The sequence below is a fragment of the Amblyomma maculatum genome, chromosome 1 (assembly GCF_055883805.1).
Source record: "Amblyomma maculatum isolate TAMU_Amacu chromosome 1, ASM5588380v1, whole genome shotgun sequence".
Taxonomy (NCBI): Eukaryota; Metazoa; Arthropoda; class Arachnida; order Ixodida; family Ixodidae; genus Amblyomma; species Amblyomma maculatum.
This window is the reverse complement of record NC_139344.1, coordinates 53754681-53898859: the sequence shown is the minus strand read 5'-3', so window position 1 is coordinate 53898859 and position 144179 is coordinate 53754681. Positions and strand designations below refer to the sequence as shown.

Here is a 144179-nt window from a genome sequence, read left to right as displayed (position 1 = left end):
ACCCACTACAATCGTGTGAGCAAATACAACTGCTGGCATGCAAAGACCAAGTTGGTGAACGTAGTATTATTTCTTGAAGAAACGGCGCTAACATGGTTTGATAATCATGAAGCATCCCTTATCACCTGGGATCGCTTCATGGAAGAAATGACAGCGGGATTTGGCAATGCCGATTCTCGAAAAAAGAGCGCCGAACAGACTCTGGCTCAGCGAGCGCAATTACCGGGGGAGACCTGCACAGCTTACATAGAAGTCCTCAAGCTGTGTAGAATAGTTGATGGTCGCATGACTGAGGAAGATAAAGTGGGCCACCGCCTCAAAGGAATAGCGGTATGCGTATACAGGTTTCTCATCTGCAAGGATTATTTGAATACCACTGCTGATGTTACCCGACACTGCCGCACGTTTGAAGGTTTGAAGCGATGCCGTATAATCCCGAAGTTTGGTCGGCTGCCAAATGTCACAGCTGTCGCCAGTGTGGATGCGCCTAAAGCGACTAGCATGGCAGAGGCAATTCAACAGATTGTCCGCGAAGAGCTTCGGAGGCATCACGATAGTGGGGGTCATGGCAGACCCGTCTTCAGTTAAATCTCTTCGGCAGACAATCGTCCACCTTCTGCCTGTTATGCTCCCTCTGATACATCTCCTTGGGACATCCGATGCTCTGCTGCTCATGGCCCGAACATCCAACCACCTGCTACCATCAACGCCTACAACAGCCAGCACGCTCGTTCTCCTCGTCGACATCCAGACCATGAAACGTTCGACCCAAGCCACGATGAGCCTTACTCATCGCGTGAATGTGAGCCGCCGGTGTGCTATACCTGTGGATTGATAGGCCACATTTCGCGTTTTTGCCGCAATCGCCGTCCATACCGGCAGTATCGCCGACAGTGGGTGAACTCCCGTACAAGGTTTCCCGCTGACAATGCTGATCCATATGAAGGAACACCTGGTCGTAATGAGTACAGAGCAACACCTAGCCGACAACAGAACAGAACGGCGCTGAAACGAAATGAATCACCGGCCTCTGACCGCAGCCTGACACCACCATCTCGGCGCTTACGACGCTCACCTTCTCCCCGACGATGGTCCCCACCTCCGGAAAACTAGTCATGCGACCGATGGAGGTGAGGTCGCAAATTATTCTAGCTTATCTATGCCTCTACCCGTTTCAATGTTAAAGAACAGAATTGAAGTTTTTGTGGACGGTGTACGTGCTATGGCGTTGGTGAACACAGGTGCAACCATTTCTATTATAAGCCTCGCTTTTAAAAACTGCCTTGGTCGTAAAGTTATGTTTGGTTGGGATAGAGCGACGACACTGTGTGGTGTTGGTGGCGAACCGCTTAACCCACTTGGAGTCTGTTCCGTGAACCTCGTAATCGCCGGCCGCACATTCCGAACCGAATTTGCAGTACTTGGTCGATCAACGCATAGTGTCATTCTTGGTCTCGATTTTCTGGAACAATGTGGGGCCACCCTCGACTTTGGCAATGGGGACATTTCTGTGAATACTCGCTTTGAATCTGCTTTGTGTGAAAATTCGCCGACCAGTCCTAGCACGCTTTCGGTTTCAGACGACATAGTCATTCCTGCAATGTCAGCAGAGTTTATACAAGTTGTTTGTTCAAGCTGTACCAGTGATGCCTTCGACGCTGTAGTTGAACCACTCACACTCAACTGCGCGAAGACAAATGTTCTGATTCCCCGTTGCATCATTTCAGTAAGGAATTGCCATTGTTCTTTGTGGACGACTAACTGCTCTAATGAACCTGTTTTATTACCACATGGCCTAAAGCTTGCCAACTTTGACGAAGACGCTGTTGAATAAGTGGCAGTGCTCAGCACAGACAATTCTCAGCCTACCGCATGCTCAGAAGTAGATAAAACAAAATTTCTTGCCATGATTAACAAATCCCTGCCAACAAGTGACCGTTACAGTTTAGTGGAAGTTCTGTCGAAATATGCTGCGGCTTTTGATTTCTCCCGAGACTCGCCACCACGGATTTCCATTTCCCGTACTCTGCACAGAATACTGGGACTGCTGATCCAATCCGTCAAAAGCATTATCGTGTATCCCCATCAGAGCGTCAGACGATCAAAACAAGTTCGTGATATGCTGCATAAGGGCATCATTCAAGAATCATCTAGTCCGTGGGCTTCCCCTGTGATATTAGTAAAAAAGAAAGATGGCACATGGCGATTTTGTCTCGATTATCGAAGGCTGAATGCTGTTACCAAGAAGGACGTGTATCCTCTGCCACGCATTGATGACGCCATTGATTGTTTGCATTCTGCCTCCTATTTTTCCTCAGTTTATCTGCGATCAGGCTATCGACAAATTCCCATGCACCCGGAAGACAAAAAAAAAGTCTGCAATCATTACCCCAGACGGACTATATGAATTTAATGTGATGCCGTTTGGATTATGCAACACTCCAGCCACCTTCGAAAGATTCATGGATACAGTTTTGCGCAGACTGAAGTGGAACATTTGTATGTGCTATTTAGACGATGTAGTAATATTCGGAACTACCTTTCGTGAACACAACAGTCGATTAGAGGTTGTCTTGGAGTGTATTGAGAAAGCTGGTCTGGTACTCAATTCCAAGAAATGTCGTTTTGGAGAACGCCAGACAGGAGTACTTGGACATCTCGTAGACGAGGATGGGGTCAGGCCTGATCCGAAAAAAAAATTGAAGCTGTCGCTTGTTTTAAACCACCGAAATCGTTAAAACAGCTCAGGAGTTTTTTGGGGCTTTGCTCCTACTTCCGGCGTTTTGTTCCGACGTTTGCTGATCTAGCACATCCACTTACTTGTCTTCTGCAAAAAGATGTGCCTTTCAAGTGGACTACTGATTGTGACTCCGCCTTTCGTCAGTTAAACTTTATTTTGACATCAGGGCCTGTACTACGCCACTTCTGCCCATCAGTTCCAACAGAACTTCACACTGACGCCAGTGCAGTCGGAGTTGGTGCGGTCCTCATACAGCGCCACAATGACAATGAACATATCGTTGCATATGCAAGCCGTTCTTTAAGCAAGGCTGAGCGCAATTACACAGTAACTGAACAGGAATGCTTAGCTGTTGTTTTCGGTGTGCAACGGTTTCGGTCATATCTTTATGAATGTGCATATAAAATTGTGACGGACCATCATTCCTTATGTTGGCTTGTAAACCTCCATGACCCCTGTGGACGCCTTGAGCTGTGGGCTTTCCGCCTCCGAGAATTCAATTCTACTGTGTCTTTTAAGAGTGGTCGTAAGCACGGTGATGCTGACTGCCTGTCACGGTTGCCTCTTGAAAGTACTAATTGCGAGAGTGAGATCTTGGATGAATATATAGCTGCTACCGCTACAAGCTTCCCCGATGTTGGTGAATTCAAGATTGCACAGCGGAACGACAGCGAGTTGGCACCGCTTTTTGATACGGCAAGTTCCCCGAACCGTGCGACCTGATCCTGCATTCGTGATGGTCTGCTATACAGGACGAACTACTCGTCAGTAGGTGTACGGTTTCTTCTGGTAGTTCCTACAAATCTTCGGTGTCAGGTTCTTCGGGTAATGCACGACGATCCCACGGCTGGACACTTCGGTTTTGTCAGGACATTGCACAGGACTAAGGAACGTTTTTATTGACCGAAGTTAAGTCAAGCTACTCAACATTATGTAGCCAGCTGCCTCCAGTGCCAGCATTTCAAACATCCAACCTTCTCTCCGCCGGGTCATCTTCAGCCTATAACGCCGCCACGAACTCTATTCGAACAGGCGGGAATTGACCTTCTAGGACCATTTCCCCGTTCCACCAACGGGAACCGCTGGATCATCGTGTGCGTAGATTACCTTACGCGGTACGGTGAAACTGCTGCCATACCGTCAGCCACTGCTTCTGATGTCTCGGCCTTCCTCCTACGGTCCATCATTCTTCGACATGGGCCTCCTCGCGTGCTAATAAGTGATCGGGGGCGACAATTTACGGCAGAAGTTGTAGAAGAACTTCTTAGTCTCTGCTCATGCCATTTTCGCTATTCAACTCCTTACCACCCACAAACAAATGGCCTTGCCGAACGCACCAATCGTACGCTTAGCAATGTGCTCGCAATGTATGTCAATTCCCGCCACAAAAACTGGGATGAAGTCCTTCCGTTTATTACATACGCATTTAACACTGCTAAGCACGAAACGACAGGCTACAGTCCTTTTTTTCTTCTTTACGCTCGACTTCCACGAAATACTCCGGATACAATTTTACCTTTCTCGCTCCCAGCCTAAACTTCATTAGTGTATACTCTCTCTTTGGCTGAAGAAGCTCGCCGACTCGCTAGACTTCGCACTTTAGCCTCCCAAGAACGCTACAAGCAACGCTACGACAAGCGTCACCAAGATGCTAATTATGCCTCTGGTGACTTGGTGTGGCTTTGGACGCCGTTGCGTAAGCGCGGCTTGTCCCAGAAACTGTTGCTTCAGTATAGTGGTCCTTTCGTTGTGCTGGAACGCAGCAGCGCAGTCAACTTTGTAGTCTCTCGCCTGACCATCCATGGTCGTCGTTCTCGAAAGACTCAAATAGTTCATGTGGCCCGCATGAAGTACTGCTATCAGCGTGACGAACCTTGTCTCGCCCGGCGGGCTTCATCTGCGAAGGGGGCAGTATCACGCACGTCCCGCGGTGGTGCTGTATTGGAGGAAGATGAGGGGTTGCAGGAGAAGCTGAAGAGGAAGAGGAAGCTGATTTTGGTTCGATTTGGGTGTGCTAACGACCAGCGCATCTAACACCCGCCGTGTAAATAAACAACGTAACAATATATTGGTCGTTTCGTAGTCGTTTTATGATCATTTTATTAGTCATTATCATTCATTAACTCTCTCAATATCGTACAACTTTTATTCATTACCAACCACCATCAATCGTTTTCATTCCCAATTTTCATCTGCATACATCCTGCATATACAGAGAAGCGGGGTCATGACAGCGGCGTTGCAGCACTGTAACTCGTGTCGCGTCGCGCGCGCTTTTCAAAGTGCTCTATCTGCGAGTGACGACGCCTCATTAGATGGGCCCCGGACATTGCCTTTCCTTCAAACTTTGTTTACAGAGTAATTCTCGGAAGCTGAGAAAAGATGTATGCATGGGAAAGCGAAAGTTTGCCAGTTTTCAGGAGTAGAGGAGAATCTTCTGATATCTCCATAGTGGAAAGTGTACTGCTTGCGCAGTGTTCTTTCAGATGACATCTTCTCTTATTCTTCATTGGCATTGTTTTTCGTTCCCCAATTTTTGATTGGTTACGTTTTCCTCTCCCTAATGATTTATTGGGCGGCTATTTGTGAATTCATTCTATTGGTTGTTGTTCCCACCGAGGGCGAGGACAAAGGGCCTAAAATTATGGTGTTATGGTCTTTCTTTAAGGACCTGGTTCTGAAATGCATTAAGAACTACGTTCCTTGTAAACACAAAAAACAGCGAAGCAACAATCCCTGGATGGCAAAGGAAATCATACGCTTAAAGAGGAAACTAAAGAAAACTAGAAAACAACACAAGCAGCCCCCCTGTCTATCTACCGCAGAGAAACTTAGTAATGTGAGGGTAATACTGAGCGACAAAATTAAGGCAGCGAAGCACTATTGCCAAAGCATCACACTAAAAAACTTTCTTCTCTCGTCCCCAGCTAAATTTTGGCGTCACATTGCGCCAGCAAAGAAAACTTGTCGTGGCATTTGCATTAATGAGGTCAATGTGACAGACAAAACGGAAATCGCCGAAGCACTCAACAACTACTTCTGTTCCGTATTCACCCAAGATGATTGTGCAGCGTCCGGCGTTGCTTGTTTCGAGGAAATGCTGGCCATCGCAGACTTGAATGTAAGTGAGGAAGGCGTTTTATCTTTACTACTTAACTTAGACGTTAAGAAATCGCCAGGAATCGACATGATACCAAGCGCCTTTCTCATACGCTATGCGGAATGGTGTGCGAAATACCAACTTTTCTCTACAGTATACACAGCTGCCACAAGACTGCAAATACAGCACAATCATACCCGTGCCGAAAACAGGAAGTAACGCACTTCTTGCGTCATATAAGCTCATTTCACTGCTTTGTACATGCGCTAAAATGCTCGAGCACATCATATCCAAGCACGTATCAGTTTTCGTCGAAGAAAATCAGATTATTAATGATGCGCAACACGGTTTCCGCAAAGGACTATCAACTGTAACACAACTGATAGAAACAGTTCATGACCTTGCATCTGCTCTAGATAGACAAGTTCAAATTGATATAATTTTTCTCGACTTCGAAAAAGCCTTTGATCGCGTATCCCATAAAAAGTTTAAGTTAAAACCAATCCTTAAAACTGACAAGTTACTTGCTTGGATTGAAGCATATCTTTCTTATAGATACCAGGCATGTCAGCATCGAAGATGTGCTTTCCAATTTTTCAACAGTTGAGTCGGGTGTCCCGCAAGGCTCAGTTTTTGGGCCACTCCTGTTTTTGATCTTCATTAAGGATATCACTGCAGACATACCCGTAAAAGTAAAGCTTTTTGCAGATGACTGCATAATCTACAACGAAATATCCACCTCTCATGACCAGGAGACCCTAAACTCATCGCTCGCTAAATTACAGACCTGGTATTCTACATGGCAAATGACTATTAACACTAAAAAACTGTTGCAACGACTGTAACACGAAAGAAAGATCCACTAACCTTTGAATACCAAATCGGAAACCATCACCTAGCAACAGTGACAAGTTTTAAGTACCTGGGAATCATAATCCCACCTGACCATAGTTGGAACCAACATATAGAATATATTAAAAATAAAGCAATACAGCGACTAGGATATCTAAGAAGAACCCTCGGAAAATCCCCACCGGAAATAAAACTACTAGCATACAAAACTTATATCAGACCGATTTTGGAATACGCAGCCACTGTATGGGACCCCTTCACAAAAACAAACATAGCGAAACTAGAAAACGTTCAGCGCAAATCCGCGAGGTTTATCTACAACTACTATAGTTGGCACATGTCCCCCACCTGTCTCTTGCAGGCTGCTAACTTAGAAACCCTGGAATCACGCCGATACCGTGAAAGACTAAAGTTTTATTACTTACTGCACAATGACAAAACACGAATAGACAAAAACCGATACATTCAACCCGCAAATGCGCGCACTACTTGATCATACCATAGCAAAAAGGTCAAGGATTTCACCTGTAAAACCAACGTGTTCAAGAACTCTTCTTTTTTTTTCCCAGAACGACACGCAACTGGAATGCACTGGATGCCCAAACTGTTGAATGCTCCACTCTTGATGCGTTCACAGACGCACTCCTGAGTAAACACTGAGGTGTATTATAATCTGCTGTGAACCTGTTTTTGTACCCCATATCCACCAGTTACACTCATGACACATTTTGTTTTTCTTTCCGGTCACAGTGAGCATTGTGAAAAGAACCATGCGATTTTTGTCTTTGTGACCATCTATTGTTTTGATGTTCACTTGCTTGTTATATATACACATTTTGTACTGTCATGACCACCCACTCCTGCCTAAGACCTTGCATAAGGTTGGCAGTACTTGTGAAATAAATAAATAAAACAAGATGTCCTGGTGGGACCAAGGGCTGATTTCATCGGGTCAAACTACGAGTCAGTCAAATGTAAATACGTTTTCTCCTTGCTTGTATCTTCCTCTCTGATTTACTAAGTGTCAATAAATAAACTTTTCCGGAAGTGTCCTCGAGTAACGGGAATGAGCAACATCGAACCTGCAAAGCGTCAAGCATCCTACAACCGTCATCATCTACATATTTCTCTCCATAAAATTCAGAGGGAGAGAGAGAGAGAGAAAACTTTTAATGAGCATATAATCAGTAAAAATTCGCAGGAGCTGGGTGGTCGGTGCCCCTAGTCCAGGGCTCCGCTGGCAGCAGCTGACTTGCGGACTAGCTGGATAATCCAGGCTTGCTGGTCCAGGTTGTCGCTGGTCAGGGCCGCCTCCCACTGCTCGTGTGTCGGGCATGGAACTATTAACGTTGGGTCAGGTTTGTCCTGGCATTCCCAAGAGATGTGATAGAGTGTGGGGCTTGCACCGCACCAAGGACAGTAACTCGTGTATTTTGTTGGGCTTATCTTATTTAAAATTCGAAGATTAGGGAATGTGTTTGTTTGTATTTTTCTCCAGTCTATAGCGTCCGAGGAAGGAATTTGTGTGGTGGTGAGAAAATTCTTCTTTCTAACCGTAGGTGTTCCAGCCTGTCGCCGTAGGGTCCTAGGAGAGGGGTGAGGTAGGGATGGGGATCCGCCCGGTTTGTGAGAGCTCGGGCTAGATCATTCGCTACCTCATTTCCTTCTAGGCCTTCGTGTCCAGGTGTCCATGTAATTGTGTGCGTCTGGGAGATGGAACGTAATATTGCACACGCTCTTTTGTGAGGTTTTCCGGCCAGGTAGTCCCTGCAGGCTGGTTGGGAGTCCGTCACTACGTGTGATGACTTCTTTTGGTTGTCTTGTGTTTTTATGGTGATGGCTATTGCCAGTGATTCCGCTTCCGCAGGATCCTTGGCATAGATCGAAGCCTGAATAATTGGCCTCTTCTTGTGGTCAACTGCAGCTATTGTGAATTGAAAATTCACAATTGTGAATTGTGAATTGAAAATTAAGGGGGAAAATCAACTGGCGTAGTCCGACAGGATTACAACGTCTTTCTGCTCGATGCTTCTGACGGAAGATTGTGAATTGAAAATTCAGGAGGAAAATCAACTGGCGTAGTCCGACAGGATTACAACGTCTTTCTGCTCGATGCTTCTGACGGAAGAGGGGAAGATCAAGTCAGTGGACAGGCTGCACAGCGGTATATCCTAAAGGAGGAAACGTGAATCAGCGTCAAAATATTGACGTCGGAAGCTTCTGCGGAGACTGCTGGTCGAGATCAACGGGACGTGAAGGTTCAAGCCAGCGAGGCTGAAGGAGCCAGGCGACCAACGAGTCGGGGAGGGTACAAGTCCGTGAGCTTCAGAAGGCACCAGGCGTCCGTGTTGAGGTTCAACAGAGGAACGAGATGACCAGCAAGTCAAAGAAGGCCGAAGTGAGCAAGCTTCGGAAGTAACTGAGCCGTTGCACGAGAAAGTTCAAGCCCAGGAACTGCTGCAAGAACAAGGCGGCATCATCGGGAGGTTCAAGTGAGCGAGTTGCTGAGAGAACCAAGGCTCAGCTCGTCCGCATCTAGCAGCGTGGAGTTTGCTGTCTCACTCAAGATGCGAGATCGTCGTGGCAGAGGGGAGCAACCCCAGTGAGGAGGTAGGAGACCTTTCTGTTTTCTCCGAATTCACCATGGTTGTGCAGTTATATGCTATAGAGTAGCTTCTATAATTGACACTGAAATGGCTGCCGCAGGAGGTGATCTGTAGTAGCGCGCCGCAGTCTGCATCGGCAGATCAGGTGCATGATAGCATGCAAACTTCGCTGGAGGAGAAGGAGCAGAGGGCAGAAAATCTTGAGCTTGAGAATTTGAAGCTCTCAGTTTAGCTAGAGAGGATAAAACTTATGAAGATGCAACTGCAACCTCTAGACGATGCGTGTACAGATGGGCCTGAGGATGAGCGAGTATGCAAACGGGCTGAAGGTGGTTCTGGCCCGTATGCCAGAAGATCATGTGGTGTCCGCATGGTTTAAAAGCATTGACACACTAATGAAGGCTCTCAAGGTCCCGGATGCATTGTCATTTCTAAATGAGTGAACGAGGGCATTTGTTGCTAGTGAGTCCGAGGGAACGGTGATGCCGTACTCGGAGTTGAAAGAGAGAGTTTTGAAAGAACTCAAGATGACTCCTAACAAATAAAAACGGTTGTTCTTAGCAGTACGTAAGGAGCAAGAGGACTCATGGCATCAGGTGGCGACCAAGCTCGAGACGATGTTCAGGTACTATACTGAAAGTCGAGAAATTGAAAGCTTGGAGGATCTGAGAGATGTGGTAATTGCAGATCGCTTCAAACAAATTTTGCCTGACCAGGTCCGAACCTATGTCCTGCAGAATAACAACCAAAATTGTCTGACAGCGGATGAAATTGCCGGATTAGCTGAAGCTTTAGAGGAAAGCCGTCGGGTAGACAAAGCTCGGGAGCGCCATGAGGGCACTAAGAATGTGCAACAAGCTAGAGAGAAAGGGGAAGAACAGCCGCCATTACAGGCCCCTAGCGATAGAAAGGAAAGCTGACTGGCAGGAGTCAAGTGTTACAGCTGTAAAACGTTTGGGCACATCTCCAGTCAATGTCCAAATGCGCAGCAGCGACAAGGTACGACAGCTGTCAATAAGGATGCGAGTAAAATAATATCTCGAGCCGAAATGCTAGGTTCCGATAAACTTGACGTCGATCCTGAGGGGAGCATGAAGCAAAGTCAGCCTGTTATGTATGATTCTCTGATGTGGGTGGACCTGCAAATCGGAGATAAACGTGTGAGAGCGTGTGTGGATTCAGGGGTCGAAAAAACGCTGCAGAGAGCTGAGACAATTCATGTAGCTTGTTGGCGCGAATGCTTCAATAAGATAAAACTGAAAGGTGCTTTCGTCCAGACAGTAGATGCTGACCTGATGTGCGTACCGATGTCCCTAAATGAGAAAGGAGAAACGGTTAGTCAGCACGTACCGACGCTGTGCGCAGTCACAGAAGCTCTAGCTGAATAAGTAGGAGCATTGCTAACACCTGAGACGCATATGCTATTAAAACAAACCGAAAAGAAGCAGGCAGAAGAGGCATATGAAAGGACTGCTCGTGAACTGGAATTAAACAGCAAACACTCGTTGGAAAGTGAATCTAAGGCCATATTAGAGTTTGAGGAAGATGATAATGTGGAGCCGAGAGTTACTACAGCCTTCGCCAAATGTCACGAACGTATACATTTTCAGAAGGTGTATCCTGCACTGCCGATCTCAAAGCGGAAAAGCGAGATGATGTATTCTCGCGAGAAGCATGGAGGCAGGCAGAGGAAAGTAGTCACGGGATGAAGGTACATGAGAGCCTACTTTTTCGTGAACAGCAGGATGGGAAACTGTACGAGCAGTTAGTGCTACCCGAATCTCGAAGAAAATAGGTGATAGAATTGGCACATGGTAGACCAAGCGGTGGACATTTCTCCGAGAAGAGAATTAAGCAGACTTAAAAGTGCCTTCTTTTGGCCGTCGATGGTAGCAGATTTAAAGAGGCACTGTCGTAACTGTCACACCTGCCAGCTAATCTCCCATGCAACAGTCAGAGATCGAGTACCAATAACACCGTTGGCCAGGCCGGAGAAACGTTTTGAGATAGTATACTTGGACTTTATAGGATCACTTGAGCCGGTTTCGGCACGCGGACATCGCCACGCGTTAAGCGTCGTTGATTTGTGCGAGAGATGGGTGGAAGTGGTGCCGCTAATGAATTTTACAGCCTAGGCTACGTGTCAGGCGCTAATAGAGGTCTTCAGTCAATACAGAACACTTAAGCTAATATGTTGTGATCATGGGACCAACTTCATTGCAAATAATTGGCTCAAGAACGGATGGAACGGCTAAGAATCAAGATGTGCTTTTCCATACTAGAGCACCCTCAGAACAGTGGGATCGTAGAAAAGTGGAATGGCATATTCAAAGCGATGCTTCGGCATGTTGAAAGTGACTACCAGCATGAGTGGGACCATCATGTTCCATGCATGCTTTGGGCGTACAAAGAAGTTCCCCGTGACGTAACTGGGAGGTCGCCTTTTGAATTGATGTTCAGTCGTACTCCGCATCAAAACGTGGACATGTGAATGGACACCACCAACGGGTTTGAACAAACCGCGGGCTCTGTATTTGAGCGAGCTCAGGGAAGGAGTAGATGAGGCAGTGAACAAAGTCAGGGAACGAGCGGAAGCCATTCAGAGAACTTATGCGGCCAATCCTGAGATAGTTACCGAAGGTGTTTAAACCTGGAGATAAAGTTATCATCCTTGAGAGGGGGCAAGTAGGTAAATTAAAACCAAAGTTGAGGGGAACGGCCGTGATAAAGGAGAAGAGAGACGATAGCTACATAGCTGAGACAGATGAAGGAAGCAGGTGGGTACATGCTAATATAGACTGCGGCCGTGGGTTGCAAGGACCCAGAACGTGGATGTAGGGTTCGATTCAGATGCCGAGTTGGTGAGGTGCAGGAGATATGTGTCGGAATGGAGCACCGGCCGCTAGAGTTTGTTATATCCAGGGAAGGTGTAACGAGCAAAAAACGGGGCTCGGGTTTTTGCATGCTGCCTTTGTGGTTTTTTCCGACCTCCCAGGTCGATGTGCAAATGGCTCGCACAAGATAACCCTGATTCGTGATGCCAAACAAGAATAGCCCCCCCCCCCCCCCTTTACAAAGTACCTTTCGCGTTTAGGAAAGAGAGCGTCAGGTGGAACATCTTTTAGAATGAAATTTTGTGGCTCCAGTAAACAGCGCATATGCACACCCAGTTGTGTGCGTAGCCAAAACGGATGGTTCAGTGCGAATGTGCATATATTTTCAGAAGCTGAATGCTATCACAGAACCCGACAGCTTTCCAATGGCAAACATAACGGAGATATTTTATGAAGTCGCAGGCGCCAGGTAAGTACATATCGGTTTACATATGACTCGCGGGTACTTGCAGATTGCATTAGACGAACAATCACAGCGACTTACCACGTTTTCTACCCTACAGGGTATTTATGCTTGGAAAGTAATGCCGTACGGGCTGCGAAACGCGACAGCGACTTTTCAGATAACCATGAATGAGGTTTTGAAGCAGCATACTTTGTATGCGATGGCGTACATCGATGATGTCGCGAGTTTTTCAGCGACTTGGGAGGACCATGTGAAACATCTTCGGGCTATGCTCCAGACGCTGAAGAATCTAGGATTAACAGTAAAATTCAAGTTTGCACAGGCAAAAGTCAAGTACTTAGGCCACATTGTTGGGTCCGGCCCTCCCGACAGGGTGAATGCAATCACAAGACTGAACGCACCAAAAACAAAGAACTGTGCAGCGTACTTGGTCTCTTTAAGTATTACCTATTACCGAGAATATGTGCCAGAGTACTCGAAGGTGTCCGTCCACTCACGGGTCTTACCAATAAGCGGATCCCGAACATTATTCCATGGAACGAGCAAGCAGAGGAGGCGTTTTTAAAGGCGAAGATGGTTCTGGCAGCATTGCCCGAGCTGGTCGCACCTGATCACCACCGAGAATGACGCATCAGAAATTGCGATGGTGGCATGCCTGTCACAATCAGTTAATGATGAGCACAGACCTATTGAATTTTTGAGTGAGAAGCTGACAACAGCTCAAACGAAATCCTCAATTGAAAGGAAAGCTTTTGCAGTCGTGTGGGCCCTCGGAAAGCTGGATACATGGTTATTCGGGGTAAAAGTGAGGGTCGCAACTGACAACAATCCGCTCACCAATGTGACCCGCTCAGCGTCCACTAGTGCGCGCTTGATACGCTGGTCACTCTGCAAAAGTACGACTTGGAGACTGTACACCTCAAGGGTTCACTAAACAAATGCGCCGATGCACTATCTCGCCTAGATTGCGAGGAAGAGCTGTAATTAAAGCTCTTCTAGTGACCACAGCAAAGAGTAGCCCATAGTGGCTGGTGTATCAGACGACAAATACTTGATGACTTGTGTAGGCGATACTTTAATCATAACCCTGCGACAGCAAACATTTCAGGGGTGCAGGAGGTTGGTATCCAACTGGCCAGTTTTGCCATCCAGAACTGACATGGTGGATTATGGAATGTGCAGACTGGTTTCTGACCTCGTGTGTGTGGATTGCCATGAAAGCTATGTGTGCGCATGTGTACGTGTTTGTGAACTGATTGACATGTCCGCGCGTGTTTCGTTTTTTTTTCAGACATCACGGCTGAACTTTAACGTCACACTGACAGCAAGTGTCTGTGTGCCATTCTAGGTTGGCAGGAGTGAAGTTCCAACATATTGCCTGTTTTTATCCGGAACAGCGGCTTGGGCTTGTTGGTTATTCATCCTCAGGAAATAGAGCAAAAAAAAAAAAAACACAGCCGAGACACAAAAGCAAGAACACGCAGCGAGCGCTGACTTTCAACCTGAAAGCCAGCGCTCGTTGTGTGTTCTTGCTCTTGAGTCTTGTCTGTGTTTTTTTCGCCGTTGCCTGAAGATTGCCTGTTTGTCATGCCTATGCTCCCGGAAGTATAAAAAAGAAAATATTCAGTGCTTTCCTTGTCCTCTGAATATTGTCCCACAACAATATTAACTGCATTCGATTTAGCCGTAGTTCTTTGCACCGCCGGATCCGGTTCGATCACCAAAGCGCTCAATTCACAGCGTTCCCTGCACCACCGTCAGCGATTGATTTTGGTGCAGTTGTGGTGCCGCTTTGGTGCAAAGAACCGCGGCATCCTACGAGGAGGAGGTGCAAAAAAGTTATGAACGTGTTGACGGCGCCAGAAGACGACGCGCACTGCCTATGAGATGCTTATAAACATTGATGATTCACATAAGGACATTTTCCCCGTCGTCGACGTATCCGGTGTCATTCTCCGTGAAAATGGCTAGTTTCTCTGAAGTCTCTCGAGACCTGAATAGCCTCCTGAGTTCCTAGGAGCAGCACTTCAGCTTTACGGGAATTTGGTTAATTGCGGTCTGTGCAAACCAGTCGGTCTCGGTCTGAACCCCGAAGGAAAGCACGTCGTCAGGTTCCTCATCCTCACTGTCGGACTCCAGAAATTTAATGATGACTTCGTTGGTGTTGTCCATGACCTCACGAGGCATGAACATAGACGCAAAGCGAGAACTTGCAGCTCGCGGTCAACGGGAACTGGCGAGCATACGACAAGGCTCGATTAAAAAATATGCCACAGCAGTGATTCTCACCGTCACCTGAATGGCACCAGTGGAACTTTTTCAGAATTGGTGCCGAGAACCAGTTTTGAAACAAGCAGACCTAGTAGCAGAGAAGCGGGGCGGAGTCACAGTGGCTACTGTTGTTACCGGAGTTGCGGCTGAGGTATGCGCAGATTCCAGCAACTCACAATGGAGGTGTACTGTTGTGACCGGAGTTCCGGCCGAGGTATGCCACAGCAGTGATTCTCACCGTCACCTGAATGGTACCAGCGTAACTTTTTCAGAATTGGGGCCGAGAACCAGTTTTGAAGCGAGCAGATCTAGTAGCAGAGAAGCGGGACGGAGTCAGAGTGGCTACTGTTGTTACCGGAGTTCCGGCCGAGGTATGCGCAGACTCCCGCAGCTGACAATGGAGGCGTACTTAGCGGACGCCGGCAAGCGACCGCCGCCAAAAGCAGCGAAGCGGCGGCGACGGCAGGTGTTTCCGGCTGCAACGACCAACCCTTCCCCTCCCCCCCCCCCCCCCTGCTGCCCTTCGAGCCTTAATCTCCGTGGCGCCACGACGGCGACAACAGGGCACCTATTCTTGTGCTTAATGGGCACTAGGCGCGTCGCCGAGCAGCATTGACCCCGCTCGCCGAATTCTTGAGGCAAGCAGGTGACCCCCTTGGAATTTCGCGGGGTGGATGACCACCGTCAAACGGCAACTTCTCGGACCATTTTGCCCTGGTACCGAAACTCCATCGCCCGCACAAAATCGTCATCGACATCAGACGATTTGCTCTCGCCACCGGAAGATGTGCAAGGAGCTTTACCCTCGGCAGTGGGCGGCACCTCGAGTGATCCCTTGCCCCCACTGATTGGATAGTATCGACGAACTTTATTTCCCCAGCTAGGGAACTAGGGATAACAAACCATATTTAACTGACGGATTTTGTTTGGACAGATAGCTCCGTTTTCCTCTCATGACTTGTACCTTCTTCAGTATGTAGAAAGTGTATATAAAAGTTACTTTTTGCCTCTCCTCCCTGACTGTCTTCCGCCTCGATGCATCGTCGCCTCCTGAACCCGCTGCGGTGAAGCTCGCCTCCAGAACCCGACTCACTTCAACTGGTTGGCTGCATTGGAATCATCCACGCTTGGTCCTGGCATCGGAAATAGTGAGCGCTTGACTTTCTCTGAGAATTTGCCAGGTTTGATAACTCAGGGACTTTATCAAAACTAGTAGATTTTATTTTGCTTTTTTTGAAGCAGCAGTGTTTTACAAAAGTCATCGTTCAAAAGTGGCCATGGACATCAGCAAGTTAAAGAAACAGGAGTTGATTTTGCTTTGCGAAGAGCTTGGTATTGAGGTGGGGAAAAGCCACAGAAGGCCACAGCTATTGAGGCTATTCAGGAGTGTTGGGCGGATGGCAATGAAATTTCGGAGACTTGGGATTTCATTCAGGAGAAATCCAGGGAGGCTAAAGAAGAGGCCATCAGACTTGAGAAAGCAGAGGAGAGGAAAATTGCTGAGGCAACGCACGCCGTAAATAATTCTAACAATCAGGCTATTCCGACGGGCGGAACAATAAAAATGAAAGATCCCCTGCTGCCTTACAAGACAAACGAGGAGATTGAGCTGTTCATCGTAAATTTTGAAAGGATCTGTGAAAAGGGGGGAATTCAGCGAGACATCTGGCCCCAGAAAATATTAAACGTACTTCCTTGTGAAGCGGCTGAAGCAATTGCCAGATTGTAGAAAGAGGATGCCGAAAGGTACGATAAAGGCAGCTCTCCTTAAAAAGTACCGGCTATCAGCTGATTCATTCCGGCGCCGCTTTGGAGAGGCAGCACGGAAGCAAGGCGAGACGTTTCAGGACTTTTCGTACAAATTGAAAACAGATCTGATCGAACGGCTGAAAGGTGAAGAGGCTTATGAGAGTCGTGATAGAGTCATTGAAGTAATCTGCCTTGAACAGTTTTACGGTAGCCTGGGAGATTAAATGCGCCAATGGGTGCAGGACAGGCCCTGCAAAAAGAGCTTGGAACGCACGGCAGAATTAGCTGACGAGTTCGCGACCCGTCGAGAATCGGAGAAAGCACGCATCAGATCCAGTGCGAAAGTCGGTAGGGATAATCGGGCGCACTCTCACACACAGGGAAATGTGGGAATTGCGTCGTCTAATATCCCTGTTGCACAACAAAAAGGTGCAGTAAGCAGCTCGAAGGAAGGCGCGAGGAAAGAAAAGGTTTTCGAATCTAAGAAGCCGGTCGTCTGCTTCCGCTGCCAGCAGCCTGGGCACGTAGCGGCCGGCTGCCGTAATCCAAAAGTGGTGTTTTCGTTTCTGGATAACGAGGACGATAACTTGCGATTGTTGCAGCCTTATCTTAGGGATCTGACCGTAAATGGCAAACCATGCAAAGTTCTCCGCGACTCCGCTGCTACAATGGACGTCATCCACCCTGAATATGTTAGGGCTGGAGAATTCACGGATGAATGCGCCTGGATCGGACAGGTGGTTGAGGAGAGTAGCGTATGTCTGCCGATTGCCCGTGTCGAGATCGAGTTCGGGGTGCTTCACACTGAGGCAGCCGTCTCTCAAAACCTACCCAAGCAGTATCCCTACATATTTTCCAATCGCTCGGACATGCTGCTCAGGGAAAAGGGGCCGAGTTTTGGAGGCCATGCTGTCCAGGCTCTCACATGTGCGAAGGCGCAAGAAATCGCAGCGCAGACGAAGCTAGAGGAAAAGGGTAAGCATGAAACTGTAAGCCAAGTGCAGGATCACGGTGGCAAGCAGCAGCATGATTTACTCACTAATAGCGCTGATCTAGAAAGCACCGATAGCGGTGCTGGCTGCACTGACTGTCCTAAATTATGTGCAACTGCTCAATCTGAGCCAGGAGAGGAAGTCAGTACGAATCTGGTGCTGCCGCATTCAGAGGGTTTTCTCGACCTCCGTCGTGTGGACCGAGAAATGTTTGCCGCTGAGCAAGAGAGAGATCAGTCTCTGCAAAACTTGAGCGACCAAAGAGAAACGGGTGTGTCACGCAAAAACATCGCTTTCCAGCGCCGGTCTGGCCTATGGTATCGCCAGTATAAGGACAGGAAAGGAGTAGAATACGACCAGCTTGTTGTCCTGTCTAAGTATAGGGCTCAAGTTCTCGCCCTCTCGCATGGAAAAGGTTGTGCCTGTCACTTGGGTATAAAAAAAAAAACTAAAGACAGGCTGCTGAGAGAATTTTACTGGCCCGGATGTTTTAAAGACGTCGAAAAATTCGTTTAGACATGCGACACTTGCCAGAGAATTGGCAAACCACACGAGACCAGAAAGGTGCACCTATGAAATTAGTGCCCATAATCACAGAGCCCTTTCGGCGTGTTGTTGTAGATGTAGTGGGACCGTTGTCTGTAACTACGTCAGGTTACAGATATATTTGGACTATAATATGTCCGGCCACCAAATTCCCGGAAGCCGTCCCACTTAAGAAAGTAAGCTCGGTAGAGGAAGTCGAAGCGCTGCTTTCTGTGTTTTCTCGAGTGGGTTTTCCGGCCGAGGTGCAGAGTGATCAGGGCAGCGTCTTTACCAGCGCTCTGACAACTACCTTCCTTGAGAGATGCGGTATTCGCATTATACACAGTTGCGTGCGGCACCCGCAGAGCAACAGTGTAGAGGCCTGGCACTCCGTGTTGAAAAGAGTGCTAAGGGCTTTGTGCCATGAAAACAAAACCGATTCGGAGGCTTCCTTGCCAGCTACCATGTTTGCGTTGAGGTCCGTGCCACATGAGGCCACCGGCTTCAGCCCAGCAGAACTAGTGTACGGCCGTTCTATGAGGTCATCGCTTCAGATGCTCCGCGAGGCATGGGAAGGGCGCAGAGAGGACTCCACAGTGGTTGAGTATGTGTTGCAGCTACTAGAACGTCTTCAGTCATGTCGCGAGCTAGTGGAGGCTAACATGAAATCAGATCAGGGCAAGGCGAAACTATATTACGCCCGGAACGCCTGAAAACGAACTTTTGCTGTTGGAGGCAAAGGGCTCTTACTGACTGCGTCGCAGAAGAACAAACTCGATGTTTTATGGGAGGGTCCCGCAGAGGTTATGCAGCAGATGTCGGACACTAACTATGTTATTAGAATGACGGGAAGACTCAAAGAGATGAGGATCTACCACACCAATTTAATGAAACCGTACAGACAGAGGGAAGCCGTTGTGCAGCTCGCTCTAAATGTTCCTGAAGAGATGGAAAATTATTTTTTTTTTCCGAGAAGTACAACTATATTCTGCACTCGAAAAACTTTGCCTGAAAATTGAATGCGACGCCAAACTGGAAGATAAACAGAAAGAAGAGCTAGAAACGCTTCTGCGAGAGTTCAGAGATTGCTTCGTTGACCGGCCCGGCAGGACTAACTTGATCGAACATGATATAGAGCTAATTTGCGACAAGCCCATCCGGTGCAGGCCTTACCGGGTTCCACCCCAGGACAAGAAAATATTGGCAACTGAGATTCAGCGGATGTTAGACATGGGGCTGATTGTACCATCCGAGAGTGAATACACGTCCCCCATCATATTAGTTGAGGCGCCAGGTAAAGACCCTCGTCCATGTGTCGACTACCGCTGTCTGAATGAGATCACACGTGATCGGAGCTACCCGATTCCGAATCTTGAGGAAAGGGTTGAGGCCATAAGTGGTGCTCACTATATATCCACGCTGGACCTCACTAGGGGGTATTGGCAGGTGCCTCTGACCGAGAAAGCGAGTCGAATCGCCACTTTTATTTCCCCTCTAGGAACGTTTCGTCCTCTCGTCCTTACATTTGGCCTCAAAAACGCGCCCTTTTGTTTTTCCCGTCTCATGGACCGTGTGCTGCAGGGTCTGGAGGACTATACTCTTCCATATTTAGATGACATAGCTGTCTTTTCTAAGAGCTGGCAGGAACACCTCTGTCATTTGAGGGATGTACTGACACGGTTACGTGAGGCAGGGTTGACTGTTAGAGCGGAGAAATGTCAGTTGGGAAAAGCTCAAGTGACTTACTTGGGTCACATTGTCGGACACGGTTATCGGCACCCCCTAGAACTAAAAGTAGCGGCAATATCAGAATTCCCCAGGCCAGTCACCAAGACAGATATTCGGTCATTCCTCAGACTAACTGGATACTATTAACATTAATCCGCAATTTTTCCGATATCGCCAGCCCCCTTACCGACAGTTTGCAAAAGAATGCACCTGTCAAAGTAGAATGGAATTCGGACAAAGAACGCTCTTTTCTGGCCCTGAAAGCGGCCCTGGCCAGTCAGCCTGTTTTGAGAACTCCAGACTACACGCGTCTGTTTGTGCTACAATGCGACGCGAGTGACCGCGGTATGGGGGCCGTCCTCAGCCAGCAAGATGACAATGGGAAGGAGCATCCTGTTATATTTGTAAGTAGGAAGCTCACCCTACGCGAGCAGGCCTATAGTTCACCAGAAAAGGAATGCGTCTGTCTCGTGTGGGCGATTCAGAAGCTGCAGTGTTATTTGGCAGGGTCTCCGTTTCTTGTAGAGACTGACCATTGTCCTTTGACTTGGCTTCGTAATATGTCGGCCAAAATGGCAGGCTGCTTCGTTGGAATCTAGCCTCGCAGGAGCACGCATTTGACGTGCGTTGTAGTAAGGGGCGCGATAATGCTGACACTGATGGCCTCAGCCGAAGTTTCCCTGGGTAGCGCTCTCTGGTTGGGCTCTCAGACATTAACTGACTATGCATATTGTCACGGACAACAGGGCTAGATGTGACTAAGACGACGGGACGAAGCTCAACCAGCAGGCAAAGTTCCGCGCACAGCACGCGAGACAACTTCGGCGTCCTTTTCTTCCAGGTGCCACCTAAAAACATCTGGGACACCAGGTGGCATTACTCCCCCTCCTAAAAAAAAACGAAAGCACAGACTGGGCGCGAGCGATGGGCGATGCAAGTCAGTACAGAAAACGAATATAAAACAGAGGCGGTGCCCTACACAACTAAACGAGTGCATAGTACACCGCACATTACTGCGTGAAATACGGTTTCATGCGGACAACGTGCACCACCTCGGAGCGTGGTTGCCGACGCGAGGTCTGCACAGTACCCGCTGGAAGGACTTCGTATGTCACATCTGTGACACGGCGCAGAACCTTGTAAGGTCCAAAGTATCGCGACATCAGTTTTTCAGACAAGCCGGGCCGGCGCACCGGTGTCCACACCCAAACTTGCTCTCCTGGTTGGTATGTGACGTGTCGATGACGGAGGTTGTAGCGACGCGTATCCTTTCCCTGCTGTTGCTGAATGTGGATGCGGGCAAGTTGACGTGCTTCCTCGGCGCGCTGAGCAAACTGCTCAGCGTCTGGGATGAGAGGATTATCCGTGCAGCACGGAAGCATGGCATCTAACATCGTCTGAACGTCGCGTCCATAGAGCAGGCGAAATGGCGTAAAACGCGTAGTCTCTTGGATGGCAGTGTTGTAGGCATATGTGACGTACGGGAGAATCTCGTCCCAGGTCTTGTGCTGGGAGTCTATGTACATGGCAATCATGTCGGCGATCGTTTTATTGAGTCTCTCCGTGAGGCCATTCGTCTGTGGGTGATAAGCAGTGGTTTTGCGATGGCTCGTGTGACTCAGCTCAAATACGTCGTGCATAAGTTGTGCCGTAAACGTCGTGCCTCGATCGGTGATTACTTGGGACGGTGCGCCATGGCGCAACACGATCTGCTGCATAAAAAACTGGGCGATCTCAGATGACGTGCCACGCTTCACCGCCTTGGTTTCCGCATACCGTGTGAGATAGTCGGTCGCGACTATAATCCATTTGTTACCGACCGATGTCAGCGGAAATGGGCCCAGAAGGTCGATGCCGATTTGGTCAAACGGTGTTCGGGGAGGCGCAATAGGTTGGAGCAAACCCGCTGGCTTGAGAGGTGGCGCCTTTCGACGTTGGCACTCACGACAGCCTCTGACGTAGCGATGAACGGCGTCAGCGAGTTTAGGCCAATAATAGGCTTGACGAACTCGGGCGAGTGTGCGTGTAAAGCCCAAGTGGCCGGAGGTGGGCTCATCATGGCAGGCAAAAAGGATATCGGCACGGAGGTCGGCTGGCACTACGAGGAGGAACGCTCGGTCGACAGTGCTGGAGTTCTGTTTGTATAGAACGCCATTCCGGACACAGAAAGCGGACAGGTTTCGAGCAAATTGCCGAGGGATATCAGCAGCGCGACCCTGCAGGTGGTCAATGACAGGTCGAATGTCCGGGTCAGCTCGCTGTCGGGTCATTATGTCTGAAGCACTCACGAGTCCAAGAAAACCGCTCTCATCGTCCGTGCTCTCATCGACTAAACCGACGGGTGCGCGCGACAGCGCGTCAGCATCTTCGTGCTTCTGGCCAGATTTATACACAATGGTGTACTCAAATTCTTGGAGGCGAAGACTCCATCGTGCTAGGCGCCCCGATGGGTCGCGGAGGTTAGCCAGCCAGCACAAGGAATGATGATCGGTGACAACTTTAAACTGGCGGCCGTAGAGGTAAGGCCTAAATTTCATGGTTGCCCACACAACCGCAAGGCATTCCTTTTCCGTAGTGGAGTAGTTTGTCTCGGCGCGGGAGAGCGTGCGGCTGGCATACGCTATTACCTTTTCGACGCCAGCTTGGTGTTGAACGAGTACAGCGCCAAGGCCGATATTGCTGGCGTCGGTGTGGACTTCGGTGTCAGCGTCTTCATGAAAGTGCGCAAGAACTGGGCTTGTTTGCAGTCGGCTGCGCAGCTCCGCAAAAGCCTCTTGTTGCTCGGCGTCCCATACGAACTGTGTATCATCGCGCGTGAGGCGGGTCAGGGGGGCGGCAACTTTGGAAAAATCTGCGATGAAGCGGCGGTAGTACGTGCAGAGACCCAGGAAGCGTTTCAAACTTCTCTTGTTTGCAGGAACGGGAAATTTGGCGACAGCAGCAATCTTGTCGGGGTCTGGCCTAACGCCTGCGGCACTCACAAGGTGACCAAGAAACTTCAACTCTTTGTAGCCAAAGTGGCACTTCTCGGGCTTGAGCGTCAAGTCAGCTGACCGGAGGGCATCTAATACTGCGCGCAGGCGTTCGAGGTGGTCTTCCAAGGTTTCAGAGAATACGACAACGTCGTCGAGATAGACTAAGCAGATTTGCCATTTGAGGCCGGCGAGGACGGTGTCCATCATGCGCTGAAAAGTTGCCGGCGCTGAACATAGGCCAAAAGGCAGCACTTTGAACTCGTACAGTCCATCTGGGGTGACAAAAGCTGTTTTTTCGCGGTCCCGCTCATCAACCTCAATCTGCCAGTACCCACTCTTCAAGTCAATGGAGGAGAAGTACTGGGCGCGACGAAGCTTGTCGAGCGAATCGTCGATACGGGGCAGCGGGTAGACGTCTTTTTTAGTGATGGCATTCAGCTTTCGATAATCGACACAGAAGCGAAGGGTCCCATCTTTTTTCTTTACCAGCACGACAGGGGATGACCACGGGCTGTTGGATGGTTGTATGACACCATCACAAAGCATCTCCTGAACTTGTGTCTGAATCGCTTCACGTTCTGTCGTTGAGATACGGTACGGCTGCTGGCGGATAGGGCGGGCGTCGTCAGGAGTAATGATGCGGTGCTTCACGAGAGGCGTTTGCCGTACTTTCGATGAGGACGCAAAGCAAGAGCTGAACTCTAGTAGGAGGGCACGTAGCTCACGATTCTGTGTGTCCGAGAGATCCGGACTAATATCAAGACGGTCAAGTGGGGGCTGCACAGTGCTAACAGCCCCAAACGTAAAACATTCAGAAACATCCGCTAAGGAGTCAGCAAACGCGATGGCAGTAGCACGAAAAAGATTCCGGGGTTCGTTGGTGAAGTTAGTCACCAGGAGATCAGACCGGCCGTCGCGGAGGTGGATGAGGCTGCGCGCTGTACAGATGCCGTGGGTGAGCAAAAGTGACTGGTTGCCTTCCGCGACCGCATGCCCGTCACGCAGTTCGTCGCAAGTAACAGCCACAAAAACACTGGCGCGTGGCGGAATCGAAACGCTCTGCTGACATTCGAAGGGCGGCGCGGCGTTGGCGATTCTTGACGTCAGTATCAGCAGCTTTCTCGGTTGAAAATGTCACTGTGCGCTTTCGGAGGTCGATAATAGCTCCATACTCCCGGAGAAAATCCACCCCAAGGATAACGTCACGGGAGCAGTCAGGTATAACGAGGCAGCTTACAATAAACGTGGAGCTGCGAATTTGAACTCGTGCCGTGCACAGGCCACTAGGAGTTACGACATGTCCGCCAGCGGTGCGAATCTGCGTGCCCGACCATGGTGTCATGACTTTTTTTAGAAGCGCTGCTAGCTTCCCGCTTATAATCGAAAAATCCGCGCCAGTGTCCACCAATGCGCTAACCTTATGGCCGTCGAGAAGCACGGGTATGTCCAGCGAGAGTCGATGTTCATGCGTAGGAACTGTCGTCGGTGCCGTAAAATCCAGATCGCTCACAGGTCTCCTTGTCAGGGGGTCTTCGTCACGTCGATTGCAAGCGGCCTCGCCCCCGGAGGTCGCTGTCTTTAGTTTTCCCGGTGGGGACTTGGCGAGCGTCGCTGCGCCGTCCAGGATGGCCCGCGCTGCGGCGATGGTCGGCGTGGGGACGTGGATCGTGACTGCCGCTGAGAAGTTGGCGCCATGCGCTGCTGCGCTAAGTAGTCTTCAATCTCCCGGGGTCTTTGGCCTATTGGAGGGCGACGCATGTCGATGGGAAATCCGTGAAGTCCAAGGTGTCGATAGGGGCACTGGCGATAGAGATGACCTGGCTCCCCGCAATGGAAGCACAGGCGCTGGCGATTTGGGGCGCGCCACAGGTCCGCCTTCCGCTGGGGTTGTCGTCGGTTGTCGACGAACGGCTCAGTGTGTGCGGAATACAGTGAGCCTTGATCGGGTGGCGGTAATGGCGCCGAAGCAGTGGCAGGGCGTCGCGCCATATCTGCATAAGTTGGACGCAGGTACTCCGTGGGGAAAGGTTGTGGATCAGCGGACGCTACCGAGGGCTTCAACGCTTGAAGCTCTTCGCGGACAATGTTAGCTACAGAGCCGACCAGCGGCTGTGGAGCACCGAAAAGCTTCTGGAGCTCTTCGCGTACAACTGAGCGGATCATGTCGCGTAGGTTCGGGGTAGCCCCGAAGGCCGAAAACGGCTCCACAACCGAAGCGGCGACCACCGGCCTGTCGTAAGTGGTAGACCGCTGCTGGAGCATCCTCTCTATTGTGACAGCTTCCGAAAGAAACTCAGCAACAGTCCTTAGTGGATTACGCACGAGGCCAGCGAACAGTTGCTCTTTAATACCGTGCATAAGGTGGCGCACCTTTTTATCTTCGGTCATTGCCGGGTCAGAACGTCGGAAGAGCCGGGTCATGTCCTCCACATACATGGTCACAGTCTCATTTGGCATCTGTATACGAGACTGTAGAGCCCTTTCTGCGCGTTCTCGCCGATCCGCGCTGGTATAGGTCTCACGAATTCGTCGGCAGAACTCACGCCATGATGTTAGGGCGTCTTCTCGGTTCTCGTACCAAGTACGAGCGCCATCTTCCAGGCTGAAGAAGACATTTCGAAGCTTGGCGGCGTCGTCCCACTGATTAAACGAGGCGACCCGTTCAAATTGGACAAGCCAGTCTTCGACGTCTTCGCTCTGACTGCCGTGGAAGGGCTGAGGCAGTCGTGGATTTTGCAGGGTGTAGTAAGTTGGAGCTCCTTGCATAGCCGGTCGAGGGGCGCCTGCGGTGTTGAACTCCAACGGCCCGTGCTCAGGTGGTAGGCCTAGGTTCCTCCGGCTAGCGCGGTGAACAGGAGTGTCGATTGGCACAGGACCTGAATCCTGGGTATGCGGAGGAGTTCGGGACATATACTGGGATCGATACCCAGCACCTCCACCAAAATATGTCACGGACAACAGGGCTAGATGTGACTAAGACGACGGGACGAAGCTCAACCAGCAGGCAAAGTTCCGCGCACAGCACGCGAGACAACTTCGGCGTCCTTTTCTTCCAGGTGCCACCTAAAAACATCTGGGACACCAGGTGGCAATATCATATATTTTTCGTCTTTTTGCTTGCGTAGTTGTTTTTTTCTGTTGCTGCTGCTGTTCTTACTATCGCTTACCTACCGCTCTACCTTGGGATATGTTCCCACAGCAAGTGGCCTTCTATGGCATCTTTCATGCTATGGCATGGATCAAAATTTTAGCTAGCATATTTGCTAAAAACAATCTTGTTCTCTTTCCTTGTTTTTTCGGACATGGTCTCTTTTGGAAGAAAATTTAAAATTCTCTGGACGAAATTTATTTTGTTTTCTTCCTTCACATTGAAATGGCAATCATTGTTATGAAGGCAGCCTGGCACTTCTCAGAGTTTGTTTTGAGCTCGCTGCTTGCTGTGTTTTGGGCTTTGTGTGGCTGAGTCTGCTAGCGCTGTTCAACAAGGAAGCAGGAACTAGATTGCCAGGTTTGACGTGGCCAGACTGACCAGGCTGAACCGACTCCAGGTCTCTACGGGTTGCAGCGTTGGCTACTAACACTACGAGACCTCTTCGGGCGGCGGACGGGCTGTTGTGACCGGAGTTCCGGCCGAGGTATGCGCAGACTCCCGCAGCTGACAATGGAGGCGTACCGTTGTGACCGGAGTTCCGGCCGAGGTATGCGCAGACTCCCGCAGCTGACAATAGAGAGATTTAGCTTACCGGAGACGTATTACGTCTCCCGGAGACGTACAGACGTAGACGTATCGGACGCCTACTGCGCATGCGTGAAAATTGATGTAGACGTATTCGGCTGACACCGGGCAAAACACGTTTTAGCTGTACGTATCGCCCATACGTAAGACGTATCGCTAGACGTACATGCAGATGATGATGATGGCTATCCAATAAAAAAAAAAGATAGAAGTTATTTGTAATAAATACTTCAAATAATGTCACAAAAATGTCACATGCAGATCCCCCGAAGTCATCATGTTGACGTGTTAGCTGTGTTTTGAATAATTATTAATTTGAGCTCACTTTTAACCACTTTGCCACCTGCAGCAAGCCTGAACAATCCAAGCCTAGTTGCATTAAATCCGTTTGTTTTGGTGCTCACATGGAGGAAGGAAACAAGTGCTCGTGTTTGCTGGTGTTCGGTCGTGTGCTAGAATTTGCTCCTGCTATCGGTGCAACCTGCCCACGTTACGTTACATCATGCCGACAGCATCCTTCACCCTTCACGACAGGCAGCTTTTAAGCACCCTATCATGGGATGAAATTGAAGACATGCATAGATTTCAACGGGAGCGCGATATTCCAAAGCCTCGAAGGAACTTACGTGAGCGTGGTACCCTTCAACATCGGCGCCAACAACAACACAGTGTTCAACGGGATTTTTAGATTCTAGAAAGAGAGTCTCTGGCTCCGAGGCACCTTGGCACAGCTCGACTTTTACTTCGGTCATCTACTCTACGGTATGACAAGTGGCTTGATCTGCAAGCTCTTCAGCGATTCTCCGAGGTAAGTAGCGCATGGTGTGGTGGCTGTGGTGGCTTGACGGTTACAAGCCAAATTATTGATAGCAGTGCTTTCTGTGTCAAATAAATATGCCCGCGGAAACATGTAAAGCAAAGCTGACTGGCTGTGGCGTTTCAGTAGTCATCTTTGAATGCGAATTAGCGCTAATCCTGAGGTTCAGAGCTTATCAAAACAGTCTAACACTTGTGCGACCGCTTTCAAGCGGAATTAAAGAGATAAATTCCTTGTGAGAAGCGGGGCGGGATGTCGTATCATCCCGCGTGCACACTGCTACGCACTCTCGCGCTACTCATTGCACATCATCCCCATCAGCTTCCATGTGTGCATGAACGCTACCGAGCCTTCTACTCGATATAACTACGTCAAAACCCTATCATTTTGTAGTCGAAAGGCACCAGCGCTCATGCTCCTAGGGATGATTGCATGGGGCCAGTGCTCTCTGGCGCGTAACGGCGTTGTGTCGTTTCTAGCAGGCGAGCAGTTTTGGCTACTGTAAAACATCAGTCACCGAACGTCTGCTGTAATCATTCATTTTTTTTTTTTTTTACGTCAATTAACTTAGGCACACTTGTGCAAAGGCATATATATATATATATACCCCTGCTCTCCAACTCGGTTGTAGAGCTTCGGGAAGGTGCTCTCTTGTCGACATCAAATTTAGTGAAACTGTTTAACGTCCCGAATGCAACCAGTGCTATGCTGCTTTTCTATCTTGCCTACTAGCACAGCATAAGGTCATCAACATAAACACTAGCACACTTACAAGTCAATATTTTTTTTTGATTAAATTAGGGAAGTCCACGGAAACAAAAACTGAGAAATACGCAAAAGGTTGTTACCAGCACAAGTTATTTTTTAATTTGCTTCATGTATTAGAAATACTCAACATAGAAATTTCATAAAATTTTATGCAATAATTTAAACAATGTAAGCAATTTTGGATTTGGCCCTTATCGATATGAAAATCTATATTTGACCCTACTTTGAATGAAATTTGTTTCAGAGTCGTTTCTAGTCTCTTTGTGAAAATAATACCTGTAAATGATCATATTGTGAATACAGCTGATGAAGAGTTGTAATATTCATTGTCACACAATCAGCAGCACTGATTTGCTCTAAAGTGAGCAAATAACTGCTTAGTGGGCTTCTGCTTCAAGCAAAGATGTGAGGCTATTTTCTATTGGTAGAAATTAGTTGGAATGTGTTTAATGAAGAGCTATTTTAATTCGGTGCACCATTGTATTGCCGGGGAATGGTAGATGCACATAGGATGCAAAGCGACAAGACAGCGGCAAATATTGTCGTTTCTTGCCAGTTTCGGCTATTTGCTTATGTTGCTAAATGCAGAAAGCCGCTGCCAACAGGCTAAACTAAATGTAGTCTTTTATAAGTTATTTTGCGAGCTTTATGCACAAACTGCTTCGTCTGCTGCAGGCCTATGTTCCCAGTGTTTTTATCTTCTGGCTTCAGATTTTCCTGTGATCTCTTCATATCCTAGACAGTGATAAGGAAGTAGCTATGGAGAAGCAATAATTGAATTTACACTTGCAGTAGTCCACCCTATCATGCTAAAGCTGAGAAAGAAAGCTGTCAAGAATAAAATAGAATTGGCTCATTTCCATCTGCACATCAGTAGAATCTGGCTCATTTTTGATTTGGCACATGATTTCTGTGAAATTCCTGGTCTTTATTTATATCCTTACTGTGTCAAACCGTTTGCAAAAGTGAGATGTATATATGGTCTTTCAATTACAAAAAAAAAAAAAAAAAAAAAAAAGAAGAAAATAACTAGTGTAGGTTTCTGAATTTCGCTTGCTTTGAAAAAAAAAAAAAAATCAAGTGTCGATGATAGTGTTGAAAAAATCCGGGAGCACTGCGGAATCTACACTGCAGAAATGTGAAAATCTAAGCGTTGCTGGTGCACACAATGCATCACGTTTGCTCGCATCATTATGAATTAAATGCACAGTCATTATCATTGCTAATGTCATCACTGCTAATTCCAATTTCATTGTCATCGCTACTGTAGACAAGGAGAATTTTGATGTGTGTTTCACGATCCCGAGCGTTGCACAGTTGGCTAAAGCGCTCGGATGGGGATGCGAGGGATAGAGGTTCGGCTCCCAGCGGAAACAGGATTTAAATTTTTTCTGATGGCATCATCATGACGTCATTTGATTGACAGCTATAGTGTGACCAAACAAACCAATGCCGACAGTATGAGCCATTAAAGATTTTCACCTTAAAATTGATGGGCCTGTACGAGGTAACGCTAGTGAACTCTTCCAAAAGCAATGCAATAAGTATTATGCTACGGCACAGTAAAGAAGGTGCACACTGAAAGATTATTTTCTCATGACCACTTTATAGGGACTCTATAAGCGATCGTTGCTTGCAGCCGCTTCAATTTTTCCTCTTCAGGCGGTGCATGCAAAGGAAGGCCCCCGTGCTCAACTGCTGGGGTTTCATCATGGCACAGCAAGGCAAATTTGTCGACCCTCTGTGGCTCAGAAGGAGGACTTCTCTGGGCACAAGTGGAGCCTGTGCAGAAATATCAGGCACTAATGTGTACCAATGCCATAGTCTGCCAGTGGGCCATTTAAAGGCAGGCGTCACGATGCAGGTAAGCCTGTTCAGTCATGTCTTCATTGCAGTAACTAGCTGTAATATGTTTTCCATATTCAGGGGAGTCCATTTCCAAATTAAAGCCTAACATCTCTGCTGCGAAAATTCCACAAGTACTTTTATATTTTTTGAGTTGGTTTTTGGGAAAGGGTACTCAATGACCCACCTCATGAAAAACAGCTTTTCATCTGTAAAGAAACGTGGCACTTAAGTATGTGATGCAAGATTGTGTTAGCATGTGGCATTTTATAAATTTGTAGGAAAAAATTGTATCTAAAAACTGGCAACTGTAATTACATCTCATTATACAAAAAGAACAGAGGCACCTGTGTAGACCCGCATTGGTTATATTTTTAATTCTTGCTATCTTTTAGGGATCCTCAAGGAGACGGTGCACTTTGAGAACCTGCAGAAGATCACCATGGGTCATAAATATGTGATCTATAGTGATGCAGCCTACCCCCGATGGCCTCTACTCTACAAGCTGTTTGGAGGTGCCGTACTGCAGCCTCATCATGTTGCCTTCAACAAGGCAATGAGCAGTGTTAGGAAAGCTGTAGAGGAGGGGTTTGGCAGCATAGCACGGGATTTTGCTTTTATTGACTATTTCAAGAACCAAACTTTGAGATGGTAAAAGGTAGGGCGCATGTATAAAGTTGCGCAATGAACTGCCGAACATCTTTGTACAGTTGTCATGTGCCTATGTACTTTGTCTTGTGTCTGCCTCAGTTAGTCAGTACCTTGTGCCTTTTCAGACATAAGTGTCGGCCTACGTCCTACGGTCAAAAAATTTGGAACATTTTTTTTTTTTTTTAGGCTTACTTTCTCAGTAAAATATAGACAAGCATGGCAAGCAGTGACCTTCATAGTTGAGGCATTTGTCAACAGTCACAGAATTCATCTCTGTTTTCCTTACAGCAATAATTGCAGCATGCAGTGGTGCATATCTTGTAAATAGGGTAAATGCACTAGGAAACTTGGACATCAGAAACAAGTGGACAGGAGGCTTGCAGACTCACAACTGGATTTACTAAGTAAAGATGACACATATAAAGTGCACAAAACCGCATGCTCAACGCTATACTTTTGCTTGCTGTATATATGTCCTCTTTCGGTTAGTAAAATACAGTTGTGAGCCTATGTGCGTCCATGTCCACTTCTGTTTCTGTTGTCCGTGTTTTCTAGAACAGTTACTCCATTTCCGAGATGAGCATCACTGCATGCAACAATGCTACCCAAAGATTTATGCTGTTCATTTGTTGATGCTGTTATGCCGAGATGCAGCTTTATGAATTTTTTTTTTTTATGCGAGATGCTGCAATATTTATCTCGATTGATTGCAGCAGTGCATGACTACTTTCTCGTTGTTCTCGTCTCACAGTGTTCAACATGACATGGTGTGTGCGTGGTGGCGTTTAGGGTGGCGTGTGATAGTGTTCGTGTTCAAATGCAGGGGTTTTTGCCTGAGTGTGCAGCGATATGACAGCTTCGGTTTTCCATCTCGCTACTTGGCGAACTGAAAGGACGCGATGACTTTGGTTCGGCGTTGTCTCCCATGCTCCTTTGACTGCGTGACCGTCTACCGGTGAACACCCGACAGCTGCGCTCCGGACCAACGGCTTCACTTGTTCCCAACGCTAACTTCGAATTGTTAGTGGCACGAGATGCTTGTGACTGCAAATATGCACTAGACCACCAGTCTGAACGCTGTACTTGAGTTGTGCTGCGTGGGCCGTCTCTAGTGTTTCACCCAAACGGTTGTGTGTGCATTTGTGTATTGTCTAGATTAAGGAAAGGTGGCATCTGAGTTATAAAAGTGTCTGTATGTGTGAAGTGCCATCTGCTTTGGCGAACCACCACAGCTTGTCTTTGTCAGGCCGTCTGACGGCTTCAGCGAGAACCTGTGCTACCAGATGCAAAAAGTGATGATGCCATTTTATGGTTTTTCACTTCATGCAGCTAATTTACAGCTCATATATTCATTGATCGCATGTGCTGGTAGAGTCATTATTCAGAGTTTTCTGTACACTACTGAGTTAATTGTACTCTCATTGAGCTGTCATGTTGTCGTTATGCCCGAGACGCTTTGCATTGTAGCCCCATCCAGTAGTGTAGCCAGAGCTCGAGTTTTACCAACGTTGGCATCAACGAATGCCGCAGATGCCCTCTCCCTCTGTTTCTGCACTCTTTTTTTTTTTTTTGCATAAACTAAAGTCACCTTTGAATCTCCTAGATTTTAACCCTGCAAAACTGTGTCTAGTCAGGCCAAAGCTATCACGCATATTCTTCTTTTCTTTTTTTTGCAGCTGTGGGTTTCGTGGACCCTGAAAATCACTTCGTGAGCCCTTATTTGAGAAACACTGACCTATGATATGCTTTTAGCAATTACCACTATGTGACGGGACATTTTGAATTTCTTTTGGTGAAGTGGTGACCACAGGCCACTAACAGTGTTTTCAACGTTGTAGCTGAGGCTCACTTGAGAGAGCACATATATTTTTTTTTTCGAGTCATTGCATATGTTTACAATTCTAACAGTGCAAATATTTCTTAAAATATGCAATTTAAAGTTAGTGTAATGCCCTTTGCAGATAATTTTGGACCTGTATTTGCAAAACTGTAGCCTTAGCTACTTATGCACCATAAAATGCAAGAACAGAAACACACCGACAGCATTTGTGTTGCAAAAATGTATTTGGGATTTATTTGGCAAAGTGAACATGGTCGAGAGAGTTTTGGACAAAATAAACTGGTGCTATCTGCAATGTGATATAGTGCCAACATAAATAACTTTCATTCTTTCATCAGCGCAATCAGCATCTTGTCAACTGATTGCCAAGATTTCACCAGCTGATCTTCACATGTCCATCTTCACACGGGGCAGTGTTCTTCACCATGTGCTGCATAAAAAATCAGTGTTGTATTCTTCTGCCTTCCTGGAATGAAAAGGTGCAGTGTTCACAGAAATTACTGTAAAATTAAAGCTGTTATGAGAAAGCTGGAGGTTGTTTAATATTGCTCTCCAGCTGGTATTGCAGTGAATAACTACGCACATGATTATTCATGAAATGTCTGGGCATATGGCATACCCCTATATCATGGCACAGAAGTGCAGCAGTCTCCTCTTGTGAATGCACCTATCAGGGGTGGAATTGCCGCTCCATTTGCTCCATTCTGCTCCCAAACTGCTTTTCCTGCTCTATCCTGCTCCAAAATGCAATATTGCTCCAAAACTGCTCCAAACTGGCTGTTTTAATGTTCTACCATCAAATTTAGTGCAACACGCAAACAATGTCTTTGCACCAGTGGCAAAGATATAACGCATCTAGCACTGGCCTTAATACAAATGAAATTTTTGTAAGGGAAGGAAGCATGTGGCATAATAAATATTTGTTTGCAAGTAAATTTAATATGAGTCACTGGCGATTGGAGATAATTGCAAAAAAAATGCACTGTGCATGTGCCGTAGCACCTCCTCTCAGCTTTTTGAATCGCCGGTGGAGGGAGAAGCAAGAGCAGCAAGCGAAGCAGATAGGCGCAAACTACTGTGAGTCGTTCGGAAGGAAACTTGTCCGACTGGAAAAACCACATGAGTTATTCTAATGGTTGTGGTCTAAGAACAAGCAGGCACTTATCGAGCCTCTTTTTCAGTAACAAGCTTGTCGGACCTACGGCAGACAAAATCATACTTGAATCGTTATGGGTTGGTACACCAAAGATGTCACTCACTAGGAAGCGTCTCAAGAGTGTTGGAAAGCCATACAGGGCCTATTGCCAAGATTTAAAAATGAGCCCCAGCATTGCTCAAGCAAATGATAAAACTATTGGAAGGAGGTAGTGAAGTAAAAATGCTAAGGCTACCCTTCAGTGCTATCTACATTTCCTGAAGGCACTACTGACCACTGCTCAGGAATTTATCAGCACAGGCATAGGATCAAAAAGGGATATGCACAAGATAGAGAGCAGAAATGTCATGTCCATTAATCTGAGCTCCATATTAGTGGCATTGCTTGAGTGCATTGAAGTGGTAAACTCGACATTTGAATCTGTCAGGTCAGAATAGGCAACTGCGTTAGGTCACAAGGTCACACTAGGTGTTCAGTTATAAAGCACACCAGCAAGCATTTTGTTTGCTGCTAGTCTGTTCCAAGTTGTTGGCCGTTGTCTTGTCAGAAATGAGTGCGAAGTTGGAGAGGCATTGAACTTGCATAAAAAGGAAGAGCTCATCTTTTTCTGTCAGAAAGAAAAAAACAAATACTACAATTATCAGAGGCATTTGACCTTAGGAACTTGCTTCAAAACATAATTCAAATGCTCCAAAACTCTTGTCTCATTGCTCCAAAGCTGCTCCAAAACTCTTGTCTCGCTGCTCCTAAAGCTGCTTCAAAATGCTTGAGCCTGCTTCCACCCCTGACCTATGTATCAGACCCATTGATGACTGTCTTTAGTGGTAATGGCACATACCCACGGCGGGTAAAAAGGCCATGGTATATAGCAAGTACAAAAGGTTCATGGACAAGCAATTGAGTATTTTGATAATTACGAATCTTAAACTAGAATTTCATGAAAAAAAAAAAAAGAAAGGAAAAGAAAAGGCAGTGAATTCTCATTGTAGCAATCTACCTGGTGTGATTATATAGTTGTGAACAGAATTGCACACAGGTTGTAGGGTATATCCCTTGGCACTTGCCCCGAAGGAGAGGAGAATAAACACAAATAGCATGCCTGAGTAATCACCATTTGAACGATCTAACAGTCACTAACAGTGTTTCACAAGGATGCCTGCTTTGGCCACTGTTGTTGAAAGTGTTCATCAAAGACATTGCCCACATCAACATATCCATTAAATTTGTCGTACATATATAGGGTGGATCTGGTACATATGATATGGGCGTGTCCAGAAATCTAAAATATAAATCGAGAGACAAAAAATAATTTTGGGAAACTACTGTCGAGCTCACGCCCTGAAACTCTGCTAGGTCTAATCCGACTAGCTGACGTCGCCCATGTCCAAGGACTCCAGGCCGTCATCTTTGCGGATAAGTTGACACCTATCTTGCGCCTGTTGGATATTTATTAGTTTTGCCACCACCACATGCAGATAACTGTTCTATTATGACCGGCACAGATGCAGACACGTTGACAAAGCAAAGCAAAGCCTTCCTGTTAACATTATTGTTGTGGCTTCAATCAAACAAACTTAATATAAATTGTTCAAAGACAACGCTAGTTATTTTCCCAGAAAGAAATTTTCTTTTTAATCGTGCTGTCAGCAATGAGAGCCGGAACATTACAATTGTAGGCTCGCAGAGAATACTAAGTGTCACTTTAAACAGCAATCTGTACTAGGACTTGCCTGTTGCTGGCATATGCAAAAGATTTTCCATGGTATTTGATGTTATTTTATGTCAGTGAACGCTCCTTCTGATGCACATTGAAAACAAATTGAATCATTTTTTCACATCAACCAATGCATTAAGACCACAGTGGAGGGTGGAGTAAACAATATAATTTTGCCATCCTTTTCTTGAGGATAAATAAAATTCACCAAATGGGTAATTGCAGTAGAAATGTCTCTATAAAATATTACTTCTGAGCTTTTGCATTGATTATGCACATTATGCTCTTAGGTCATGGTGCAATGACCTAAGAGCTGGAAATGCATCACACGTCCAGGCAAACATCACACAAAAGTGTGAAGCCGCAAAAAGAAAAAGCATGTGGGAACTTCCCACGCTTTGCCCGATGATGAATACATTCTGGAGAGGGGTGCCTGAGGGCACACCACACAGGAAGATACGGTGGCTGTTTGGGAGAAGGGACATGGCCATAAAACCATTACACTGATCCATTAGTTGAGTTCTACAGATGCTGTTTTGATCCGCTGTATGTGACATCAGACATGCCCTGTGTTTTTCTGGCAGACAGACTCCTTGTTCGACTATTGCAATGCTATCGAAGTGAAAAAGGAAGTTTCTATGTCTCCTCGCCTGTTCCCAAGGTATGACTGCAAGAACATTGCTTACCAATACTGTTTGATTGACTGGCTGATTGACCCAGAGAGATGTGCCGTGTTTTATTGGCCAAAGTTCTGTGAGAGGGCTGGATTGATTGTTTAAAGGCTTCTTGTGGAGTAAAAAAATACTGGCCCTGGGCAAGAGGCTCAATAGTCTATCATTGCTATGAACTTGCTTTTGACCTTTTGCTGTTAAGACCTTTGAAGTATGTACATAAGTCTGCAGAAGTGCAATCAAATTTCATTGTTTTTGTTCTCTCATCTTCGAAATGTCATTCTCTCAAACCGAAGACTCAGTCATGCCACCAAATGGAGTGTAGGTTCAAAACAGTCTGAGACAAGCATAACAATACACAAAGCATTGCGATGGTCTCGTGAGTGTGCACCATGAACATGAAAATTTGTGAATAATTTGTTCTCCTACTCATTTATTTCATTTATCGCTGCTTTCATAGACCATTGCATTTTGTATAATGCACTGTTGCTGCTGCTGGTCCGTGCATAGATTTGGCATGAATGCAAAAGCTAACAACTAGGTTCTAGTGCAGTTGTACTAAGCAGTCTTGAGTTTTAAACTACAGTAAGTTGCTAAGGCATTGAGATAAATAAAACTTTTTACAAATTGGTGCTGCTCAAAATAACGTAAATATGTCCTCACCCCTCAGGGGCACTGACTGCAGGCTTGGTGTTGACAGCAGCGGCTCCACACTGTGCAGACTTGTGGCTGTGCCATGGAAGCAAGCAAACAAATGAAAGAAATAATTATTTCTGCAGCCATGAGATCTTGGGCTGTTTTCCGGTGCATAACAACATGCACGAACTTACTTTAGCACTCTGGCTAGACCTTGTACACAGCAGTAAGAGAATCAAGACTGAGCATTGCAGTGCTTTGTAAATAGCTGTAACATGTTCAACAAGAACATTGAAGAAAGTAATATAAGAAGTGTTGTCGCTTACTATTCTGGGAGTTGTAATGATTGCTTTCATCATCATGAGTCTCTCTGGGCACCATGTCATTCAGGCACTTGCAGGCTCATTTTCATCTGAAAGGGAATAACCATATGAGACACAGATGATTGGTAATTAACTTGCCAACATAATACAGGATGTAATTGTGCAGCTGAAAGTTGCGCCAGGACACTAGAAAAGTGCCACGACGCAGACACTGTTGCTTTCATTCAATGCAATGGTCCTTAACAAGGATCCTTTTTTAAGTTTCAGGTGTTTTTATAACACAATGAGCAAACCAGTTCACCCTCTGCGACTTGTAAATGCTAATAGGACTTCCAGTGCCTGAATGTTTTGTCCAACAGCATAAAATATTGGCGCACTTCATTTCACGTGCTGACACAGGGACACAAGTTCATAAGCTTGGGGCAAAAAAAAATAATAATAAAATAAATGACCTCTTGCAGTATTTGGCTTTGGCACTGCATTCAGCATGTGCTGTTAGTTAATGGTGCCAGACAATTGTCTGAGAAGATAAATTAAATCATCTTGCAAACAATTTTCATTTATTGTGGCTCCTGGTGGCTGTGCACATTTACATGCACATGTAAACAAAAGCAGCTACACGACGTGTATTATATTATGCAACTCGAGCCATGCTTAGCAAAAATGCTGAAATATCATGTATCTAATTCGCACAACCTAAGTGGCTTTTTACTTTGCGCTGCTATTCCCCAGCAATCGACTAGGCGGTGTTCAGACGGGCGGGCCGTATGTATCGTGTGAAAGCATCATCCACCATCACTCCTACTCGGAGCGCACGCGATCGGCAGGCGCCGAGTCACTGCCATTCCGAGCTACTCGAAAGTGCCGTTTTCGTCACATATGATAACTAATTGTTCCGCTCGGACAGTCCGCTGTCCAGTCCGATCGTCTGAACAGAGAAGGTAGTGAGTAGTGACTTACCAGAATCTTTTTTTTTTTTTTTTTTTTTTTTTTTCTGACGCTGGATGGCTTGCAAAGGCCTTTGCGAACGCCCTTATTGCGCAGCGGAGCGAGCGCTCGTTCGCCGTCGGCGGATCCCTAAAAATCGTTGCAACTTCTTTCGACGGCGCCTTCTCCCTGCGCTGTACAGTGTACAGGATGGTGGCGATCTCGAGCTACTTGCTGGTCGTCCGCCGCACTGAAACGCTTGCGCATGATGTTTTCTTGGCACGGCCGGGGCAAGGGTATTACAGCATTTGATGACGCCAATGTGAAAACGGGAGAACTATGTGGCCCGTTGCGCACAGCAGCACTCTACAAGCACTCGTAGCACCACCCCATCGGCGCTTGGCTTGGCTGCTGAAATCTCGTGAGATCTCGCGAGATTACGGCAAGCTGGACGTCACGCGGCATACGTCTCCGGAGTACGTCTCCAGCGCCTGTACGTATCGGTAGTTTTCACGCATGCGCAGTAGGCGTCCGATACGTCTACGTCTGTACGTCTCCGGGAGACGTAATACGTCTCCGGTAAGCTAAATCTCTCTAATGATGGCGTACGTAGCGGACGCCGGCGAGCGACCGCCGCCCGAAGCAGCGAAGCGGCGGCGACGGCAGGTGTTTCCGGCTGCAACGACCAACCCTTCCCGACCCCCCCCCCCCCCCTCCTTCAGGATAGAGACCAGCTGCCCTTCGAGCCTTAATCCCCGTGGCGCCACGACGGCGACAACAGGGCACCTATTCTTGTGCTTAATGGGCACTAGGTGCGTCGCCGAGCAGCATTGACCCCGCTCGCCGAATTCTTGAGGCAAGCAGGTGACCCGCTTGGAATTTCGCGGGGTGAATGACCACCGTCAAAGGGCGGCTTCTCGGACCATTTAGCCCTGGTACTGAAACTCCATCGCCCGCACAAAATCGTCATCGACATCAGAAGATTTGCCCTTGCCACCGGAAGATGTGCAAGAGGTTCACCCGCGGCAGTGGGCGGCACCGCGAGTAATCCCTTGCCCCCACTGATTGGATAGTATCGACGAACTTTGTTTCCCCAGGTAGGGAACTGGTGATAACAAACCATATTTAACTGACGGATTTTGTTCGGACAGATAGCTCCGTTTTCCTCTCATGACTTGTACCTTCTTCAGTATGTAGAAAGTGTATATAAACGTTACTATTTGCCTCTCCTCCCTGGCTGTCTTCCGCCTCGATGCATCGTCGCCTCCTGAGCCCGCTGCGGTGAAGCTCGCCACCTGAACCCGACTCACTTCACTGCCGAGGGGCGACCGGGCAGCCTGAGAGCACAGGATTCCCAGAATAAGGGGTGGGCGAAGGGTCAACCTCTGGTAGTTGGCGTGTCACACCCCAATGTGTACATGCTTACAGAGAAGCGGGAGCATGCAAGTGGCGATGAAGCATTGTAACCCGTGTAGCGCCGTCCCCTGCGCTTTTTATCTGCTAATGACAACATCTCATTAGATGAGCCCCGGATGTTGCCTTTCCTTGAAAATATGTTTACTGATTAATTTTTGGAAGCTGAGAAAAGATGTACACGTCGGAAAGCGAGAGTATTTTCCAAGTTTCCAGGAGGAGAGGAGAATCCTGTGATATCTCGATAGTGGAAAGGGTATGTGCTTGTGCAGTGTTATTTGAGATGACTTCTTTCCCCTATCCTTCATTGGCAGTTTTCCTTTCCCCAATTATTGATTGAATGTGTTTTCCTCTCCCTAATGATTTATTGGGCGGCTGTTTGAATTTATCCTATTGGTTGTTCCCGCCGAGGGTGGGAACAGAGGGCTCAAAACAATATGTTCTGGTGGGACCAAGGGCTGGTTTCGTCAGGTAAAACTACGAGAGCAGTCAAATGTAAATATGCTTTTTCCGTGCTTCTATCTTTTTTTCTGATTTTTACTAACTGTTATTAAATAGTTAACTTTTCCGGAACGATCATCCGAGTAACGTGATTGAACAACATCGAACCTCCAAGACATCAAGCATCCTACGACCATCATCATCTACATATTTCCCGCTAAAGATCCAGAGGAAAAATCAACTCGGAGTATAGTTGACTTTTCGAGATATGGATGAGGAGGGAAGGAATTTGACAGAGGGTGTCAGTTTCTGGAAAAAGGTCAATTCCTGTCACTTAATGATAACGCAGCGGACGGTCGAGGTACTCATTTGGTCTTATTCTGACATGATGCCCCGTATAAGTGGGCATGTCTTCCGTACACCGGAGTTCGCGAACTGTTCTGCAAGACGCCTGCTAAGCTCTTCATTAGTTGCAGCGCATTGTGTGCAAGCATTTCGGCGGACTATAGACTTGCGCGCTCTGCAGGCGCCAAACAATTGAGATTTGGTGCATCATTGTGCGCGCCGCGGAGTCGCGAGGTGCCGGATGTGGAGTTCCTCGTGCCAGGTCTATTTCCTGTCAACGCGTCAGGAAATGGCGCGTGGAACGCTGAAGATCTACATTCTCAAACCCTTCTAAAGGCGCGTCCTTGACTATGTGCCACTAGCTCTAACCGCATAAACAAAGTCTGCAAGTCAGGCCTGCCGGACGTCATACTTTTTTGGAATGTCGATCGGTAGCCGTCACGCACAGCCGGCAGGTGAGCTTCCATGCCAGCTACGCGCAGACGTTTCTTGTTGTTTCCTCAGCCGGCGGCGCAGAGTCGCAGCCACGGCAGGTTCGGATGTAATAGGCAACGGCAGAGCACGCTTGGTAAGTTTGTTATCCTAACGGAAGGTAAAGCCCACTGCGGAAAAAAGTTCTATTCCATAAATAGAGAGTTTGGTTGGCTCACAGAATTATCGTTGTTGCCAGCTCCGAAGGGGAGGGGTCCGTCCAAACGTAATCCCAGGTTAGCAAGGGAGAGTCTCCCGCCGCGAACACCTGTTTTTATTCTATTCGTTATTGCCCAATGAGAAGCAATCAGTTGCTCCATTAGAACACGTTGTTGGGCTAGTTGGTGCATTGCATGAGGATACGATGAACCAGTCAAAAAGACGTACACGAAAAAAAAAAAAACACGGAAGCAGACAGGAAAAAGACTGGCTCTTTCTGTGTTCCGCTTTTATGTTTTTTTCCTGACTGCGTCTTTCAGAGCGCCGCTCTTTGGCGACCGTTCGGCGTTTCGCGGCGTTGCCGTCGACGTTGTCCCTCGTAACCAGGTTCTGCACTGCGCATGCACGGGTCGCCACGAAGGGCTGACCAAGTGAAGCAGGAAGGCGTCTGCCAGCATCGCATGCTCATGACATAAAAGTGAATTTTACCTAGAACTCCGATGAACTTTGATGCGCTCAACGGAACGCTGGTTGTGTTAGATGCAACGCTCTGAAGCCCGCACCTCTCGAGCTGAAACGCATAGCCGCCGCCCATCAGCATTGCGAACCGCCTACCTATAGAAATAGTTTATTCTCTGCCAGTTCTAAGCCATGAGCGAGAAGACCGGTGAAAGTCCTTCGTTTGTCGCTACGTGCACAGTTACTCTGCCTACTGCCACCGCCGCCTTTCTTGTTGTAGCGCAGACCACATATGCGTTTAGATCAAGAACGGTTTGCGGAGCGTATATGTGTGCAAAATAAGAAGTTGTTTGTAATTGTACATACATGTCTTACTCGAATTATTTGTCTCGATCTACCCAAAAACTTAAAACGCGGATGCGCTGCGCTTAAATTTTGCATTAGGAAGTGACGTAATCGTCGGTAATTGTTTTTTTTTTTGGCTGGTTCATCCTATCAATCAGTTGCTCAGCCGGCTACACGTGTATTCACACAACGTGGATGATTTGAAGACTGGCACGGAGCGACAGGTGTACCCATCAAAGAAGGCCCTCCATTTAATGGCTTCGACCGATTCCCGTGATGTGGTGGTTATCCACATAGCGTGAAATCGTTCGAGGATAACTTTCTATCTCTGCTGATCTGCTGCGAATAAAGCTCGGCAGGATAGAGAAGGTGACGGGCTTTTGTCACCGTCCCGTAGAAAATGGGCTCCCCCTGCCGACCGTCTAACTCCCCCCTTCACACCACCGCATCCCTACTCCGAACATTAGAGACTTTTAGTTTACCGCTACCGTTTATCGGAGAGCGGGCGCGCATCGAGGCACCATAGTTACCCTAGTTTACCGCGGCCGTCAGCACAGCGCGCGCTGATTGGTCCCTGTGTGCGGATCCGACTGAAATTGGACCCCCTAAATTTGACAGGAACGCGGCGCCATTTGTCACCCTCGGAGTGATCTGCGCATGCGTAGACGCTCGCGCGGTAGCGGTAGGTCTAAACTAAATGTCTCTAATACACGCCACGGCACGGTAACAAAGGCGCGTCTCCTTCCCTTTTCTGCCTAGCTTCCCCTGTAGCGTCACAGAATAGGCTGCCCGCGCCGTTACCCGCAACAATACAGAACTGTTTAGCGCTAACTCCATGGACGAAATCTTGCTCACTGAAATTTCCACTACGCACATCATGAGAATGGTCACTCGCTTCTTTGCCCATTCAAATCTTGATTAAGGAAGATTCTGTGAGCTAATGTTTCGGGTAGCAATGGGAGCTTGCGCCGGGTTTCCTCGCTTACCTCCTGGTGCAGAGCAGTAACGGACCGTAGCAACAACTTAAATAAACTACAGCAGCCTCAGTAACAATTCAAGATCAAAAACTATAAGGCTGGCACTCTTCATTCACCAAAACTACATAAATAAACGTGACTATTACCTTTTAAAACACACAAATTCAATCGAGCGTCTGCTTCAGCAGCAGTAAGAGGAGTCACGTGATACCACTTAGTCCCCTAGGTCGACACTAGCGCCGTTCACTCCAGTGGTGGCGCTCGCGCCCAATAGTATCAGCTTATGGATGTGAAGGTCTCCAGCATGTAACAGAACTATATGCAGCTCACGAACTTGAGGACCTTCAATGCACATTGTTGTAAATGCGATGGCACAAACAAAATGGCTTTCAGCTAGCGTGACAGCCTGGTCGCCGGCTGCGTCTTGCTTTCTAGCTTTTCATAACAAATATTGGTCGCTGTTTTAGAAGTTAAATTGCCTGTAGAATTGGAACTGGCTACGCAAATTATGAATACACTGTAAAGTAAGTAAGCATATAAGTATATTGTGGGTGGAATCTTTTGAGATACATCTCGAATGATCTACCGCCACCTCATGACAATATGCAGTATTTAATATTGTGCGATAGGACACAGGGCATAAAATAACAATTCAACGCAGGAGAACAAAACATTTATTAACGAGAAAGAGACACATAAACAGCAAGTACTATTCGTTTCTAACGAAAGAAAATCCACCGCTAGCCATCTTGTTGCAAAAGCCTTTCATCTCATGCATTACCTATACTTGTGGCAACGTCTGATTCCTACATCATCAGATAAAGGCGTGAAATGTGTGCTTATTAAGTTTCATTGAAATGGTTTCATAATAAGGTGTTAATTAAGCGGACACTAATTATACATGCTCAATACAACATCTAGTTCGAAAAAGGAAGGACACACCAAGGTATAATTTTCTTTTCGACACAAGACCCTGTCACGCATAAGGATGCTTATTGGAGATTGAATAGTTAATGAGGAAATGTTATTCAGCTGGTAGCGTATTGAAACGAGAACGCTTCTACTTGCACTATAATCCACTTAGGAATACAAGAGCTCACCTACATACAATCCTCCGCTCGTAAAACAATGTTCAGTAAACGCAATGCGGACAAAGCAAACACAAAGGCACCACGCTGACAATAAATGACACTGAAACGAATCCGTCAAATTCATAAGGAAACGTAAAAACCCTGTGTTGTATTCATCGTCAAAGGCTCCAACATGAAGTTGCGCTGTGCACACACATGTGCATGGCGTACAATGAAACGGCTGCAGCCTTCTGAGCCAACGATACACGCTCTTGGTTGCGTTTGGAAGCTAAGGTCGCCGCTCAACGGCTTCCCGTGTAAGAAAATAAGTGCAAGACATGCACAGCTTTCTGCCGCACCGCTTTCATGTACGCTGCTGGCCAAGCTGTTGACTTTTGTTCTGTTCCTCTGTGTGGGAGGATTAAGTGCTACATCTGACTTGGACACGGCGGGAGTCGTGCAAGCCCGCTTCCCCCCCAGCCATCAGATGGAATTCCGTCATATTTCTACTTCTTGTAACCACTGCTTGTATGCTAATTTTCTTGATAATGTTAGCAGTGTCCATTTATATGAAAGTTGAGTTACGTACTAGGCTGTCAGGTGATTAATCGACAGCAGCCCGCCGCTTATTGGTGCCAGGCAGGTGCGCGTGTGATCCACTGCCACTGCTAGCAGGTCGTAGAGTATTTGCATAACAACGGCTCTTTCAATTTCAGAAAATGGTTGTGAAGGGTCTCCAGAGTTGTTCAAGAACTTCGCTTCTTTGCGGTGATGCCAAACCTACAGTACGCTTTCGGTCGAAATTTCGCTGCACTAAAGACATGAAAAAAGAAGACACAATGAAAAGAAATGATCGCTGTTGACGCTGCACAGCTCGCCAACAAAAGCGGGATGCAGGGCACGTGTGCTAAGAAATGCCCTAGTGTAACAAGCCGTAATCTGTTTATCAAAAACGAAACGACAACACTTCGCTTGCTATTTCCTCCCAGAAGCCACCGTGAAGCTTTCGGAGCCAGACTGCGAGTGCCAAATTCGTCTACCATGGGTCATCCGCCAGATTGCTGTTTTACATTTCTGATTGACCTCTCTCCAGCTTTTCACCAGTTTAAATTAACTGCTCTTACAATCACCCTAATTGCCATATCAGAAACTTCGATTATCTTACTTTCGAAGCTTGAGAACTAGCACTGCTACGGTCCGCTGCTTAGCTTTCAGAAGCTCGGATGATCACCGATACCGCGCACCCTCGCAGAGCCTGGTGCCTCCGCCGCCTGCACCATTTGCCAAAATCATATGCGCCCCATAAATTGCTGAACCAGTGCACTTCACAAAGAACATCGCTCGGAAGTGTTGCTCGGGCGACTTCGATGTCGAATCCTCGTCATAGGTGACTCGAGTCTCCTGTCTTCCTGAAGCGGCCATTGGTCGGTCTGCCGCCGTCACCGCTGGTGCTCAGCTCGGCGGCTGTCTGGGCAGAGCTGCTGCGCTTGGCGGTACCGTGGGCGCCCGCCCTGGCTTTGATGAAAGCGAGGGGCGCCACGCCACGCGTGATGCCGGCCACGATGGCCGACGCTGGCTTTGCCGGCCTCCGCGCTCCGTTCTCGGGGCTTCCGGCGTTGACGCTGGCTGTGCGCCGGGACGGCTTGCGGAAGAGACGCGTCCGCAGCAGCATGCCGCCTAGCCGGGCGAAAGGCATCTCGACCACCACGTAGAAGAACGTGGAAAGCAGCAGCGTGATGAGGAAGTGGCCACAGAATGCGTACACCTGCGCCAGGGAGCGGAATAGAAATTGGTCGGGAGAACGGCCGCAACGGCCGCGTCAGAAGAAAAGCCAACGGACGTGTAGTACAATATACGAAGAGGTACCCCTCTCACCCCCCTCCCCGCTCCCCCCCCCCCCCATCTTTTTCTTAGTTCGTTCAGTTGTTCAGGTTGGTTACCAGATGACTTTAGAGAGACTGCTCCGCCGTTCACGCGAATTACGCGAACATCAGCAGGGCGACCACGAACGAGGGAGCGCCGCGAAAACATACCCAGACAAACATATATGGTTGCGGTTGCCCGCACTGAGCAGAGTACTTACTGTATACAGGTACATATCAGTGTGTACCTGCACACGCCAGTGATCTGATAATTTTTACTTTTCAGAAAACTACGCACTAGTGGAAAGCACAACGTGTTCTTTGTGCAGCCCGAGTTTTCCGTTTTCAGCGCTACTCGGATACAACTCAAGAATGTATTGTATTGTATTGTATTGTATTTTATTGTATTGTATTGTATTGTATTGTATTGTATTGTATTGTATTGTATTGGGTTCAATGGCGCATGAGCAGCTCAGGCTATCATGCGCCAGGCGCAAGGTTGTTTCTTGAGTTTAGTGGAGCACATGTATTCATTCTACAGTTCCTTTAAAACATTTGCTTCTTTTAGAAAGCTAAAAACACATGACAGATCAACAAGACCATTTTCACCTAAAATCAATGCTGGATGGAACGGAATGTGTTCATTGTAAAATCTAGTAAAATACATTTTCCTTTGTGGTTCAAGTCCTGTGCACGAAAATAAAACATGGTTTATGGTGAGTTCCTCTCCGCATTCTTCATACAGTGGTTTGTTTTCTTTTCTCAGCAAAACATTATGCGTCAAGTGTGTATGGCCAATGCGGAGTCGGCATAAAATCACTTCTATGAAACGTTCTTGATGATTACATAATTTCCATTCCCCCAGAATTGGCTTCACCAACTGCAGCTTGTTATTTACCTCGCTACACCATGACGACTGCCATTTCTCCTTTAGTTTACAGCGCACTAGCGCCATGCAGTCTCTGTATGGAATATTTATGTTCTTAATCTGTTTGTCATGGGTTTGAGCCAACAAAAAGTTATGTCCTTGAGCAGAGGTTGCTGATACACTATGTATAATTTCTCCAAGTAGTGGAGCGACTGCGTTTTTGTGGTGAAGGGCTGTCAAGACATTTAGAGAGTCTTTGTAAATAATACTATTTGAGATGTTCCCATTGGCTATTTTTCTTACTGCCATAGCAAGTGCATAACACTAAGCGGTAAAAATTCTCGTAAACTGAGGTAGACTTACTATTTTTTTTCCCATTTTCCTTGCACTACTCCACTTCCAACATGCTTGATAGTCTTGGAGCCATCTGTATAAAACTGTGTGCAGTTTGAGTACTTTTCTTGCAAATTATGTTCATGTGGTGTTTTCTGTTTACAAAGCTGAGTCAATGTGAAATCTCAAACAATGGGGGGCTGTACCATGGCGGTAGTCGATCGTGCCCTGATTCAATATCAGGGAGGGAATTTAGTATTCCCAGCTCTTTGCATTTATCATCGAACCGGAGTAGCAAGTGTCTGATTAACTGCGGTATATTGTTGAACAACATTCTGGAGCTGCACTTTGTAACAAGAGGGTGGCATATATGTTTTGGTAAGGAGCGTATTTTGAGGAGATATGAAAATACAAGAATGGTTCTTCTGTAATCGAGGGAGGGTTCATTTGTTTCAACATAGAGACTGTTTATGGGATAGGTTCTATATGCCCCAGATGCGAGACGTAAACCCAGGTTGTGCACAGGGTCCAGTCGTTTTAGGTATGACGCTCTTGCAGACCCGTGCACTACACAAACGTAATCCAAACAAGACAGTACAACAGAGTGATAAATGCTCAAAAGGCATGTTCAATCGGACCCCCAGGGTTTTCTTGAAAGGACCTTGAGTATATTTAGGGATTTGGTAGCTTTCTTTTTAAGAGTATTGATGTGAGACAAAAAAGTGAGTTTTCTGTCAAAAGTTATCCCCACGAATTTGTGCTCATTTTTAACTGGTAATTCGGTCTCGGTCAGGTGCAGGGTAGGGTCAGTTTGCATTCCACATGTGAGTGAAAACATAACTGCCACTGTTTTCTGTGGAGAAAACTGAAATCCATTTTTGTCCGCCCATGTCACTAGCTTATTAATTGTTGGCTGCACTTGCCTCTCACACGTTGCTACGTTTGAGGAGGTGCAAGCTACTTGAACATCGTCGACGTAGACCGAGTACATAATAGATTTTTATTACTTTGGAAATGGAAGTCATTTTAACTATAGAGAGCGTTGTGCTTAAAATACATCCCTGCGGAACACCATTTTCTTGGGTAAAGGTTTTTGACAGTGTAGTACCTAGACGCACCTGAAATGTGCGTTTGGATAGAAAATCATTCAGAACTTTCAGCATACGACCACGGATCCCTAAATCTACTAGGTCACGTAGGATCCTGAACTTCCAGGGTGTGTCGTACGCTTTATCTAGGTCAAAGAAAACGGCGAGGCAGTGTTGCTTGTGTATAAAAGCCTTTCTGACTGTGTTTTCGAGGCGAACCAGACGGTCTGTTGTTGAATACGTTTTTCTAAAACCGCATTGGTTGATGTCTAAACGTTCACGGGATTCAAGAGTAAACATTAATCTGATGTTGAGAATGCTTTCAAAAGATTTGGCTAGGCAGCTGGTGAGGGCAATGTGCCTATAACTGCTTTGGGATGTCGGTGGTTTTCCTGGCTTTAGGAATGGTACAATTATCGCCTTCTTGCAAGTCTCTGGGAGTATTCCGCCTATCCATATTTTGTTAAACAATTTCAAAAGTGCTTCTTTTGAACATTCGAATAAATTGGTGAACATTTTATAATGTATTCTGTTTGTTTGCCTGCAGATAAAACACTTTAATTCCTGAATTGTGATTAGGCTATTGTACTCCTCGTCTTGCCTCCACTTGTTCGAAGTCTTTGTTTTTCAACTGTTGTTTTGTGCTTTAAGAAAGATTTAGTGTAGTGTGAGGAATTTGAAATTGTGGAAAAATGTTCCCCTAATATATTAGCTTGCTCCTCCATACTGGTTTGTACACCTGGGACTGTCAACAGGGGAAGAGTGAAGGGAGAGTAGGTGCCATTTAGTTTATTTACCTGCTCCCACATTTTTTTCGATGTGACTGAACTATTCATTGAGGATATGTAATTTTGCCAGCGCTACGACGGATATGCCAAGCTTTAGCTCTGGCCTTTTTAAGACTGATTAGATTTTCGTATGTTGGGTGTCTACGAAAGACGCCCCATGCCTTATTTTTTTCTTTCTTTGCTGCTCTGTAATCTTGTGTGTACAAATATTTATTTTTTCTTACCACTCCCGAACTCTTAGGAATGGCAAGATGCGCGGCAGCGAGAATACAGGATATAAATATATCATTGAGTTCATCCACACTGAGACTATCTGAAAATATTTCCTCCAGACGAGCTTCTGATGTAAGCAATGACCAGTCCACCAGGTGCAATTTCCAATGGCGTGGTTTAGTGGAGATGATTGTTGGGGAGGATAAAAGGCTAATAACCACAGGCAGGTGATCGCTCCCATAAGGGTTGTCTAGAACATTCCATTTAAAATCGCTAAAAATGGAGGGTGAACAGAATGATAAGTCTAAGCAGCTCATTTTTCTTGAGCTTGGCGAGCAGTACTTTTTCTTTACCGTGTTTAGAAGGCAGATGTTGTTACATAAAATAAAATCTTCTAAAATACGACCTCTAGTATCGGTTAGTTCGCTTCCCCAAAATGATGAGTAGGCATTAAAATCACCGACTATGTGATATGGTTCTGTTGCAGAACTTCTTCCAAGTCAGCAAGGGTTATGGTTAAATGTGGTGGTAGATACAAAGAGCATATTGTTAATGTTTTAAAATGAACGGCGGTAACAGCCACGGCTTCGAATTTAGTTTTTAAGGCTGATTTCGCTAGTTGCAATATCACTCCTGACAACAATCGCAACGCCTCCAGAGAGCCTTTCTGACTGCTCTCGGTCGCACCAAAAGACTTTATAGTTTTTCATAACACCCTTTTGTTGGGATCCTATGTTTGTCTCCTGCATACATAATGATACCGGGAAAAGTGAGCGTCTAAAAGGTCTTTTATGCCGCTGTAGTTTTTAAGAAATCCGCGACAGTTCCACTGAAGGAGGAACGCCATGTTTAACAAGTTATCGTGATTTGATTTAAAAAACTTAAGTTCTTGGTTTGTCTGGTCCAGTTATTACGTTTTTCTCTCTTTTTTTTTTTCATTCGAGAGAGCTATTCCGCCTCTGCAGCAGTGGCGGAGGAGGGGTTGTATCCATTGCCTGCTCAGAGGCAATGGAGGTCCGCGAATGAGACGCGGATGTGGGGTTTTCTGGCCTTTCCTGTTGAGGGGAAGCCGTGTGGGCTGCCGCCTGAGAGGCTGGGGCCCTGTTTCTGCAATGGCAGGACAACTCTTGCTGTTGCTGCCTGGAGCGGGGATTGTCCTACCCTAGGCTGTGCCTGGGCAGAGGCCAGATCCTGTTGTGGTGCGCCGCCCCCACACTCCACAACATTGGAATAGTTTGGTTTAGCGGTGAAAACAAATGTGCCCTGTGCAACAAGGTAACGCTGACGTGCCTCTTTAAATGTTATATTTTCCTTTACTTTTATTGTTATTATGTCCTTTTCCTTCTTCCAAGAGGGACATCACCGCGAGTACTCGGCGTGTCCACCAGCACAGTTTGCACAGTGTAGTGTGGCATCACACTCCTCGGATTTGTGTTCATTTGAAGCACATTTGGCACATGTTTGTCGGCTACGGCAGCTCTGGGAGCCATGACCAAACTTTTGGCAGTTGAAGCAACGCTTAGGGTTCGGGATGTAGGGTCGGATGTCTACTTTGATATAGCCTACTTCTATGGAGTCAGGGAGCTTGCTGGAATTGAAGGTTAGGACTATGTGCTTTGTCGGCACATCTTGGTTGTCTTTTCTGATTTTGATCCTGTGCACACTGATTACATTTTGTTCGGAGAGGCTTTCTATTAGCTCTTCTTCAGTGATAGTTAGGAAGTCCTTCTGTGAGATCACACCTTGAACAGTGTTCAGCGATCTGTGGGCGGTGACTGTTACTGCGATGTCCCCAAATGTGACAAGTTTATGAAAATTTGTATCCTGGTCTCTGCTTTGGAGTTCGAGCAGGAGGTCCCCGCTGACCAATTTGCTTACTTTGCATCTGGGGCCTAGGATGTTTGCTACGGACTTTGACACTACAAATGGCGAAATTATCCGGGCATGTTTACCAGTGTTTTCACTGTGGATTACATGGTACTTGGGGAATATTTCTTGTTTTGGGGAAAAGAATTCGGCTGTTACATCGGTCCGCCTTTTTTTTAAGGCGATAATTTGGTTTTGCAGAGGATGCCATAAAAAAAAAATGCTGTTCGGCCACGGTACCAGCCGCCCAACACGGAGCCCAACAAGGGGACGGGACAGGAAATTGTGAACAAGTCCTGCCTCCGCCAGCCGTACACCATAACTATAACCTAATATGGGGCAACACAGGGTAGTTACTCCACACAAGGTTAACCCTTGCCGCCGAGAAGTAAGGAAAAACCAAGTTGAGAGTAGAGGACAGGAGAGTTGTAGGAAAGAAGATAGGAAAGTGAAAGATGGAGGGGAGTACAGGAAGAGGCGACTGCCGATTTCCCCCTGGTGGGTCAGCCCGGAGGTGCCGTGTATGGGAAGCGTGGGCCAAAGTTATGTGCTGCCTCCGCCGAGGGGCCTTAAATGTCCAAACACTCGGCATCGGCTCAACCACCAGGATCCCCTTTTCCCCAGACACGGCGATGCCACGCACGGTTAAACGTGGGTGCTCGGGATCCGTGGTGTCGCACAGTACACACAAACACCTGCTTTAACAGGTGCCCCCTGCGGGGGCAACTCAAGAATGGAGCGGCAAATAACCATCAAAGGAGGCCCTCCACCCACTGGCGTTGACCGGTTCCCGTGGCGTGGTAGTTAACCACGTAGTGAATACTATATTCGAGGACTGCATTATGTGGCTCTGCTGAGAACGCCCGGCAGGAAAGCGAAGGTTACGGGCTTTTGTCCCCGTCCCGTGGCCCAACCGATCGTCTCTCCAACTCCTCCATTTACACCACCGCAACCCTGCTTTGAACAATACGCGCCAGGGTACGGTAACAAAGGTGCGTCTCCTTCACCTTTTCTGCCTAGCTTCCACTGTAGCACCACAGAATAAGCTGCCCGCGAGATTAACCCCAAAATTGCGGTCAAACGCCATTAGGCTGGAGGGCCTTCTCTGATGGGCATTTGCCGCTCCGTTCTTGAGTTGTATCCGAGAGATGTCAAAATTTGTATGAGAAACAGCATAGTTTCCACAGTGCTGTTGTCTAGTTGGAGTATAACTGTTAATAACTCCGAGCGTATGGATAACAGTGCAACTATAGCCGTTTTGAGCCATTTTAGTTTAGTTCAGTGCGATCAGACCAGTGAACTCACGAAGAGTCACCGAAGAACAACTCGTATGTAACGCGCCCGACTGATGCAGTTAATGAAACGTGCATTTTTTTTTTTTTGTCTTTCGGACGGTAAAGACACGCTTCCGAGTGCTTTCACACCAAGGAAGCGTGGCGGCATTCCTTACCCCGCGAGCAGCGTGCATGCTGGGTTTGTTAGCTCTGAAGTGGGGTGTGCTTGCTTCTTTTCACGGCCTCCACGCGAGCAGTTCGACGATGAGGAGACCCCCCACGGGGGAAGAGGGAAGATACAGCTGTCAGATTCTACGGAACTGAACCGTGGGAATGTTTATCGAACCACGAAACATTCAGGCGCCTTCACTCAAACACCAGCGCTACTCTATACAAAAGCTTCGCCGAGATGGGGCGAGATGAGGTTCTGCATTTCGCGGCATAGATTCGGAGCAGAATGCATGATGCACTTCGTTGCCTAATTGCATGCTCAGCACGGAGACGCTCCACTGCGCTAAAGGATGTAAAGTTTTCCTCGATCTGCGGCCCTTACACCGCTTCGACTCGCCTTGTCCGCCCGAACCAATTTGAAACTACTGCTGCAAACTGCCGTGAGCGGAATTGCCAACGCAAAATGGTCGTACATTCACTCTTGTAAACACGTTTTCTTCATTTTCCTTCGCGTTATATTAGTCGATAGACAAATTGACCAGAATGCAAAGGAGCAGATAAAAAGCTAAGGTTGCTGGCGGTTTTTCTGCTGAAAAATAAAAATAATAAAAAGTCGGCACATTTAGGCGACGATCAAGATTTGATTTCTTATTACGCTACTTGTTACCAACATTTTATTTACATTTTTGTTTCTCCAATCGTCCATTTCCCTCTATAATAAACTCACAATTGGTGTGGTAAGACTGAAATATGCGGACAGTTTTCATGGTAGTGGACACTTCCAATGCGCGCGCCATATTATTGGTGCCCGCCCGTAACTTTGTGTTTCCCTTTTTTTTCGTGGTGTTTCATAAGAGACCATTTTGCATATTATGAACCATAAATGTTACCGCCCAGCTATGCAATGGCAGCAGGAATATGTGAAGTAGTGACGAAAAACGTTAGCAATCAGATAAGTAATATTGCCAACGATGTGATTACAGGTGATATCAGTTATGTGTTTTCTCAAAAGCAGCATCAATGTTTCTAGTGGCGACAACTGGATTCAAGACCGCACGTTACGTATATGGCTGCCGCTGTTAGCGGTGCTTTCTACTTTTCATTATCATACCCATACATTTTGGAAATTTACTGGGAAAGAGGTTTCGACCGTATTTTGCTTTCACATATTGCCATACGATTTGTTTATTCGGATTACTAATATCATACGAGCGGAACATCATTGAAAGCAAAAGCTAACCTTCCCAGCCTTGAATCCCGTTGTAAAATAGTCAGACTTTCACTTTTCCACAGGTTTTATCATTCCCCTCTGAGTCATGCCATTATCACCCCTGCTCACCGCTTTTCACTTCGCACCAGTCACCCGAACGCCGTCCACACACCCTCGAGTATCCACGTCTGCACATCTCAAATCATTCTTTTCCCAGACTGCAAGAGATTGGAACGACCTGCCAGCTGAAGCTTTTGCCCATCCTGACCACAAATTTTTCAAGACATTCATCACCAAATTATTTATATGATTTGTTAGCCCACCCCTCATGTAATGCCCCAAGTGGGCATTTGAGGTGCCAATAAATAAATAAAAAAAATCACAATAATTTTCCGAGATCACTGGAGAATCAGCTCCGGAGAAATGCTTAAGCCTGAGCGTTGCTGTGTTGTCCACGAGTTGTCGCAGCGAGATTGCTCGAGTGAAAGACACTGCGCCTTACCTTTCCTGTAAACCACTTAATTGGCTCTAATTAATTACTTAATTAACCCACATCAGCCATTTTGTCACTTGCACATCTTTTCTTGACGTTCTATTCGATGGCACCATTCTTTTCCCGATATATCAACCAGTTCGTCTTTTCCAGCTCCGACAAGGTCACGCCCATGTGAAACCCGCCTACATAGCCATACAATCCTTACGCATTAATAACAACCAATATATCCGCATATAATCTCGAGAACGCGCCGAATTAGTTTTCTGTGGCAGCCTAGCTTCGTTTTCGTGAGCAAAGGAGAAACTTCAGAGGCGATGCTTTGTTACAAATCGGAAGCTTAAAACTTTTCTATTAATATGTTTACGCAAATCATCTTAACATTTTGCACCCCATTTACCTATCAATTATTTTTAAAAACGTAGCCCATTGATTCGATACAGCAGTTGTAACTATAGTCGCTGCGAAATTCTTGCCAGGCATCGGAAGCTAAGGTCATTCCCATCAGTGTGCGCATAACAGTACGTTGCAATATTCCACAGTCTCCTCGCAGTAAAAATGTACCCCCCAAATCCAAGACTCTAGAAAAACAACCGAACTATCGGTATCCGGAAACGGCTTCCGGCTTCCATACGGGATAAGAAATGAAAATGAGCGCACTTGAATGAGGCAGTAAAAATAAGAAGGCACAGTTTGACCAAGATACAAAATTTTCAGGATCGGTGAATAGAAGAACCGGGGAAATGGTGTCGACACCTCGGGAAAAAAAAAAAAAAAAAAAGATCTGTGATGAAAAAAAAAAAAAAAAAGACTGCCTAACATGAAATCCTCTCTTTTACACTCCTTCTCTTCTTGAGCTCCTGCGCTTCAGTTGCTTTTCAAAGGCATCTGCTTCCTAACTGCGAGTGAATGCATATTAAAGAAGTAACATTTTGTTACTACAATCATTGTCTTCCCTGGGCGATCGTCAATTGTAGCTTTCATTCACACAATTCTACGTGCCTAATATCAAAGCGAAGGCGACCATAGGCTAAGATGCAGATTCGTCATTTTGCGGCCAAACCCAGGAGCGTGTGGCTAAAACGCACGGGGCCTAAGTGTTCATCTTCTTCAAACTAACATAGAGGTACTCTACAGTGGTGGTTACAGAAATTGCTACCAGAGGAGGGGGGGGGGGGGGGACTTCCTTTTATCAAGAAGAAAACAGAAGAAACAATTATTTGCTTAGTTTTAATTTGAACAGCAACTTTAGTGCGCTTTGTTGTTGATGGTAAATGGCGAACGACAGAGATGTTTTACCATAAATCGTGCTTTGGATATTAACAGGTATATGAGCAATATTCCTATATAAACGTTTATTATTTACCTTAAAAGATTATAACTGGAAATATAGCACCAGTCACGAAATCAGAAGTAACTGCAAGCGAAAAGTAAACAAAGTAGACATCTTTTTTATAGTAGCTCTTGTTTATAAGTTGACATATACAAGTGTACAGCTTTCTGCGGACGCTCATTTCACAAATGAATATCAGTCCATCCGCACCAAGAAGAGTGACAAGGGCTCCCTGAAGAATATAAGCAGTGTGGGGCTTGCTGGGCCAATGTGACAAGCTTATGCTGACGGGTGCTCATTGTTTTTCCCGAAGCAATCAAAAGCAAAACATTGTTCATTTCTTTCTTCTAAAATGCTTTTTGGAGATCACAAATTGCCATACTGTAGGCTACCGACTTGTAATATACAGGGGGGGGGGGGGGGGGGGGGGGGAAGTCGGCGCTCGATATGAGGGATTCAGCCCAAGGACGTCTGGTGTAGCCGGTACCATACATTACGTTCGCTAACAGCCAGACATATACGAGTAAATGCTAGCAAAGCGACCAGGATACTACTTGGAAACGCTGGGAGCGGTCAAGCAAGCTCGCAGCCCCTGGATTTGTTGCGTTCAAAGGTACAGGATGCCGCGTTACAAGCAAATATATCTTTGTTGGGTATTTCCTTCGTCTTTTCCTTAAGAGGTGATGGGTTGGTTTCGTTTGGTTTAACGTGCCAAAGGGACTCAGGCTTCGAGAGACGCCGTAGGGGAGGGCTTCGGAAATTTCAATCACCTGGGGTTCTTCAAAATGCACTGATATCGCACAGCACACGGGCGCCTTGCTTTTAGCATTCACCGAAAAGCGGCCGCCGATGCCGGGATTCGATCCCGCATTCTTGGATACAGCAGTCGGGCTCCCTAACCACTGCGCTATCGCGGCGTGGCTTAAGAGGTGAATAGATGATTGTCAGTCGACATGTAGTGAAATAAACACCGCCACTTGGCATTTTTATATTTTTTTCTTTGTGGTACAGTCTTTGTAATGAAGAATTCTTGTATTGCTGCTGCCGAGTGTATATATACAGGGTGTTTCAGGGAAGATAGATTAAAGTTATGTGATGTTAGGAAGATAGTGAGAGACCGGAAAGCGTGGCGTGACATGGTCCATAAGGTCACGAAGAGTCGGACACGACTGAACAACTGAACTGAAGTGAATTAAAAAGAAAAGTAGTGGGTCCAAAATAGAAAAGAGAATATTTACAGAAAAAAATAAGCTCAGTCTGCTGCAAAAATACTCTAATTATCCAGCTAATTAACTAAAACCAACTAAATAGCTTTTTATTATCAAAGTTGTGTGGTTAACCCAAATGGGGAGTTCCAAGCTGTGAACAAAACGATGTCATGTCAATTTTCGAAACGAAGAAAAAGTCCTGCAGCGCGACGAAATCGGACGGTTTTTATTTTTATTATTATTAGTTATTTATTTATTATTATTTTTTTTTTTTGCTCGAAGCATAAACAACACAAGAGACGCGCAGGAAGCTCGGTACAGAGGCGACATCCGGTGATTATGTGGTGCAGAGGCAACGGCGCCAAATTCGAATTGCCTGCCCTGTTGTGGCGTGTTATGAACTTTATTTCGCTCCGTCGTTCTTAAAAAAGGCGCAGCTGTCAAAGACTGGCCTTTTCGTTACACTAAGATGCGAGGCAAACGAGTGTACATGACGTGGCACAATACCGCTTCCAGTTCGAACTGAACGCCGTAGCTTCCGCACAAGTATCACCGCACGTCGCGTCTCTACCGAGCATTCTGCGTGTCTGAAGCGGCCAGTGGCGGTTTCGTATAGGGAACCTGCACTGCCTAAGCGGCGCTGCAATTGTTCCACAGCGCACTTAAAAGCTACTGCTGTTATCAGCTTGGTTCGCGATAAACGACCGATCATATTCTGCAGCATTATAGATACGCGTGTGGCAGATAGCATCCTTGCCCAGACGCTCTCGCCGTAGCCCAGTTGTCTGAGGCACGCCATGCAAGGGTTCGGCAGTGCGTGCAATCTGATCCCTGTAAGCGCATGCAGATGGCAGCGCCTATAAAGCATTTGCTCTTCTCGCTAAGATATGTGTTACGGCGCGACAATCGATACAACAAACTTCATTGCAGGTTCCCTATGGAAAAAGCGGCGGATTTCCTCGCTCTGAAGCGCTTTAGGAAATGAGCTTCTATACGTTTCAAGAACTGAGGTGGCATCATCTTGTACATGGCTTGGTACTCCCCGTTGGAGTTAACCCCCCAGCTACTATAATTAAATTTTAATCAATGGGGTTTAGTTAATTAGAGTGGTTTTGCAGCATATTGTGACCGCCGCGGCAGAGAGTTTATTCCTACGTTTGTTTTCTATTTTGAAACCATTATTTCGTTTTTAAATTTCTTCTTCCCTTCCCTAAGTCTTCCCTTAAACACCTTGTATGTTAGCGCTTCGTCTGTCAGCCCTCCTGGGATATCGACACAGAGGTCGGCTGAGGAAAGGCCTTCCCCGACAATCCGCCATGATCCGCGGCCGTCCGGAACCAAAAAATACGACGAGACACCAGACTGGCAGTTGACCAAGTTGACTGGGCCACTTCATCCACTGTAATACGGCCAACGTCCAAGCTTGGCTCTACCACGAAATTCCAAGCAAGCGCCTCCCTTCACACGTGCCGAAATTACCGGAGGAATCTGGAGCGGGAGGCTTTCCCCGGAAGGGCACCGACATTTAATATGACGATGACGAAATTGGCTAATTGCAACGGCTGCAACTGCGCTATTGATTTTTGTCTCTCAAAACATTTCTGCGCCTACATGGCACCGTTTTTTCTCTCCTTGTTTACGTGCCGCTGAACCAAAATTGTCACAGTCGAAAGGTTGTTTCAAGCTTTTTTAGGTTAAAACATTCCCTCTGGCAAGGCGTACGTGACTGCAGCTCCCTTGCTCAAGCCGCTGCCGCGAGACTACCTTGTAGTCACTGCAAGCCGCGCGCTTCTATGTTCCCATCAATGTTTTGCAGTCTGAAAGCTGGCATTTCCAAGTCGTTCTTTGACCGGCTTATTCCTCTCGTGAGCGCGAACTCTTTCTAGCTTTCTTTTCGACAGCCTTGCTTCCCCGTTCCTTTTTTCCCCCCACTTACTCAGGACACAGTGGAGCGCTTAGAATGCATTTTCTTTATTCTTTAAGCTGAAATATATCTAAATGTTAAGAGCACGTAGAATATGAAGGTTTGGAGGTGTTCTCGTAGCACTGTTGTTACATTTAGGATGTTCTCACCAAAACTAAAGCAAAGCGCGGGAGCCGCTGTGTAACTGCCGCGGGTTAGTCTGTATCGCTGTTTACAACGCATTTGTAACAACGTATGGAACCACATATTTACGTAAATCGGCATTAGTGTCAAAGCCGCTACTACCAAGTGGCTGCTGGCAGCCTCCCCGCACTTCGCTCTTTTTGCTCCTTAGGGCGGCACGTGCGGCAGAAATGCTCGCCAAGATCCACGCGTCTTCTGTTCGCCATCAAACAGCTCGCCTGCAGCTGGCCGCTATGATTGGCGCCACTGTTACTGATTGCTTTCCTAGCCATTTTATCACTCCGACGGCAAAGGCTACCAACCACTGACTGGCGTCAGACGCTTCCGCATGCAAAAGTGTGCAGACCTGGAACTTTTGTAGTATCGTTTTTCAAATTTAGCCCGGGGGATGAGCGCTTGTGCGAGCTTGGATAAGATGTACTACGCATTAAGGAAATCGAGTAGACATTGTGTCGTAAAATGTGTTCTATACGACCCGCCACTTCGAAAGAGAGAAAAAAAAAGAAAAGAAAAACAGACTTATGCCTGCACCGGTGCGGTGCCTGCCCTTACGTTCCCGAGAGTGAAATGACAGGAAAGAAGGTCAACCGTAGAAGCAGTGTGCGCGTGCGGAGACGCGGAAACCGGGACAAGACAAGGTAATGGTAATAGTAAAAAGTGCGCGTGTGAACATCTGGCACGTGAACAGGAAGCGCGCGACTGCCTCCGATGCAGTCGCGTTGCCAGTCGAAGTCATTTCGCACGATCTCACGACTTGGTCCGCTGTTGCGTGCTGAGCCTGCGCGAGTGCTTGAAGATAGTAAACTGGTGGAATCCGCGTCGCATTGCAGTAGTTGCTCCCACACTGTTGCGGTGTGCGCGTCCGTATTCCTAATCGAATCCTCTTGAGGACAATTTAAAAGAGCATCCGAGAGGAACATCAAGTATCCAAGAACTGAGACCGCGTTCAAGAAAAGCGTTATTTCCTCTTTTCTGATTCTGCGGAGTTGTTACTACATTTCACGGGTTGGCTTGCACGCATGTTTATTATTGCGACGACAGCTAATCAACATCGCATAAATAACGAGAAGTTGGGGCTGACAGGAGGGAGTTAACTTTCAAACGCTCATATATTAGCTGTAGAAGGGGGTGGCATTTTCGTTTTTATTTCTTGGAAATTCGACTGGGCGTTTTGGGGCGCTCGCTTCAAAACTCAATGGGAAATTTATTCGGCGAAACGCCAGAGTTGGCTTTATTTTTAAACAGAACGTTCGATTTACCGCTAATTAACGTAGAAAAAATGGTTGTCATTACAGGTAAATCACATATGTGAGATGTGCTTGCGGAAGAAAATGCTATCGCCAGTAAACTAGTTATCACAAATTAATACAAACCGTCGGAAAAAACAATGTTCAGAAGTTGATTTGTGAAACGTGCGTTGCCATTTTATGGCTGCCCTGCTACACTAGGTTGAGTGAAATGGCGGTGTTTTACCGGGTCTTTGTGTTCAAGAACATTATCCTGACGCTTATGCCGCGTCGTCGCTTAGCCAAACAACGCTTGCTTAGCAAAGTCACAGCCCCAGGTATGTAATGTACTCTCCCCCCCCCCCCCCCCCTCCTTTCCTTTCAAAGGCGCGCAAGGTAGCACCACCGCGCCATTTAATCCAATGCTGCACCGTTGCACTACGCCCCCAGCTTCCGCAGTTTTTCTCCTCTTCATGAATGTAACTACTACATAAGCTATGCGGCGTTCATGTCAAAGAGACTGACCATTTTCGGTTAAAGCCCAATTTCGAATATTCAATTTTATATGTGGCAGCGGCAAGACGACAAGCACGGATGCAGCCTCGCTGCCGCGACAGCGAATTTCCAGTTTTATTTTGCGCGGTCAGTCAGTTTCTATAACTGTAATTGTAGCTATATAACACCGCGTAATCTGCTACCCACAAAATATTCTTAAAGCTCTGCATTCTGCGCGCTAGGACGTTCTGCATTTGGTGGGACGCTGGGTATATATACCTTAAGATAGGAGAAAAAAAAAAATCCGAGGGGATTGGCGCGAGCTGATCGCTAACATCTTTCACGTGTAAGGTACTTTAGCATGAGCCCTTACTTGCAGGTGCCAGGGATGTACCTTCCTACTGGGTGCTGACTAATAGGAAGACAAAGCATATCTGGTGTCGCCAATTTTACCTATACAAGGCTGCAATCGTAGCCGTGAGAATTAGCGCGTCTCTCACATCATGCACAAAGTGGTTCGGTGTGCGTACCTTCTCGTACTGGCTGTAGTAAATAAGGTCCCGCGTCCTGCTGTAGTGGTAGAGGATGACCAGCGGGTGCATCAGGTACGCCATGTAGGCCAAGTTCCCCAGTGCGTTGAACGGCGGCCACGACAGCAGGGAATCCAGGAAGCCTGCGTAGAGGGAGCGGCATCGGAGCAATTGGAAAATCTTGATTGGTCAAAATGGTCTGACGTCACACATGGAGCGGCGGAATTCAAAAAGCGAATAGAATTTTTTTTTTTTTTAGCCGAAAGCTTTACTAGCCCCATTACGCGAAAATCGATGGCACCCCAAAACGGCTTCGGATGTCCGCAGAAACAAGTGTGACAGACACTGAGCTTTTCCCTTCTTGTTTATCAAGGCAAAAGCCTTCCTCGTGTTGGCGGGATCTGTCCGCGAGTGACAGATACTGCGCCATTCCTTTCCTGTAAGCCAATTATTGAACGACAGTTGACTTTGATGCGTTCAACGGAAAGCTGGTTGTGTTGTGTGTATGTATATATATATATATGTACAGTCTTTGTCAAAAATATACAGCCCAACGGTTTCGCTTCTAAGCCCTGTAACGCCGTTTTTCGTTGCAATACTGGAATATGAATCTAAGCTAGAACAGAATGAGGACGAGTTTTGTCCACTTTGAGAGTTGGAACGCAGGAGTTGCGATACGAGTCCCGTTACGAGGCTTCGAAGAAAACACCTTGGGCCGTATATTTTTGACAAAGGCTGTACGTGACACACCAGGCACATCTTCATCGAGAACAAAGCGCTTGCTCTTGTAATGCGTCCCGCAATGGGAAAAGTCCTATAACAGGAAGATTGTCGTTCCTGAGCCAGAAACTCGCTTACATGTGCTCAGTATATAAGCCTCTCTGCTTGTGTTTTAGTGCTACCTGTAACATTGACTCCCTCTTTTAGCAATCGCATTCGTTTGCGCGTTCTTTATTTACTATGCACATAATCCCAATCGCCAGCTTTTGCTTTCCAGGAGATATTAAAGTGACCCCGAACAGACTTTCGCTCAGGGCTGATATTTCCATTCATGTCAAAGATCTAAGTACCATTAGTCAAACTCCCCTGTCACTTGGCGCACTCATATCATCCTAAAATCGCCTAGTCTCTCAGTAGTTCTCTTTACAAGCGCATTTCATTTCTCAGAGTGCTCTGCAAGCATTTGCGAGGTATTCAGAGCAAATAGTTAAGACAGGCAATTAAGGGCGTAGAGCAACGCCTTGCCAGCCCCTGTTCGCCGCTTCACAGCGACTGATGAGATCCAGCGAAGAGTAGGTGAGACGCGCGACACCATTCTTCTCGCAAGAGGTGTTTCGAATTTGCAAGTTCCCTGTCTTCGGTTAACGACCTGAGAGGACACTTGGGACGCGCGAACGCGGAAAGTGATGCTCAGCAGTCTTCGCCACTCCGGCTGGAGCTAATGCTTCCTGTATTTTTACTACTGAGCAACCTGTTCCCGTGCGCGCTTCACAGTAATAACCGTAATCGTTATCATTGTCGTAGACAGCCAAGTTGTTTTCACTGCACCTTGATCCAATTCAGCTGTTCCTGCCAACTTCAGCTGAGCCTAAGGTTACCATCCCGAAGGTTTCCATTGTCATACGCATCGTCTCTGCATTTTACCACTTCTATACAGTTTATCGGTATCCCATTCTTTTAAAATTGGTTAGCGTAGACAGAACAAATTCTATAAGAGATGGCGGCCACAAGCGATCTCATTCCTTTAGGTACTTTTGCCCATTCTCTTCATTCTCCGACAGCCTGCTCGGCCTATGACATGAAGTTTCGCATACGGCGATGAAGTTCTCTTGACCGGTCGATGACTGCACTACCAGCATGCTGGCGGCAGTGAATGGCGAACGATGGGCGACAGCCGATCAGAGGCGAACTTCCTCCGTATATGCAGCCAATTGCTAAGCAGTCGGGAGCTTTTCACATTTTGATGTCCGCTGTTTGAGGTCGAACGTGCTCTACAGAAGAAAATTATGCCATCTATGCTGTTACCTCAAGCACGAAGTACGATTAGCCTTCAGAACACCAAGCCTTGACGTTATAGGAGCCTGAGCTCGATCATCCATATATGTTTCAGCCAGTCAACCTATAGTAAACAAAATTTACATACATGTTAATCAACAACTTTATGTATTTAGTTAGGTAAAAACATGGTTAATAAACTTTACACAAATGTTAGTCAACAACTACGCTGTTGACTAAAGGTAAATATCCATTTCGTTTACACTTACTAACCACAGTCAACAACCTGTGTGGAAGCTATTGACTCCACTAGTTGTCCACAGTTTGTCAACTCTTTGTCAGTGCTCATTTTTGTAAGGGTGTTGACCATCAGGTGGCCTCGAATAGACTTGCTGACACAGATTTGTCCGTGTTTCCGGCTCAGTTCTCCCGACGAACGCGGTTTTCAGTTGCTACACAGATGTAAAGAAGATTACTGTAAATAAAGGCTAACAGCACTGCATTATTGAAAACTAATACATATAAATATTTCACAGGCTCTTTTTAGCCCAGATTCATCATTTATTAACAAAAAGCGTACTCAACACGATGAACTCTGCTTTTGACGGATTTCAAAGCAACTCCAAAGCGCTGATTACTGCGCTCCTGCGAGATAGCGTACTCTAATAGAGTTCTATGTAACCGAACTTGCGATTATTTTGCGACCGCTACGGATAGCGTTACGACATTTAGAAATGAGATCTCAATCAAAATTGAGAGAATGCTTGACCGAGATCTAGTCGTTAAAACAGGCACCTTGTCTGCAGGATGCGCCTGGTTCGACTCCCGGCCTCGCCAAAGACCCACCAATTTTGTAAAGGCTTCACTCATCCCATTGTACGGTACTTGCATTTCTCCCGCCCCGCTGTACCACCGTGCTCGTCAAAGCGGTTCCAACATTTGGAGGCAGATTATACAAAAAGGAAAACGCTGACTCCTTAGCTCGACACTGCCACGTTTCTCCGCAAAGCTTATATAGTGTATGGGAAGCGTAATCCCGAAGGCCTATTTCGAATGATACGGCTCTGATATTGGCCCAAAGCGAATTAAGTGAAGTCGGCAACATTGGCCCAAAGGCTAATGTTGCCTGGAGCCTGCGCGTAGTAACAGAGATACTTTTGCTTTTACACCTGACAAACAGCCTTCAGATAATCGGACACAACAAGCGACGAACAGCCCTCAAAACAGGCCCTTTTGCCCCTGACGTCGTCCGCTTCTCATGATGCAGCGAGTAGATGCAGCGATTAGGACTCCTAGCGCTTGCAAGCGTTACCACTATAGAGGCTGTCTTTTACAAGGGTATTAACCACAGATTAACAAGTAAATTAACCACGGATTAGCGATGTCATGAACGTTGGTAAGCGCCATTGAGGAGTTCCTTTAAGCGGCGTTTGCCGCTCCGTTCTTGAGTTGCATAAAACAATTCAGCTTTAGGTCTTTTGACGGATTAGCATTTGCAAGGATTGAACGGGGTGTTTGAGCTCTTCACATCTGCGCTAGTGATTTCCTGCCTATTTCATTACACCGATAAAGAGCATTCTACTGCTTTGTCGAAACTAGACCCATTGCCAATGTTGCTAACTTTGTGTTTTGGAGTCTTTCTTTTTTGGTTTTGCTTTCTCCAGAATACATAGAGGCAAAAATTGGGTGCGATATTTTGAGCTCCAATTTGGGTAAAAACCATTTTATTCAATGAAAACTCCATAATTTAATCTTTTTAAGCGTTCTTTCTCCAGGCTGAAATATTTCACTATTAGATCTTGTTTTGCAAGCCTCCTAGAGAATGCGATGCCCTATTTATTAAGGCGAAAGCCGACGTTGTCCGCAAATCGTGTCGCCGGAAGTTCCCCTCCCCCCTCGTGACGTCACCTGGCCTCATGCTTCGCGTGACCAGAAAACGTGACCAGAAAACACCCGAAAAAAGAATTGTGCCACCGCCAGCAGTTGAACCACCACCCTCCGATTCCCGAGTCCGATACCGTAACTTCGGGCTCATGAGCATGGTTTAGTAATTCTCCTTGTTTAGCGTAAGGACGCCGTAGGGCGTCGAGGAAAACGACAATAGCGACAGTAAGAATGAAAAAAAAAAAAAATAAAAATTTCGAACAGCTGCCCCGAGTATAGGTTAACATCAGGGGCTTGAGGATGTCACTGAGACATTGTCATAGAATTAAATCATGAGTCGTGTGACGTCATGGGTCATGCGACGTCGTAAGTAGATGGGTTATAAGGTATGTGACGTCACGAGTATGTGACGGCAGGGGTCTGACGATGCCTTCAGCTAGTCAGTCAGAAAGGTGCGCCAGGCTGCACCCTGAATACCGCGAGACACCGACCACTGACTCCAAAAAAAAATTACACATCGTCCAGTGTTAGCATCGGAGGCCGAAGAGTGGCGGTCGAATCTTAACGGAGGGGGTAAGTAGATGTAGAAAGACATAGATTAGAAATCAACAACGCGAGGCATCGTTAATGCTTTCGCTTCTGCCAATACAGTTTCTGCAGTAGCCTTTAAGTTCTTGTCGTCATAACTGAATGGCATGGTATAGCGAGAGACGGTTACAGCATCAGTTTTCGCTGCAATCATTTCGTCACGCTCACTACTATCTTCATGTGCAGAGCTTTGTCGACTTTGCCAGACCGTTGTCCGTTTTGTGCAGTGTGAAAAATTCCAACAAAACAGCCATTTTAAGTGTGCAGTATTGTCGCGCGATGTCATAAGCATGAGTAGCGTTTGATAAATCGATACCAATAAGAGGCCTGTTCTATGCATGCATGTGCTCTGGTCTCTCCCTAGGTATTTTCTGAACTTGGGATTAAGCCACACTGTGGATGACAAACGTTACAAGTTTTAAATCAAAGCTTGACTGAGAGAACCGTTCTTAGATAAGCAAAATACATTCGGCAGCTTCCTCTGTTTTATTCATCTTTGTGATGTGGACAACTACATTTTCGGGCATAAATCGGGTTTGGCCCGAAATATGCTCGGGTGGCGAGAATCGGGTGAAATAGAACTTTACCCGAAAAGGAAGGGCCATATTATTTTCCGACTCGGTTACTTTTCATAATGCATGAGACGTAACCACATTAAGATAGCTTAAATGAAATATTTGCAATAATGATTACTCGTCAAAGGGAAGTTTTAGTTGATCAGTTTCGTACGAGGCTGTGAAAAACCAGCTAGCGGCCGCCATTCATGGCCTGCATTTTTCAGGTTCATTGTACAGTCAGGCTATCTATGGTCACTGCATTGTGTTAGCTAATAATGGTGCCTGATGTGCTCCACTGGCCTTGTTCTGGGGTTTTCCAGTAAGAGGCCAAAAATTAATCAATAAAATATTTATTAAAAATACCCCAGACGACTCTTGAAGTTCTCCAGCGACTTTTAAGGTTCTAAGCTTCTCTTGCTTTGTTTTTTCCGAGAACTTACAAGTTTTTAAGCGTGACTACTCGAGTTTTCGCTTGTGTCTACTAAAGATACTATATGATTCCTTGGTAAAATCGCCTATACACTTTCTATAGACTTGCCAGAGACTATACTGCCTCCATATAGATATTTTCTTTTCACCATTCAGAGCCTACAGACTACACAAAAGTTGATTGAGAGTTTTTAATGACTCTCTTATGAACTTTCTATAGGCGAAAGTCGACTGGGGGTCTATTAACGTTTTGTCTGTGCATAGTCTATGGACGAAAGTCGATCCGGAGTCTTAAAAATTATTTTCCTGTCACAGCCCGTCTATAGGCAAATGTCCATACCTTCGTGGGCACTGAAAGTTCCTCAGGCGCCAGCACCAATGTACCAATGATCCTTTTCAACTAGAAGAACATTGAAGTTAAGCTTATTTGATTCTGCACGCCAAACGTAGCGTGCGTAGTTGAAAGCTTTAAATATCAACAATACAACTAATGCTTAATGGACGCCTTTCATGCTTGGGAACATTAGCATGAGCCCATCGTGTCAGTTTATGGCTCTCGTTGCCGAAAGGACGTACGACTTCGTACGTTCTCTGCAAATTATAAACTCTGTTTTGAAAACATTCGTTTGCATGTGTTCCTATTTGAGATAACACCAATTTCGCCCCTCTACACTCTCCCAGTCGTGTCGGCCCAGCCGGCGACAGCAGCGTCACCCCATTTTGCTTTACGTCGCAGATTGGTGCTGTTCTATAACAAATTGTTTATAGTGTTGTTGGATACCAGCACAAACTGCACACGGCAAGTGGGCGAATGGCAAGGACACGACCGCAAAACGTGTTTTTGCCTCAAGTTTAACGATAACACGTACAAAAAAGCATTCATGCAGCCAGCAACTTTGTGAACTTTACGTACGGCGGGCGTCTGCGCGAATGTGTCGGTGTTATCTTCATGGATTATGTTTCCAATGAAATGCAACATGATCATCTGTTCACTGCTAGTGTACATGATGAAGTTTTATTGATTTGTTCTTCTTAACTACTGTGAAGGTGCCTTGTAGAGCAGATTATTTGGGCTCGGCGACAAACTTTCCATCCCTCTTTGTGACCGGTATTAGGAGCAGCTGGAGCCACTGCACTTTCTCTACCAGCGCTGGTTATGCCAGTGCTGCTGGGTTCTTCTTAATATGCCAAACACGTGATGGCAAGGCGCCCCTCACGAGCTGCGCGCTGGCTTCCTCGCACTGCGAGGCAAAGGCGTGGCGAGAACAATGGCCGAGCATGCGATTAATAGTATATATGGCAATGTGCGCTAGTGAGCGCCGGTCTCGGATCAACTCAATTTACCTGGCGCCTAGACTTCAGGGGTGGATTACGTTCATATCTTTATTTAATAATTTGTGTTGCCTCGTCGTCTGTCCGTGGCATAATGCGCAGACTTCAGAAATACTGTATGGTCTGCGTCATTCATTGCTTGTTGACATTCGGACTCAGCACGAGTCATGAACCTCTGCTTATGAAGATATTTTTTTTTCGGCGCTATAGAAGGAATCACTGAACATTTGTCACGCGTCACGAGGCGCTGGAGGAAAATCAACAGCGAAGTTGCAGTCACGCAGCATTGCAGGAAAGCTAAAAGCGTTATGGTTGAATAAAAGTTGGTGCTGGCACGAACGGCCAGCGTGTCTATTGTGAATAACCTATGAGCTGCAAGGTGTTTCCTCTTTCGTTGCACGCCTCTCGTTCATGCGTACTCGTCCATTCCTGCTTTGTCCACAGTGCTGTCCGCCGCCGCTAGCCTGCACGCTCTATCTTTTGAAACCAGAGTGCAGGTAGCCTTGAAGAACGATGGTTCACATTTCGTTTCGCAGGGTTTTCGCCGAAACTCGCTCATGCGTGCACAAATTTTCCTCAACAACATTTGTACGAGAGGTCGAGGAGTATACGTTTCTGTACCTTGCGGGGAAGCATGCGAATGCAATTTAGCTTGCTGTGCGTTATGTCTGCGCCTGTGGGTGAAATCGGGCCCTGTTTCATTGGAAACGTTTCTGTTTCAAGCTTCTTTGCTTTCGTTGCATTTTTTTTTTTTTTTACATTTCTAGCAGCCGTAGGTAAGATTCGTTGCAAGCAAAAAGTTTACCTGGGGCGCACGGGGCCTCGAAATATATATTAAGGTAAAAACAGCCATATGCTATCGCATTTTGCGCATTGTCTCACGCTCACGTTTGCTTTTCTAAAGGTGCATCGGCAGCCTCTTATCCATTTACTGGGAGACGCACGGGCGAAAAGCAGGCAGGGTTGAATCTAAGAGCCCGATCTTATGGCAATGCTGCGCCTGTTTTGTGCTTCAAGCTGTGTGCGCGAAAATGTGGTGAACTGGCTCTCGGTCTGCAGCTGGATTACCTGTGTACTAAGTTTCACGCAACGAGTCCTTGCCCAGTAACGTGTGGAAAGATAAATTTTAAAGTAGTCTGCTTCTGGGCGTCGCAGTATTAGGAGTGCACCTTATGGGAATGCCATGATCAGCAGCCCGCAGTCAATTTGACAAGTCGCACGATTCTTCAGTGTTCTCTTCCAACTTTTAAAATGAATACCATACCGAAATTAGTCTTGACAGAAGATATTGAAAGAAGAGGAAGAGTAAGTGCTCCAACGACTTATGGACATGTTGCAATGTCTTGCGAAAACCATTTAACATTGTTCAAGCGTGTCTGCTGAGATAAAGAACATCGCATTCCTTAGTAGCCAAGACAATTTCGTTCTGAAGCACATGACTACACGAGTAGAAATGCTTTTCTTTTTCAGTAACCACTATATACATATTTTTTTCTTTGCGCTGTGAAAAGCTCAGGATAGTGGACAGCAGAAAACGAGCCGCAAGAATGCTTTTTAGGGAGCCTGAGAGTTACTTTCAGTTCTTTGGAAAAAAAAACAAAAAAACACGGAAGCCAACCAGCTAATTAAAGAAAAATAAATGTCAGGAGTTATTTCTGTTAAACCGATTATAGTACGAAAGTATGGAAAGCTGTAGTTTCGGCTGTACACGTACCACAATCCGAGAGCCGCAGCGCCAAATGAAGGATGTTTAGCGGTGCTTAAACCTGGCTTTAAGGACTAAAAACAGCCTCCCATGGAGCTTAGGGGTTAAGGCGCTCGTCTAATGAACTCGAGAGAGCACCCGGGTTCGAAATCGACCGATTGTAATAATAATAATAATAATAATAATAATAATAATAATAATAATAATAATAATAATAATAATAATAATAATAATAATAATAATAATAATAATAATAATAATAATAATAATAATTATAATAATAATAATAATAATAATAATAATAATAATAATAATTGGCTCACAAGAAGGGAAAAGCGTAGTATCTGTCACACTTGTTCTTTGGACACCTGAACCGCGCCGTAAGGGAAGGGAGGAAGGTGGGAGTGAAAGCGGAAATAGAGAAAGAGGAGCTGTAGTGAAGGGCTACGGAGTAATTTCGACCACCTGGGGATCTTTAACATGCACTGATATCGCACAGCACACGGACGCCTCTTCGTTTCGCCTCCATCGAAACGCAGCTGCCAGCGGTCGGGTTCGAACCTGGGAACTCCGGCCCAGTGGTCGGGCGTCTTACCACTGCACCACCGCGGCGGAGCTGTAATTCGATCCGTTGTTTTATGTTGTAGTGTGAAAGCACTGCAAGAGTTCATGGTCAGCCATGGGCTCCATCACTCTCACTCTCTCTGTTGGCTGGCGAACTTCTACGACGCGTCACTGAGACTCATGCCTTGGAGCCGCTATACCGGGTTTGAATTAACCGCGCGAGGCCACGTGGTTGTGACCTCACGAAACAACTTCGCCCATCAGAGCGACGGCACAAGCAAGATCGTGCAAGATTCTAGGTTAGTAGTGGTGGACGTGTATGAGTGCTTTTGCGCTAATAGTATAAGATGGCACATTTCCTATTGTGCGTGTATTGCACATGCCCAGCTTTGACAGTTCTAAAAAAAAAAAAAAAACTATTCTTGTAAGCACATCGCCATGTCATCGATGAAAGCTATGCAGTGACACATTTTTCAACGGTTATAGAAAGCGTCCACGAGAACGATGGACTGAAGATTTAGTAGACGGTGACATATAGGTTGTCTGTAGACAAAATGAACTAAAATGTATTATGACAATAAATATGCAGATTGCCTATTGGCTAGCCTATATAATTTTTTCATTGCTTTCAAGCGGCGAAGACCGTAGGCTTGCAGAAGCCGCTTCAGAGAACATACGGCTGTGAATGAAGACGCGCGTGTGCGCACCTCCGTGTCCCGCGACGCAGGCGAAGGTGAGCCAGGCCAGCGCGACGCACCAGGCGACCCGATGCGTGGCGGCGTACAGCGCGGCCACAGGGGGGCCGGGCAGCTCGGCGTTCCAGCGGTATGCTGCCCAGAGCACGGCCACACCCACTGAGAACGATGCACACCAGCCTATCACCTGCGTCAGCTGTTCTCCAGGCAACAGCAGGGAGAAGGAGGGAGAGTGACACGCGTGCAACGCGTCGTTATTAAATAGGATAGGACTGAGCTCTCTTTTAGCTGGTCAAACCTGTGTCACGTAATAAGCAAGAAACTGTCCTTTGGCAAGGTTAAGTGCTCCCGGAGACAACAGTATGAGATGAAAATGGGATGCTTGCAGATCTTTGTTTTTAAGTAGAATTACCGAGCCAACTATGCAATTTTATAGCCAGAAATAAAAAAACGTCGCATGTTTCTCTGTGGAAATGACGTGAGAATAACTGCACATTCAAATTGTACAGACTAACGCGTCAAACATTTATCGATCCTGCGCTCTACGGCATCTGTCACTGGGGTACAGTTGCCTTGGAAAACCTGCATGCAGACAAACGTGGGCCATAAGTCATATTGACCTGAATTGGCATCAGTTTTCCTTCTTTTTTTTCATGCCAATTGGGCATTTTTGTCTTTACTAACGACGTCTTATCGAGGCCGCGGTTTGAGCATAGCAAAACATAGCTATATATTTCAAACAGCCTGTAGGATTACCTTGCGCCATCGTTGCGTTTGATGACTGATCACTGAATATAATACATTTATTTCAAGTATGGGGTCATTCGCTTACCGGCTTGAGTTTGATGTCCCGATGTCTGACAATGATATATCCTAGGAACACACCGACGCAGTACGATCCGATGTGGTTGTACGGCTTGTGGTACACGTACGTCACCAGATTGGACACGGTGCTGAAAAGTATGATAGATAAAAAGAAATTATATTCAAACAGGTACTCACAGCTTAAAACCTCGCACAACTGCCCTCTTCGCGATATGAAACGGGCTACGAATAATCAAAGCTAAGTATGGGGGGGGGGATTATTTTTCTCTGTGTGTGTGTGTGTGTGTGTGTGTGTGTGTGTGTGTGTGTGTGTGTGTGTGTGTGTGTGTGTGTGTGTGTGTGTGTGTGTGTGTGTGTGTGCGTGCGTGCGTGTGCGTGTGTGTGTGTGTGTGTGTGTGTGTGTGTGTGTGTGTGTGTGTGTGTGTGTGTGTGTGTGTGTGTGTGTGTGTGTGTGTGTGTGTGTGTGTGTGTGTGTGTGTGTGTGTGTGTGTGTGTGTGTGTGTGTGTGTGTGTGTGTGTGTGTGTGTGTGTGTCAGCCTGCACGCCGACTGCGCGTATCTAGTGTAGGCAGTAGAAAAAACAAGAGCGCAACTGAGACAGGCAAATGCAAATGTAAGGCACAATTGAATGATCATTACGTCATTACGTCTTGTTAATCGTCTTGTATGTGTCTAGGGCGTCCATCATGAGGATCGCCAGTAGTGCCGCAATAGGGACCTGTATTGGTATTTGCGCATCACTTGAACTTTCAGGTGTTTCCGCTTGAGACCAGGCATGAGGGAACATATATTTTTCCTAGCTGTGGGCTCTGCGGCCTGTCACTGACCGCACTGCACAATCTATAGTAATGCAAAGCGCTATCAGTTTAGCGCTACGTCAGGCTGTTCTTCAAGGAATTAACGGGAATTGATTTGATCCACCTCTTTAGGTTAGATTACGCATATTGAGTCGAGCTGCAGCATGATGCTGCCAGCCTAATCTTTTCAAGGTTATTCTTATAAAACTTCGCATACTACTCTATAACAATTATTGCGACTCTCCATTGTCACTAAAATGGTGATGTCTCAAATTTTTGAAACTTCTGTGCTAAAAACGATTTCTCTGACACGTGGCGCCCACACCCACTTTTGTCTACTTACTACTTAATTGGGTAACTAATTTATTTCCCATTAAAGAAGATTCCGGATTTACTTATTTTATGTTTCGTTTTGAAGTGCAGCAGTTTGGTTTAAACAGTATAAGCCAAGGGTAGCCTATATTCAATATCTCTAGTGTGAGAGCATCACTATGCCTTTTGTGATCGTACTCGCAGCATTATGAATTTTCGGTTACAGGAAAATATGTCCCGTACTATACAAGTCAGAACCATTTATTCGTAGAATCCACGATTATTTTGCCCTACAGTCTAGTCTAAAGCGAGAACAATTCACTGCGGTCGCATCATTGGGCGTTTAAGCTTTAAAAATTATAATTGTGTTGTTAAAGAAACGACCCGAAATAAAATTTCGCATAGAAAATTTCCACTTAACATGCATGCAGTTTGACATATCAAGATTTTCAGCAGTTTGGACCATAGATGTGGAAATCCTACACATGTAGTCGAAGACACTTGGCTGTGTCTGTAGCGTTCAGAACCGACCGACAAGAAGAAGTGGTCTTCAATGCTGCTCACACGTATAAGCAGTCATTTTGGTTCCCCAACGGACGCGATTGCTTCTTTTGACATTTACTTCCTTGATCTTAAATTCTTTGCAGTATGACAGCTCGTGACGCCGAAAAGCGGGACATTTTTAACATCATGCGCGTATTTGCGCTTGGCAGCTTTTATCGACATGAGGTACCTTAGTGTGGCGCACAACGCGTTAAGGGTAGTAGCTATTCTCGGTACTGGGTTCAAAGCCGAACATTTGCTTTGCCAGGCCGGAGTGTTTACTCGGCACACATCATGCAACATTCGCTCGTCCTACGTCGCGTGCGAATGTAAGACTTTTCATTACTTCTACGTCAAGTGCTTGGTGAATGCATTCGTCCGACTGGTTTACAAAGAAGATCAACCATTATGCAATTTTTTCCTGTGTGTACCTTGTCTCCTATTTCTCGCAGCTATATACATCCCCATTCCAAAGAAAGGCAGTGCCAAAGATTGTTCCAACTACCGCACGATCGCGCTTATTTCGCATGCTAGCAAGGTGATGTTGAAAATCCTCCAAGGTAGGCTGCCGCAGTATGTGGATCGGGAGCTTCCGGACGTGCAAGCTGGGTTTCACAAGGGCAGAGGAACTAGAGACGAAATTGCCAACCTTCACTGGATCATGGAAAAAGCAAGAGAGTTCCAGAAACCCATCTACTTCTGCTTTATTGATTATGCGAAGCGTTTTACTGCGTAGATCACGGGAGATTGTGGCAAGCTCTCCAAGAGATGGGAGTTCCAATTCACCTCATCTGTCTCCTCAGGAACCTGTGTGAAGGACAAGAGGCCACAGTCAGAACTGGGCATGGTCTTACTGATTGATTTCCGATTGAGAAAGGAGTGAGGCAAGGCTGCATACTGTCGCCCTGCCTATTTAACCTATATGCAGAGTGCATCATGAGGAAGGCCGGTCTGGACGAGTCTTCAGCTGGAGTGAAGATTGCTGGAAAACGTATCAACAACCTTAGATATGAGGATGATACCACTTTAATGGCATAAAGTGAAGTGGAACTCAAGAGACTTCTGATGCGCGTACAAGAAGAGAGTGGGAAGTTTGGGCTTAAACTGAACATTAAAAAGACAAAGATCATGGCGTCTTGCCCAATCAAGTCCTGGAGCATCAATGGACAAGAAGTGGAAGCTGTGACAGATTTTCTCTTCTTGGGCTCCAAGATTACCTCGGAAGGAGACTGCAGCCATGAAATTAGGAGACGCCTGCTTCTGGGAAAGAGAGCAATGGTTAGCCTTGACCGCCTAGTAAAGAGTAGAGATATTAGTCTGCCAACCAAGATCCATATAACTCGTGCTATGGACTTTCCAGTTGTGATGTATGGATGCGAGGGTTGGACTGTGAAAAAGGCTGACCGCCGAAGAATTGACGCGTTTGAATTGTGGTGCTGGCGAAGACTCTCGAGAGTTCCTTGGACTGCCAGAAGATCAAATCAGTCGATATTGTCGACCATAAACCCTGACGGTTCATTGGAGGGTCAAATTCTAAAGTTAAAGCTCAGCTACTTTGGTCATCTGATGAGAAGAGAGGAGTCGCTGGAGAACGATTTGATGTTGGGAAAGGTTGAGGGTCGCCGGAGAAGGGGTAGGCAGCGAGCGCGATGGTTAGATGGCATCCTCGAGGCACTGCAGATGAAGTTATGTGATGTTAGGAAGATAGTGAGAGACCGGAAAGCGTGGCGTGACATGGTCCATAGGGTCACGAAGAGTCGGACATGACTGAACGACTGAACTGAACTGATATGATAAAGCTATGAACCCGCAAGAGAAGAACGTGTTTTGTGTACATCAACCAAGCGTAAAAGAAAACGTGCAGCCCACTATGATTTAGGAACTCCTCCATCCAGTCTTGTGCGCATCTTTTATAGAGCAGCTTTAGCAACCACGGCCAAATTTTGTCACAATTCATCTCGTTTTCTTCTCTTTTTACCATCCCATCAACTGCGACGAAATCAACGGGAAATGAGAAAACGTATAACCAACCACAGGCACGGCCGGTGTGGTTGCGGTTACACCGCGCTACCCACAATATACTACCACATCACCAAGCCTGGCCGAGTGACATCGCTACCCCTTAATGCAGATGACTCACGCTTCGAGAAAAAAATACAGTTATCGTTCCTAATAATGAATGAAAGGAACCATTAATTTCAGACGATGTAAGGTCGCTCAGAAATTGCGCACATAAGACAGACTACGGGACAAGCGCTGGTCCACTAACATCTATTACTCAACCAGTTAACTGTATGTCATTGTTATCTACCAACGGCTACGTTGGGAAGAGAGGAAAGTGTCTGAATGGCTGGTTGCACAAATCAGTTCGAAACTGCTGTGAGAGGTGATCTTTCTGCGCGTGGCCTGCGCTGTGATTACCTGCCTAAATTTTACACCACGCATGAGCTTTTGTTATGAAGAAATTTTGACAACCAGGCATATTAAAAAGGATTTAGGGATCGACTGGACGAGTAGCAAAAGTTTGCTCAGCTTTTAATTAGTTACTGACAAAAACCTAAATCCCGCCTCTGTCCTAGTAGTATAATATACGACACGATGTTCTACCGCGAAGTAATGCGAGTTCAATTAGGCGAAAGTGCCGGCGTCTGTCACTGCGTGGCCACCGAGTGTATAGTTACCATATAGGCTTTGCCAGAGTTACGTGAAGGTGCCACATAAGCAACTAAGTTGTGCAGCGAAGCCATACGTCGTCTTTGCAGGAGCCGACCAGCCAGACTGGGAAGCTGCCGAGAAGGAATTACTTTCGCTGTCCTAATCGAAATAACTCACCTTCACTACAGCTTGCACACAGCGCGGCAAGCCGTACACTCGACGGATGATGCAATGCAACCGGGGTGCCGTTCGAGTTGGCTTCACGGTGCTGCGCGGTTGCTTGGCGGCGAAAGAAAAGGAACGTGGAACTCTGGCAAAACCTTTATAGTAACCAAGTGAAGCCTCCACCGCCCCCTACGAGTCAAGCGCGAGAACCGCCCTCTGACGAGAGACGAGAGAGAAAATCGGTGGCTGCAAAATAGCAAGCACAGCGCCGCCCTCAAGTGAGGGCAGTTGAAGGTATTATATAACTCCTTTCGCCTCTCAAAACCAAAAAACTTGTATACAATTGCCAGCTATCAATGGCACATATACTCGTCTGGGTTCACCAGACTAAACGGCTTCTGAGATGTTTCATAAATACAGTAACGTACCTGACCGAGTTCTTTTCACTTCGGTAAGCAAAGTTCAATCCCTAGTCATTAACTAAGTTCTGTAAGACGGCATACTAAAGCAGCTACCCAAGACGCACGCAAGAAAAGCGCCTGAAAAACGTACTCAAGGTCAGGGTAAAAGATGAGGCCCGGTGGCAGCTCGGCCAGGAATGTGATGACTCCAGATACTACACTCCCGGCCAGAAGGAGCATAAAGGTGGCGCTCAACCCCACGACAGGCCAACTGTTGTCGATTGCAGGATGGAGAAATAGGCAAAAAAAAAAAAAAAAGAGGAAATCATCAAACAGAATTTATACGTCACGTGTGGGACTAACTGCCAAGCCTTTCTCACAATGTTGCATACCTGCAGCATAAAAGCATCACCTGTCATAGTAAAGACCAAAGTCGCAGTCTTCTGCACGCTTTTTTAGCAAATATATAAAGTTGAAAGTTGTTCCTTTGTAAATAAAGGATTCAGTGAAGATTGACTGCAGTGATGTAAATATTTTGTTGTCGCACAAACGCCGTGCCAAACAACACTGCCGCGCTGAATGTCCCTATGCAACTGCATGACTGAAAAAGGAGGATCTGATTCGAATTTGTCGGTGTAAATTCAGCTCGTTAAGTGTCAGATAATTTCACTTCGTCGTCTTCAGGTACAGCTACCATTCGTTGTCACTTGCGCTGTTCTAAAGTAATTTGCAAGCAAGTACATCTCTTCGCGGTACTTCTAGATAGTGCTGCTTTAGTAGGTTTTGTGCGTTGATAGTTTTGTCGGATTGCCTTGAGAACGACATGTTTTCAGGATTGAAAGTGGACGCGGCGTTCCTGAGTAATAGTAAACCACGCGATAATAAGAAAACTTCCCTGAACTTCCTATCGATCAGAAATGTGCAGTGACTTTATGCATCAATAACCCTGCTTTGTGAACACTACAACGGATGTTTCGCCCGGAAATGTAAATATAATTATGTTATGTTTCACACTTATACATCGGATCGTTTAGATACAGTGCGACTCCATACGGGATAGGCGTTTTAGTCCAGAAAAAAAAAGAAAAACGAAAGAAGCTTAGCGCTGTTTGCAAGACGGCCAGCGTCGTATAATACTCACTTGTATAGGGGAATGAGAATGAAAACGGAAAGCACGAAGAACTGGAAATTGCAGGCGAGGTACCACGTGGCGACGAGGCACTGCACAGCAAAAAATAAAAAAAAAATCAGTGTGTAGCGGCTTATGTTATGAGAATGCAGCTTAAGTGACCAATTACGCACTCGCAGCAATTCTACAGCAACCCACCGACCAATCACGGCAAAGTCATGCCACCTCTCAACTACCCCTCCCAGCGCGGGTGCCAATGGAGTATTACTTTTTCTCCACTTCACCTCCTACTAGCCGTGGCAGTTAGTAGCCGGTTAATATTAATTTTAATTAATATAATTGATTGTGGCAGGTGGTTTTATGGCGCAACTCTTTGCAGATGTCGCCATTTGTTTTGATTTTTTTTTTTTTTTTTAGTAACGCGGCATTTGCCTCTCAGTCGGACTTCTAATGTTTTCGTATTAATAAGTGTCCTGAAAAGAGAGAATATATTGGCAGAGGAGCGACTAAAGGCACCCCCTTTGGATACGAGCTTGATTCGCATACAACTGAGCCAGAACGTCTTACTGACCATCTGCTTGGATTCCCAGAAGTTATTGATGAGCAGCAAGTTTGACCACCAGGACTTCTCGCAGAGGCGGATCTCGGTGCCCATGATGTCGTTCCAAAAAGGCCCGTCTCCCAGCACGGGCATCAAGAAAAGCAAGCCCAGAGAGAGCAGGAGCGGCGGCACCATCCTGCGAAGGCCCCCGCCAGCTACATTACCATGGTTCGCACGACTTCTTGCGCAGGAAGGAAAAAAAAAAAAAAAAAAAAAAGACCTGGTTGGCTCTTTGTAATATACCAGTCACGCGGGCGAGGCAATTGTTATTTGTTTAATACGCCTCAAACTACTGCAATCTGCCTCTTTGAAATGTTCCAAAATATTAAATGCTCAGACTTTATATGGAGCTGTATCCGCGACGGAAATTGTAGGATAGTAACTAGAGGGCGCAATATATGCTACATCTGTGGCGCTTTTCCGTGACACTTTGCTGCGTGCGTATGCAAGAGAGCGTGGCTTGAAATGCAGAAACCGAGGAGCAGGAGTGAACATACACACTTCCACCCTCCGTTCTGGCTGTAACAAAGAAAACACGTCAAGTCCCCAACCAAAAGTTCCGAGGTTCGGATATGTCTGCCGAAGATACGTTCTAAAACGAGCATGCGTTAGTTCGGAAGATAATAAGCACTATAGACATTACTTAATCCTTTTCAGCGCTGTGCCAGCGAGATGGGCGGCAATAGCTGGTTTGATTTGTGCTGTTAAAAAAAAAAAAAAAAAAAAAAGAAAACAAGACGGGTGGCCTGGAGATCTAGTAAAGGAGAATTTTTCTTTCATTTCTCAAGCTTCACGACATCGTTGTAACATCAGGAAAGGCCAAGACCGCAACTACAGATTCGCAGAAGGCATACTCCGAACACGTTGGACATCGAGCGTGCATCCACGAGGCTAGAAATACAACGTAAACACGCCGACAACTTAATGCTTATATTTAAACTGAAGAAGGAATGTAATCAAGATTCTCTGACATCAAAAGCCTATTCAACAGTAGTACAAAATGATCATACTGACTGCAATGGCTGTTCTGCATATCCATACCCCTTCCTTATCTGATTCCCAGTGGCAGGCACATGCCTCCAATAAAATAAATAATTGCTATAGTGCACTTCACGAAAACAACACTGAGGTTCTAAAAGGGCATTTTAAGAAAACTAAAAAAAAAGACAGAAAAAAAGACGAGCGTCAGTCTACAATTTACCGCACATAGTTGGCACGAACTGTTTTTGAAGAAAAGCATCTGACGTCGAGCAGAAACATCTGCTCGCTAAGCAACCGCACCAAATGCACTGTCCATTCGGTCTGAAATCGAAAAATTATTGAAAGGGTTTTGATAAATGAAGCTTCGCTTTCCTATTTCTTGAAAGGACGACGCACAAGGCTTTGATAACTAGGCGCTTCTCGGTCTGAACAAGCGTGAAGGGCACAAAGTTCGTCACTACTGCGCAATTTATAGGAATGTGAGTGTTCCCGTGCCTTTGCCTTTTCGTCGCACTTGATGCAGCTGTAGAGGCTGGCCTCTATAATGCAACGGCAACATCAAACCGTGTGCTAGCGGTGTAAGCTCTTTTCGTAGGCATGCGTCACAGCACCGGTACGTATTGCGTTCCTCCCAGACACTCGGCGCAATACATTGTTGTGGAGCCTCAGTGCAAGAAAGAACGAATTATTGAATCAATTTTTCGGCAAATCACGAAATCGGTCATTCACACCACGAGTTCTAGACTAAGCAGCAATATCTTGCATATAGACACATCTTAAATTCAAATCACTATGCGCAGCGCCGAATTAATCGCTAACTTGCAAAAGGAAGGGCACGCGTAAAGGAAGGGCACGTCATCAGCCATGTCTAATTTGTCACAACAGGTTTGTTACTTTCAAGGTATAACGAAGAACCTTGCCGATATAGTCGTGCCATAGGATGTTAAGTCCACTTTAATCATTTAAAATTTGAAAACTGGCCTCAAGCTACTAAGCGTCAAGAGTATTTGCCACTACGCAATCACCGAATGCAAGAGTAAAAAAAAAAAAAAAGGCGGGGGGGGGGGGGGGGGGGAGGGAGAATGGCTGAATCAGCAAGTTCTCAGTAGCTCACGTTAAAAAATAATAGCCTTTTGTAACGTCTGGTCTAATGGCACATCAGAAAACGACCCCGAACTATTCGCCTAGAGGTCGTTTCTGTAACTTTATAGGGAGAGCTGCATGTACTGTACAGCTGGAAGCAATATGAAAGGGAACACGGGAGCGCGTGGCCTCTGCACTTTGCGAAGCGCTGCCACTAACACAAGACGAGGATGGTCGGCCATAAGGGTATGCTCGGAAAGAGCAGCAGACCAAGCTTACCTTGGATGCGTGTTTACCACCGAATCTTATCACCTGTCGGTGATAGCGCATTTGAAAGCGTGGAGGCCACTCGCTCCCGTGTTCCGTTTCATATTGCTTCTAGCTGTACATATCGTTTAAAACTGCTTATTGTTGTCATAGCACGTGAGATCCAATTTAATTTAACATTTTCAGCGCTGAAATTAATAAGCAAAATTACCGCAACATTCTAATAGCTATACTTACGAATCGCTATCGCCATGGTCGAAAACGCAAACCAAAGAGCCAATATGAAAAATTGCAAATTCAATTTTTTGAGGGATGTGCTTTGTCTAAATCAATTAATATATACTTAAAGAGGACCTTCATGCGCAACATCTCTGCAACTAATACGCCCTTATCATCAAAAAGCGCTTACAGCATGGCCGTATTAGGGACTATTGAGGGTTATGTTATGACATAACTTTTTGTCATGCTGCATTTTAATACTTCGAACATGAATCAGAAGGAAGTGTGAACACGCTGCGGTCAGCGCACCTTATTCGTTTTCCTGAAAGGTAGTGCTACTTGTGGCCACAATTTCCCTAGTGCAAAATGATATGGGGCAAACCTGCGTCTGGGAAAATATTCTTGTGTTGTACTGGCAAGCTGCATTTTACTGGCAGTTTGTCCCGTGCGGAATTCTTTTGTCGAGTGTGTAATTATTTATTAAAATGGATCTGTATGAAGGTTGTTGTATGGTTCCTGTCTTCACTAACTCTTCCAAATAACTTTTTTCCCCAAGATGCCATTTGATGACCACGAGAAAGTTTATAAATAATTATTTAAATTGCTTTGGAGGGACAGCTAATTAGTCAAGCAGCTCAAAAGCAATTAATGACAAAAATCATTGAACAAACGGGCAGAACAAGTAGTGCTTACCTCCAATACTTGTTGAAAAGGAACCTGATCACATTGAGACGGCCATTGGACTCTGTGAGCTCTTTCCAATTGGTGTAAACGACAAGCAAGCCACTGAAATGTGCAGGAAACTTTCGTAAGCGCACAAACATGAGACAAGACAATACCAGAGCATAATGACCGAAAAATCCAGCTTGAAAATCAGGGTGCTCAGTCTGAGCTACTATACCCCTAAGTTGTTTTTTGTTGTTTTTTTTTTCGACATTGACAAACATTGTTTCGCTGTGTTCGCATTCGACAGAAGGGAAAAACAAAGAATACAAATTATTTTATAAGAAAGAAAGCAGGTGTTAGCGTACATGGAGGGTACATGCTCTACACACTGCTAAATGTCGGTAAAAGCAAATGCCTCAGGCTTAGAAGTATATCTCAGCCAGGCAGTAGAAGCCGCTTCGTGATACATCTAGATCCTAGCAACAGCTTTACGAGGGCCCATTTATTCAGGACCGCTTGCTGTTTGACCTAATTTGACGTGAAAACTTTCAAACATTTTCTTAGGTACATGCAGCAAAAGTAAGAAATAACCTTTTTCTTATTTTTAAGGAATAACAGCGCGGAGACGAAGGACAAGGAAGAAGACAACACCTGCGCTCCGAGCTGTTATTCCTTAAAAATATGTACCAACTAGCTCAACTTTCCGTGTTATTAAACTTTTTCTTCTTTTTTTTTTCTGTTTGCCGTTCAGCAGTGTTGTTTCTAAAGAGGTTCAAGCCTTTATATTCACAACAAAGAATAACAATATCCGTAGATCAATAATGAGATTCGTAGCGCCGACAGGTATCTCCGAATTGTGTCAGACGCAATTTTTTTATTATTATTGTCCGCAGAATTGTGCGAGGGGGGGGGGGGGGGGGATTCCACGTACACGCCTGCCAAATTTGTGGCAGGAGTTTCGTACAAAAAGTTCCCTGCAGTGATATTTGTTCAAAATAGAGGCACTCAGCAAGGCCAGGAACGACGAAGCGTTCGCAGAGCCTTGGTGAATTTGCTATCTGGGATTATGCCTATTAGGTGGCTTCTGTATGTGGGCGCGCTTCAAGAGGTTCCGGACGAGTTCGTCGATGGAGTAGCGCGCACCTTGTCGTTAAACGCATACGGGCCGCACATTTAATCCGGTACAAAGAAAGACGGCGCATACAAATTGTTTCACTAATTTCATATAACCCGCGACTTTACATTACGTTCAAATGAATCGCACGTCAGCGAGGTCTTTACGTGCTTGCGCCTGTATACGTATTGCTTCGACTGATTCTGAACGTTTGCTGTCGGAGTTTGCTTGGATACCCTCTCATACTGCCCTGCAAACCACCGCATGCATTATTCTGTGGCTCTATCTTCGCGGCATATTCGGGGAAAACGACGAAAATGCGTGAATACGCTTCTACCGTGCTCGTTGATGGTGGCTCGGCGTCATGTATCCCCCACTTCCATGCACCTGAAATATCTTCGTCACTATGATGCAGTCATTCAAAACAACAAACAGGTTTCGTAACACTTCAGTCTGGGCCGTAGTTGAAACTCATGTGCACTGACGCGAATCGATGCACTGCGTCCGATGCACGTGTACACTCTGTTCCCACTACCAAACAATTAGATTTTCCCATAATGTAAGCCTACGACGTCGTAATTCTAGGAGAATTTTATCCTTTTAAGATGAGGGTATAGGTTGCTTCTTTTCATTATGCACAGGCGTTTGAGCGTCAGAAGCCGCAGGCAGCACTTCACTGGAAAGGCATTAAATTGAAGCACCTCGTTGCCAGCGCAATGAGCGTCAACATTTCTGTCAAAAGCTCAACCTGAAAAAAAAAATTATTTTCATACATCTTCTGGGCAGCGCTGATGTTCTCACGGAATGCGGTTCGCTTAAAAAGTTAAACGAGGTGGCCCCTTTCAATGGGGCAAGCGAACCTTTTTGAGGTCACTCAAATACCTTCGCTGTTTTGTGCGCGTCCTTCTGTTCCTTCTTTCCATTGCGGCGTCGGAGAACACGCGCCTATAGTTTGACCGTAGTATACAAAAGATCGGCGAAAGCATGGTGCACCATGATACGCTTGTCATTTCTTGTCCACATAGCAAAAGCCAACATTGCTTCTTCCGTATTTAGCACAACATATTTTTAGAAGCCAAGAAAAGGACCTCCAAGCAGGTGGCACTCTCTTGTCCGACAGCCGCATATCGTTGAGAAGTTATACTTAGCCTGAGCTCGCACCTTTAATTTTTTAGCCCCCCCCCCCCCCCCCCCGCGCTATGTTGTTGGCGCACACCTACAAGTAACCTGAATTAAGAGCTGAATGCCGTACGCACAAAACAGAAACACACTACGTGTCGAGAGTGCACATTGGTTTGTCCCAACGAACTTAGCAGAATGACTGGCGATGCGTTTTCGCGTGCATATCGAAACATTCGAGAACGAAAGCCGATGCTATAAGGAGAGAAGCCGCACCCTGATTAAATTGAGAGGCCGCTCCCCGAGACTTAAATTTGCATGTATCTACAGCTTTTTTTTTGCAAATTTTCGATGAACTGAATCGGCAATCTTTGAATAATTGTATCGAACTGCTTACACAAATTGATCGTTGTGGACTTTACGCGTATGCCTTCTAAAGAAGCGTAAATTACCGTGCCTGTGGCCATATGCCTTGTCGTGTGGCATAATTGGCTACATTTGTCGCACGGTGAAAGTAAAGCGCAAATTTAAGTCAGTCACGCTGCGAGATAGTAACGGTTAACCATACCTGCATATATCAGAAATAAAGTATTTTTACTCCTAAGCGTAGAGCACCGTATTATAGTTTAATACCGTTCGTTGGAGCGTGCGCATGAAGGGGGCTCAAAAGGTATGAATATTCTTTTTGCGTACCTGATGAAAAAGAAGGAGTCCACGGCCAGCGTGAAGTTGATGACTCCAGAGAAAAAGAAGTTCTCCGAGTACATCTCGTGCCCGTTGAAGATCCCGCCTGTGAGAAATCGACCAACGTTCAAGGGAATGTGTGCGAATACTGGACGTTTATATATTAGCTAGCAATGCTATCATTTCTAAGAGGAGCGTCTCGCAGCAATGTTTAGTCTCATCCCGAGTGTTAAATATAGACGCTGTTTAACTTTTTTTTTTCTCAAGAGCAAACAGCGTAGAAAAAAATTAAGTTGAACATATTTGCAGGTATTTGCTTCAATCTAAAAATGTCACTGTGCAAGGAAAAATATATGGCAAAGGCAGCGAGGTAATTTTTGTTCTGTGGAAAATTCCTTAACTCTCGCGTGTCCCGCCAGTGCATCCTTGCGAGCTCAAGAAATTGTGGTCGCCGTTTGTTGCGATAGACTTTGTTGTAGCAAAACAGGGAAAACCGGGAAAGGGGGGGGGGGGGGGGGTTGGAAGGGGCTATTAGGCACGTAAGTACTGCTGAGGTATCAGCGCAGAAAGTTTCGGAAGAAAGTGCCATACAGAATGCCTGCCATCTAAAAAAAAAAAAGAATACCTTTTGCTTAAATAGCACTAATAAACTAAAAAAAAAAACGGCTGACTAGAAGATCCCCGACAAACCGCGATGCTTTATTAATGCAAATGCACGCATGCAGGATCGGATGGAAGCACAAAGGAAGGGGTAGAGAAGCAAGAGACTGCGCAAAATATTTCGCGGCAAACTGCATTAGCTGCCATTCTTTGACGAAGAAAATTTAAGAAACATGCTGCACTATCAGGACCACTCCATAGATTCATAAGCCCCTGCAAGAGTTAAAACGTTCCATACAATGCACTTTATGGCCCAAAGAGTTGCCTCGGAACATAAAAAAAAAATCTACTATTCATCATTTAATAACGATCTTTGCTCCTTCTTCATTCACACATCTTCCGTTGTAATTTCTTTCAGCGTCCGCTGCGACGCGACGCAACAGCTCTGTAATAGCACGGGTAGAGAAATAATGCTTGCGAAGCGCTCACAATCCTGTGTTGGGAGCGATAAATCACATACAAGCTTTGGCTGACATGGCAGGGCACTCATTGGTCGCAGGTTCGTGCGACGTTATGCAAACTTCGTGACATGGTCCATTTGGAGGAGCTTCCAACTTGGGAGGGTGAGGGAAATCGCACTCTCCGGGACCCTTGCATTCCGAGCCATTGCAAGCATACTTATACCATTTGGCCACACAGACGTGTTCGTACGGCTTGGTTAATTGGGAGCTTTATGTTGGTTGGCCTCTGATATAATGGAGTAGCTTACGGCTGTATGCTAATGAGTACGTATGATAGATGACAGCGGTACAAATTAAGAGAGTAGGGGTTAAGAGAGGAGCAAAGTCGATGTGCGCGAATGAGGGCCTGCAAAGGGAGCCGCAGATCGGAGCAGTCAACGCTGCCTCGTCATAAACTTAAAAGCGAAGCTTAAGTATCTCCACCTCCCCTCCCCCCTCCTTTTTTTTTTTGTTTTCATTTCTTGCATGACGATATCATTTTCTTGTTTGAAACAAAGCCCCTGTAGTGTTCGCGGCGCCGCTAAGCGCAAGTCCCACGAGGTACATCCGGTGCTCCGCGGAGTGGCCAGAAACACGTGTGCTCTCGGCGAGCGAGGAAAGAAAACTCCCCCTTTATCAGTTCTTGAAATACATAAGACGGACAGTAAACACACGTGACTGCTGGCTGCTGTACGCAGCACGCATGAAAAGGCTCCCAGCACATTCCCCCTTTTCCAACATCTATGGCAACAAAACAGCACAAGCATTTCGCGGCACAACACTGTCGATCACAGAATTACAGAAAAGTTCCCTTCTCCTCATTGGTGCCGAACCTTATTGGTTTCCTCGTTATTCTTCCTGACCTTGTCACGGTCTGACTCCGAGGCAACTGCGTTTCCGCGTTCTCTCCTGCAGTCTCTGCAGAAGAGCTCTCGCTTCGAGAAACCGACTCGGTGGGATCAGACTCATTTTCGCTGACGGGGAAATCGTACAAGCCGAGGTCGAAGTCCTCCCTGGGCAAGCGATTGAAATTTCTCCTAGTTCGCCGGATCATGACCCAATCCTCCGTTTCGATCAAGTATGATCTTAGATTTGGTGCTGGCGTTAGGACTTTGACCTTTACGTTAAGGTCAGTTACTACGACCAGATTGCCAGGTTTCAACTGAGGGAGACCTTTAGCTCTGTGGCGTTGGTTAAAATACCGCGTCTGTTGTTCACGTTTAGAGCGGTCTTTTGCCGTTATGCGTTTCTGGATATCTTGTCCAGAGCTTCGGAGTTGTGGCAGCATGGGAACTCGGGTCCGGATGCGTCTGCCCATAAGGATTTCAGCTGGACTGAGTCCAAGAATTCCTGGCGTTGCTCTGTAGGCTAAAAGAGCCAAGTATGGGTCTTCGGATTTTCGCGCAAGGTGTTTTACTGTTTGTATCATCCTTTCGACCTCTCCGTTGCCTTGAGGATGCCTCAGACTCACAGTGACGTGTCGGAAGCCATACATGTTTACAAAATTCTCAAACTCTGTGCATGCGAAATGTGGGCCATTATTCGTGACAACATGCCCGGAGATGCCATGACGCGCAAAAATGCTTTTCATCCGGTCGTTCACAGTAGTGGCTTTCATTGACGACAGGAATGCCACTTCAGGGTATCGCGACAGGTAATCGACAACCACCAAATATGGGCGTTTCCCAATCACACACTTATCAACCTCAACCTTGTCCCACGGAAAAAAAAGGTGTTTCAGAAGCGATCATTTGTTTTGTAGCATTCGCTGCATGCTGAGCACATATTTTGCAATTTTTAACCACCCTTGCTAACTGAGCACAATTAGTCCAGGCCGCCACACTGCTCTTAGCCATTTCACGGCATTACGAAATGCCTTGGTGACCGTCATGCAGCTATCGGAGCACTTCATCTCTTAGTGAGTGAGGCACGACAACCTAGCTCCTTTTATCAACAACCCATCAACAACTGTAATAAGCGCTCTGTCTTACCGGTACGGTGCAAGAAAACAGGGAACGTTTTGTTTCCGTAGCGCTTTACTAACTTCGTCTCGTGCTTGACATTACCTCACTCTTGCAAGTAGGTCGACCCCTGTCTCCAAGCCCATTAGGCATTCTTTAGAATATGACGTGATCTCAGATACAGTCAAGCAATTGCCATCATGTTTCGAGAACGCGGGAGCTCGTGACAGAATGTCAGCGTTGATTAGCGCTTTCCCCAGCACATACGCCACATTTTACTGGTAGCGCATCAAACGCAGTCGAAAACACTGTACCCTCGGTGGCACGACATCGATTGCACCTTTGCCAGCAACGAAACCAAAGGCTTGTGATAAGTTTCAAAAGTCACTACAATTCCGCGTATGTACTCATCAGACCTCTCGGTAGCCCACGTTAATGCTAACGTTTCTTTTTCGATCTGATAGTGCTGCTCGGCTTTGGTGAGCGAACAAGACGCATAGGCAATTGGTCGTCGTTGCCCGTCCTTCTGCGTTTGGAAAAGGGCAGCTCCCAAGCCGTATGAGGATGCATCCGCCGAAAGAATCGTTTTTTTTTTTTTGTTATCATATATTGCCATGCAGTGTGTAGAGCATATGAGCGCTTTTAGCTTGGCCGTGCCTAGTAGACTTCTCAGTTCAGCCACGTTCTTAGGCGGCTTTAGACGTTTTACTGCTTCCACCTTCTCCGGGTGCGGCTATGCCCTTTTCGCTCAGAATATGGCCCAGAAACCTTTTACTCCAAACATGCATTTGTGTTTGTTCAAAGTTACATTTGCGTCCTGTAGACGTCTCATTGCGGCTGACAGCCTTTTGTCATGGTCTTTTTTTCTGTCGCCGAACACTAATATACCATCCATGAGGTTGACAGCACCGGGAAGGTCGCAAAGAATTTTCGACATTCTTTTCTTGAAATATTCCGGAGCGGAAGTGATTCCGAATGGAAGCCTGGTAAAACAGTATCTACCAAAAGGCGTTATGAATGTCGTCAACTCTTCCGAGTCCGAGTCCCTACTTAGTCGAACCTGGTGAAATCCAAAGTTAGCATCGAACTTTGAGAGCCATTTTGCCCCTGAAAGTGACCCGGCCAAGAGCCTGATCAACTGTTGGTAGCGTGAAACGCTCGCGAATGACACTGTTGTTCAATTTCGTGATATCCACACACACTCTCACTTCTCCCGATGGTTTCACAACTAGTGTAATTCCTGCGCACCACTCGGTAGGGCCATCTACTTTTCTTATGACGCCCATCCGCTCAATTCTTTCTATTTCGCGCTTTCGTGGTTCTCTTAGTGGTACGGGGACTTTACGCGGCGCACTTATAGCACGAGGAACAGCATCTGTTCGGAGACGAATTTTGTATTCTCCTGGCATTGTTCCTAAGTCCTCGAATGCTGTGCGATAAAATATCTCATAGTGCTCTCTGTCAGAGCTAACAGACTCCACGAACTGAACTACGCCAAGTGCCTCGAGTGCTGGTAAGCCGAGGAGTGCGTCCCTGAGTGGGCTGACTACGTAAAACATTTGATTTGAAGTTCTACCCTTCCAGCTGATGTCTGCGACGAACTTGCATTTATTGTCACCTCTCAAAATGACAAAAAAAAAAGAATTAAATAAATGTGAGAGAAAGCCCGCACCTAACCAGAGGTTATCGCCTAGCACACTGAGGTGAATTCCGCCTGCGCCAGTCAGAACTTCTTGCACTTTATCGAGTTTTGTGGGAATGCCCGGAAACAAACAGCACCAGAGTCTGCCTTCGCAAAGACTGGCACCGAGTTTATCCGGACCTGCACATAACGTGCCTTACTTCCAGTTCCTTCTAGAGTGACCAGGAAAATTTCTCCTGTTTCCTCCCTGACTGCCGACATGCGTACCTTTTTCGGTGAAAACGCGTAGCCTTCTTACGGCAAACCTTTCCAAAATGTCCCTTGTTGCCACACTTGTAGCACTTTTGTGCTCGAGCTAGACACACAGACCGCGGATGAGCGTCTCCACCACAGAAGTTGCACTCTGCGCCAGTCTTTGCTGTCTGTTGCTGTGGCCGTTCGCCGCCATGCTGCTGTGGCCTGCGTCGGTCGACGGCATCCACGTTGGGACGATTCTGGTCGACGGCATCCACATTGGCAGGATCCTGTCCCCTCTGAAAGACCGTTGCACGGGCTTTCAGGGCGTCTTCATAAATTCGTGCTTTTGAAGTCTTGCCTTCTTTAGTGTGAGCTTTGGACTGCTGCCCAGTTTGTCCACCAGGTTTGTGTCACAAAGAACGACGACGAATCTGTCTCGAACCAGACGTTCTTCCACATCGGCTGAGTCGTAGTTGCACTTTTTCACAAGCTCGCGTAGCGCGGTGCAGAAGTCGTCATTCCATTAGCCTTTCTCTTGCACGCGCTGGTGAAAACGGAAGCTTTCGTAGACCTCGTTGGACGGGTAGATGAAGTGGTCGGCGAGTTTTTTTTTTTTTTTTTTTTCCCCACCGCCTCGAGCGAGCTCCATTCTTCCGTGGTCAGCGCTTGAGTGTCAAGGACGCGACGGGCTTCCTGGGAATCCATTGCGTATAGCAACGTCCTGACTTGAACTTCGCCCTGTGCTTGGTAGAGGCCCGAAGCATAGCGATAGTCTTCGAATTGGAACTCCCATTCTTTCCATGCGCTGGGGTTCGCAAAGTCAACTTTGGTGGTGGTTGAAGCCCTGGGCCGCTGAACTGCGGAGTTTTTTCTTCGACCGACATGGCGGCTTTTGCAGGCAACGCCCGTTCAGTCTTTGCTGCCTTTTTCTCGTGTCACTGGGGTGAAAAACCGTCCGGCTACCAAGACCCCACTTCTGACACCATGTGGTGTTCGCGGCGCCGCTCAGGAGCAAGTCACTCGACGCCGTACATCCGGTGCTCTGCGGAGCGGCCAGAAACACGTCTGCCCTCGGCGAGCGAGGAAATGAGACTCCCCTTTTATTATTTCTCGGGATACATGAGACGGACAGTAAACACACGTGACTGCTCGCTGCTGTACGCAGCACGCATGAAGAGGCTCCCAGCACAGCCCCGAATAAGTACTAGCATATGCACATAATCGGGGGCAAATTACTGACAAAAAGGCCAGGAAATTACTTTTCACAGCGTAGCAAACCGCAGTATACGTATAACCAAAAAAAAAATGAAATTTATCAGCAGAAAATAACATTCACCGAAAAAAAAAAGAGAAAACGACATCTGCGTTCTGAAAGGCCACCGAAAAAAGGACCACAGAATTACAAAACTATGTAGAGCGAAAACTCTAAACTCTAGATATACATAATGAACGCGACTATAGAAATATCATTGATATCACTAAGTGTGCCTTATCGCTACTTACTGTGAACTAAAGGCAACATAACCGTGCATCGACAGACCGATGCATTCTGCTCTTCATATTTTTAAAATAGCGTATTCAGCTACAACAAATGGCTATAAGGAAATAAACAGAAGAATGTACGTGCGGGTCTGTTGACTGGCATCAAATGTGTCAAGACAAGTGAAAGGGGAGATGATCATATGGCACCGTCGCAGAGATCGCGTGCACCCAAGCGACGACGAGTGCGTGCAAGCTCATGCTTTGTGGTGAGCCTTGATAAACTACCGCCGCACCGTTCGTGTCGTAAACCACCGCCAATCCGGGGCAGTGTCTTTACCAACTGAGCTAATCCGGAAGGGTGGCAGATTAGATGGTTTTGCGAGAGTGAATTGACTAAGAACTCGAAATGGAAACGGGGTTGTTCTATAGTCTAGGTAATGTTTCTCAAATGGAAATCGGTGGACCCCAGGAAGTCCGCGAAGCGATTTTCGGGGTCCGCGAAACCCACGCCCTCACACGTAAAAAACAAAGGCCGCGCGATTACTCTGGTCTGGCTAGATACAGGTTTGCAGGGTTAAAAGCGCGGAGGTTCAAGGCCGACTTAAGCTTTTCAAAAGGAAAGCAACGCATGAGAAATGCAGAGCGCGCACGAGAGAGAGGGAGAGAGCGTCTGCGGCGTTTGTTGATGCCGGCTTCAGTCGAACTCGAGCTATTGCCGCACTGCTGACCGGGGCTGCGGTGCAAAGCATCTCGAGAATCCGACGAGCGAGCAGCGCTGTGGTTCAAGTCGAATCCGTGGAATGCATACCGCTTCTGCGCGATGCATACCGCGCCGACGTATCGCTTCTTCCCCACGTACTCTGCAGGCCGTGACGCCCTGGCTTATCAAGTGCGCGTTTTTTAGACCCAGTTAAGCCTTGACTCCATCCCAATTCCGCGGCCTGCTCCAGGCACTGCGCAACAGTCCGCACAAAATCACCGCAGAAAATGCACCCCCCCCCCCTCCCTCCCCATCTCATGGGTTCACCCGCCACTTCCACTGGCCCACAACGGGTCCCCGACACGTCCATAGCTGAAAACCATTAGTCTAGAAGAACCAAAAAGAAAAGCAGAGTGCATTTGTAACAAAGGAGCTATTACTTAACAATAATGAAAACAAACGTTCTTGGAACGCGCCATGGACGCTGCAGGAACCCGTCGACGTGCTTGGAACATTACGCGTTGCAGAGGTCCAGAGTCATAAACACGAAGTAAATGAAACAAAAAAGCAACACTATCAGAACTCGGCGATAACATTTGCTTCACGGGGATTGCTTCGTATGAAGCACAACAGCCAATGACATGAGGCGCTTTCCATCAGCATGATCGACGGACATGCTCGTTCTTTCTCTTGATGTACGTTCTGCTTCGCTTTGAACGCCGCAGCACCCGAAAATCGATGATCGTGCATTATTATTAAAATCCGGAAGGCGGCACATCGTTAAAACAAGTGGCTATATCACTACACGACCACGTGATCCTGCGTTCCCCTACATGCTTCGTGCGCCAAGTACCACAGCGCCACGTGGGAGCACACTCTGAGAGCGTTGGCTTACGGAATGGCTGGACATGCTCGATGAAGAAGTAGCTGTGGCCGAAGATGATCCACGTCATAGAGAGGAAGCGGATGCCGTGCAGCGACCGCAGGCTGTCCGGCTTGTCCTCCGGCGCCAGCAGCTTGCGCGCGTTGGTGTACGCCGAGAAGCAGAGTAGCACCTCCAGGGGTCGGCCTGCAGCATGTCATGGAACCGGCCGTGCATCACTATTGGAAACGCTGATAACCTAACAAACGACCCACCAGCAGAGTCTCAATGAACGATTCCACGAGCTCTGCGCTCAATAGATGCACGTAAGCATTCGTGAAGATTCAGGGCTTGAGAGTGCGTCAAGCGCACTGTATGTGTCTAGTTCAATGTTATTGTTTCTAAAAACTGTGTTAGAGCAGCTGTAAAAGACGTACCGCTGTTCTTCTAAATTTCCTAAGAAACATGCTCACTTCAGTACTGATTAGAACTACGGGAAAGAAAACTGAAAGTAGATGTGGACAAGGAGTCCAATGATTAATATTGTTTCTAAGCATGCTTGTACCTTTTCAGGCATCATACTTTTTAGCAGTATTTAAAACTTCCCCACAATATGTTTTTCAAAGCACGTATTGAAAGGATCAAACGAGGCGTTTCACAACTATTGCTGAGAGTAGCGACGAGGTTGTCGCGTCATCAGTAAACTAGACTAATGAGACCCGGTTCCATGAACACAGAGCACGGCACACAGCACGGCATACAGCGTCAAAAGGTATTGAAATTTTGAGGGAGTAGCACACTTGCAACATACACCTGCCACTCGAACGTTCACACGTAGACAATGTATGCATGCTAGACTTGATTGAGTCACTTTTCAGTGCATTTCGACATTATTGCCCTATTCCGTTCACCTCTTACTCCATCTGTACAGCCAGCAGTGATAAAAAGAAATGCCAACCTCGAGTAAGATAAAAAAGGAATGCGAACAGCATGTAGGTGCCGTGCTCTTCGCATGCATTTTCTTATCTCGACAGCGCATGTCTCCATGAAATGTGAATTAAATAAAAAAAAAACGGGAAGAAGTGCACTTTCAGACTTTCCAGATCTCACTTTGATTCTCGTTTCGTGCCATACAGTCAAGCGATGAAGAAAGTTTTTTAACCAACAACCTTGCATTACTGCATTTAGTCCAGTGGCGATGGCGCGCGAGCAAGAGTACCTTCGACTTTAAACCCCTAATTTGCGGACCAACCAACGAAAGAAAAAGTAAAGGTATCCGTTTCCTTTGCTCGCCATCTACTAAAAAGTGTGGAAACAAGCTACGTCGAGTTATGAATTGCTGCAGGCACTTATTCTCAGGAGCAGGGTTGCTTGTGACATGCTAATGCCCAATAGAAATTTCAACCTAGGGTAGCGAGATTTATGCACGTATATCATTCGCATAAGTGACTCAGAACATCGTCCAGCAAACATAACAGAAATGTATGTGGACTGTTCCAAATTTTGGGTACTCTCTGCGTGGCCAAAACTGAAGTCTCCTGATTTCGAACGAAGAGTAAGTCGCTAATACGCGCGCACTATGTTTCCTTCTTTCTCGAGCCATGTTGACTTGTATCTTAGTATTGCTTATGTGGCCTTCATTCACCTCAATCAGTATGCCTTGACGGAGCAGCGAAGTGGAAACGGCAGTAAAATTTGCAAGGTAGAAGTGTCCTTATCACGAATCCTTCAACATTTAAAACCAATCCCTTATTCCACCCTCAAATGTCAATCCTTCACTGGAGAGTTGTAGAAGCGCAGCAGTTACCTTTTGGTGTAGTTGCAGGCCCATGCTTGAAAGTGGACGCTGTCCTTTTACCCCCTTTTGTACTTCTATGCAAACTTTCACTTGACACGAGCGCTCATGCTGACTTGCTACTGAGGACAAAAGTTTCCAGGGCGCATCATCAGGAATCGAAGCCAATAGTTATGTTGTTAGCCGGTGTCCGGAGACCAGACTTAACTGTCTGAAAGTTGGACTCTCATGCTGTGACATCAGCCAGTAAAATGAAGAGCTTGGCAAAGAATGTTGCTCTTGTACGCCAAATTTGCTTTTCTCGTGTCCCGGAAATTCTTGTCTCCCCAGTAGTACAAGTGTCACTTAAAAAAAAAAAAAAAGAGGAAAATAAGTTTCGATTCGATCGCAGAGTGGTTTTAGGAGGAAGGAAGCGGAACTTTATTACCGAAATTAAAAAAAAAAAAGGGGGGGGGGGGGGGGCGTTCAGCACGTACGGTATGGATTTAGCTGACACTGGTGCAGATACGTGTATATATGCGGTGACAAAGGAGGAGGATTTTTCGAAGTGGCTGACAGACAACAAAAAGAACAGGAGCTTTCTCCGGTTCCTGCACGAAAATACCTTACATGATTTTGTATAGTACACAGATAACTCAAATTATGACTAATGACGAGCGTGCGAATAAAAGAAAAAGTGCGAATCGGTTATTCTTTCTGGACAAACACGCATGCTCGCAAGTAGTTCTACGCTTTTTCATTGTGGAGGATAAATTGGACAAATTGCGCCAAGATTGCAATCATTTACTGCACAGTATTAGGTAAAAATTAGTTGGTATTGCTTTCTACTATGGAACCATAACATTGTAAAGAATACGATAGACCTAGTGTGAGATCAATAAATTTTGCTACACTATATTTCTTTCCATAAGCTCACACAAAATACGAAGACAAGCGGAAAAACAACAAAGAAGGCTTCACCATGTTTTGGAGATGCAGGAGCTTTAGGATGACGCCGTTCTTTCAGTGTGACGTCCGTTACAGTCCCGATGATGGTCAGCGACAGAAATGCTGCAAGCAAGGTACTGAAGAAAGGCACAGGATTATTATATCTCTAATTTATTTTGACGCCGAAGTCACGCACGAGAGTAGCCTTGACAATCGCAATATACGCAATACTGTAAAGAAACAGCTTAAAGGGCCCATGTAAAGCTATTGACTAAAACTAGAAAACGTGCATGAGCGATAGGTATCCCATCAGCATCTAAGCAACAGAAAAAAATAATTAAGCTAGCTTAATTAGCACCAATCATACCGGCGATCGAAAACACTGCTCTTCCTCTCCCACCTCAACTGAACTCAGCGCACGCCGGCCTGCAGAAAAAAATTGCTTGGGTAGAACCCGGCTGAACCTAGTTTTTACAAAACAGAAGCTCGACTTAGCATGGTCAGATACAGTCTGCTGTGGCTTAACTCCTCCATGACTCTTTGCGACCTTTGCAAGGACACCACAGCCAGACTATAGATGGCACGAAAGTGTTGAGGGCATTTTGAAAGGGTAAGTGCCTGGAGGGGAGCCAGATGGGCAACGGTGGTGGTGGAGGGAAAAGGTAGGCAAGGGACTCGAAGGCTGGGGGGCAATGTGTTATTTAATGTGTAGTTGCGGATATATGTAGCAGTACGAACAAAGTTTGGCAGGTGTGTGAAGAAGCAGCAGCAGGTCTGCGGAGTAGAAAAGGTGAAGCAGAAGAAGCGAGCGTCGCTGAAGCGCCTAAGCGCCCGAAGAAGTTAGCGGCGCCGGCTCCTCGCACCGCACCTGCGGTCATTTCTCGTAGGACATGACCTTCAGGTTTGTCACGGGCGAAGTAAAGCTTCCGCTCTAAAAATGAAGAGAACCAGTCGCGACGGCGGCCCACCACTCCCCGTCCTGCCCGCGTCGCTTGGGAGCGAACAATGATTGGGCGTACCCAGAAAGGCCCGATGACGTCAGCGGGGAGGTTTGTGCGCGCGAATCTCACCCAAATCGGGGGCGGACGGTCGCCAGGAGCCATTTCAAAAACTTGTTTTTAAATTATAGGCTCCACTCAAAGCTTTTAAAGTCGAATAATCACAAACACCTTCTCTATGGATTTCTTAAAATATTTCATCAAGCAACGTTTCAAGGTCCCCTTAAAGTTGCACATGAAAATCGTGCAAAGATGATAAGAGCTAGTCGACACGACGCAGGCGGTCATGATCATACACACAAGAAAGTTACCCATGATCGATAAGAAAAATTTATTTCACGAATTTTGTTTGTTGTTTTTTTTCTTTTCGAAGGCATGCATGCCACACAAGTTCATTCCTGTCCTTGTTGGGCTCAGCGAGAAACTGGGGAACATTCAAAATAATAACTAGATAATTTTAGCGCTGTAGGTTAGGTCTTGAAGCGAAAGATTCATTGCGCTAAGTAAATCAGACGTCACGCAAGCCTCAGTTCGACCTTCAAGTGACCTTGACAGACACTGCGCCTTTCCTCAAAAACCAATTTACAATCGAAGCGAAACCTTCTCAACACCAGGTAGAGCCGGTTTTCGCGTGGCACTAAATGTGACCTTCAAGAGACCTTGACCGAGCTAAGTGCGGATGTCCACGATTCCGCGGTGCCCACACAAAAGTATACTGCGCTTTCATTTCCCCAAAACCTAACATAAACGAAGAAGCAGCCCTGTTGTGCGATGTCAGCGCACGTTAAAGAGACCTGTGCAGATGGTTGAAATTACTAGGTAGCTCTCCACTACAGCACCTCTTTCAATCTTTCCGCTTTCAATCCCACCTTCCTCCTTACCTTCAAGTCTGACAGACAGCGTCTTTCATTTCTTATAAACACAATGTACAATTTACAAGAAAAAATATGAAAACATGACTTTGACCTGGTTAGATGTAGGTGTCGGCCCAAAAGAAGTACAAGGCGCCTTCTTTTGCCCAAAATCTAACATAAAGAAAAATTACGAAAACAAACCGCGGATTGAAAAGGCGGTGCTACAGAAGCTATCGCTGTAACAACTATGCCACTCCTGCCTTCAAAATTTAGTGCTAGCCAAATAATCCCATACTACGACGCAAGCCAAATTCAAGCAAAATAAGTCCTTTTAGTTGCAACCCTCGCAGCTTTTGCTCTATCACTAGGTTCAAGCCACTCTTAAACCGCCACCATTTTGCTTTCTCATAAATAAAAATAATACATAATGCCAGATGCAACAAGGTATGCCTCCTGGGCTGTAGTACTTTTTAACGGATGGAACTGAAAGCTACTCTTTGAATAGAAGTTTGGAGAATGCAGGTGGCCTCAATGGCGTCTAAGTAACAGCCTGGAAAAGCTGACTTCATGAATGCACGGTTAAAGGCAGTGGACTGTGGTCAAAATTCTCACCGTGGAAAGTTTCCCCAGTTATCCATATTGAACTTTGAATCTTAACCGCGCTGGCTTTCGGAAAGGGGCCGAGAAGCGGCCGCCGATGCCGGGATTCGATTCCGCATCATTGGGTACAGTAGCCGAGTGCCGTAACCACTGGTCCACCCCGACGGGGGTACAGCCACGAAGTGATAAAGTTATGGTAACCATCTTTTCGAACCGTAAGAGCGTTACGTTAGTTGTATTGCTGGAACGACTATATGCCCGAATATAAGCTAGAGTGGCGACTGTAAGCGCGACTGTGAACCTAACCCAGTATCTGTTGGCAGTACAGAAATTTCTTCCATTTTGCAAGGGGTCCTTCAGCACGAAGATAAATTTGTTCAGCAAAAGAAAAAAAAAAACGCCCGGCCACCTTCAAGCTAAGAGACCATGCAGCCTGCATTGGAGGCACTGCAGCTCTACGATGCTTTTTTTTTTCGTCGCATTTATGGTTATTTACCATGATTAAGGGCACGCGCTTCGCGTTCAGCTAAGAACTCACCAGTACTGTGCGCAGTAAGTGTCATCAACAGCTGCATTAATAGTTTTACGACGGCACGCCGAATGAAAAAGTGCCGTGCTCCTGAGGAAGTGGACGTTATGTTGGTTGGTTTGTGGGGTTTAACGTCCCAAAGCAACTCAGGCTATGAGAGACGCCGTAGTGGAGGACTCCCGTAATTTCGACCACCTGGGGTTCTTTAACGTGCACTGACATCGCACAGCACACGGGCGCCTTGCTTTTCGCCTCCATCGAAAAGCTGCCGCCGAGGCCGGGATTCGATCCCGCGTCCTTGGGAACAGTAGTCGAGCGCCGTAACCACTGCGCCACCCCGGCGGGGTGAAGAGGACGTTAAAACTGTGTGTTTTGTTAAATGATGAAATTTGAACGACGTTACACTGAAATGACAGAAGAGGACGTTAAAGCTGTCATTTCAGTGTAACGTCGTTCAAATTTCATCATTTAACAAAACACACCGACCAGGAGGCAGAGATTATTAAACACAACTCCTAACTATACGTTAAATCCCCCCCCCCCCCCAAATGTGTGGCATAATTAGGTTTCCAGTCTTTCGTTGGCAAGCTGATATCGCCCCCAAGATTCGAGCTCATTTATTTGCTGCGCTGTCAATCTTGGTGACCCATTTCTTTTAAACCGAGTCCACTGTATTTAATATCTTAGAATAAAATCTTATCATCGGTTACATAAACACCCTTCACAGCGGTTGGCAGTCTCGTATTGTGAGCCTTGCGCACATCCTGAAACAGTATCGGCCTAAGGCGTGTCTATGACCTAACATGGCATGCTTAGACGGGCCGCAGAAACGCAGAGACGCCGTCATATGCTGGACGCGATATCGAGCATCAAATGAAAATTGGGCATAGCTATGAAGAGAGATAAAACTGTTCTGCAAGCAGCTTACATAACGGTGATCTGCATGGCAGACAGAGGCTTGTTTTCATCTCTCTGGATGCACTCCGTCACCTCAGCTTTCATATCCATGTGTTTCACGGCTGCATGGAAATGGCATAAAGAAGAAATGCAGAAAAACCAACCTCACAGTGTCACAGGACAAAATTGTTTGGGCCGGTTCGAGAAAGCCGGTGCCAAAGAATGTGCTTTAAGCATGGCAGCATTCTACTTGTCTCTGCAATGAAATGAATGTCGCCGCGCTGTGTGAATGCTCCCCAGAAAAGTTATTGCTGCTCCGTCGGCATGCACCGAACTCTGGTGCTCTTCAGTAACCCAAATAAATGTTTTATACTACTACTGCCTGCAAGGAACGACTACTTATGGCGACATTAATACTCCCTACAATCATAAAGAACCTCCCCGAACATTCTTAACAGGTCGATTTTTAGTAAAGAAATGTGTTTGGCTGGACTGCCGCAATCCCGCGATCATGTTTCTCTGTCTTGGTTTCCAAGTCATAATCGCTATACGCATGAATGACAAACCGTATATGAAGCAACATCAAGTAGTCCGAGTTTCGAATACATGTAATGATGGAATTTTAAACCACTGTCTTTCTTACTGGCTTTTTAACCACTGACCTGAACGTGTACAGAAGTAGGCTTATTTATTAATATAATGCATGTTCTTGTTTAGCACTGTCAAAATTCAAGATATTTCCTTGAGCTCTTGATGGCCTCATGTTACTTTAGCTTACTTTTCTGGCTTCTGCATCTTGGTGCGGCAAGAACAAGAGTGCAAAATTAAATATTAGCCGTCACATCAGCATCCTCATCATCATAATCAGCCATGAGGATGAAGAAAACGGTGACATAAATGTGATAAGAGACTCAGAAAATCAGCGCAGAGTTGGTCAGACAGAAATGTACACGGAATTTGCATTTCTTTCAGAAATAACGCACTAGTCACATTAGTAGACAGGAAATGCTAGGAGCATCTGGAGACCAGATTTATACGTGCTGCGCCTTTCAAACAACCTTACAAGACAGGTCTGTGTACTTACTGTATTTCACCATTCTTTCAATGTCATCATTGGAGCACGTTGAAGGAACGCAAAGGCCAACACGGAAGATCACATGGTTTCCCGGAATGCGTAGCGCATTCTTCAGCATCTGCACACGAGAGGTGATTTCAACAGGATATTTCCACCTTGTTTGCCGGGGTGGAATGTTGAACTGGCAAATGTTTAATACAATAATGGACACGTCTACGTTCCTTTATAACCTGGATTAAACGTATGGGTGATTACTCCTGAACTTTCGCATGGTCAATAGGCATTGCAAAATTATTCTACCGCTGCTTTTAAGGTGTTCAGGGGGATGTAAGTGACAAAACACTTTTTGTCTCATGCTTGTATCAATAATAACTGCTGGACTCTAATTTTACTTCATGTCCTGGTCACTGAACTCTTGGCACTGAGCAGTCGCGCTTGATAGGATCTGTATAGCAGGTCGAGCGTTTGAACGTGCCAACAGAGGGAACGGGTGAACGCCACCAACAGGGTCATTTCTGACGATCCTAACCGAATCGATCTGGTCGGCATGGATACAAAGTGATTATCAGGTAATCTAAATGAATGGTTCGAACTGGGCGACATTATTTCAGGCATCCCCACAAGCACCATAAGCACACAAATACTTCATTTCTGGTATCAAAATTATTCTGGGTACGGAAAGCCTACATACACGCTTGGACAAATGCGCGCACGCGTCAAAGCACGCCAGCCGACAACCACTGCTTCACATTCTACTACACAAAAATAAGCGACAACAATAATTAATAGCTGCGTCGTAGCTCACCGCGACTGCCATCAGTGCACTCTCTGCCAGGAGACATGACCACATGTGTAATATGCCCCCTTCCAGACTGATATTCCGCTTAAGGTGCCGGCCTATCTGGGAGACATAGACTTAGCTAGTGGGGGTGAAATTTTAGGTTGCGACATGACAGAGATGCCACGCTAGCACCATGTTTCCAGAGAAGTTTTTCATAAAACATTAGCTTCGCAAAAATATGTGAAAATGCACTGAAGGCCCTTGGCCGCGGGCCACATCTTCACAATTGGCAGCGCTGAGGTGCGGTCGCGCCTTAATTTGTTGTCCTGCTGTGGTGCTGTAGCCTTAAGTTTTGAGTCAACCTTTTATGCTTGCGAAATCATTTATATTTTTTTTTCTCAACTTCCATGATCCTCACGTTGGGCGTAGGTGTTGGCTTCTTCAGGCCTTCTTTTAAGGAAGCTTTTATACCAATGTAAACAGTCGGCACATTGACAGGAAGCATATACGGTTCTCATGCGTAACAGAGTACTGTAGCGTACTGTAGCATAATTTGTGCATTGTGCTCTGCATTGTGCGCTGTTGGGTGTGTGATGTCACCAGTATATTGTCATTTATTTGTGCTTTCCACTGCCCTTCTTTCCCACAGGTTAGAAAAACGGGCATACTCAGCATGGCACGACGAAAAAGATGTTAGTTTTAAGTTCACAACGCGGAAATAAGTTAGTAGTGCTATGATAGGGGTCAGTTGGTTCTGCATGCTGGTTCTCAGCGCACTACGATACAATAACAATTGAACAAACGTAAAAACAGACCGGATGAACAGAGCGCTGTGTTCGTCCTGTCTGTTTCTATGTTTGTTCAGTTGTTAGTATATCGTAGCGCGCTGAGAACCAACAAGAAACGAGTGAACTGTCTTGTAATTTGCGAATTGCTCACAGTTCGTGAATATGTCCTAACAACAGTTTATGCGAACCACGAGCCGTTCATAAAGCAACCTAACTCCGATAATAAGGCAAAAATTTAATGCCTTTTAAATTAGACCATTTTTTTGTTTGTTTGCAACTAGAAGTGAGTGTGAATGTATTGCACCTTCGCGCCGAAATGGTCAAGTTTAAAGGGTAAATTCTTACTGCAAAGCTTTCGGTTTGCTCGTTGTCTGTGTTCTTGCCTTTTGTGTTGAGCCCCTTTGCGCTACGTAAAATATCTGGAACTCAGTGACCAGCAAAGAAAGAAATAACTGTCATGGCTTTCGACGAAATTTGCTAGCAAGGATCTGTGTTCGCCGCGTTGAGGTGAGCATATTCAGAAAAGCAATGTTTATGTCCTAGCCGAGGTTGCAGAATTCGGAGCTAAAGTGTCCGAATTAGTTCCAAAAAGGGCATCAGTAACGAACGACAGCTCTCAGTGGGTTTTCCTGTCTACTATCGAGTTCCGATAAAGCGAGTTGCGTGAGAGGTACTGTGTAGCATAGAGCACATACCAGTCTTAGCAGCGTCAGAGATTTTGCAGACCTCATTGAAGAGGGCAAACATAGGGTTATGCCACTAATGCCTTCAAAATTTAGTGCTAGCCAAATAATCCCATACTACGACGCAAGCCAAATTCAAGCAAAATAAGTCGTTTTAGTTGCAACGAGCTTTTCGCTATTAAGTAAGAGTGCATTCTGAATGAAACGCACTCGAGGGTTAGTGCTTGTACTTTCATCGACTTATACCCGAACTGTAGCGTACTGTCGACTTACACCCTAACTGTGGCGGGTAGGCTGTCTTGTGAGAACACTGGCTGTTCCTCACCTCGGCAGGCCTACTAGCCATTCTCGATGGCAAAGGTTATAAAGATTACTCTTTTTTTCTCTTCGTTTTTGTACTTTTCTTTGCCTCTGAATATGTCAAGCTTTACGCGCGAATGAATATACTGATTTAATCGATCGCACTGAATTCCCTTCATTTAAATCTCGCTCTGCTTAATGGCGCTTGTTGGGCCACACTCACGGCTGTCTTGGGCAAGAACGAGGCCAACTCGGTGTACGCTTGAGAGTCGTTGTGAAAGAGGTCCCGCAGTGTGAACTTTGGCGCCACCTGGGCGGTGCAGTATTGGCCCCGGAAGAGAAGCCTCGATGCGTCGTGCTCGTCCCACACGACTGTGTCCAGACACTCGTCAAAGGCGCCCACGAAGGCCAGTGTGCCCTCCAGAAGACCGTCTGCGGGCTTGCCGGTGGCATCCACCACTGCGTGCCAGAAAATTTTCGCGCACTGACACATTCGCCCACACAAAAATGCCATGGTGTACAGAGAACAGGCAATGTGGAAATCGTGACAGCCCAAAATCAGCACGGTGCAAGAGGTTGGTTAGTGGGTTGGTCTATTTATGAAGTTTGACGTCCTCAAGCGACTCAATCTATGAACAATGTCGTAGTGTAGAGCTGCAGAAATTTCGAGCACCTGGTGTTCTCTAAGGTGCAAGGGCATTGCACAGCACATGGACGCCTTTCTTTTCGCCTCCATCGATAAGCTGCTGCCGCGGTCGGAATTCGATTCCGCGTCCATTGGTTCAGCACTCGAGTGCCCTAACCACTGAGCCACCATGGCGGGAAAGTTGCGATAAGGAAGGTCTCATTCTACCGGAAAACGTTGCGACAAGAGACAGTGATAATATATTTTTTAACGAAAATGGACAAGGACGGCACCTAAAAGACGAACATGAACACTAAGAGGACTTGGTTGACAAGTGGACTAATCAGCGCAGACAAGTCCTCCTGTCAAAAAATAAATAAAATAAATACGTTGATAAGCCGGAATGAGGCTTCCCTCCTAATCTTGCTGAACTTTCACAAAACAAGAGGTGGCTCGTCCGGAAAGAAGTAGCAAGAAGGATTATTTCCATATAGTCATTGATTACAGCCCGGGGCTGCAAACCGAAAGTCTCTCTTCAGCCGGCTGCCTGCTTGAATTCCTGGCCGGAAGAGCTGTCCGACTGTAATCGCTATCTCTGAGTATTTAGAAACGCAAGGATCAGGTATTTTATTCTTATTTTTATAATATAGTACTGTCGCCATAAAAAGGTCCGCAAAGTGGTTTTCGCGCCCTTTGAAAGCGGAAGTCTCGGTGCACGTTTTATATAAATGTGCCGCTGCTGTGTTATACCATAAATAATTAAAGTCCTGGGCAACTGTCGATGCTATGGGAATCTAGCATAAATTTATGGAGGCCGCAAGACGTATTTCAACTGTCGGCTCTAGGCCCATATGCCGAGAGTGCGGAAATTTCACTCTGGGAATCATAGTCCACTTTATTTTATGAAGCTGTAAAAAACGCAGCACCTTTAAAAAATGCGCTAAAAGGTATGGGTGTTGAGGAGAATAGGACATAACAAGCAACAGGAAATTACATGCTTATGAACTACACATAGAAATATGCCTTGTCGATTACATTCGATGACGAGGAGCAGAATATGAGCGTTATCACAGAGAACAAGAAAATATTTAGACGAGCAATATGCTCACTTGCGCGTGAAAGCGCATTATGCACAGGCGCTCGTTTCCCGCAGTGAACACAAAAACAAACAACGTTTCGATGGGATTCTCCGCCCGCAAAGTGCGCAGTCCGAGAACTCTCTTTTTCAGAAGCGTTTCGCAGTTCAGCCGTCGTAAAGGAGGCTAGCAGACCGCAGACGAACACTTATATATGAACGCATACTGGCCGTAATGGTGGGTGTATGGATGTAGGTACAGGATTGTCCTCATCTGGTCACTGCTTTCAATGTGCCATTGCACCTGACTCGGCCATGTAATAAAGCCAAGTGGCAGGCCATGCAAAGCACCACATCTGGGTCCCTCTGTACAAGTATCGCTTTGCTTCGATATGCGTCTGCGTGCGATTGGCTACTTGGCTTTATTACGGGATCGAGCCGGGTGCAATGGCACATTGAAACTACATACAGGGTTATCCACTTCTAGCTATACCACGGTCACTGCTTTCCAAGCAACATATTGCGTCGCACGCAGACGCAATATGTAGCTTGGAAAGCAGTGACCGTGGTATAGCTAGAAGTGGATAACCCTGTATGTAGTTTCAATGTGCCATTGCACCCGGCTCGATCCCGTAATAAAGCCAAGTAGCCAAGTGGCAGGCCATGCAAAGCATCACGTCTAGGTCCCTCTGTACATGTAACGCTTTGCTTCGATATGCGTCTGCGTGCGACGCAATATGTTGCTTGGAAAGCAGTGACCGTGGTATAGCTAGAAGTGGATAACCCTGTATGTAGTTTCAATGTGCCATTGCACCCGGCTCGATCCCGTAATAAAGCCAAGTGGCAGGCCATGCAAAGCATCCCGTCTGGGTCCCTCTGTACATGTAACGCTTTGCTTCGATATGTGTCTGCGTGCGACGCAATATGTTGCTTGGAAAGCAGTGACCGTGGTATAGCTATAAGTGGATAACCCTGTATGTAATTTCAATGTGCCATTGCACCCGGCTCGATCACGTAATAAAGCCAAGTGGCAGGCAATGCAAAGCATCACATCTGGGTCCCTCTGTACAAGTATCGCTTTGCTTCGATATGCGTCTGCGTGCGACGCAATATGTTGCTTGGAAAGCAGTGACCGTGGTATAGCTAGAAGTGGATAACCCTGTATGTAGTTTCAATGTGCCATTGCACCCGGCTCGATCCCGTAATAAAGCCAAGTGGCAGGCCATGCAAAGCATCACGTATGGGTCCCTCTCTACATGTAACGCTTTGCTTCGATATGCGTCTGCGTGCGACGCAATATGTTGCTTGGAAAGCAGTGACCGTGGTATAGCTAGAAGTGGATAACCCTGTATGTAATTTCAATGTGCCATTGCACCCGGCTCGATCACGTAATAAAGCCAAGTGGCAGGCCATGCAAAGCATCCCGTCTGGGTCCCTCTGTACATGTAACGCTTTGCTTCGATATGTGTCTGCGTGCGACGCAATATGTTGCTTGGAAAGCAGTGACCGTGGTATAGCTATAAGTGGATAACCCTGTATGTAATTTCAATGTGCCATTGCACCCGGCTCGATCACGTAATAAAGCCAAGTGGCAGGCAATGCAAAGCATCACATCTGGGTCCCTCTGTACAAGTATCGCTTTGCTTCGATATGCGTCTGCGTGCGACGCAATATGTTGCTTGGAAAGCAGTGACCGTGGTATAGCTAGAAGTGGATAACCCTGTATGTAGTTTCAATGTGCCATTGCACCCGGCTCGATCCCGTAATAAAGCCAAGTGGCAGGCCATGCAAAGCATCCCGTCTGGGTCCCTCTGTACATGTAACGCTTTGCTTCGATATGTGTCTGCGTGCGACGCAATATGTTGCTTGGAAAGCAGTGACCGTGGTATAGCTATAAGTGGATAACCCTGTATGTACTTTCAATGTGCCATTGCACCCGGCTCGATCACGTAATAAAGCCAAGTGGCAGGCAATGCAAAGCATCACATCTGGGTCCCTCTGTACAAGTATCGCTTTGCTTCGATATGCGTCTGCGTGCGACGCAATATGTTGCTTGGAAAGCAGTGACCGTGGTATAGCTAGAAGTGGATAACCCTGTATGTAGTTTCAATGTGCCATTGCACCCGGCTCGATCCCGTAATAAAGCCAAGTGGCAGGCCATGCAAAGCATCCCGTCTGGGTCCCTCTGTACATGTAACGCTTTGCTTCGATATGTGTCTGCGTGCGACGCAATATGTTGCTTGGAAAGCAGTGACCGTGGTATAGCTAGAAGTGGATAACCCTGTATGTAGTTTCAATGTGCCATTGCACCCGGCTCGATCCCGTAATAAAGCCAAGTGGCAGGCCATGCAAAGCATCACGTATGGGTCCCTCTCTACATGTAACGCTTTGCTTCGATATGCGTCTGCGTGCGACGCAATATGTTGCTTGGAAAGCAGTGACCGTGGTATAGCTAGAAGTGGATAACCCTGTATGTAATTTCAATGTGCCATTGCACCCGGCTCGATCACGTAATAAAGCCAAGTGGCAGGCCATGCAAAGCATCCCGTCTGGGTCCCTCTGTACATGTAACGCTTTGCTTCGATATGTGTCTGCGTGCGACGCAATATGTTGCTTGGAAAGCAGTGACCGTGGTATAGCTATAAGTGGATAACCCTGTATGTAATTTCAATGTGCCATTGCACCCGGCTCGATCACGTAATAAAGCCAAGTGGCAGGCAATGCAAAGCATCACATCTGGGTCCCTCTGTACAAGTATCGCTTTGCTTCGATATGCGTCTGCGTGCGACGCAATATGTTGCTTGGAAAGCAGTGACCGTGGTATAGCTAGAAGTGGATAACCCTGTATGTAGTTTCAATGTGCCATTGCACCCGGCTCGATCCCGTAATAAAGCCAAGTGGCAGGCCATGCAAAGCATCCCGTCTGGGTCCCTCTGTACATGTAACGCTTTGCTTCGATATGTGTCTGCGTGCGACGCAATATGTTGCTTGGAAAGCAGTGACCGTGGTATAGCTATAAGTGGATAACCCTGTATGTAATTTCAATGTGCCATTGCACCCGGCTCGATCACGTAATAAAGCCAAGTGGCAGGCAATGCAAAGCATCACATCTGGGTCCCTCTGTACAAGTATCGCTTTGCTTCGATATGCGTCTGCGTGCGACGCAATATGTTGCTTGGAAAGCAGTGACCGTGGTATAGCTAGAAGTGGATAACCCTGTATGTAGTTTCAATGTGCCATTGCACCCGGCTCGATCCCGTAATAAAGCCAAGTGGCAGGCCATGCAAAGCATCACGTATGGGTCCCTCTCTACATGTAACGCTTTGCTTCGATATGCGTCTGCGTGCGACGCAATATGTTGCTTGGAAAGCAGTGACCGTGGTATAGCTAGAAGTAGATAACCCTGTATAATTTCAATGTGCCATTGCACCCGGCTCGATCACGTAATAAAGCCAAGTGGCAGGCCATGCAAAGCACCACATCTGGGTCCCTCTGTACAAGTATCGCTTTGCTTCGATATGCGTATGAGTGCGACGCAATATGTTGCTTGGAAAGCAGTGACCGTGGTATAGCTAGAAGTGGATAACCCTGTATGTAATTTCAATGTGCCATTGCACCCGGCTCGATCACGTAATAAAGCCAAGTGGCAGGTCATGCAAAGATCATGTCTGGGCCCCTCTGTACATGTAACGCTTTGCATCGATATGCGTCTGCGTGCGACGCAATATGTTGCTTGGAAAGCAGTAACAGTGGTATAGCTAGAAGTGGATAATCCTGTATGTAATTTTCCACGCGCAGTGACTGCGTCGCATAAAAGTCAAGAGTAGTTATTCCGACCGCATACGCCAAAAATCGTCACAAATGCTCCTTGGAAATCACAGAAATATCTTAGCAGTGGTTGGGACACCAGGAGGCTACTTGTATTGGTATAGGCACAAACTTACGAAGACACCAAATTAACTATATTACAGCCTGCAGAATTCAATAGATAATTTCGAAACAGCCTTTAGGTCTGAAGACTTTTGTAACTCCCCCCCCCCCTTTGAAAGTTAAAAATCACGCCGATGCCTAAATCATTATAAGTTGATAATGCGACAATATTAAAGGCTGTTGATGCCTTCACATGAAGATTTATATCATTATTTCTTATTTCATAGCTGTGTTCGCGGACTCCTACTCGTCTGTTTGAATATAGGCAGATATCTCTTCGGGTCTTTACCTGGTGGTCAGATGTTTCCTCGAAGGCGTTTACAGCGGGCAGTATGAACGCGATAAAGACACGCCGCAACGTATAGTGCGAGTGTAGCCGACTGGAGCACTCTGGTATGGTGACATTCCTTTCCACCAGCCAAACACGTAATTTTATAATATACAAAACGTTTTCTTCTTTCGCGATGATGCGTCTAACGATACGGCTTTAAAAAGAAACACTAATCATGCGGCTCTATACATGGACTTCTCCAAATATCTAGATAGCAACTTATATCGGTTTTTAGCAAATCCATGCTCTCAGCTTTTGGAAGTGAAGGAAATAGAGTCTTTAAAAATAGCGAGAGTGAATAGACGAATTTTGGACCCCTTTGGTAACTTTCGAAATTCTGCGCATCTTGTTTTCCTGCAACACACCAAACTTGATATTCGATCAAATTGCTAAACTCGACAAGCCGAATGCGGCCCTGCAGCCAAGAATAGGTAAGCTGAACGCATGGCGGTATAGATGTGAACTAATTCCCAGATTGTTTGATCTTGTCTGCGCGAAGAAGCAACAACGATAGCCGCACCGCATCCGCTCCCCACTTTGTTGCACCGTGTCTGAATGATGTCGATGATGTGAGCTTACTTGTAAGGCTACCCTTCTTCTAAATTATATTTTCTTAGTTGTTGCTCACATACCAATTCGTCGCAGGGAAAGCGAGAGTGGACTCCCTAGCGCCTAAAACTCGGTACCCGAGAAAATTTAAACCCTAGCCTTACGGCTAGAATCCTAAAGAAGAACGGGGAGTATACATGTGCCCCGTAAGCTCGCAATCTGACGCTCGCAGCTAGTGGCCATGTCCTAGTATCGATACATGAACGGTGTTGTAATGTACAAACGCACGTCACTTAGCGTTTAGTTCGTCACTTAAACGCGTGGGCGTGGAGACGCATTTTTGTTTGCACCAACTAAAGCGTCCTGTTATCTCTAGGCTGCGTGTGGCCTACATGATGCAAGTACTTCAAGTTTTTCTCATCTCATGAAACCAAGATGGAGATAGAGAGAGAGGCGGCCAATTCCATTTATTCGACATGTTTGCTATCCGCAGGTAGTGTCCTTAGTCGGAAATGCCAGAGGCACTGACCGCTTTTAGCGCGTGGTCCTCCAACCCTAGCTATTGGTCCGGCACGAAATGCATGGCATGGCATATTTGATAGATTTTGACGCGCCCATACCATCTGGTACACATAACTTCTTCCTGATACTATGTTGCCAGGAATAATCGTCCGGTCTATAGGTGATTTCAACTTCAGTATATCGATAAAACGAAAACAAAAACAGAATACTGATTCGACCATATCAACTCGGTATAATTAAGCCTCTTCCAGCAATCCCATCGTCGAGAACCCATCAACGTACGTAACACGCTTACCGCCTTTTTCCAGGGAGAAAAAGGAAATGTTAGAAACGCTCAGGTGACGTTCCAGCTGTGCAGCGTGTGCTAGTGCTGTCCCAAGACGTATAGTGCAGCTTGTAGGGAAAATGGCGTAAGGCGCAGGATATTATTATCGTGCGGGGACCACAATAGGGCATGTGTGTATGGGGTAGCTGCCGCATTGAAAGGCAGGATGGGCGTCCTGGCAGACCATGCATGAGATGTGTGTACTGCAGTGAGGCAGGTATGTGAGCTTGGGTGGAGAGGGTGGGCAGCGACGTATCTTTTCGAGCGTGTAGTCTGGAGAGGGAAGGGGGAGGAGCGCAATAATTTTTCGCAGATTTCGAACAGCAGGGGTACTTTCTTTTTGTAGACAGTGATCTTGAAGTTCGCGGGAATGATGTGTCATGAGGTAAATTAGGATCTTCCAAAGAGCAGAGCTCTTACCTTCTCTTGTCACAGAATGATCATTAAAGGCCGTGAAGAAAAGCAACCCTACTTCAAAAGCGATTTGAAATTAAGATGGAAAACGAGATTATTTGATAGTGCCGAGTAATTTAGTTTCGCTACGTAAAATCCTTAATCCCTTGGTAGCCATCGCATCGCTGATATTTTTTTTTTTTTTGTATTCATATATTCAAAATCACAACTGAAGTCATGTACATGGAACTGTTTCGTGCAAAGATGCAAAGTACAGCAGTCACTGCTGTTTAGCTGAAGTTATAACGCAAATGACTCATAGCATTTAGTGATTTCTCCAGCCATGCGCAGTTATACTTAGTGCCAAGAAACAGGTAAGCAAAGAAAGGAACATGTCGGAATGATCAGCGACAACTTGGTATTGATTTTCGCAGACGTTTGGAAGGGCGCCTGGCTATCTATTTTAGAAAACTTAGCTGCCGATCCCATTTCCAATGTTTGGCAATCGGAAAGAGTATGAACTAAACGAAAAGGACATATTTATGGGTATATTCAGACAACTGCAGTCTACAACAACCCCGCCGGGATGGCGCAGTGGTTACGGCGCTCGACTACTGTTCCCAAGGACGCGGGATCGAATCCCGGCCTCGGCGGCAGCTTTTCGATGGAGGCGAAAAGCAAGGCGCCCGTGTGCTGTGCGTTGTCAGTGCACGTTAAAGAACCCCAGGTGGTCGAAATTTCCGGAGTCCTCCACTACGGCGTCTCTCATAGCCTGAGTTGCTTTGGGACGTTAAACCCCACAAACCAAACCAAACCAAACCAAACAAAGCAGTCTACAACTGGAAGTAAATCAAAGCTCCTTGAGATTTACGGCGTGCAAGTGTAAAGTGAGTGAATTGACTGCACAATATTTGGTACGACACATTTAGCAAAAATATCAAGAATACCAATAGACGCGTGTCAAAAAAATATTCATTATGCAGTAAAGTGGAAGTTAAAATGGTTGTTTCCACGTCCTGAAAAAAAAGTAAGGCTCTAATCCAAATCCAAATTCTTAGTGCTGTCTATCGTGCCAGTGAAGCAAGCAAAATGTGAACTTCGGGTGCAGCAATTGCGACATGCTCCCGTATTTGGCCTTTTAGACAAATACTCGATCGCAGGATCTAAGCAGTACTCCATAAAAAGTACTCTATTATTACATATGGACAAGAAATATGATTTTCGCCTTAAAAATCTCAGATATTTGCAAGCTATAAGTTTTCCGAGCACAAAAAATATTTGTATACAGTTGCCCACTGAACTATATATATACTTTCAAAAATTCGCAATGCATAGAGGCCTGAAGGTACGGGGTGCATTTATGCACGCAGAATGACGTGCAAAATTCGCGGCATGTTTTGTTAAATCCTTTTAATTAGACAAAAAAAAAAAAAAAACGCCAAGCTCCAAAGCCAAAGAAGTCGTGACGACACCCGGAGAAGGCAGCCCCGAAATACATTTAGAAATATTTTCCGCCATAGCTATCTCTTCTGAACACAATTTCAACACGAAAAATATTCTGCCCTTCTGTGCCAACGAAATGCGGTTAACAAAGCCGGGCTGAACCTGCAAACTCGCGTTCAAATAAGAAAACGCTGCAGCAACAGGTCACGAGATTAGCATTTATCTCTGCATGTATGCGTTCTTATTCTCCTACCTTTTCTTTTTTTTTTTTTTGTCAATTTGTACCTCTCCGGAACAAAAAAAAAAAAAAAAAAAAAAAGAAGATTGCGCTTCCATATGCTCTTTACGTCGTATATGTTTGTATAGGAAATGACGTTCCGTCATCGGTGCGACATGCACAAACCGGCCTGGCCTCACTGTAGGCCAACTCCTGTACTTCTGACACGCAGACAGGAGGTGTTTCACAAAGTTTTCATGCACCGAATAGCATATTCAGTCCACCCGCTTGCTCCTTCTTTCGTCATTTTTCTTTTTTTATCTAGTTTCCCAACTTCCACACGTATGCACGTACGCTGACTCGTCGTTCGCCGCGTTCTTTTTCTGGCTCATAGAGTGCTGTTGACACAGCAACACTCGGAGCAGCGACGTCGTTTCGCGCATCCTCTGTCGCTAGCCTCGTCCCGCGGATTTCCTGGTTCGAAAGCGCTTCATCTCCTCGCGTCGGGGAGTAGCAGCAGCCGGCACACGCCGCCCATACGTGCTACATATACGCGTCTCGGAGGAGCAGGCGGGAGCTTTGGCAGGGTGTGCATGTCCGTCTGACGAGCCGCGCTCGTCATGTATGCCCGAGCGGTGTCCGTACAGTTTGTTTATAGTTCCTCATTCACTCCCATGAGATGGGTGACGGCTTGACGGCCCTGGGCGTTGCGGAAGCGTCTATATATAAAATCAAACGCCAATGTGCACTTGCTCTTCGGTGTATTTTGATTTCATTCGGTGGCGTGTACTTTGCCACTGGAGCCCACGTAATGTGAAAACGCAGCCGGTGAGACGAGCTAGCACAAGGTGAGACTTATTCGTGGTGAGCTGTGTGCGTCCAAAATGTGTCGGAGCGTTGAAATGCTCATTACGTTTAATGTTTATTTTATTTAGATTTTTATTGTAGTATAAACAAGGATACAAGCACGTCGTAAAGTGTTGCGAAGGTAAAAACGTCATGTTTAACGTACGTTAGCTATACTGTAACACTGGCTTACTCATGACTGCCACCTGATATTACTAATTGAGTGATTAGTTTTCAATACACTGAACGCACCTTCCCCATGCTTAGAATGCTATTTGTGGTTCAGTCACTCCATTTATATTGCAGTAGAGCAGTGGGCACAGGCCACCGGTCTAAACTGATTGCGCCACAAGGCTTTTTCTCTGTAAGACGCCCATTCTGTGCAAGCTGAATACTTTTGTTCTTGCAGAGAATAATTTAAAGGAACACACAGCGCAGAAACGTAACAAGGAGACCCTGAGGTCATAGGTCATGCTGATGTTTGTACTAGGGTATTTAGCGAACGAAAAGTTAAGAGAAGGGCAAAACGTCAATTATACACTTGCTACAGCGTATTACATATGACATTCAATACGCCATTGGAAGTGTAAGCATGTTAAAAAAATACTGTCACGTAGTGGCGACAACGCCGTTGGTAAAAATGACGAGGCTTGAATTTCACTTGGATAAACTCTTCATTGGGCTGACGCGCCTTCAAAAGAACTAAGCAACGGGCGGCGGCGATAGCAACAATCGTGCTCGGAGGTAGTTGAACAAAGAGTGCCCGTTGCACCCGTCAACGTTCAATTTAAAGTCGGCGAGGAAACATCTAGATAAAGCCGCAAACGGTGACTAGAACAACCTCGAACATTGCAGAAACACATGCGAGTGGTCAGAATCTTCGAGACACATTTCGACGCACCTTGCGAGACAAGAAACTGATAAAGCGGTGTCTCGCGATAACGAGCTTGAACAAACAAAGCATACTGAAACTATCCGCGCGCTGGAATCACAGTGATAAGGGCGCACGCCAGCGGCTGTCGAAAAAGACAAAAGATTTGAATGGTTCGCGGCAATACTCCTGTCTTAAAACGATATCGCATCGATGCTTACAAAAATAAGCACAGAAAGGTCAACAAAATACAAGAAATTAAAATTACGGGCCTTTATCGAGCGAAATAAGGCTTCAGGCGCACCAAATGGACGATTTCTGGGCGCGCCCGCCGCCGCTGCGATGTGCACGATCGTGCCGTCGAGGATGACCTCGTAGTTAGGCTGTCCGATGTGGCGAAGGACTTTGTATGGGCCGAAGTACCGCCGTAAGAGCTTTTCACCCAGCCCGCGTTGGCGTATTCGCATCCAAACCCACACTTGGTCTCCCGGGCGTCGCGTCGTCGCAAATTGTATCGTCGGACGGCGGTGCGTTTAATGCGCAGCAGGGCGACTCGTTGGGCTTCCTCTGCGCGTTGCAGGTAGACGGCGACGTCCAGGTTCTCCTCGTCGGGTGCGTGCAGCAGCATTGCGTCGAGCGTCGTCGTGGGCTCCTTGCCGTACACAAGGCTGAACGGGGTCGACCTGGTTGTCTTCTGGACGGCGGTGTTAAATGCGAAGATCGCGTATGGCAGGATGGCGTCCCAGATCTTGTATTCGGCGTCGACGTACATTGCGATCATGTCTGCGATTGTTCTGTTGAGGCGCTCCGTAAGTCCGTTGGTGTGGGGATGGTAGGCAGTTGTCCTTCGGTGGCTCGTTTGGCTGTTGTGCAAGATGGCCTGCGTGGACTCATCCGTAAATGCAGTTCCTCTGTCCGTGATGAGCACTTCAGGAGCGCCGTGTCGCAGGAGTTCGCTCGACGAAAAACTTAGCAACTTCTGCTGCGGTACCGTTAGGCAGGGCTTTCGCTTCGGCGTAACGGGTAATGTAGTCGGTTGCTACGGTGATCCATTTGCTCCCCGTAGATGAAGATGGAAAGAAGTCGAGGAGATCCATCCCAATTTGTTGATTGATTGAAACACGTTTATTGACAGCCCTGTCATGCATTTTTGCTTCTGACATCTGTGCGGGCATCTGGGCCCACCACAATCACGGCGGCCGAGAAGGGTGCTGGTTTGATTGTCTGTGACATCTGCCGTAAACCTTGGCTTTGGCGCCTAAGCCAACAAACTCTCCAAGCTTTTTTATTTTGTTTGTTTTTGCCCAATTTGTTGAAAGGGCAGGGTTGGCAGCGGTATCGGCTTCAGTAGTCCAGCTGGTCTGATCGGTGGCGTCTTGCGTCGCTGGCACTCACGGCACATATTTTTACGTAGTGAGCGAAGTCGGCGGGTAGTCGTGGCCGCCAGTAGCACTTAATTCTCCTGAACTCGATGCAACGTTCGCGCAAACCCTCGGTGTCCTGCTGTTAGCGTCGTGTAACGCATGAAAAATTCTCTGCCTTAGGTTTTTAGGCCCCACAAGAAGCAGCGCAGTCTTGTTGGGAGCGAAATTCTTCTTTACAAGGAAGTCATTGCTTAAGGCGAGCGACGACAACTGCCGCCTAAACACAGTAGGAGTGGAGGAGACCTTGACTTCCAAGTAATCAGCTATGTCTTTCAGCTCAGGATCTGATCGCTGCTGTTGTGCTAAACTGCAAACTGCTGGCGCTTACCGGTCCAAGAAAGGCGTCGTTGTCATCGTCTTTTGGGGGAGCGTCGACGGGAGTGCGGGATAGCATCTTCATTAGAATGCTTGTGGCCCGACTTTATACTACAGTCACGTCAAATTCACGGGCATGTACTGTGTTATCGAGGCTTACCGGAGAGGCGAAGACTATAGGAGTAGGTTTCCTTGTCAATAAGTATATAGCTAGAAATATAGATGAATTCTATATAATTAATGACAGGGTGGGCAGGCATCGTAATTAAGCTTAGTAAGCGGTATAAACTGAAAGTTGTACAGGCCTACGCACCTTCATGTAGTCATGATGACCAGGCAGTTGCAAGCTTCTACGAAAATGTAGAAGCGGCAATGCGGAAAGGAAAGACGCAGTATACTGCACTAATCGGCGATTCCAATGACCAGGTACGAAAAACAAAAACAGGCAGGAGACCAGGCAGTGGGAGATTATGGCATTGGTTCTAGGAATAGCAGGGAGGAGATACTAGTTGCATCTTGCCTGTACTCACCTATGGGGCTGAAACGTGGAGGCTAACCAAGAGAGTTCTACTTAAGTTGAGGACAACCCAGAGGGCTATGGAACGAAAAATGGTAGGGGTAACATTAAGAGATAGGAAGCGTGCAGAGTGGGTCAGAGAAATAACTCAAATTACCGACATTCTAGTAGAAATTAAGAAGAAGAAATGGACATGGGCAGGACATGTAGTGCGAAGAGAGGATAACCGATGGTCGCTGAGGGTAACAAACTGGATTCCAAGGGAAGGAAAGCGTAGCAGGGGGCGGCAGAAAGTTAGGTGGGTGGATGAGATTAAGAAGTTCGCAGGGGTCAAGTGGATACAGCTAGCACAGAACCGGGTTAAGTGGAGAGATATGGGAGAGGCCTTCGCCCTGCAGTGGGTATAATCAGGCTGCTGCTGATGATACTAGTTGAGTTTGCAGAGCGCAATAACTTAGAAATCATGAACACCTTCTTCAGCAAACGGAAGAACCGGAAGTAAAACTGGCCACCCTGCAGTGCCTGGTGTCACTGAAGGTACCGGAACCATGGAAGAACGCAAACATTATCTTAATTCATACAAAAGGGGACCCTAGGCCAACCAGCTTACTGTCTGTTACGTATAAGGTATTTACGAAGGTAAATACCTAATAGAATCAGGACCTTAGACTGCAATCAAGCAAAATATCAACAGGTTATCGGAAAGGGTAATCTACTATCGATCACATCCATACCATCAACCAGGTGATAGGAAAATGCTCGGAATGTAACCAGCCCTTATACATAGCATTCATTGATTACGAAAAAGTGACTCACTATAGAAACCACGGGGGTCATGCTGGCATTGCGAAATCAGGGTGTAGACGAGACGTACCTCTCCGATTTGCTGATGGCATTGCCTTGCTAAGTAACTGTGGCGATGAACTGCAAAGAATGATTGATGACCTAGACAGGAAAAGTAGAAAGGTAGGCTTGCAAATCAATATGCAGAAGGTAATGTTCAACAGCCTCGGGAAGGAAAAGGTGTTTGCATTAGTAGCGAAGCACTGGCAGTAGTAGGTGAGTATGTCTACTTAGGACAGGTAGTAACCGCGGATCCGGACCATGAAAGGGGAATAACAAGGATAATAAGATTGGGAGTGAGCGCATTTGGCAAGCACTCGCAGAATACGACTGGCAGCTTACCGGTGTCGCTCAAGAAGAAAGTATACAACGGGTTGCATCTCACCTGTACTCACCTATGGGGCTACAAGGACATGTGCTAGCTTCTATACTATATTTGATTATGATCCATCAGAAACGGGATGATTCGTGTCATGTGAAACGCTTCTTTGACTAAATTTGCAAAAAGGCAGCGACTAAATGGCAGCGGCCATTGTAGACTGTGCGGCTACGATAAAAAGTTCTACACGCTTATTGACTTACGTTCACCGGACGCGGCGAAGAGGCGGCCGCCCGGCGAAAATATCTGACCATCTAAGCAGCGTGGCTCGCCATTGTTGTGCTGCTCATGCTGCCTCTGCAGTCAAAATAACAAGCGCCCTCGTGGCGAAATATTTTTATTAATGCGAAAGCATTACTTCGCTATGTTCACGGATTTCTGTCCGCAGACCGCGTCAGCAGGCCGCGTTGGCAAAATCGTGTCCGCAGCAGTTTTCAGTAATTGATAAGCGGTAGAGGTTAATGAGTGGTTTCAATCGATAGAGGGTGACGTAATGTTGTGTCAGAAAAATAATTAGGCCAATAAATTAATTAGGTAAATAATTAGGGGCAAAAATGTAAAAGTAAAGGCGGAAATGGTCGCATTAGCCAATGACTTGGCGCCACATTTGAAGGTATCAAATACTAAAATAGTTAATATCAATCAATTAAGGTGGCGTCAAGGATGTGACGTCCCGCAACCTGAAGTCGGGCCAAAAAAGAGCATAGAAAGGGATTGGCGCGAAATTTGAAAGTACCAAAGATAAAAATAGTTAATTAAGCCAGTCAATTAGGGTGACGTCAAGGATGTGACGTCACTCAACCGGAAGTATAGCCGAAAAAGGGCACAGGAAAGGATTGGCGCGCAATTTGAAAGTACCAAAGACTAAAATGGGTAAACAAGAAGTGAATTAAGCAACTAGAAGCAACCAGAAGCGACCAAAAAGCAACCAACAGCAGCATCCGTGCCTTGGCATTACTCCAATGCCGATTTTGCAGTGCTCTTGTTCTTTCCCTTCCTCCCCCTCAGTTTCAAGAAATTCTCATGCTTCACCGGCTCGCAACGTGTACAGCTAAGCGCACGTCGTTCAAGGACTCAGACCGCATCTTCAGTTATCAACTGTACCTTTTATCGAAGGCAAAGAAAGCAAGAAAAAATAGAAACAGGCTTCCTATGCTCTGCAAAATGAGTGCAAGAAATTAACGAGCAGATCGAAAACGTTTTGCGGTTGACAATTGGAATGTAAATAAAACAACAATATGGGAATTGAGGGACAGGGCAAGAGAGCATTTTGTCTAGAAAAAGCGGAAAATTAATGCATGAATTCGAAAAGAACGGGTCAGGAGTAATTAATTATCTTAGTGACAGTTCTCTTTCCCCCGATGCAATATGTTTGTTGCTAATTTACGCTCTTTCTTCAAAAACGATCCGAAGAACACGCATAATTTCAGTTGAACGTTTTGAAATGGAACAGATTACGAATTTGCAATTTGCCGTTGGCACACATGGGCAGGCTAATTCATGAATGCACTTATTGCACATCCCTCGCACTCACCTACGAAAGTGTGAGCGAGCTTGTGTGAATACGAGTGTACTATGAGGGCTAAAGTGAACCCTTGAGATTGTGGGTAGATGTGAGTGTGAGTGATAATTACAGTCATTGTGAACAAGGACAGGTGCGTCCGTGAGCCCTTCTATATGAGCGCACGTACTACCAGAATCAAATGAAAAGCTAACAGTGGAGCCTGGGGGTTTTGTACAGGCTGCGTTGGATGTCGTAGCATTTGAGAGATTTCGGGTCGCTCCTTATTCAACACCGTCCTCTATTTTCACTGCGACGTCAGCCCCTTTTTGACGACGGCCAAGTTCTCAAAATCGTAATACATCGGGGTCGAAGTAAAACACTCCATCACCCTGTGTACAAGGCGACTTTTCGCGCCGCGCGGTGTGCCGAAAATAAGCATTGGATAAACAATGATACATAACCGCTGCTAAATATACCGGATATGTTCTATTTTAACTATTTACAGGTAACTCGCATTTCCAAGACAGAAAATACGGAAGCCGTCTATTTTATGCCTTAGAAGCAGTAACGTGATTTCTGCGCCAACACTGCGCCTTTGGACTCATTTTAAAAATATGCACTGCGGGAATCCAACTTTGCGAGCTAAACATGCGTATTTTTTGACGTTATGTATTTGGAAGGAATTGTCGAAGAACAGAATTCAAAAACTGAACTCAGCTATCTTGACAGCCTCTAGTTTCTTAATATAATGTTAGCCCTTGAAATCAAAAATAAAGAATTGATAATTTGATTAATTCATTTTAAATAATTAATCGTTTAATCACTAGGATTTATCACGTACATAATGTACGCCTTGCTGTACAATCCACCTGCACAGGCCGCATCGACGTATCTCTCGTAGGGTTTAAAAAAAACTATCGGGAAACAGTTAAAGAAAAAAAAAAAAGCACCCGGTATATTCAGAATCAGTGCAGGAGTCATGTATAATGTCATGTGTCATGATAGCAGTTACAAGGTGCGCCGCTGCATTTTCAAATTTTCGTCCTAGATTTCGAACTGATGAGCTGTCAATCTTAAGACAAGCATTTTCTGTGAACGTTACACCGGCACGTTGCTGACTTCATGTGCATCTGGATTACAAGGAGAGGCTGCATTCCTCGAATTGCTTTGGGCTCGATATAAAAATTATCAGTTAGGAATGCGCTCTCAGGCGGCTACAATGTGGGGTGTCTGCAGGTCATAAAATGGATGATTACGTTACTGCGTGTTCATAAAGTTACTTCGCTGGCGTCACGTCACATGATATAAAATGCAAGTGTCGCCATACGTTGGGTATCAAAATGAACCGGTATGAATGGTATAAAAGCAGACACGACACAGTAGTCACAAGAGTACAGCACCGCTGTCGAAATTAGAGGGTGCTTGATATATTTTGAATTGATTGCAATGTTGAGGCAATGAAAGTCAAGTAATGTGTTTTGTAGGGACGCAATAACAGTGTCACAGCCCGTCACGTGTGGCTGCCTTGTGGTATTACTAAATCGCAGCTTGAATAAGAATATTTCGAATCTGGAGCTCCCTGTGTGGGCTGTGAAAGTAATCGATTCTTCATGTTCTACTGGATGGACAGTGAGCAAGGGGGTTACTTAAAAGACGTCACTTAAAGCGCGACGTGACGCTGCAGAAAGCTTAAAATGATTGGGTATATTTCACTTCCTTTCTGAATGTTTATTTGATAATGTTATTTGACTAAACCACAAGGTAAGTCCGCATATTTTAAATCGCCTTGTATTAGGCGTCAAGCCGACTGGTTCGGAATGCTTAATAGGCAGAGACTGTACGTGTGTATTCCAGTGGTATGCATCCATTTGGTATCAACCATTTATATCAATCTTCCTTGGGCACCGAGCTGACCGTAGTAATACCGCATCGGATGGGCATGATGCGTGTGTCATAAGAATGCGTCACTGATGACTTCATATGACATGAGTAACACCCCGAGTGAGTTTGCATAATTTGAACCCCCTTGCGTGGAGGGATGGATAAAAATCGGAAGAGCGAATCTTCAACTGCACTGGCGTTCACGATTCCTGGTCAAATGCCTCAGAATGCAGTAGAGAGGGTAGAAGTACTTCGGCCGGGCCGCTAGTTACAACCCTCGCAATATGGTGATCGCGATGCGAGAAACCGAAGGGAAATCGATTGTGTAGAGCCACAGTTGTGTAAGTGCCGTTTCCAAACTCACTTTCTCCGCAATGTTCGCAAATGAAAGCTGTGCACACTGGGTTGGTCGCCGATGTCCGTTTTTTACTCCGCTTTATCAAGTTGCCCTCTCGCAGACACCAAGATCATAGTTACTTTATATGATCCGTTACTGACACCAGAGTGCTGCTTGGTTGGTAGGTTCCGTGCGAAGAACCAAAATATGGGAAGAGATGCTGAAGCTGTCCCTTAACCTGCCCTTCGGCCAACGGAAGCCATTTTCAAGTACTTGTCCACTATTTCACACAGCACAGCAAATTATTCTCACGACGTGTACGAGTGGCTCGCATGAGACAAAACGAACGTGAAGTAATTAGATGAAGCCGGGCAAGCGCATCTGTATCCCGAGAAGAAGGAGCAATAAGAATAGAAACAAAGCGAAAAGAAACGCTAGTGCAGCGAAAGGCTGGTACCGAACTCGCGCATGTATCGGCATGTTCCAATTTAGGGTGGCTCGGGCACAACGCCGAAGCAACGATGAGCCTAAAGAGGAAACAACAAATTACTGCTACGCAGAAGGAGCGTGCGTCCGTTCTCAGCTTGCCATTTTCATTTATCCCCGCTCATTTACCTTGATCACTATTGGAGATCGCCGTCCTGGCACCTTTTGCAATAACGGTACCTTCGACGCTAGCTCAAGGCACGGAGGAGCTCTCTCCTCATTCTGCTTATCTTTCACTCCCGCATACCCTCCATCGTCCGTATCTTCCTCTTTCTCATTCTCCTCCACGAAGCCTGGTAGTTCAGTCCTTTAGGAGGGAAGGAGTAAATGCTAAGGCGTGCCCAAACCTTCGCGTGCAGCGCGTACGAAGGAAGAGCAGGACGCGAGAAGATAATGGTCGCTGCCTTCTTCTAACGTACCCTGTTACCTCGTGCGTTGAGAGCCTCTGGTTTATCTGATATGCCTGCTGTTAGAAACCAGGATGGGCGTACGTATTTCCGCGTGGAAACGTAATCAAGATGCGCACTGAACCTCTAGAGCGTACGCAAAACGGCGTAAGGAAAAAAAAAACCGACTTTGTTTTCTCCAAACAAAACAAGGACCTAGGAAGATGAATATACCCCAAAGGAAGTCTTGAGGCGAAGAAGTATTGCTGGAAGCTGTATCGAAAATGTCCGCTTCCGGGGCGACGCGGACTGCGTTAGCATCTTTGTATAAAGCATTTGCCCATTGCTGCTTTGTACCTACGGCGTCTTATCAAGGGGCGACTTTCACAGCAACCCCTTCTGGCATTTCATGAAACTTTAATGACGAGTTGTAGGCGTCATAAAGTCGTCCCCGATATAGTAACCTCCTGCATTTTCTTCACTAAACCAAACGCTTGACCACTCTCGGCTTTCGATGTTTATATCATAAGTACTCTATTATGCATGGGTACTCATCATAAGCTCGTGCTAAGCATTTTTTCTAGTGATATTTTTGCAAACGCCAGCCATGTCATACGCTTTGCACTACGTTATAACTTTGCACTATCTATGGTGAGGACTGCGGCATAAACAAGCCTTCAGTTTTCCACCGTCTTCTTTTGCAATTAATTTTAGCTAGATTTTTTATACCTGAGCAAAAATATATGCGGTACGTTATACCGGAACACTCCAAATGTGCCATCGCGCACTGTATACGACACTGCACTTCAAAGAAGCACAACAGTGTGCGCCTTTCATTGTTCTCTTAACAATGAAGCAAGCTGACACAATGAGATGGGAAATTCATCTGCACAAGTTTTTAAGCCCAGATATCGTTCCCTCCGAGTTCCATATGTGTTACGAGACACCAGAGGTGATCCCAGCAGCAGTGTGCTGGAATTGAGTTCTACTGGAACTATGCTGTCAAATTCAAGGACGGACAGGAAATATGCCCATGGAGCAATGAGAAATGAGCGGCAAACTAAAGAAATACCGGCAGATAAAATGATGCAGTTTTGTTTTCGGTTATGAAGTGCAATGATGTCGTGGACGGATTCCTCGAACCGGGCTTTGTGAACGAATGCCGGAGACGACTCGTGTTTGTGCGCCGTGCGCGGGCGGTGCGCCCAGTTTTATGACCACGGGCGAACGCCAACCCAGCGCAGAGGGAGGCTGCAGGCCGGCGCCTCGAGGACGGCGAAGAGGCCCCGCTGTGCGAGCGGCCCCGGGGTCTGTACCCGGGGAGGCGAAGGGGGGGGGGGGGGGGGGCATCACTGGCCGCGGTCCACGCCTCGGAGCAGCGCCGGATATTCGGGCCGGCCGCGCGTCTTCCGAGAACCGAGCCGGGCCTGGAGCGCAGATACAATGGTCACGAGCAGCTGAGAGGAGGACCCGGAGAGGAGGAAGGACGAAGACACGCGATTTGGAAAAAACAAGACGCGGGGGGATGCGACTCGTCTGCCGTGCAGAAAGGTCGCCCCCTGAAGACATCCAGCCTTTACTTAGCTTGTACACGATGTAAATAAACGTTGTTTGTACATAGCAATTAAGTTGTCGTATATACGCGGTGCGGTACGATCGGGAGGTAAAGAAGTAGAAGAAAACAAACGAAATTCGTTTAGCGTAACTGACGTATAGACTTTTTTTTTTTTTTTGTCACACCGGTGGCCCAATAGTTAGGGCGCTCGACTGCTGCGAAGGTTGCCTGTTTTCGATCCCGACTGCGGTGGTCGCGTGAAAGGCGCCTGTGCGCTGTGAGATACCAGTGCATGTTCAAGAAGCCCAGGTGGTTGTAACTGTCTGGAGCTCTCCACTACGGCATCCCTCATTGCCGATGGCACTTTAAAATGGTACGCTATAAAACCAAAACCAGAACCAATCACTTTTCTAACAAATCAACAGTGGCTCGAAGAAGTATTGTAGGAATGGTTAATTAACCGGTTATTAATTTTCATGTTTCAACTGTCAAGGATGTTTTTTGTTGGAACTCAAGAATGACGTAAAAAATGGTGTCAAAGATCATCTAGCGGCTCTCTGCAGCGAATTCTGCCATTGTCATCCATATTTCGAGGAATGTGAAACCATCTGTTATCACGTAGACGAGCTCATAGTAGAAGTTATTGAGGCATTCAACATCGTATCCAACAAACACCTGTGTGTCGGCGCACCATCTGTTCTTTTATCCGACAAAAAAAAAAAAAAAATCCGGTTCCTTTTCGCTAACAGGCAAAACCTTATTACATGATAAACCTCTTTGATTACCACTTTTCTTGTCATGTTTTCTTTCATGTTGTTTCTGGCTGTGGCGATGCTGGCCAGGCTTCTGCATAATAAACCTGTCAGTTGCAAGTCAGCGCCCGTGTGTGTACCACCCTTCACGTACGTGTCCTCTATGTCGAGAATGAAGAACGAGATCAAGAAATTCGTAACAGTTAAATACATTACACTAAGGATGTATATGTTTGCTGACGAAAATTTCTAAAAAAAGAATTGTCTTTCATTGGAGGTCTGCATGTGAACAGATCGTTCGGTTACTCGGTGTCCTTTAGCACGTTTGAAATAAGTTAAATATATTTTCACTTCGTGAAGACAATCACGGCCGTAGATGATAAACAATCCGTTTATCGAAGAGCCCAAGTAATTTACTAGGCAAACCTGCACCCACAAATAGAAAAATCAGCTGAAATAGCAGCAAGTGCACACGGCGGCCGTCGAGAATGGAACGATTTAATTTCGACCGCGCCAATTTGGAGATGATGAAGATTTTCGAGATAAGGTGCCCTAAATACGACAACTACATCGAACATTGCAGAAGGAGAAAAAGAGCTCTCAGGTGGTGCATTGCTAAGCTAACATAACTGCAGCGAGACAGAGATAAATGAAGAAACCTAAGAAAACAACGCCGCAATATATATGTGTATCGGTAAAACTTATTAGGTGAGATGAATTTGAGAATATCTAGGTGTGTGAACATTCGCACAATACATCCTCAAACCACTACGTATACCCGTTAAAAGAAGCAAAAAATTCCATGCTCAGCAATAAAAATGCTGTGGACTTCTGCGCTATCTGGCACTTGATATTGCTATGAGGTTTTGATAATCATCAATGTTAGTGCTCAGCAGGAATGACTGGACTGAACTGACCGCTGACACTCGTACGCCGGGATAGGTGCATGTGTGCACTTTTCCTTGTAAACATCCACAGTCGTGTGCGTGAGCGTGGAGCATGACGCACGTTTGTGGTCATGGGCCACGGAGACTAATCGTTTCAACTCCGACGCAGTTTGCGTGAAACGGCCTAAGGTCCCTGTAACAACGAGCGCTGTGAAAATGCAACATCAAGAGGAAAGCATGTCATAAAAATAGCTCCGCCGTCTTCCTTTTGCATAAAGTGTTGACATAACTATACTTTCGGAGAAGAAAGTGCAAACTTAGCTGGAACCAGCAGGGCAAGACCGAGGAAGCGCACACATAACACCGCTAGACTTGCAACTGATCTATTCCGAAGAAGAAACGGTAGAAAGAATATTCATACAATGGGGGGGAGGGGGGGGGGGGGTATATTAATATTTATATTTTATATTTTGCCACAGGAGAATGGGTTAAATTAGACCACACCCATCATGCATTTAGTAAACATTATCTGGTGTTTGGATTTGCAAGCGCCATTTTCCACTGACCACTAGAGATCTTGGCGCACAGACCCGAAAGTTCACAGGAAGCAGAAAGCACCATAGTAACTCCATATTTCTGAGCCACTTTTTTAGCCTATGATATATCTTATGGAAATAAGGAACCACTACGAACTTTTTTCTAGCCTCTTCGATTAAGTTTGCAGTCTTTACAGAAAAAGCTTTTTTGTTTCTCCCCAACGATTCACCCACCGCCAGCAAAATCGGAGGGGGAAGCCGGTCACCGAAAAAGAGTTTCGTTTTTTGTTTTTGTTTTTTGCCATAAGTGCATTGTTTGATTTGTTTTCACGGTAGGAGGCCGTGCTTGCGCAGGGGCATATATGGATCTTTTGTCTTCTGTTTCTTCTTCAAAACAGGTCAGTTCTAAATCCAGTGGTGTTGCGTGTGTCTACCTTCTCTGTCTTGTCCTGCGCCTGTCTTCGCTGGTTTCACCTTATGAACCACCTATTCCAACAATTTACGCTCTTGAAGGACGTGCAAAATCACCTTTACAACAAAGTGCAATGACATATGGTAGCGGTGCTCGGCCTCCGTTCCTCTCCGTTTATCGCTCCGTTTTCATTGCGGACATTATAATATGCCTATAATAGGAAGACATAATTACTAGCCTGCATGACCATGAACGAAGACCTAGGAAAAGTTGAGGGTACTTGATGGCTCACTAGAGATTTTGTAAGGTAGAGTACGCTTCAGTCTTCGAGCAAACATGCAGTTGTCATTAGGTGCGAAATTATAGTAGCGTTCCTTATTGGCTCGAAAAACATATGTGTGTGCAATCTCTCCTTCACGATTGCTTATTTTGTGCTAAGGAAGTGCAATTGTTGGCTTTAGCGTCGCATGCATTTAGCCTCGCGCTCCTTGCCCACGTGTGTGCGTGCTTGAGTGCAGGCAGTTGACGTCTAGCGCTCGTCCTGTGGCTTTTCTCGATCTTTGCTCGTGTTCGTTCTCGCATGAATTATGTCTTTCCATTAGAAACATAAGCTAGTTCGCCTTTTAGGTGTATAAGTGCATGCGTCCACCGTGCCTAATGTTTTCTTTTCCCCAGCGCTGTGCATGCCCTCTTAAATTCAAGAGCAAGCACTACTTCAGCTCCGCTCAAGCCGTCATGGAAGCCATTCGTAGTTATTCCGCAACACCCGGGGAAGTTTTAACTCGTGACCGTTATCCCAACGCACGGATGCCATTTTTTTTCTTTCTTTTTTTAGTGTACTTGTCTCCCCATCCCCATCGAAACGCGGCCACCCAAACGGTCATGGCCAAGTGCTCATCAGTGTGAGAAGTAGGCAATAGCGCCAGCACGGCCGGTCAGTGGGTCCTGTCCGCGACACGGCGGTTGGCGCACCTAACGAGGCCGGCACCAAAGTCAATCTGTCCGCGCATCTTTTAGACCTTTTTTGTCGTCTGCGAAGAAACAAAAGCTCAAATTTCAGAACAAAAAAACACGCAAAGGCCAGGTATAATCGGCGTTATTCTCGGAGGAAAACTAAGATAACCTGCTTGGAAGGACGATATTTGGAAGTCTGACAAGCAAGAAAGTCTGACATGCCATGGCTGTCTTTCATGATTTCACATTTTTCTTCTGTTTCTCGGCAATATATGGTATTGCTTGGCTTAAAGTTTCCCTGTTATTTTCTTTTAAATTTGGTTACACCGCTCGCTCATAGTCCTCAGGTATAAATCCCTGTCACTTCTCGATCCAGCTCAACTAATTGCAATAATTTTGTTAGCGCTAATTGTTTTCTTTTTTACACCGTTAAGCTCGGTGTAAAGCTCTGATTTAATCAGGCACTCATCTCCCAGAAGGAGAGCAGTGATTCACTGTATTCAGTGGCATCGGATTCCACTGGTGACTTTGCCTTCAGGAGTTTCGAGATACATCAGCATAGCAGAACACTGTGAAGCTTAGCCACTTACGGAAACCTCTTTGAGGTTATGCAGTTCCTCTTCGTTGTATCATAGAGATTCTGGTGAATGGAAAATTACGATACTGATTATGAATAAGTGTTTATTAACATAAATTACGCCCTTATTGTGGCCGTGGCTCTAGGTTCCGGCCTAATAGGTCGTGGACACATCGAATTTTGAGAGAGAACAAATTTGTTGCCTCGAGTTTGCTGAGTCTGCGCTGGCTCCACTTTCGCAGAGTCAGCATTCAGGAAAAATGATGTTTGGAAGTATTCTCCTATGGGACGTGGTCAACACAATTTTCATGGGAGGAAACAAAATGATGAGCTTTGCTCCAGTTGTCACCAAAAGTCTCCGTTTCGCTGCTTCCTCAACGCTGTCGCCTATTCGATACCGCAGTGGGAGAGAAAAAAATAGCTGGCCAAGAAGGAAACAAAATCCTTTAAGGATTTCTAAATTTACCAACCGAGCGCCGCCCGCATTAAGGAAGGAGGGAAAAAAATTTAACCTCACGTCGATGAAATCAATGCGGTGCCAATGCACCCGCCTATCAGGAGGACTGTGCAAACGAGCCCCTGTCAAGCTTCCAAGGCGGCCGGCGCGAAACTTCTCCTAAGACTGCGGTCCCGAGAAGCGTACCATTTGGCCTCGAATCGCCCACCGTTGCAAAGGCTACTCGTTACACAGTGACGTGTGCTCAGACGCATTTTAAGCGCCTAAATTGTAGCACACGGTGCGCAGCCATATTCGCCGCAGTCGAGTTCTGCCTGCACGCCAATTCTGTTGACAGCTCGTGCGTGGAAAGTAACAGCAGCATGCATCTTACGGAGCGAATACAAAAAAAAAAAAAATAAAAAAAAGGAGAAGAAAGGAGGAATTGAGCATTTCTACCGCCCTCCCCGACCAGAAACAGCTAGCGGGCGAACGCCCTTTTGGCATTCCGCCACCCCATTATTGACTGACGGCCGATGCAGCAGCAACAGATTTTAGTGGCCTAAATTTGCGCCGCCGTTGCCTGACCACAATACCGAAGGAAGTCGAAACATTCACGGCTGAGTGAACACTGTCTCTCCGTAGCTCTCTGGTGCCACACAGCGGTGGTCCATGTGCTTTGGGTTGGAATACGAGTTGATTCCCACAGTGGCATCGTGTGTACGACCGCTACGAAAATAGCCTTGAGTTGATCACTGCGGCATATTTTCTGCAATTGTCTCAGTGATCGCATCATTAGGACGACTTTTGGCGCATTCTGCAAGCAGCCGCGCGAGCTAGAGAAACAAAAGAGCTTAGTTTTACTGAAGATCTGGTTTTTCCAGGTGAATTTCGTCCCTGAAGTATCTGCACGTGTCTGCCATGAATATTTTTATTTTTGTTCACTTGAGGACATTGAGCATTAAATGAAACAAGCTGACACGACCGCCTTTTTGTGCTTGTCTTTGTTCATGCGTGCTAGACACACATTAAACGACTTTCTCATCAATTAGCGCAGATGCAACAACATTCCTCGTTCATGTATATACACAAAAGGGCAGTTCGGCAGCGGATTGTTCGCATACTCTTGCTTCAGGTCGGGCTCTCAAAGCAGGAAGAAGCGTTGATGGTGTTCTTGTAGGACTGTGCCGCACGAATTTGTCACTCATCATGTTTGCTGCATGGGCGTGTTTCAAGAAAAGAATTGAAACTCGAGCTGAAACTGTGGTAACATTAACGTACACCTGTCTTACCTCTCGTCAAAAGCAAGGATACCATGCCCAACTCAATGATTTCACATAAACAACGCAATGACATGCTGTAATTTCGTCTGAATCAAACAGAGGAACAATACATTTAGAACGACGTCAGCGGTATGCGTTTAACTCCGATCAAATAGAAGTCCGACGGACGCCAATCTGTGCTATTTTTAACGACCGCTCACTTCACCGACAAGGCCGACGGGGGAGACGATCTCGAACCTTCATTACGCTCCGAGCTCTGCTTTCGAGCGCCAAGCAGGCATTCTCGAGCGCCTGTTAATCACGCCGCCCTGTAAGTATCTTATACCACGGTCTAAGCAGGGGCGGAGCGTGTGGGCGGATGCTTGTGTGATGGGCGCAGGATCTAAGTGCGGGGACGCGCGCCTTCTACACCTCGGCGGCTACCGCGGCGTAAGTACGGGCACGAGCGGATGATGCCGGCGACGAGACCGCGCGGCCCAGATCTGTCAGCGCACCGTGGCGGCGACGCTGAGACCGGTTTGGGCTCCGCAGCGAGTGGCCCGGCAGCCATCGTGGAAGGAACAAGTGGCCCCTGCGCCACGGCGTACCTCTGCCTGGGGCGCCCACTTCCCCGCCCGTTTGTCGCGTGTGAATAGCCAATACGTGTTCGCGCGGACCTTTCAGTGTAACAGATTTGTTAAATTTCCTCACGAGCATACATACGAGGAAGGAAACAGGATACAAGATGGTGGTGGTTCTACCGAAAAGTAGAAACGAGCCGTGTCTTGGCTTTCTTACTTGATTAAGGCTACTGACTGCGTTAGAAGTTCGTTGACGCACATACGTAGGAAAACAAGCAGCTGTCGCAAGTTATGCTTTCAAGATTTTGGGGTACGAAATTTAACGGCACCTTTTTTAGCAGTGTGCATTAGTAAGAAAACTTTCTTTTTATTATACACCTGTCACTCCTGTAGCGGCATTATATAGCAGATCCCTAGGAGCCCAAGTAGCCAACAGCCGAATGAAGAGATTTATTCCTTTGGCACAAGATTCGCTCATCTGCCCGTATATATCAGACATGACTCCGATGCATGACAACGCGAGAGGAGCGCCGACTTTGGGACGTCGATTTCCTATGCCCCATCGACAGCGGGGCAGTCCCTGGCACTGAACAGCGCAGTAGGGAGGATTGAGCACGAACGTTGACTCAAGACACGCTGCAAATAATGCGCTCTGTAACACTTATCCAAGCTTGGTCGGAATGAAGTTCCCATATAAATATTTTTTTGCGAAGTTGATAAGTGAATAGGTTGGTAATTACGGTGCGAGCTTTACCTCGCCGCGGTGGCTTAGTGGTTAGGACGCTCACCTGCTGAGCACAAGGACTCGGGATCAAATCGCGGCCGCGGCGGCCGCTTTTCGATGGAGACAAAAAGCAAGGCGATGTCAGTGCATGCCAGTAACGGGCACTGGTATCGATGTCAGCTCCCTTTAAAGAGCTGCAAGCGGTCGAAATTTCCGGAGTCCATCATCACAGCGTCCCTCATAGCCTGAGTCGCTTTGGACGTTAAACTCTAAAACAAACGAAAACAAGCTGCGTGAGGTTGATTATTGCAGCGTACAGTCATTAATATATCCTAAATACAAGTAAATAATAAACTGTGTGTGCGTGTGTGTGTGTGTGTGTGTGTGTGTGTGTGTGTGTGTGTGTGTGTGTGTGTGTGTGTGTGTGTGTGTGTGTGTGTGTGTGTGTGTGTGTGTGTGTGTGTGTGTGTGTGTGTGTGTGTGTGTGTGTGTGTGTGTGTGTGTGTGTGTGTGTGTGTGTGTGTGTGTGTGTGTGTGTGTGTGTGTGTGTGTGTGTGTGTGTGTGTGTGTGTGTGTGTGTGTGTGTGTGTGTGTGTGTGTGTGTGTGTGTGTGTGTGTGTGTGTGTGTGTGTGTGTGTGTGTGTGTGTGTGTGTGTGTGTGTGTGTGTGTGTGTGTCTTGAGCGCGCGAAAAATAGATGACACCACCAAGGTGGACAATGGGCGCACACACTTCTTGGCTACCTACCCAATCAGTCCGGCTGTCATAACGCAAACACGTCTTGTCACAGTGGGCATTACAACCTATCCGTATGCGTTCTTCGCCCCGGCAGGTTACCAACTTAAGTACCCTTGTCTCTGCATGGTACAAATCGTGCCCAGGCAACGCCACGTACAAGGATATTGCAGTCCCGCTTGCGAAGACATGCATTAGCGCGGGGAGCGCTCTTGATGTAAGTTTTGAGCTAGAAATATGCTAGGACGCAGGTCTAGCCGAGACAGGCCGAGAGCCGAGTCCGTGCGTCCTAAAAGGAGTGGGGAGCCGAGGCGAAGCAACAGCCACGAGAAAATAGACGGCCTACTGCAGAGACTTGAGCGTGTAAAACAAATCGTGGACTCCATGGAGCGGCGCCGTTGGCATACACCTTGCGTGAAGCGTGACTACTTTGGCGTGGGACGAGTCTTGTTGACTGCGGTACGTGCGGCCGAACGGAGGAGAAGCGGGTGCCTGCATACTCCGCCTTCCCCCCTCTAGCTTCTTGAACAGATCCTTTGTGACTCCCGTCACGCTTGTGTGTACCACCCTTTCTAATCCACCGTCTCAGTGGTAACACCGCTTGTGCGTTGTCGCCATAGCCAGGGCTGCGCTGTTTGTAGAAGCTTGTAGCCAATTCACTTGTATTCGCAGTTCACCCTTGCTTTCGTCAAGAATAAAGCGCTGCGTTGTATTTGCGATCAATTTCTCCCACTCGCGGTCTATTTTTGTACGAAAACGGCTGTTTGAAATGCGATCACAACGAGTAAACAAAAAGGAAAGAAGAGGGAGTATTGCCGAGACAGAGAGTCAGCTTTTTCAGACAGGCATACTATATTGCGCGCAAGGTTTAGGTCAACGTACCAACCGAGCAAGCATAGGAACCGGACCTAGAATTTACACATTCAAGCTTCGTTCTCGAGAAAGATGCGAGGTTTCAGAGGTTTCTTAGGAATGAAGCGCGAGTTGCATAAGCCCTCGCGTTAGGCCTTACTTTGACGTTTGACGGTGCGGAAAGTAAGAAACAGGGAATGGAAAGACGCCCGCTGCAGCGCTTATACTCTGTGTTTGTATTTCACAAGTGATTTTGCGTGTTTCCTTCTTTTTTTTTTAATCCTTATTTCCTTCTGCGAGGGTTTCCTACCGGAGCCCTGTATTTCCTTATACAGATGTGTTTCCTATCCTCGAACCACGAAGGAACATAATCATTGCGATGCTTTCCATTTCTGAGGGCGTATAGCCGCTGCTTGGACTTCATTAAAATTTTAAAACTGCTGTTCTGCAAACAGTGAAATCGCTACTTTTTTTCCTTTGTAGAATATCGCACTTTTAATAACCCATGGTCTAAAATGACACAAAATAAAACTGCGTTAAAAAAAAGCCAATACATTATTGCACGCGCGCGAGTGGCTGCAGTATGCGTGCGATGGGTTATGCGTGTATTCAAGAGTCGAGCTCGATGAAACTTGAAAAATCGATGAAAAGTCACATAAATACGGTTCCTACGTTTGGCCCGCCACAGAGCGAGAGAGGAAAAAAAGGGCAAGGAGCTAGCCGTATAGGCATATTGCTGAGTTGGCTACCCTGCACATAAGGAAGGGGATGAAGCAACTGGAAACGAGTGAAAGGGAAAAAATCTTTAAGCCCGTCGGGCCCTCGTCTGGCCATCAATAAAAACGCCCGCAGCGTTTCCATATTTGATGGCGGTCTGTGCCGACGGCAGTTGATGCCGCAGTCATAAAACCTTGGTCTCCATGCTTTGCAAGAGTCTAGTTGGGATAGCGCAGCCTCGGAATATGCTCACCGAAGGCGTACAAACGCTACCAGTGGCATAATGCGTTAACAGTTTTTGTTGTTTGTCTTAGCCTTGAGTGAGCCCACTTGTGAGAAACATTCTTTCTCAGCAAGAAAGAACACGTATTTTCAAACGCAACCACCAGACGACATGCCATACAGTTAACACTTGTTCTGCAGCGGGAAAGGCTACGAAGTAGCTCGTGTAGCAAGAAAGATCACGGTTATACAGTGGCGAGCTGAGATACCTGGATCGCTTTGCAAGGTCAATTTTTGCTTTGCAGACGAACACGGTATAGCTCCCTTGTTACGTCGGTTGTAGACAAGGGTATGCAGGCATAGGCCGATCGAGCTACCGCGCCCGCAGTCACTACACATAATGCCGCTGTGACCTGGAAACTGATGTCGTGAGCTGTTTTATATCCTTGGTTTAGAAAAGACTTGAAGTACTTTGCCGCATAGTACTGACCACCTTGGGATCACAGAATGAGGCTCATTTTCGAGGTAATGCGCATAGAAAACCCGCTAAGTAAATGGACCAGTAAAGGCGGAAAAGAAAGAAAAGTCAGGAAGCAGTGGATGTGTTGCGAATTTGCAGGCTCGCAGCGGAATACCAGAGCAAGATGACCAACGTGGTAGGCTTCTCATTCTGAACAGCCCGTGCCGTGCTTGCGCTCGAGCACGCGCTGTACATCTTTATTTTACTCTAACACGGGCTGGTAACGCTGATCTCAGCGCCTCCGCTTTATAGCGTCGGCGGGCGCCATAGGGCCCCCCCACCTAGACGGAACGGCGAAATGTACGCGCCGACGGGGCAGAGATGGGGGTGCCACGGCGGCAAGCAGGCCTGCAGATAAGCCGGAAACATGTGAGGGGAGCTCCTGGGGAGGTGTCCCGAGGTACGCGGGTTTGAGGCGATCTAGAGAGACGACCTTCACGACCATCCAGCGGGATTGTCGCTGACTTTGTGGTCCTGTTGAGGACGCGGTACGGGCCGTCGTATGATGTGGTAAGAGGCGCCTTTACAGCGTCTCGCCTGAGAAACACATGCGTCGAGGAAGTAAGGTCTGGGTGCACGAGGACTTGATGGGCAGATGAGCCAGGCGGCACTGGGCGCAGATGCTGAAGACAGTCTTGTAGGCGATGAAGGTATTGTAGGAGCTGGGAAGAGGAAGCCGAAGGTACGAACAAGTCTCCGGGAAGCCGCAGGGATGTACCGGAGACGAGTTCGGCCGCCGAACAGCCAAGGTCACGACGTAGGACGGCACGTAGGCCTAGGAGCACCATAGGGAGGTGGTCGACCCAGTGCTCGCGATCCAGGCGCGCAGTGAGGGCGGCCTTAAGCTGGCGATGGAGCCGCTCGACCATGCCGTTGGCACAGGGATGGTATGATGTGATGCGGCAGTGTTTAATGCCGAGTAGCCGTGTGAGCGAGTGAAGAGGGCACATTCGAACTAGCGGCCGTGATCCGTGGTAACAATGCCGGGCAGCCGAAGCGGGAAACCCACGCTGAAACGAAAGCTCTGCCAACTGTTTGCGCAGTAATGTCCGGAATAGGCACGGCTTCGGGCCAACGGGTGAAGCGGTCAACCATCGTCAGAATGTACTTGTAGCCCTGAGAGGGGGGAAGCGGTCCAACCAGGTCAAGATGAATATGGTCAAAGCGCGATCCAGGTGGCAGGAAAGACAGAGGGGGAGTCTTGGTATGGCGTGTCACTTTGGCGGACTGGCAAGCAAGGCACGAGCGGGCCGGGCCCACTGGCGAACGTCGGTGTTAATGTTCGGCGAGACGTACCGCTGAGTAACGAGGCGCTGCGTGGCTCGAACGCTAGGATGGCAGATGTCGTGGAGGGAATGGAAAATGGCACGGCGAAAGGCCTCTGGGATGAACGGTCGCGGTAGAGTCGATGATATGTCGCACCGGAGTGATCCGGGTACAAACGGATGAGGCACGAGCTGCAGACGGAGCGCTCGGGGGTGGGCACGCAGTGCTTGCAGCTCAGTGTCATCAAGCTGCGCCCGGGCCAGAGATTGCCAGTCCACAACAGGTGAAGACACGCCGATGGTGGTAATGCGTGAAAGTGCGTCAGCTGCCTCGTTGTCGAGTATCGGTTGTGAACTCCGATATGTAGGCCAATTGACTAAGTTCACGGGCGACATGCTTCGAAGAGTTCGTACGGAACACATACACCAGAGGCTTATGTTCCGTGAGAACGTAAAATGGCTGGCCCTCCAATAAGTGGTGATAGTGCTTGCTGGATGGTGGAGTAGATGTCAAGCAGCTCACGGCCAAATACGCTGTAGTGAGTCTCGGCAGGCTGGAGCTGCCGAGAGAAGAAACCCAGTGGGTGCCACTCTAAGTCGATTTGCTACTGGAGAACCGCACCAATGGCCACGCTAGAAGCATCCATCATGATGCGAGTGGGCGCGGAAGTCCTAGGGTGGATGAGGACGACTGAATCGGCGAGGGCTTGCTTTGCAGCCGTGAAAGCGGCCTGAGCTTCGGGAGACCAGGAAATCGCGGAGGATGACTTGGTGGTGCGGAGAAGGTCAGTCAGGGGGTGAATAAGCTCGGCGCAGTGCGGAATCAAGCGCCGTGAAAATTTCACTAGGCCCAGGAACTCACGGAGCTTGCGTAGGGTAGTGGGTGCTGGAAAGTCCTTAAAAGCCTGGGCGTGAGAAGGTAATGGACGAATTCCCAGCGCCGAGATGTGGTCGCCCAAGAACTCGAGCTCAGAAGAGCCGAAAACACATTTCTGGGCATTGACGACCAAACCAAACTTTTGGTTTGGTTCGCTCATTGCAAATATGAATAACAAACTATCCCAACAACGATAGGCGGCCAGTGACTGCATACTTTTTTAGAGCGCAGCTCTTATGCGGTCGTTCAGCGGTTGAGCCGCGTCGCCGTCAGTACCGGTGTAACGGAGCGAGAGTCATACGCCACGGGAGAGTCACAAGCCAAAGAGCTAGAGCCAAAGACAAGGCTCTCCCTTCGGATCCTTGGTCGCCTACGTGCATGTTTCAACTCGCTTAAATGATCTTATCATAATCAGCACAGGCTCATGAGCTACACCATAATGTGCAAGGCCATCCCACATATGAAGTCCCGCTTTAACCATTCCGTACGAGCCTGACTGCGTGGCTTAGGCGTGTCTGGCTTGGAATCCACTTACGGCTCCCGGTGGGTTCGATTCCCATCTCAAAGAAGCAACCGAGTTAGCTCCTGCCACGACCATGTCACGTGGTTTCATAACGTCGTAAAACCCGCCGTTCAGTCAGCGCCCGACCATGCAACCTGAACTTACCTGCCAGAGCAAAGCTCGCGATGTTTCGCTGGCTGTGCCTACGACTTCGACGCGCAAAATTGTCTAGGGAAAGGGGCCTTTAACGCTGTCTCGTTAAAAAGAAGATAGGAGACGCGTAGCACTATATACGTCGTTTATAAATGTCTTTTTTTCTTGACGTTTACAGATTGTAAGGCGACAGCAGCAGTGCTTCGTTATACAGAAAATATTGGCGTTGCGTTTGCCTTTGTCGGCGTTGTGGGCGAAAAGTAATGAGCGTGTCACTGGCAGGTGGCAGGTGAGTGAGGACATTTAGAGCGTTAGCACTGCTACGTTCATCTGCGAGTTTCGAGTTACTCCTGGCTGAACTTTGCGTTATTACTAGATCGAACCTTGACCTCAGATATAACGAACACTTTACCTCGGTTATAGCGAAGATGCACGCATACCAACTCGGGCTGATGCTAACTCAGATGGCTCATTTTTGAGGTGGGAAGGTGGAATAAGGATAAATCTTCCAGTGCTCTTGATGATGAGTGAGGTGCGCTATTCCTAGGCAATGCAGGCACGTTCATACGGCTTCGTTGAACCGAGGCTCTATATGTCGGGCTGTAGCCTATGATATCGCGTCAAATCCTTAAAGGCGGAGCTTAAGTGTCCTACAGAAGAAAAGGCATGCATACCACGTGATCCTCATCTTGATCATAACCGAGTGTTCGAATAACGCTCGATATCCATTCTCGGCAGCGTCGAACTGCTCAACTTTTTTTTCCTTTCAATGGGGCAATATTTTACTGCGTAATTGAAGGCCTTACACATGCAAGTGACCTCTTCGTTTCTAATTTCCTTAATCGAGAACGTGGATAATGCAAAATATCCAACTTCAAAAACACGCATTTGTAAGCTCGTTGAGTAGTCCCTCCCTCAATGCATATTTTCAGAATGGAGTTGCTGTACGTCGTATTTCTTCCGCATCATAAAATTCAAAATAGTGTGTGTATTCCATGCATAAAAATGCGAGCGAAGTCATTTTGTATATAAGCAATGATGGAAAACGAACTGAACAAGCTTACGAATGCGTATTTTTGACGTTCGATATTTCCAACTTGCTTTCCCGATTAATTAAAGAAGTTTAAAAAGTGGTGTCACGTTTACGTTTAAAGCCTTTATTTTCACAAATTAATATTGCCCCTTAAAACAAAAGTAAACAGTTGACATTATCATTTCCAGTTAACTAATCGGTAAACGTTTAGGTCCATCAAATACATAACGTCCGCTATGATGTACAGTCGGGAGCAAAAGTGGTATACAACACTCAGCCGGTGGCGGAGCTCGAGAAAATTGCCTCCCAACTTTATCTAGCAACAGCTATCTAAGATCAAGATAATCGTGGCGATTCCCCATTCTATCCACATGTTTGTGTCGGCGTCGCTGTCTCTTACGCTGTAGCTAGATGGTATTTTGATGCAGTTTGCACGAGCTCTGTCACTGGCTGAGTGTTGTATACCACGTTTGCTCATGACTGTACAACCCACCTGCACACACTACACAGACGTACCCCTCATTAAAAATACAAATTTGTAAATATTAAAAAAAAACGCGCCTGGCAGTCGGAATTGCATATGCTGCTTCAGACTGTTTGTTTTACAACATGTTAGAACAACATGTTTACAACATGTTAGAACAGGAGAGAAAGAGCACCTTTATCAAAAGATTTCCTCAGGTTCCTTAAGAATGAGACTTTCAGTTTTATCTTCCCGGGCGTTCCGTTCAGAACTATAACCCATCATAAGAATCAGGCACCAAAACGGTCATTGCTGAAAATGTAATTAATAGATCTTTCCACGCAAATATCCAGCATTTAGGCACTTATTGGCCAGACACTTGTTAATTTTCGAAAAAGTTCAGTAATTGCTTGTGAACATTCACCTAAGTGCAACCATGCGGCTACAAATTAAAACTAAGCTGTAGCCTTATAGATACAGGTATCTGCAAGCCGTACTCGTTAGCTTTGTTGGTAGAGAGATTGCCCCCCTACAGGCGGTGGTCCCGGATACGAACCCCCGACCAGGACAAATGTTCTTATAACGGCGAAGTTCCTGTGCATGCTGTATAGTTGCCCCTCGACTAGTCATATCATATACTTTGTACTTGATGGGAACAACAATTCAGTTCAACGCACGCCTCCCTCCTCCCACCTCGTTACAGCCATTCGATCAATCGGCAAAGTGAGGGAGTAAAACATTCTTCTACATTTTGTTGTTTGATTCAGAGAGTAATTTGTTCAGTAGCGCTCTCATCTGCAATTTCTGTTTGTGTAACTCGCGGTGAATTTCACCGATGATATATATATATATATATATATATATATATATATATATATATATATATATATATATATATATATATATATATATATATATATATATATATATACCCACCCCCCCCCCCCCCCACCTGCCAACAGTACATAGTCTAAATTAAATGAAATGTCAATATTCTCCCTCAGGCGTAGACGAAGTTGTTAGTGCTTTTGAAGGTAACAAAAGGTTTGCCTTGGTTTGCGGGATTTAACGTCCCAAACCGACTCAGGCTATGAGAGACACCGTAGCAGAGTGCTCCAGAAATTACGGCCACATGGAATTCTTTACGTGCACTGACATCGCACAGCACACGGGCGCCTTGCTTTCCGCCTCTCGAAAAGCGGCCGCCGCGGCCGGGATGCAATCTCGCATCTTTGGGCACAGTGGTCGAGCGCCCTGACCACTGCACCCCCGCGGGGGGTATTTAAAAAATAAAAGAACCAGGGCCTAACGTCAGTACGTTCAAATTCGCAGAAATTGACCACGAATATCCAATCTAGCGATTCAACCAACCAAGGGATTCAACCACGTTCATAGATGGTAAGTCACCATGACGACGTTTACGGTAACAGCTTCGCAAAATCACGAAATACATTCCTCTCAGTCGGGGAAAGTAGAGCGCTGGAAAACAGCCCAACAAAAGACAAATCTGGCCCTTTCGTGTTTCGCCCTCAGCAAGTTCAGGATGCGCTGAATGAAGCCAGCGTGTAGGTTAAAGAAAGCCCTCTCGCTACACTGCCATCGAGAGCAGACGGCTCGCCGCTGCTCGTACGGCGTAAGAAAAGCAAGAAAGAAGAGGAAAACGGAGGCGCGCAACAGCTCTTCGATGGACCCGCATCGTGAGCGCGCCGGCGTTCGCAGGCTTGTCCAACGAGTCAGCACGTCCTGGAACCTAAGCGGATTGACGCGTACATTTCTAGCCCTCGGTTCTTGCACATTCTCTTTTGTCTGGTAACGCTTCAGCAGCTTGTGTCTTTCCCCGTGTTCAACATAAACTTTGCTGCTTTGGCTTTGATTATATTGAGACGCAGAGCTACCATCAACTGCGATAGCTTCTGCCCGTCTCCGCTAGAATAGCGTTGAAAGTAGTGAAGTGGGTGAGCGTTTCTCGAACAAAGTGTATTGCTGCATGGGATCTCATGCAGCCGAGAAGCGCTGGAGAAAATTAGGCGGGACACACACCCACTGTTTTCAGCTCACGTGGAAAGAGTGTAGAGCACCGTTTTGCGAGATTTAATCGGTCTGTGCTTCTTCCTCTAAGGCTGGCGCCGAGACTGTTATCTGTACCCAATCCTAGGAATGTGAACACGAAAAAGAAAAAAAGAGAAGAGATCCCCTAGGCGCGTGGGCTCCCCTGTTCCAAAACTGTCGGCACGTGCGTTGGAACCACCCTACATCCAAATATAATGTTGCAATAGAACATCGAACCTTTTCGCTGTTTTACAACAGAGGCGAAAAACTAGTTATGTAATTGCGTCCGTGGTCGACAAAATATCTGTCGTCCGCGCACGCAGAGCTTTTCATGTCCTTTTCTCTAAAATAGCAAAACATTTGTTGTTCCGAAATATTTTACGAGCCTCATTCCTGGACTCTGCCTTCGTCCGGTACTGCTTGAAAAAATACATACACGACGTACACCACACACACTGTAGGATATTTTCGCCTTGTTTTTATTGCAGCCACGATATGCACGCAGGATTGACCTGAAGATGTGGTGGAGGCGTTCGTTTTTCGCGTAAGGACGAGATCATTTTTCGTCCTTACGCGATTACCGAGTTCAACCTCGCTATATTTCTGGGAATTTTCACAGTCACCTTGCACCGAGCGATTAACTCCAAGCAGAAAAAAAATCATAGCAGAGCTAGTGACCTTCATACATAGTGCTCTGCATCGCTATACAGGACTTCACCACAATATCGTCAGCGATACGAAAGCTGCTTAAACGCAACGGCAGCATGCAAATAACCGCTGAACAGAAGCAGAGCCAAGCGCGGCGTACTTACGCCTGACGGCCCAACCCTTGAGCTTCCTGAGACCGAGGAAGAGCTTGAAGTAGCTGGCCATGCACTCCGGCCCGACTTCGACTTCGGAGCTGGCCCTCACCATGAGCGGGAAGATCTTGTGCAGCACGGTACCGAAGCCAGTCGTCAAGTTGTGCATAAATCCTTCCCACGTCAGCTTGGGCGGTGGCGCAGTGCTTTCTGCATCTTCTCCCGGCCGACTGAGGTCGTCCACGAAAGCTGAGGCTTTCTCATCGTCTCCGAGCGCCGGAGCCACATTATCCTCAGCTAATGCGACGTCGACGCTGCACCAGCAACAGCAGTAGACGATAGCCAAGACGACGCAGGCGACGCTAGCAGCGCGGTTTCGGCGCGGCTGCCTGGGCGGTGGTGACGGTCGTGCGATCATGCCCGCTGGCCACGAGGAGGGAGACCTTCGGCAAGAACGAGAAGAGCGGCCCGAGAGGATGCGTGTCCCGTTCAACTTTCGCGGGGGGCCTCCACGGCAAGCAGCGACGACCGCGTCGCGGTGGGAGGGAAAGGCGGGAGAAAACCAGTGTACGGAGGTTTTTCCGCGCAGTAGTCCAGTGCGGCGGCGAAGAGCGGCATCTCAGAAGGCTCTCCCTTTCTGCCGAGGCGATGCCCGCCGACGGTCCGACACGCAGCCAATGGCGGGATGCCTTCGGGAACGCGAAATCAGGACACAGGGCGGCGCGGGCCATTATAGTCGGTCACCTGGACGCAGCGTCAGCGGCATACATGGCTCTCGCCGCGCCAAACGACGGCGCTCATCGTTTCTGGCAGAAACGGCACGCAACGCAAATAGGAAAAAAAAGTACGTGAAAAGACGATCACCTTCGGTTTCTTTATAGTTCCTTCACCCGGACGACTTTCGCCCCCTTCTTCGACGCGCGGGTGGCACATGAGGCGGCAAGACTGACAAGAATGGGCGGTTGTTTGTCGTCGTCATCCGTCTTGCACAAATCTTTTTCAGGTCGCGGAGTGTTTTGCCGCTCGTCTTGGCTTGCCCCTTTCACTTTGTTTTTCTTAATCCTCCTTGCTCTTCTTGTTCTTTTTTCCCAGTTGAATGACCTTGATTTGCCAAACCTTTCTTAGCCCCCTGTAGTGGTGCCTGCTGAGGCAGCAGTATACAAACTGTACGTCTCGGCCAGGCGAAAACGCAGAGTTTCTTGCGCAAGATCACTAATTGGCAGAACACATATCGAACACCTCACTTCACGCTGTAAAAAAACGCGAATCTTATAGCCGCCATCCACTTACTAGCGACAGCACCTCTTACCTATGCTCTCGTTCCTTCGTTAACTAACGCTCCTCATTGTTCAATAATTGCCGTCCCTTTCGCCCACGAGGTGGACAGCGTTTGCACCTACGCTCCTCTGACCGCGGACGTGACGAATACAGCGCCAGTGCCACGCCACTTAGACCAGCCCCAACCAATGCCACTGACCCCTCGTAGGTGATGTAGGGCAGTACCGCAAAAAGGCTGTCGCTGCAGAGTGGCAATCTACCATTATTCCTAGGCTGAAAAAGTGCGAAAGAGAAACGCGCGGGCGACGAATGGAACCACACGGACAAGCGCTAACTCGCAACTGAAGTTTACTTGAGACAGGTACGTGAATAAGTAGGAACGAAAACAAAATCTACCATTGCTTCTGAGAGCATGAAGGGGCGAGCGAGTGATGGCGGTGTTACGACCAAGCATCCGCATTTGCGCGCTCTATTGTTCGCCTGTGGGCATGGATAAGTGCTGTGAATATGTGGTGATGGTCCAATGGCTCTAAGTGAGCCTGTTTCCAGGAATCCTGTTTTGTAAGCCTGTTTTGCTTTGTGGACACTCTGCAAATGCCAAATTGACCCTGCCAAGAGAACGTCTGGAAAAACACAAAGAAACGTCCCCCTGCGGGAAATGCAGGAAGTGCTTTCTTTCTTTTGTTCACCCTTCCAGTCGATAAGCCCTATCGTCCAGTGAGGAATGCCTACTTTCCAAAGGAGACGACAGAGTGACATGTCCGCTGACGTGCAGGACAAGAAAGGAGCATGACGCATACAGCCATTAAGTGATTTCCCAGGAATGCAGGAAAGATTTGCAATTGTCGAAAACGGACAATGCTGGGAGCGGATGAGGCGCCACGTGCACTCGGGTTTCTGAGAAGTAAAACCACTTGTCAGAACCAGCCTGTGGTTTCTTTGCTGAAGAATAGAAATGTACCTCCTCTCCTCGCCGTTCCCAAGCTTTTCCCGCCAACAAGTGATCACGCCCAACGAATGAATGCCGGACCAGTCAGTGCTTCAGACCATCAGTGCAGTGATGTGTTCGATTGGATGCCGATACCTGAGGGGCGTGCCCTGGATTTGGTTGGTCAGCATCTTCAGAGAGGGGCTGGACATAGGGGGTTTTAAGGACGCTGCAGAGCACGAAATGTCGCTCTGGGCCCTGGGTAAACGGCTCATCCAGTCGCTTCTCGCTATGAACTCTTAACGCTTGCCATTTTGCTGATGTACCCTTCTTTTTCGTGTAAATAATCTTGTAAATAAGTTTCTCAAAGTGCCATTAAACCTGCTTGTACATATTTCACCAACTTCGAAGATTCAATCCTACTTCAACCCCGAGTCTCTGCACGCTACCAAGTGAAGGCCGGGTCGACGTAGCCCCAGCGTCACGACAACTGGTGACCAGCGTTGGGATCTGAATCTACAAGCCACAACATCTGATGACTGGAGGTGGGATCTGGATCTACAAGCTACAACATCTGGTGATTCGAGGTGGATCAGAATCTACAAGCCACATCTTGTGATCGGAGGTGGCATCTCAAGCAACAAGCAGGAGCAACAATCGGCCAACAAGAAAGCAGCTCGGAACATCGATCGCATGTGTGGGTGAGTGCTTGGCTTTTCTTCTGATGTGGACCAGGTTCTAGAACAGGGTTAGATTTTAGAACTGGTAAAAAGAGTGTGGAAACGCCTTTAGGTTTGGTAGTTTGCACAGTTGTTTTGGAAGTAGCCGACACTCGGAGCGATCATGGACCTACAAAAGCTGCAGAAACCGGACCTGTTGCTATTGTGTGAGGAATTGGGAATTGACACAAGTGGTTTGGCACGAAAACCCTTGATTATAAAGGCAATCACTGATCTGGGAGCCGATGATGAGGAGCTCAGTGAAGCATGGAACCTCATCGGGCAAAAAAAGGAACAGCTGAGACAGCAGAAAGAGCGGGAAAAAGAGGAAAGGGAGCGCGAACGTCAGAGGGAAAAAGAGGAAAGGGAGCGTGAACTTGAGAGGGAAAAAGAGGAAAGGGAGCACGAACGTGAGAAGCTTGAAAGAGAAGCAAAAAAGCTGGACCAAGAAATTGAGCTCCGGAAATTAGAACTAGAGTTGAGCAAGAGGTCGGGCGATTGTCCCCAGCTAGCGGTACCTCATCTCAACAAGGAGGCAGATTTCAAGATGTCAAAGTACATGCAGCCATATGTGATAACAGGGGATATCGGTCTGTATCTGGCTAACTTTGAGCGAACCTGCGAAAAACTGTCCTTCCAGCGAGACACTTGGTCTCAGAGATTATTGACGGTTCTGCCCAGCGAGGCAGCGGAGGTTGTCGCGCGGCTAAGCAAGGAGGACGCGGACAACTACGAGAAGGTCAAAGCTTGCCTTCTGAGAAAGTATAGGCTTAGCGCCGAGGCGTTCAGACAACGTTTTCGGAACGCTACTAAGTCCAGGGACGAGAGTTACCCTGAATTCCTGTACAATTTAAGAGTTAATTTGGGCGAGTGGCTAAAGAGCACTGATTCCTACAGTGATAGGGACGCTGTAGTCGAGCGAATTCTTTTGGAGCAGTTTTATAGCTGCCTCCCAGAAAAAGAAAGAAATTGGTTGCAGGACCGAGGCGACATTAAGTCGGCAAC

At 46.7% G+C, this 144179-nt stretch overlaps 2 protein-coding genes and 1 long non-coding RNA gene across 3 annotated transcripts; 1 reads left to right on the top strand and 2 right to left on the bottom strand.

The window, feature by feature from the left end:
* Window positions 1-26971: 26971 nt before the first annotated feature.
* On the top strand, window positions 26972-32795 carry LOC146202392 (uncharacterized). The gene is made up of 3 exons (XM_084588147.1): window positions 26972-27382; window positions 29822-30023; window positions 30400-32795. Exons 1-3 carry the CDS (start codon window positions 27339-27341, stop codon window positions 30463-30465), a joined length of 312 nt encoding a protein of 103 aa, XP_084444273.1. The 5' UTR covers window positions 26972-27338; the 3' UTR covers window positions 30466-32795.
* Window positions 32796-32834: 39 nt separating this feature from the next.
* On the bottom strand, window positions 32835-38488 carry LOC146202391 (uncharacterized). The gene is made up of 4 exons (XR_014703696.1): window positions 37956-38488; window positions 36999-37084; window positions 36700-36765; window positions 32835-32961 (listed from the first exon to the last, which is right to left on the bottom strand). It is a non-coding gene; the product is annotated as an uncharacterized LOC146202391 (long non-coding RNA).
* A 4708-nt stretch (window positions 38489-43196) lies between these two features.
* LOC146202390 (nose resistant to fluoxetine protein 6-like) lies at window positions 43197-140667 on the bottom strand. Its single transcript, XM_084601168.1, has 15 exons — window positions 140262-140667; window positions 102411-102646; window positions 99645-99753; window positions 98592-98682; window positions 94716-94819; window positions 91994-92167; window positions 83986-84082; window positions 81087-81179; window positions 77814-77979; window positions 77255-77334; window positions 76265-76384; window positions 71249-71369; window positions 70429-70612; window positions 60668-60810; window positions 43197-45367 (listed from the first exon to the last, which is right to left on the bottom strand). The coding sequence occupies exons 1-15, from the start codon at window positions 140665-140667 to the stop codon at window positions 44984-44986; spliced, it is 2508 nt and encodes an 835-aa protein (XP_084457294.1). The 3' UTR covers window positions 43197-44983.
* Between the last annotated feature and the right edge of the window lie 3512 nt (window positions 140668-144179).

Bases quoted from the DNA above. Each gene is read 5' to 3' on its own strand.
- LOC146202392 (XM_084588147.1), top strand. From the start codon at position 27,339: ATGACAAGTGGCTTGATCTGCAAGCTCTTCAGCGATTCTCCGAG. The intron at 27,383-29,821 runs GTAAGTAGCGCA...TTTCCTCTTCAG, and splicing joins CTCTTCAGCGATTCTCCGAG to GCGGTGCATGCAAAGGAAGG. The intron at 30,024-30,399 runs GTAAGCCTGTTC...GCTATCTTTTAG, and splicing joins AGGCAGGCGTCACGATGCAG to GGATCCTCAAGGAGACGGTG.
- LOC146202390 (XM_084601168.1), bottom strand. From the start codon at position 140,667: ATGATCGCACGACCGTCACCACCGCCCAGGCAGCCGCGCCGAAACCGC. The intron at 60,811-70,428 runs GTGCGCACACGC...CCCTCTACGCAG, and splicing joins CTGCGTCGCGGGACACGGAG to GCTTCCTGGATTCCCTGCTG. The intron at 45,368-60,667 runs GTACGCACACCG...TCCCTGGCGCAG, and splicing joins ACTACAGCCAGTACGAGAAG to GTGTACGCATTCTGTGGCCA.